The sequence below is a fragment of the Mus musculus genome, chromosome 11, assembly GCF_000001635.26.
Source record: "Mus musculus strain C57BL/6J chromosome 11, GRCm38.p6 C57BL/6J".
NCBI lineage: Eukaryota > Metazoa > Chordata > Mammalia > Rodentia > Muridae > Mus > Mus musculus.
Genome location: NC_000077.6, coordinates 63,047,184 through 63,191,362, shown reverse-complemented (window position 1 = coordinate 63,191,362; position 144,179 = coordinate 63,047,184). Strand labels below are relative to the sequence as shown.

The 144,179-nt window shown below is 44.7% G+C and overlaps 2 protein-coding genes and 2 long non-coding RNA genes across 12 annotated transcripts; 1 reads left to right on the top strand and 3 right to left on the bottom strand.

Moving 5' to 3' along the window:
* Window positions 1-31,815: 31,815 nt before the first annotated feature.
* Window positions 31,816-62,381, bottom strand: Pmp22 (peripheral myelin protein 22). 9 transcript variants are annotated; one of them, NM_001302257.1, is made up of 5 exons: window positions 62,213-62,381; window positions 58,119-58,238; window positions 56,843-56,942; window positions 40,104-40,244; window positions 31,816-33,111 (listed from the first exon to the last, which is right to left on the bottom strand). In NM_001302257.1, exons 2-5 carry the CDS (start codon window positions 58,194-58,196, stop codon window positions 32,948-32,950), a joined length of 483 nt encoding a protein of 160 aa, NP_001289186.1. In that variant the 5' UTR covers window positions 58,197-58,238; window positions 62,213-62,381; the 3' UTR covers window positions 31,816-32,947. The 9 variants fall into 9 exon arrangements, with proteins under 9 accessions (NP_001289186.1, NP_001289187.1, NP_032911.1 ...); NM_001302258.1 differs by having other exon boundaries at window positions 58,119-58,235; NM_008885.3 differs by lacking the exon at window positions 62,213-62,381 and adding an exon at window positions 59,709-59,906.
* A 9,722-nt stretch (window positions 62,382-72,103) lies between these two features.
* Window positions 72,104-101,251, top strand: Gm36926. The gene is made up of 3 exons (XR_388733.4): window positions 72,104-72,346; window positions 73,648-73,715; window positions 101,050-101,251. It is a non-coding gene; the product is annotated as a predicted gene, 36926 (long non-coding RNA).
* On the bottom strand, window positions 96,403-129,704 carry Tekt3 (tektin 3). The gene is made up of 8 exons (NM_027660.1): window positions 129,586-129,704; window positions 120,778-121,385; window positions 117,855-117,938; window positions 113,181-113,251; window positions 109,966-110,109; window positions 107,406-107,628; window positions 104,002-104,156; window positions 96,403-96,737 (listed from the first exon to the last, which is right to left on the bottom strand). Exons 2-8 carry the CDS (start codon window positions 121,354-121,356, stop codon window positions 96,521-96,523), a joined length of 1,473 nt encoding a protein of 490 aa, NP_081936.1. The 5' UTR covers window positions 121,357-121,385; window positions 129,586-129,704; the 3' UTR covers window positions 96,403-96,520.
* A 6,317-nt stretch (window positions 129,705-136,021) lies between these two features.
* Window positions 136,022-140,031, bottom strand: Gm36874 (predicted gene, 36874). Its single transcript, NR_168671.1, has 3 exons — window positions 139,981-140,031; window positions 136,491-136,541; window positions 136,022-136,273 (listed from the first exon to the last, which is right to left on the bottom strand). It is a non-coding gene; the product is annotated as a predicted gene, 36874 (long non-coding RNA).
* Window positions 140,032-144,179: the final 4,148 nt, after the last annotated feature.

Here is a 144,179-nt window from a genome sequence, read left to right as displayed (position 1 = left end):
CCTGACAGTGTGTGATTTGACTTCTGTATATCTCTCAAGAATCACTCTCATCTGCCCCTACCTGCTCTGGGATGCTGGCTTCGGGGCAGGGGATGGGGGGAGGACTATCAATGCACTCCATTGACCTATGGGTTCTAGGCCCCAGCAATAATGAAACCAATGAGGAAGGATGTTAGAGGACAAGAGATAAGAGCCAACGTCATCTCTCCTCTCAGTGACCTCTCTGTAAGATGGACCAAACTCATTTGCTTCTTTGCCAGGGGCAAAGGCCACAGATGTCATCTTTCCCAACCCCTCAGGACTAGGCTTGGTCACAGGCCTGCAGTGGCCTTTCTGTCTGCAACCTCCTCACAGCTGTATCTGCTAGAGTAGGTGAGACCATTGCTTAGTGGGAAGCAGGCAGCACAGGCTATAATAACTTAGCAAACCAAGCTGGAAAGTCTTCTATTTTTATCCATGCTCTGGAACATGTTAAATATTTATAAAAATTTCTATCCTTTGAAGGTCAGAGAACTAATCTCAAGTGCTCTCTTGGCCTAGAATTTTAGAGATGAGATTGGAATTTAACAAATGTTTAAAATTTTTTCCCACAGCAGTCTCTTTATTTAGTTTTTTTCATTGGTCAAGTGTAACAGATATATCCTAGAAAAAAAAATATCACCCATTTTCTTAATAATCTTAATTATTAGCATGAGATCACTTGTAGAATTTTCTTTAACTGCTTTTATCCGTGGAGAAATTGACATCCAAATAACAAAAGTTTGTTTAAAAGAAGTTACAGCTGTCCAGAAAGGAAACTATTTGCCATCATATGCAATTGTTTTACCATCACGCCTTGTTAGGTTGTTATTTTTGTTCTCTTGGAAACTGTGTGCCTCTTTCTTATGCTTGGGAATCCCTCCATTACTGTCAGTCTACACACTGTGCTGTAGAAGTCAGGAGTTCATTTTCTCAGAGACCCCCTGTTGCCAGGAGAGTGACCTGAGATTTACCAGTGAGAATTACATATAAGAGATTTGAAGCTGTGAGAGCCCACCTCAGTGGTGTTGCCTTAAATGTAAAGTCTCTCTCAAGCTCGTGTTTCCCTGGTTGGCATCCCTATTTAGAGACTGGGAAATACATGGAGGAAGCCTGTCACTAGAGGCATGCCTTTGAATCTTGTACTTAGTCCCTGCTCCCTTCTTTGTTCTGTTTCCTGCCTGCCACAAGGTGAGTAGACTCTGACGTACGGTCCTGTGATGATGCTTTGCCTTATCTTGGGCTCAGAATCAATGGAGCCAAGGACGGTCGACTAAAACCTCTGATGTTGTGAACTGGAAGTCAAGCCCACCTCACTCAAGTTGCTGGTGTCGGACACTTTGTCTCTAAGGGGACTAAGACAGTGGAAAGACACTAATGACACAATACCTAACTCTCAGGAGCCACATCAGCTTTAAAGGTACAGTCAATGTCCAGCTTTTAAAAATAACTTAAGTTCTCTGGGATCACTTTCGATAGAAAGACATTCTCCATGGAAACTGTTGACTTTATATACACACATGGGGCTCTCCACAAGAGAGAAGCTAAAAGAGATGGTCAAGAGGATGGAGAGATGGCTCCGTGGTTAAGAGCACTGACTGCCCTTCCAAAGGTCCTGAGTTCAATTCCCAGCAACCACATGGTGGCTCACAACCATCTGTAGTGGGATCTGATGCCCTCTTCTGGTGTATCTGAAGACAGCAACAGTGAACTCATACAAAAATAAATCACTAATTCTTTTTTTTAAAAGAGAGGCAGTCAAAGTCAATGATTTTATATCTTTTAGACAAAGAGCAATGTTTTATGAAGGAGCAGCAGAGCAAAGAGACCTCTGAACTATGACAGCAACAGTAAGTTCTAGGCAAGTACTAGGAGGGAGGGGCCTAGGGAAGTGTGATGGCAGTGAAAACAATGCCATCAAGTCATGGCAGCCATGTGGAGAAAGACGATTTCCCTTCCTCAGTACTGGGAAGGCTCTGTCTCCAAGGAATTCTATAGACGTTGTACACCAGAGAGACAAGTCAGACAGTCTTTCTCTAAGTAATTTCTCTAATGGTTTTTTTAGCCTAAAATCTTCAATATGCCAATCTGTCATATCCAGAGATGGCCTGTCCTTCCTATTTCTAGAGGGGTGCACACAGAGAAAAGACCACACAGTGTGATGGGCAGAGTCTGTTTCTGGCATGTGCTACCTGGGCTCACCGAGGAGCTGAGCTAAGTGGGTTGCTGCTGCCCTCCCCACGCAACACTTCAAACCAAAGCATGCCTATGCCAAACGTCCTTCAAGGCGCTTTGTCTGGGGGTGGTCTGGCTCCTCTAACTCTGTGACAGGGAGGATAGAGAACAGTCCAAGAGTGAACACATCACATCCTTATAAACAGCTGGAGGGTAGATCATTTCCAACAAATGTTATTTGTTTACTCCATGACAGAAACGTGTTTACAGTGGGAGAGAGAAGCAGGGACTCCGGCCATGGAGGGTCGTCAGTGGAAAGAAAAGCTCAATCACCCACTCCAGCTGGCAGCCTCAACTCCCTGGTCAGTTTCTGCAGGTTTTATGAGTGCCTGATTCAATGTCGTCTTCTCTATCTATTGCTATTCTTTTACTTGGAGCCCTTGCTTGGGGGGACTCTGCTCTGTCTGGGACTCTCTATTCCAACAAAATGATACTTTGTTGTCTGTCTGTCTAACTGCTACTTGGTATATATATATATATATATATATATATATATATATATATATATATATATATATATATATATATATAAGCTTGGTCTGAGCAGGAAGGAGAGAGGACTCTGAAAGAGCCTTGATTATAGACCTTTGACTTCTATAATTATGAGAAAATGAGTATCTGTTGTTTAAGCCACTCAGTTTGTCATATTTTATTTGATAATCCTAGATAGAAAATATATCCCATATACTGTTTCCTGCATGAATTTGCTAAAACACACTTTTTAAAAAATTCACTTTACAACCTTATTGCTGTCCACCTTCCCCATCCCTCCCCCAGTTCCTTCCTCCATACTGTCTCTCCTTCTCCTCCAAGAGAGTAGAGGCACTTCCTGGGTATTCCCACACCCTGGCACATCAAATCTCTGCAGGACTAGGCACTTCTTCTCCCACCAAGGCCAGACAAGAGAGCTAAGTTAGGGTAATGGATTTCACAGACAGACAACAGCTTTAAGAATAGTCCCCATTTGAGTTGTTCAGGACCCACATGTGCTACATGTGTGTGTGTGTGTGGGGGGGTGGTACCTAGGTTCAGCCAGTGTGTGTTCTTTGGTTGGTGGTTTAGTTTCTGAGAGTCCTCAAGGGTCCAGGTTAGTTGGCTCTGTTGATCTTCCTGTAGAGTTCCAATTTGCTTCGGGCCCTCAGTCCTTCCCCCAACTCTTCCATGAGAGTCCTCAAGTTCCATCCAATGCTTGGCTGTGAGCCTCTTCATCTGTCGGAGTCAGTTGCTGGGTAGATCCTCTCAGTGGACAGCCATGCTAGGCCCTTGTCTATATGCTTCTGGGTCAGCAGCTAGGCCATACTTTGTGGTTCAAATAAAAAACAAACAAACAAAACAAAAAACCTCACAATATTGCACTTTCTGTGATAGATGAAAAGCTTTCCTGATTGATATGGCTGCATTTCTACTATATTTACCTTCTTGCAGATTATAGATATAAACCGGGGACATAAGTGAATACCTAAATAAAGCCACTTAAAACCACTAGAAAGAGATCAAAAGTGGAAAAACTTGATAGACCTTGACAAGTTAAATGCTTCATGGTTTTGCTCATGAAGCATTTAACTTCTTTACTCAGCTAGATATCCCACATCCTTCACTAGAGACTAGCATGCTAAGTTTCCCTGACCCTCTCACCCATCCCTTCTCCCCAGACCACCAGATCTAGAGGAGGATCCTCCCTCCAGTGGCCCAGATTAAACTTTCCTTGTGTTACAACCAATCCCTAGGTTTAGCCAAGGCCCACCCTACCTACCCCCAACTCACACGCCCCTTCTAGCCTACATACAACCATAGTACAAAGTATCTATATTAGATATAGACCTAAGAAAAGGTGTCCACATGCTTAAATCTCATTACAAAAATACCACAATGAGCCAGGCGGTGGTGGTGCACACCTTTGATCCCAGCACTTGGGAGGCAGAGTCAGGTGGATTTCTGAGTTCAAGGCCAGCCTGGTCTACAAAGTGAGTTCCAGGACAGCCAGAGCTACACAGAGAAACCCTGTCTCGAAAAACAAAAACAAAAACAAAACAAAACAAAATAAAATAAAACAAAACAAAAACCAACAACACAATGAAAGATCAAGCTAATACTTGCTCTCCCAAACCTACTACTTCTATAGAAATGTTTGCCAAAGAGAATTTCCTAGATCAACGCCAAGACATGGAACTTAAAAAAACTATCAGACACTTCTAGAATTTAACAGAATTACTAGAAACTTTATCAAAGAAGTCAAGGAATTTAAGAAAGGCAAAGAGAAGAAGTTCAATAAAATAAAGGACAAAGAAAGAAAGGAGAATAAATGTCTGAGTGATGCTCAAAAACACACACACACACACACACACACACACACACACACACAAGGTTTATGAAAATGACAAAATCCAGGACTGGAAGACAGAATTTAATAAGGAGATATAAACAGTGAAGAGGACTCAAGCTGAAACAATGAAGGAGTTGAAAACACAATAATGTAACTAGAAAATTCAAAGGAAACCCTTATAAATTGAACAAGTCAAACAGAAGATGAAAGATCAGGACTTTCAGATAAAGCAGAAGACCTAGACCAAATAAGCAAGAAATATGAAAAAAACTAAAACACAGTAAGAAACATATAGGAAATATGGGACATCATGAAAAAATTAAACATTTAAAGTATATGTGAAGATAAGGGAGAAGAATCCCCAGTCAGTGGTATAGACTAGATCTTCAACAAGATCATAGAAGAAAACTTCCCCAAACTAAGAAAAGACACACCCATATAAATATAAGAAGCACATAGAACACTAAGTAGAAAGGACTAGAAAAAAAGATCCTTATGGTCTTCATATGAACATCAGAAGGACAGCTGATTTCTCAGGAAACTTTGGAAACCATAAGAATCGAGAGCAATGCATTCCAAGTCCTAAAAGGCTATGATGTCCAACCTAGAAATATATACCCAGCACAACTATCCACCATGATTGAAGGAGAAAGAAAAACTTTTTAAGACATTAAACACCTAAAAAAATTTATGTTCCGCAAATCAAACCTAAAGAAAATATAGGAATCAATATTTCTGGCTGAAAAGAAGAATGAATATAGCAGAGAGACTGTGGAAAGAAATATGAAATACCACTGAAAACACAAACAACACCAAAAATCCACCACTCAATGATTCCAATTAACATATGCATTTCAATGGTAAATAATGGCTGGCTGAATGGGTCAAGAAACACACCTTTAAAGATAGGCATTGCCTTCAAATAAAAGGATGAGTAAATGAACTCCAATCAAATGGGCCATGAAGCAAGCAGGCATTACTAGATATATTACAAATATCTGACAAAATAGACTTCAAACTAAAACTAATCAGAAGAGATTAAAAAGGGGGGGGCACTTCATTCTAATCAAGGAAACAGCCAAGAAAACAATACAATCCTAAACATATATGCACTAAACTCTCAGGTGCCCAATTGACACACTAACATAGTCAATCTACTTTCTCCAGTAGACAGATTATCTGAACAAAAAATAAATAGAGGAATAATTGACATCATATGGACTTAAATCATATTTACAGAATATTTTGTTCAAACACCAAAGAATATGTACTCTACTCAGCATCACATGGATGCTTTGTTAAAACAGGCCACATCCCAGGACACAAGACAAATCTCTATGAATGCAAAAAGATTGAAATCAATTCTTGTATCCTATTTGACCACAATGTAACAAAACTTAAAGTTGACATCCAACAAATCTCTAGTAATTATATAAACTCATGGAGGTTCAACAACCCATTACTGAATGATGAATGGGTCAAAGAATAAATCAAGAAAGAATTTTTTAAAATGTCATGGAACTAAATAAAATAAAAACACAACACAACAAAACCTCTGGGACACATTGAAAGCAGTCCTACAAGGGAAATAGATAGCTCTAAGTGTCACATGAAAAAAAAATCAGAGAACACAAATAAATGACTTAATGATGCAATTCAAAAAATTAGAAAAACAAGAACAGACCAAATCTAAACCCAGTTGTGATGGTATGTATATTCTTGGACCAGGGAGTGGTTCCATTTTGAGGTGTGGCCTTGTTGGAATAGGTGTGACCTGGTTGAAGTAGGTGTGTCACTGTGGGTGTGGGCTTAAGATCCTCACCCTAGTTGCCTGGAAGTCAGTCTTCCACTAGCAGCCTTTTGATGAAGATGTAGAACTCTCAGCTCTGCCTGCACCATGCCTCCTGGATATTGCCATGCTCCCACCTTGATGATAATGGACTGAACCTCTGAACCTGTAAGCCAGCCCCAATTAAATGTTGTTTTTATAAGAGTTGCCTTGGTCATGGTGTCTGTTCACAGCAGTAAAACCCTAACTAAGACAGAAAAAGAAAGAAGGGAAGAAGGAAGGAAGGAAGGAAGGAAGGAAGGAAGGAAGGAAGGAAGGAAGGAAAGAAAGAAGGAAGGGAGAAGAAAAGAAAGAAAAAGAAAAAGTGAAAATTAGAGCTGAAAACATTGAACAACAAGAACAACTGGTTGGGGGTTGGGGGAGAGTGAGGTTGGAAGCAATACTAAGAATCTATGAATCTAAGAGCTGGCTCTATGATAAACAAGAATGACAGATCTTGATAGCCAAAAGAAAGGAGGATAGAACCCAACCCAAAGTAATTAGGAAATGAACAGGAAAACATAAGAGACACCAAAGAAATCTAGAACAGACCACTTTTTAAAACCTCAATTAAACTAGAAAACCTAAAATAAATAAATGAATTTCTAGATCGGGCTAAACCACTAAAAACTAAACCAAGAGGTCAACAATGCAAACAGACCCGTAACAACCAAGAAGGTTGAAATAGTAATAAAAACCCTTCAACTAAAAAATTGTCCAGGACTAGATAAATTCACAACAGAATTCTACCTGATTGTAAAAGCCAATCTGTCTTAAAGTATCCAAAAGGGAAGGAGGAGAGAAAGTCAGAAGCAAGGAAAGAGGAAAAGAAGCCAGTGTCGCTCTAGCAAAAAACAAAACACAAAAAACAAAACAAAACCCCACAGAATTTAAACTTGTTTAAGAACAAGCGAAAGAAATATCCCTGATGAACATGGTCTAAAAAGTGTTCAAAAATATTTGCAAATAGAATTTAGACAGACATTGAAAAGATTATCCATCAGGACCAAATTAACTTTATCCATGAAATGCCGGGATAGTTGAACATAGAACATACACAATTCAGTAAATGCAATATGCCACATAAATGTACTTGAAGACAAAACGAAACAAACAAACAAAAAAACCTCACGTGATCATAGATGCTAAATAAAAACTTTTAACAAAATCCAACATGCAATCATGATAAAAGTCCTATCGGATGTAGGGCTAGAGGAAACATACATCAATATGTAAAAGCTACGCCTGAAAAACCCACAGCCAACATCATCCTAAATGAAGAAAAGCTTGTGGCAAATCCCCTGAAGTCAGGAACAAAGCCGAGACATCAAATATCTCCCCCTCATGTACTTTTTCAATATTATGCTTGAAATACTGATGAGCAGTAAGGCAACAGGAGGAAGTTAAAAGGCTACAAATAGGAGAAGAAGTCAAACTGTTCCTATGTCCAGATGATAATATAGTTTCCATTAGAGATCCTGAAAATTCTACCAGAAAGCTTATAGAAACAATAAATTCAGCAATGTAGCAGGATACAGAATCAGCTTGCACAAATCATAGCTTTTCTATGTATTAGCAACAAACATACAGAGAAAGAGATCATGAAAATACTCTCATTTATGATAGCTTCAAATAGAATATCTATGAATAACCCTAAGCAAAGAAGCAGAGGACCTCTACATTAAAAACTTTAAACCTCTGGGAGGGAGGGAGGGAGGGAGGGAGGGAGGGAGGGAGGGAGGGAGGGAGGGAGGGAGGGAGGGAGAGAGGGAGAGAGAGAGAGACTAGAAAATGGGAAGACTAGTAGAATTAATATTATGAAAAACATGGCCATTTTGCCAAAAGCTATTCACAGACTCAATGTAACCCCAATCAAAATCTCCATCTCATTCTTCACATGAATAGAAAATAACTATCCTAGAATTCATATTGAACCACAAGAGACCCTGGGTAGCCCAAACAATCCTGAACAACAAGAACAGTGCTGGAGGAGGAATTACTGTTCCAGATCTTAAGGTTCCTACCTTGATATGTCTTTCATTTTAGGATCTATGCTTTAGACTGGGATATATTTTGATACTTCATCTTTGCTGTAATTCCTTTAAAATGGGTAAAATCTTGCTTTATTTTAAAAAGCAAAGTGAAATTTCTAGTGTTATTTTGCATATACTTTAGCATAAGCTATTAACAGAACACTCTGGAACTAAGTCAACTACTACTTGGAGGGTAGGAAGACACTGGGGACAGGGACCGTTAAGTTGGTACAAGTTGCAGGAATGGGGTTAAAGGTAATCTCCAACCAGTGGCTTTGCACCTGTTTTCCCCACGTGAGGCCATATGGCTTTCCTGTCCGCTGGGAATTTTGATGTAGCACAGGCATGAGTAGATACTTGGTACACACTGATCTCAGGAAATAGGACACTGGGCTCCAATGCAGTCAGTGGAACATCTGAAACCCAAGCTTGTATTTGGAAGTTGGCCTATCCACTAAGGGTAGCTAATAAGACTCATTAAAGTACAAGAGACGCGTCTGGCCCAAGAGCGCATCCACGTTTCCCAGTGTTGATTTAATATGAAAGTACAGAATACTGTGTCATCCACTCTCAGGCGTGTGTAAATTCTTTTTTTAAAATACCATTTCTCCTTCAAAATACTCATACTTTTGCATCTTAACAGTTTTAAAACTGAAATGCACATATAATTTATCATACCCTTAATGAACAAATTTCCTTTTCTGGGAAATTCTTAAGTCAGCAGTACGTCATCTGAGAGCCACACAAGTCAAGAAAACAAAGTGATGGCGCCCTCTACACATTCTGTGGTCTGCCTGCTCAGTCCTCAGAGTGAGTTAGTTCTCCTGGCAGCTTCCTGCTCACAGTCCACTGAGGCTGGGCACAGGAGTCTGCAAGAATGACAGAGAGCCACACATCTCCTAGCTGGGACATCGCCAAAAGAAATCAAATCTCCAGGCTTGCTGCAATATGCCAACCGGGGTTCTCAGAAAATGCAGGGATACTGAGAGCTCAGAAGAGGGAGGGAATCTCAGGCCTCTGGGAGGTTGGCCGAGGTTCTAGGAGCAGAAGCACGGATAGAAAGCTTCTTACTCCAGCGCTATGGCTCCAGGCCAGCTGTGCACTATTTGCTTTCGTCCCCATCCCACCCCATTTGCCCTGAGTAAAAGGCCTGAGAGACCTTGTACTTACTTAACATCTTCCACAGGAAATGTTACTGTCATTATAGAGTCAGACTCTGAAAGGGGATAAAATATTAAACCAGAACATCAAGGGGTCAAGTCCATCATTTTTGCTGCTCTCTGACTTTCAGCCAAATATGTTTTCCTGGGCACATGCCATGGTTAAATGTCTTGGCCCCACCAAGTACTCTTATATTAACCCACTTTAGCATTAGCATTGCTTTACATCGTAGTGTTGATTTATCTCACTTGATTCTCCCTGGTTTTGTGTGTTTGGTTTTTGTTTTTTTTTTCTATGAAAGGAACAAGTTTTGATTGCTTTCCTTTCTCAGTTCAATTATTTGGAACCTCTGACTATTCACCACCTAGAGGAAATGGAAGACCCTGAGATTCAGAGATTATGTGTGTGCATGCCTGCAGTTGTATGTGTATGTGTTGTCCTGGGTCACTCTTGGCAATAAAATAGAATTGGTTTTCTGGTATCTGGAGAGAATGTCTTGCCCAAAGACAGTATGCATGCTGGGAGCTGCTGATTGTCCTGCAAAAGACCAAAATGAACCCAAGGTGACTCGTTAAGGGATCAAATGGAGAAGCAGGCTAGTTCCTTCTTACTTCCCAGTCTTCCGTCAGTGCTGCGTAGAATGTGTGACATGGGAGATGACTTTTAGACAGATTACCAGGCTGGTGGGAAGGGGGCAGAAGTCTCCACTCTCTAATCTCTTGATCTTCTGGGAGATGATGCTTTTAATTTACATCCACCCAAGACTGTGTCCCAAACCAGAAGGGTTTTGCCTAATTCATCATGCTCCCAGGCCACACAATGGGACCCCTGACAAGCAGAACATCGGATGGTGAAAGGAAAGGACACCATGAGTGCTCATGAATTGCAAATTCCGCATCATTAAAGGATGCTGCCTTGCTTGGGACCATCTGCTGGATGTGCTGGGGCCCAGGACCTCGGGCTAGAAACATCTGCTGCTTTAATCATTTTACCTCTTAATTAAAGCACAGGCAAAGGGAAGCTAAACATAGCCATGACCCTGGACATATCACAGTTTAGCCATATAGATTGGAGACCACATCCGCCTTGGTTGGGCACGAATGAGAATACACAGGTGTGCTGTCCATCCAACATATGCGCTCCCCGCTGAGATAAAGCCAATGTGGGTTCATGAGTCCCCTCCCATTGACACAATGTACTATTTTGAAGACACTTTGTTTTGCTGTTTCATTGATCCTCTGTGGATGCAGCTTCCTGATGGTTGTCTTTAAGCTGTTGTACCCTGAGGCAGGTTGGTCAAGCAGTTAATGATCTATAAATAAACACTTTAGGGCACTAAGGGAGATGCTTTTTAAAGGAACCCCACTGCTAATCCTTTTGTACTGCAAAGAACCCTTTTGTAATGGACACAGATGCCCTTTAGTTGAACTGTTTGGTAAACTCAGATTTCTATTTCAGCTTTCACATATATTATCAAAGCAACAATGTGTGGAAATGTGTACTTGATATGTAAACAGTAAGCACTAAATAAACAGTAGGTGACACTACTATTTCTTTATTCGAGGTGCACCCACGTTATTTTGAACTCAGATCTCTTGTAATGCTTGCCCAGCCATTCTGGGATTGAGTCTCCCTCTCCTTCCTTTTCCCTTCAGCCTGCAATCTCTCCAGGGCCTAGCATGCTTTATAGTTCTTTGACTTTGTGGTCCACATGGCTGCCTTAAATTGGGTTCTTCACCTCGGGAAGCTGCCAAAGTGCTGCAATTAGGCTTATCATCTTTGTTTGTTTGTTTGTTTACACAACCAGTTCCTACAATTATCATTGTGCACTGGGAAACCACAGCCATTATAGAGGCAAGGGTGCACTGCACAAGGCACTTGCCTTTCTTCAAGGAGAGTGGAGACAAGTACATGTGCACTTGAGTATAGGGCTCAATAAAATATCAGTATCAAATACTATTCATGCAGCAGAATAAAGCTGGGAACATGGGAAAGCCATGTGAAATAGGATCAGTGGGAGTAGCATCCCTAACGGTCCGAGTTAGATCCCTGGGACCTACATGTTAGAAGGAGAGAACTAGCTCTCATAAGTTGTTCCACGACCTCCATATATGCACAATAGCACATGCATGTGCACATACCTACACAGATAAGTTCTTCAAAGGTAATGTTATCATCATCATCATCATCGATTGACTCCTACCCTTAGACTCTCAGTCAGTGGATATATTTGCCAGTAAAGAGAGAGAATATCCAAATTAACAAAATCAGAAACGCAAAGGGGGACATAACAACAGACACTGCAGAAATCCAGAGAGTCATAAGGACGTACTTTAAAAACCTGCACCCCATCAAAATCTAAAAGGAATAGATAATTTTATATGTATCTGTATATGTATATGTATATGTGTATGTGTATGTGTATCTGTATCTGTATCTGTATCTATATAGATGGATAGAGATAGAGAGATGGAGAGATAGATGTAGGTGTAGAAATAGATGTAGATATAGACATATAGATACAGACATATAGATATATAGATATACCACTCATTGAAGTTAAATTGAGTTCAGGTAAGCAATTTAAACAGACTTACAACTCCTAGTGAAATAAATAGAAGCAGTCTTTAAAAGTCTCCCAACCAAAGGAAAACAAAACAAAAACAAACAAAAAAACAAAATAAAGATGGTTTTAGTGCAGAATTCTACTAGACCTTTGAAGAAGAGAAAATGCCAATACTCCACAAAATAGAAACAGAAGAAAAATTGCCCAATTCATTTTATGGAGGTACAGTTACCCTGATACTCAAACCACATAAAAGACTCAACAAAGAAAGAGAATTACATACAATTTTCCTTATGAACATGCAAAAATACTCAATAAAATAATTGCAAACTGACTGCAAGAACACATCTAAAAGATCAGCCACCATAACCAAGTAAGCTTCATCCCAGAGATACAGAGATGGCTCAATACACAAAAATCGATAAACATAAACACCATATAAACAAACTGAAAGAAAAAAAACCCACATGATCATCTCATTAGATGCAGAAAAGGCCTTTGACAAATTCCCCTTCATGAGAAAAATTCTAGAGAGATTAGGGATACAAAGGCCCTACCTAAACAATAATAAAGGCAGTTTACAGCAAGCCCAGGACCAATATCAACTTAAATGGAAAGAAACTCAAAGCAGCTTCACTAAAATCAGGAAAATGACAAGGCTGTCTTCTCTCTCCAAGCTTATTCAATATATACTTGAAGTCTTAGCAAGAGCAAGAAGACAGCTGAAAGAGATCAATAACATAATATAAAATATTCGTCCAACATCTTCATCTGGTTTCTGTGGGCTCCTACTTGCACACACACACACACACACACACACACACACACACACACACACATACACGGACACACACACGTTAATGAACAGAAACACATACATACATGCTGGGCTGCATGTCTGCCTCACTGCGTGGATGCCTGGACTGCTGGCACGCAGCTCAGGGGAGGCAGAACGCAGCCCATAATGGAGGTCTTCATGTTTCTCTGGATGGAAAACAGCAGAAACATGAATGTTTGCTGTGGTCCCCCTTCTCCTGTATGCTAAACACTGCAGGGGTACCACTTGGAGTTGGGAGCAGGGGTTCCAGGTCAGACCTTCCCCTCAAGACATCCACATGCCAGGCAGGAAGGGGAAGAAGGCAGAGCCCAGGAAAGGAGGGAGGGTTTGGTTCCACGGAAGTACAGAGAGACTGGGAGAGACAAGGCCTTCTTGGGGAGATTTGGGTGGGGAACTTTATGATGGCCAGGTGATTCTTGATGAAGAGATGGTCCTTGCTTGTCCAATGCTTTATTTGATGGCAAATGTAAGTTCATACACCTTACTTAGGGTAAACCACAGATTAAATACCTTTTATGGGAAGGAATATCCAAGAAGGAAGCTCATTGGCTGAACACTCGAAACCTATCTAGATACCTCATTAGCATGGAGAACTTCAGGTTTTTATGTTACAGTGACTGATTGCCATGGTCCTTTCAGTGGGGTGTCATGGTTATGACACCAGAGCAGGTAGTTTGGCAGGGAGCTGGCTCTCACACCTACCTCATTTCTGAGTTTCATAGGGTTCAGGGTCACTCGACCTACCAGTTCTTCTGTCTGGTGGCATGGTCCACTTGCCCCACACATACACATAAATAAAAAGTAAATCTTTAAAGATTTTAAATGTTCAATACTATTAGTCACCCAACTGCATGGATGAAAACCATGATGATTTACTACTGTAGACTGTTAGGTGCTAGAGTTAAAGACAAGCAAATGATTGCAAGTTCAAAAGAGTTATACTGAGACCACACATGGGGAACTACATGCTACAACTAACTACTTTAGGAATAGCCTGACAATCCCCTCCCACCTCGGCCCCCCACCTCGGCCAAAGTCAAGCTTATACTTGCTAGACCAGTGGTTCTCAACCTTCCTTATGCTGGGACATTAATATAGTTTAATATAGTTCCTCGTGTGGTGCTGACCCCAACCATAAAATTATTTTTGTTTGCTACTTCATAACTGTAATTTTGCTACTGTTATGAATCAAAAGGTAAATATCTGATGTGCAGGATATCAGATATGTGAGCCCAATGTGGTCAGGACCCACAGATTGAGAATCAGTGTGCTAGCATACAGATCGGTCGTCTTGCACTCTGGTACACCTCCAGAGGCTGATCTAGAATGTTCTCGGCAGCTTTACTATAGTAACCCCACACTGCAACTCCCACTTACAGAGGAAGGAGTGACACAATGTGTGGCTATCAGGATGGAATACCACTCAGTAACTAAACAGACTGAACTACTGACAAACTCAAAAATGCACTTTCAAGGATCTACAATAAAGCACGTAACATTGATTTCAAAAACTATACTCAGCCCTATATATCTGAGAAGCTTTCGTTTTACATACAACAAGTACACAAACTACATATAATACTAAGCAGAACAAGAATTAGTTCTGACTAAAGCTCAGCACCTGCTCCTCAGCCATGCGATCCACGCCCCCCAACAGTTCACACAGTAGCAGTGCCTGGCGACTGTGTGAGAGAATGCAAATCTAAGCCACGAGAGAACACTCCGGAGTCACGGCACCATCCGTATTGATGTGACAACAAGGCCCAGCCAGTTCCTTCACCACCCACCACAGATGACTGAGGCTTCCAAACATAGCAGCAAAAAGTGAGAGAACTACATCTTTTCTCCTCTCCATGTCTTAACACCTCATTTTTAGAAAGAGATTGAAGTGAGCATTTGGGGAGCAGCTGGATGTGGTCATCCAGTCCTGGCCCTTTAGACCCACCACCGCCACCATTTGAACACCTCCAAGCTCCCTGGCAATGCTCATTTATTTCTGTGAGTTAGGGGTCCCCCAGTTCAGTCTAAAGCAAAGTCCCCGTGCTTCGGGGGGGGGGTGTTACACTCCGGCAGAGGCTTTTCATCCATCTCCCGCTACAGAAAAGTTATTACAGGACAAGCTACCCCCTTGGAGCTCTTTTTATTATTGTGTTTTGAAATTATACAACTGACTAGTGGTTTCTACAAGGCTTTCCACACCCCTTAGTTTAGGCTAATCCACCCACCCACTATCCTGGCTCTTCCCCTCACTCACAATAGTGGCATGACTCTTAAGGGATAACTAACTACTTTCTGATTGGATTTTAAGCCTGTTCCACAGAAGAGAATTTCATTCCTGGTACTGTAATTTTGGTCAACAACCTGCTATTGTTATTTTTGCTAAATGGTCATGCTGTCAAAATGCCTTCTAACTACACATACGTTTATACACATAGGTCTGGGTTGCTCTCAGCCTTGGTCAGAGAAGGTTCTTTATGCTGTTGGCAGTCGTCAATGGAGAGACACATAGCTGGTTAAAGTGCCAAGATACAGAGTACCCAGCCCTAACCAGTACATCTGCACCACCCCCACACACCAAGGCTTAGGGAGTGCAGCAGATGAGAAGGCAGAAAGAATGATAGCTCCGAAGGTGGGGAAGAATGCAGTAAATGCTGTCTTATAGATATGATATGCTTGTCAAACGCATAAACTCACAGCCCTGCACAAGATCAAGGCAGCCAAAATCCTGACATTAGCAGTAAAATGATTTCCAGGCCCTGCCCCTACAGCTGAGCCATTAGCAGTGGAAAGTTGCTGAGGGAAGGAATGAGCATCATTCTTGTTTGAGAATTCGGTAAGTTACCTATGCTCCAGTGGGTGGCGCCACACCTCTGTACATGTGGGCAGCACTAGCAGGATCTTGTGGGTGTATTAGTCAGGGGTGTGTGTGTGAGTGTGTGTGTGTGTGTGTGTGTGTGTGTGTGTGTGTGTGTGTGTGTGTGTGTGTGTGTGTGATTTATTAGAATGGCTTACAGGCTGTGGTCTAACTATTCCAACAATGCTGTCTCCTGATGGGAAGTATAAGAATGTAAGCTTTATTTGGTCCACAAGGTTGGATGTCTCAGGTGATCCTCAGTATATCCCAGAATCCTGAAGGAGGCTCTAATGCCAGTGAACAAATGGACTTGCCAACATGCAGAGAGCAAGTGCTTCCTTGTTCCATGCCTGTTCCAGAAGGTGTGGACGATTTGAGGCTTTTCACACTACAGATGGTCTAGATTTAGGGTGAGTCTTCCCACCTCAAATGAAAACTCTCAAATGAAAACACCTCAAGAAAACTCTCTCACAGGTGTAACTGCTTGGGTTTTAGTTAAGTCCAGCTGTTCCAAGAATAGCTAGCACAAATCCACCCCTTGTCAACTTAACACATAATCATATATCCTTACCTCATGTTTAATTTCCAAACAGAAACAATAACCGAGTCATAATTATATCCATGTATCCAACATGCAACTCAAAATGCATTATATATTTAACCAGGTCTGTGGGTTATAAGAGCATCAACAGACAAACAAAAACAAAACAAAGATAGGAGTTCTGGAAAGGGGGTGTGGTTAGGGAGATATGGAGAGAATTGGAGAGAGAAAATAGGTGATGGGTATTGATAATATCTAATATGATCTATTTTATCATAGACTAAAAAAGAAAAAAATTTTACAAGCTAAGATTGCCCCAGGCCTCAACACCTCCTTATGTAGACTGTGCTTTGCTCTCTCCACTGCGGCCCCATGGAATGCATTCCCACCCAAGGGTAGATTGGAGTGGAAGCAAGAGGGGCATCCCAGAGAGATCCAGCAGTTAGAAGCTCATGGTCACTGATTCAGCCCAGATCAGGTGGGGCAAAGCTTGGAGTCGGTTATGCCGAGTTACTCATTTCTTCAGTTTGTATGTGACAAGCAGATGAGGTAAGCATTGTCTCTCATCCTTCCTGTGGCTCTTTCTTTCCTTTCCTTAAAATGGAAAGGCAGGGCACCAATGCTCTACAGGATGAGCACTTTTACTGGGTCCAGATTTTCTGCCTGCATCACAGGGGAATCTTCATGGAATCTGCTTCCTAAGACATTTTCCTCACAACTAAAATGAGATTCTGTGCCTACTCCTGTCATCTGTCCCCTGCATGGCCTGTCCCACTTCCCTTCTCCAAATACTGTGGATGGGGCCTTCTCACCTCTCACTAAAACTCAATAATAAAAACACACACAGAATTCAGAACAAGTTAATAGGAAGGCGAGGCAAGGAAAGGATGGCTGAAAGCTAAGATTTTTGTTATCTGTTGAGTTCAAGCTCACACCCAAACAACCAAACTCATGGTACTCACCCCCTGCAATGTGAGGAGCAGAAGAGCAAGGGCTTGACTCATACACATCTGGACAGGCAAGAGTCAGGATGCTGTCACGAGGACGCTGTCACCAGCTGGCACCTCTGACCACAGACAGATGGCAAGATGGGAAGTCACTGAAACCATTGCACGAGCTTCCCTGAAGCCAGGCCTGAAGTTTTGGAAGGGGCTGGACCTGAGGTCCACATGTGGGGGAGCAATTATCAACATTTGTGCCAGCAGAGATTGCAGCCAACAGTAACAGGAAGGACTGGACTCTTTCCATGCCTCAGCACATACTTGGAGCTACCCCAGCTCAGTGTGAGCATATGCTGAGGTTGACCAGTTGCCGATGGGATGATGAGTCAAAGTGTGGTTGCACGGGAAAATAGTAGTGGTGTCAAGATGGCCTCAGAGATTGTAAACACTGAATCAGGTATGTTAAGATACACATTTGATGTCCTATTTTTCCACCTGTTAATAGACTTAAAAAAAATCTAGAATGTGTTAGCACAGCCTTGAATGACAAGACAAAGTGCAGTATTGGAGATCAGATGGCAAAACCCCAAGAACATCATTAAATCAGAGCAGGCCTTGTCTTACCCAAGACATTCTCTGCAATGAACTTCTACTAGAGCAACAGTGATCCCTGGAGGCTTGTTGTGTAGATAAATAATCCTTGGGCAAAGTTCAGTTATTTTTGGTTTTCAGGTATTCCTAGGGTCATAAAACTATTTTGAAGGTCTGCAGAAATGGGCCAGACATAAAGATCTCTGGCTGGACTTACAGAGGATCAGGGTTCATCTTCAGCAGCTACATGACAATTTACAATCATCTTTAACTCTAGTTCATGGGGCTCTGACACCCTCTTCTCAATTCTGTGGGCATTGCATGTGTGTGTTGCGACAGACATACATGCAGGCAAAGCACCCATGCACACATAATAAGGTAAAACAAATTTAAACCCTCCTATGTATACCTATACATTCTCAATAAACAAGCCTTATCTCCATGTTCAAAAACTCCTTCAAGGAAGAGCTATATGGATATTGTCATCTGCCTGGATATCTGTAGTATACTGTGTTAGCCCAGAGGTTTGGGGACAAAGGCCAAAGACGGTATGGACCCACCCTTCTCTGCTGACCAGGAGCTTGAGCTTGTAAAAGTCTGTGCAAAACACTGGACAAAGCCAGCTCCTAGTTCTGAATTCCAAAGTGAGCACCATACCTAAGATCACCCTACAGGGCCCTAAACTCACTGAATAAGGCTATAACCTTATTACCTCACCACCACACCACTGCTCCTTCCTCCTCCCCTTTAAGAATCCCTTACCCAAGCCCAGACTTTCCCTGACCTCCTCCTGTGATATCAGAAAACCCACCGAGAGCTGTCCCCAGTAAACCTGCCTTTATACTTACAATTTGGCTCAATTTGGTTTATTGCATTGATGGAGAAGCCTTCCACACTGCTCATAGCATACAATTGCTAACAACGCTTCTTCCCCAGTCTAGAGAAGCCACTAAGAAAACATTTTCCTTTCTTTCAAAGAGCAGTCTCTGAGTGCCCACCCCTTCAAGGACTCGATGAGGCCAGCACGTGTAAGCATTCATCCAGTCCCTCACCCTGTCCATCTTTGGCTTCTTCTAAACTGCAGGAGGGTTGGAGAGACTGTGTCAAAGAAACACAGCGTTTTGGACCAGGCACTCATTAAACTTAGCCTGTGAATAAAAACACAACCCAACTGCAAAATGCATGAGGCAGGTCAAGGACTCTTAGGAAAGATGAAAGAGATTCCAAATGTCAGTTACAGCCACCAGGGGGAGAACTCAGAATGCTTCTACACTGCAAGCTCTAGAAACACATAGAAATCAGATCATTTCTGTACAAAAGAATGTTGGGGCCAGAGAGATACCTCAGTTAAAAGTTCTGGCTGCTCTTCCAGAGGACCCATGCCTGGTTCCAGCATCCACATGGTGGCTCACAACCATCTGTGACTCTAGTCCAAGGGATCAGATGCCTTCTCCTGATCTTTTCAGGCACCAGGCATATACACAGACATGCAAGGCCACAGAGGAGTGCTACTCACTGGCTTAGTCCTTATAGCTTGCTCATCCTGCTTTCTTATACACCCCAGGATCACTAGCCAGAGGTGACACCACCCATAGTGGTCTGAGCCCTCCCACATCAATCACTAATGTGTGGGGATTTTTTGGTTTTTGTTTTTAAAATGATCTTCAGACTTACCTATAGGACAATCCTATGAGACATTTTCTCAATTGAGAATCTCTCTTCCCAAACAACTTTAGCTTGTGTCAAATTGACAAAAAGTTAACCAATGAAGTAAGCAATCAGAACTTCCTGTATCTCCAGTTCTAGGATCTCCACCCTCTTCTTTCAGGCTTTGCAGGAAACTGCACTCCAGTGTGCTCATCTGAACGTAATTTTTTGAAAATGTACCAAAAATGATTGTATGTAGTGATAATTTTGGCATTTTTTTAAAAACAGCAATATTATAAGAATATGTTTCATTTTAATCCCAGGAGTGGGGTATGGGACTGCTTCAGATTGTCCACACTGCTGACTGTGATTTGCCTCATGCTCTAGTGGGGATGTGATTTTTGCCAGCAGCAGATAGTTTCTGTGATTGTGTGGTGTTTGAAATTCTGGGGACCTTTCAGAGGATATATAAATACTAGGGCCCTGAGAGGCAGGGTGGATTGTTGGTTAGTTGCTGTTGGTTGGTGGTGGTGGCAGTTTGTTAGGTACACAAAGAAGAAACAAGAAGAAATTAGATATCCTGATGGTGAAGATCAAACTTGCCCCAAGGAACTTAGTGCCCCTAGTCAACAGGAAGTTGTCCAACAATAACATAGCCCCCTTTCCTCTCTATCCTTTTTTCTCTTTTATCCAGTGTTAGGGGTTAAAAGGGTGCACAAGGGTGAGAAAATCAAAAGAACCAACAAAGTCCGAAAGACCAGCGACCATTTTAAATGTCAAAACAAAGCCAAACAAAACTATTTCCCAACTCTATGCATGTGATGGGTCATAGGAAGTATTACCCCTCTATATGGCACACTGGTGTACTGCTTACCAGGATGGGACTGAATGAGAGTACAAGAGGCAAGAGAGTCCCCATGACTAAAACTGCTGAAGACCCTCAAGGGACAGATGTCTTTCTTCAGACATAATTTTCCACAGAAGGTCACCCTGAATATGAGCACACAGGCCTGGCTACGTTGCCATTAGGTATCTCTGCATCCATTCGCTTTTCATAAAGGACATAACGTTCTGGGTTCCTGGCTCTTAAGGTCTCTGTTTCTGAGGGCTCTGATGTCATATAAAACTTTGGTTTAATAGATGTGCAATGCTTTTCTCCTGCCCGTCTTTATCATAAATCTTACAGCAATCGGGACAAGAGATTTACCTTTACTCCTCTGTGTATTTTAAAACATGAATTATAAAAAGGCATTTCTTACAAGCTGAAAGGGGCTCATGGGATGAAAGGGGAAACGTGAGGTCAGAGCAAGGTATACGGGACACTTCTGCACTTTGTTTAAGACTGAAAGCTAAACAGCTGTGAGTTCAAGAGTTTTAAGAATCCCAATGTCATAACAGACAGAAATAATAAAAAGATAACATGGTCAAGACACCGAAGAAGTATTCGCAGTAAAAAAGTATGTAGTTCGTGTCAAAGCAGGGACATCACAAGATGTTAACTGTTTAAAAGCTTAGATGAAGGAACCGTCTTCAGAGATGCCAATGATAAGGTACAGGGTATAGATGTGCAGAGAACATGCGCTAAGACAGACAGAGCCACACTGCATTCTGAAGCATACGAGTCATCGGGGAAGCAAGAAATTCTTAATCTAATGACTATATCATGCTATTCATTACATTCCTGAATATATTGTATAAAGCGAAAAATACCACAGATCAGAGGACAGATCAGGGAGATAACCATAAAGTGAGGAAAGCATGAGATGCAGAGTGCCTGTGTATTAGCTAAAACTGCAGAAATGATCAAAAATAATGTTTTCCTATCAAATAAGAGAAATAAAACACTACCAGGCCTAGTGTGGAGAAAAATTAAAGATGAGAAGGCACAAGTGCACACGATTAAGAAGAAGAAAGAAAATTGAAACAGGAAATTAAGATGACTGTTACAGCTGTCTCCAACACTCCATGAAAACAAACTTGGAGATACAGATGAAAGATGGTACTTCCTCTGAAACACATACGTTTTAAGACATGTCAAGAATTCAGATGCTTAAACAGGACACAGATGAGGAGACAAGGATTTGAGAAAGCACTGGGGTACCAGCGTCTGCTTGATAACTACTCAGCACCAGATCCTATCAAACCTTCAAGAAAACCAGCCGTACTCACTGCCCCCAGCTGCCCCTTCGTTTATATCTCTATCTGTCTTCAAAATGGAAAGTCCTGTGCGAAGCCCCATTTACCTAAAAACTATGCTGAAAATATGGATGAGAAACAGAAAACAAAGCAAGAACGAACCAAAACAAAACCTCGCTTTAAATCATGAGGGCAGAAAGAGGGGAAGATGAAGGCCTCCAGGACATGAGGTCCAGCCAATCAGAAAACAAAGAAACAAAAAAACCCAAACCCCACTAAACAATAGTTAGCCCAATTGTTTCTTCTGATATCTCCTACAGGAATTTTTTTAGTCTGTGAACAGCAGACAATGCTGCAAATAAGCTATGCTGAAATGCAGAAAAGCTAAGCAAAGAATTAAGCCACACACACACACATCCTTGGAGGAAAAAGAGAAAAGAGGTAAACAAATTTCAACGCTTCTAGATAGGAAGTGTGCTCTCAACAGCTGGGTGTGCTCGCCATTCTGTGGACTGTTGCTCCCAGAATCCCAAGCACAGTGGAATGCAGCCACTAAAAGGGCAGTTTCTAATCAAAGCTGCCCTGCTGTAAATTCCTAAGGTCAAAGGAATTCTCCGAAATGCTCAGGACGGAAAGAAAATGTCATAAAGCAATCCCCTGAGAGGACCCAAGATTCTGTTGCTAAAGAAATGTTAACTGTTCATCTCCACTGTTCTGTTTGAACTTCCCTACTGCTGTTTCAGGAGAAAGAAGAATGTCTTCCCTTAAAAAACAAAATAAACAGAGAGCTGGAGAGACGGCTCCGTGGTCAAGAGTACTTGAGGCACTTGCAGAAGATCCAAGTTTGCTTTCCAGCACCAGAATCAGGTGGCTCACAACGACGCCTGTCATTCCAGCTCCAAGGGATCCAACACCCTCTCCTGGCCTCTGTGGGCACTGCACAGGTGTGCAGGACTCCACACCCAGACACATACATAATCTTTACAAATAAAGTAAAATTAAAAAAAAAAACAGCTTTAAAAAACAATGATCAAACCCACAGAAAAAGCAGACATTCTATTTTTTTAATGAGATGGCGAGGAACAGTTGAACACACAGCTGCATCTTCCTATGACATTAGTGCGAGCTTACACCCCACAGGTGTCACTGCACACACACACACACACACACACACACACACACACACACACACACACACACAAAATTCGTTGCGTTTTAGTATGTCTCACAAAGGAAGTGTGGAACCATCACTACCCCCAGGCTTAGAGCATCTTCTGCGTGATAGGAAACATTTTGCCATTCTCCCTTTATCCTTATTTGCCCCACCCCCAGCCCTACACAATGACTAGCCCACTCTTGTGTATACAGTTCTCCTGTTCTTAACCTCACTATAAACAGAATCTAGCATATGGTAGGCAGGCTTCTGTGACTGACTCTTTTCATCTAACATCATGTGTCGAAGCTTCACCCACTTGGTAGCATGTAATGATATATTACAGCCTTTTACAGATAAAACGTGTTCTGTGGCATGAGGAGACCATATTTTACCATCTCTTTCTCAATGGTCATTTGGGTTGTTTCCATTCTGGAGCTGTTACAACATCCTTGTGTAAGTTTCGATACAGACTTTGAGTTTGTTTCTCTTGGGATTATAGGAGGACAGGATCTGCTAGGACAAACAGTAACCTTAATCCTTTGAGGAACTGCAAATACATTCTCAAAGTAGACACACTGTTTATATACCCAGTCGTAGCCTGTGAGGGATCCAGTTCTCCTGCATCCTCACCCAAGTGTGTGGTTAGAGTTTAGAGTCTAACTAGCCTGGTAAAGGAACATCCTACTATCCCAGCTTTTCCTGGTGACTAAGGCTATTCACGTGCTTCTGGGCCAATTCTGTATCTTCCTAGGACAAATATTTAACCAAGGTTTATTGGGTTTTTTTTTCCTGCTAGAGGGAGGAGAGATTGAGACAGGATCTAGCTATGTAGCCCAGGCTGGCCTCAAACTGGAAGCAGTCCTCCTGCCTCAGCCTCCTAAGTCCGGTGATTATAGGTGTGAACACATCTTTTAACAATTTTTTTAATTTAGTTGTATATTTTTAATCGAATTGTAGGAGTTTGTTATATAATCTAGGCATAGGTCCCTTGCCTGATTCATGAATTTCAAACATTATTTATTAATTGGTGGAATGCATTATTTTCACTAGGTGTCTTTTGAACCACAGAAGGGTTTTTAAAGATTTGATAAAATTCTATTTGTTTTCACCTTTCCCCACTCTTTGTGTAAAATAGCTAAGAATCTCTGACAAGTTCAAGGTGCCATACTTTCTTCTGAAAGTCTTGCACATTTAGCCCTTATGTTTAGGATGTTGGCCCACTTCAAATTAGTTTTTTGTGTATGATTTTACACAGAGGCCCAGATATCTATTATTATAGTGGTTAGTGTTGTGATTTTTAAGATAGGAGTCTCATTATGTAGCTCAGGCTGGCCTCAGACAGTGCTTCTGGGCCCCTTGTGTGCTAGGACTCTGGATGTGGATCACCATACCCAGCCATCATGCAGGCATCTTCTTAATGTGTTGCTCTATTTCTGGCCTGTCAGCACCTCATTCTCTTGCCTACCACTGTTTTAGAGTGAGTTTTGAGATCAGGACATTTGAATCATCGTGCTTTGTTTTACACTATCCTGTGGACCTTGTTACTCATGGAGATTTATAATCAACTTGCTGGTGGTCCCATTTCCTTTCTATTGCTGTAATAAAACCTTGCGAGCAAAAGCAACTTAGAGGATGAAAGAATTGGTTTCCATTCACAGGATACAGGCTGTGTCACTGAGGGAAGTCGGAACCTGAAGGCTAGCCAGCTCGCTATTCCACAGAGCATCACATCCCTAAAAGGCACGGTTGCCAAGGAATTACAGCAGAAACCACGATGGTCCACATCAGTCATGTGGAGCTACATGCATCTCAGAACCACCAGCCCAGGGAATGGTATCACCCATAGTGGGCTAGGCCCATCTATATAAAAAAGCAATCCAAAGCTGGGCAGTGGTGGCACATGCCTTTAATCCCAGCACATGGGAGGCAGAGGCAGGCGAATTTCTGAGTTTGAGGCCAGCCTGGTCTACAGAGTGAGTTCCAGGACAGCCAGGGCTACACAGAGAAACCCTGTCTCGAAACGCACCCCCCCCCAAAGCAATCCAAACAGTCCACCTGATCTGGGCAGTTCTCAGTAGAGACACCCTTCTCAGGTTATTCTAGGCTGTGTTAGCAGATAAAACTAAATACCATCTCATAATGGAGGAATTCTTTTTATCTTGCAGAGTCCAGCATTTCCTCCCTATCCTTGTAGGACTGCATTGCAGAGCACTATGTTTGGGGATCTTTTCTGTTGGACATACTTAGTTTGTTCATCTTCCTGAAGGTTTAGAATTTATTGTTTAAACAGCTAGGAAAATATTTTATTAGAACTATATTTGCAACAACACAGTGTCTATTTGGTTCTTTTTCATAATTTCAGTCTCTGAATTTATAGTCTTTACTAAATGCAGTATTATCATAATGCCTTCTTTTCTCAATTATGTTTAACTTTTATTCTGTGACATCTTCATGATGGCCCTCTTAGAAGTCATATGTGTGTATATGCATGTGTATGTGCACATATGTGTGTATGCATGTGTGTGTAGGCATATGCACATGTGTGTGCACCTGTGTGTATGCATAAACATGTGTGTGTGTGTGCACACACACACATGCGTGCATGCGTGCGTGTATTCTCTTAGAATGGACAGCACTTGTCTGAAGTTTCACATAATGTAATTTCAGCTACTTTTTGTCAACAGCAATCTAGAAATATTAAATGAAAAATTCTGGAAATGAAAACATCATGCATTTTTAATTAGTTGCCACTCTGAGTCATGTAATGAAATCTAACAGTGCATGGCTCTGTCTCTTCTGGGATACAAATTTGTCTTTTGTCCAGCATATCCACTCTGTATATCTTACCCACCTGCAAGTCACTTGGAGTCATCCTCATTGTCACTACATTCATCCTATGATCACAGTACTTATTTTCAAATATCCTTACACGATGGCCTGACTGTACTTCACATCCATTTACTGTGTCCTACCATGTAGGCATCACTATCACACATCGATAAGAAAAGCTGAATATGGTACAAAATGATATAGAGCCTAAAATTCATGCAACTTTTGTTATACTACATTACCATTGTTTAATCACATTATAATTAATGTCGTACTATACATAATTTACAATGTAAACTTTGTCATGGGTACATATTTACAGGAGAGAACAGCATAGGATACAGTAGTCTGGTAATGCCTTCGAGTGTCCACTAGGGGTCTCGGGCCACTATTCCCCACGAAAAGACTACTATGCACATACCAGCTTTATTTCCAAAGTGCATTGCACGAGCTGTACTTCTCGCTTTCCTTTTCACATCTTGTAGTTTTTATATGTGAGAAACTAGATATTTCTTTGTATACTATAGAATCTGTGAGTAGAGAGCCCACTCTTTCACCACTTAGAGCTTCTGGCCATTGTTTCCTTGTTTGTTTATTTAGTGACTGGCTGAATTATTTTGATGAGTCTGTATCTTGCCTATTGTACTTTGGATATAAAATGTCATCATTCCCCAGTCCACAAGCCTCATGTGTTGAAGCCTCAGTTCCCAGTTGGTGGCACTATTGGAGGGTGACTGAACCATATGGGCCCTAACTTCGTCAATAGATCAGCCCACAGATGAATCCACAGCTATCTGGACCATTAGAAAGTGAGGCCTGGTTACAACAAAGAGGTCATGGGTACTATGGCTTTAAAGGATATATCTTGTCCCCTGTCTCCAATTTCTCCTTCTTTGCTTCCTGTGGCAAGAGGGTGTGGGGAGAAAGTTATTATCAAGATTAACATAAAGAGAAGCCAATTGGTAGAGAAAGGTCAGAAGCCCTTTCTCACCTGTTTCATACAACACATGGAGCATACTCAAGAAAATCCGCAGCATACAGACATGGCTAAAGAGGCAGGTGCTGTGGAGGGATCCTACACAGCATCATGTGGCTTGTAGCCTAGAACTTTTGGGCTTTCCCCCTCAGTCTTCTGGGCCAGCCCCCATTCTCAGGCATGTTCTCCCATTCATAAGCCACTACCTCTAGTCCTACTTCTAACCACGTGTCCCTGGTCCAATTCTTTGCTGCTGATCACATGAGCCTGGATACTTCAGCAGGTTTCCAAGACTCCAACCCACACCTGAAACCCTCTTGCACAACTCTCCTGCCCTGATAATTCTTCCTCAGCAAAGGCCTGGACTAGTCACAATCAATCCAGCCAGCCATGAACAGAAACCTCGGAAACTGGGCCCAAATAAGCCAGTTTTTCAGTGACAGAAAGTTACCACCACAATGTTCCACCCCCAGTGTTCTTCAGAGAGGCACAGCTTGGGTGTGTCCATAGGCGCCCATGTTGTCAGTGGTTTGGAAGGACTCTCCTCTGTCCCTTACCACACCCACTTGTCAAATTCTACTCATTACCAAATGAACCCACTACTGTTTCCAACGATGTCCTGGGCCGTAAATTGTTCTACAAAGAACTCACCCAGATTCTGACTCCTTTGAAAGAACACTCTGCATTGTCAGGGTTTGGCTGGATTCAGACCCACAGCCCCCCTCTCTGTATGTGAGTTTGGTTTTTCCTCACAGGACCAGGGTGCCCACGTTTCCTTTGCATCTTGGATTATTCCCAGATGTCTTTGCCATAACCTTCCTTTTCCTTCATAGTCCCTTTGGACTTCAATTTCTTCACTCTGAGGCAAATGGCCATTTCCTTGGGGACAGTTTAAGAGCTGTTTGCTCCTTGGCCCATTTTCCCGTCGCCGTGGCATTCTGGGAGCCAAGGCTCTGGCGTTTGGAGTAAGAGCAGCAGCAAGCTTCCCTCAAATGTCTCCTCATCAATGCTGAGTCAGGGGCCTTGAAGGGCAAACTCCTATATTAATGTCTTCAATGAGACTTCCTATTTATTTTCGGTTAAATCCCCACGACATGACATCCCACGACATGACATGAGGCTATCCAGAGGCATTAGGTCCACCACTGTAGTTTAATCTTAAACAGTGTTCTGTAATCTTGAGCTAATTATAAGAACCTGAAACAAAACCATTCTCCATCTTCTTAAATTAACACCTTTAAGCTGAGAGGGGTGAGCTAGGATGTAACCAACTGAGCATGCTCAGAAATGTGCCCACCAATGCTTTGTTTCAATTGTTTAGACTCTCAGCATAAAATCTCAATGCTTCATTTCTTGAGGGAAGGCACTGCTTTGGAAACAGCTCCTAAGAGCTCCTTATTTGCTTCAGGGAATCCATCATTCCCTACCTCATGCCTTGGTCATGCTCAGTTCAGCTTTTCTCTCATCAAAGGATCAGCCCACTGCTCTCAGTTAGAGGCTCTGTCTTCCTGGTTGAAACAGGACAAGAACGAGCAGGACCCAGTAATCATAGCGCAGAGTTCCTGTGCCTTTGCCTAAAAGGTGAGCCTGCCTAAGAAAAAGAAGCCCTATCTCACACTGTACTAAGCTGGGGCTGGATCTCAGGAGTGGGTAGGAGGGTAGGATGAGAGATGCCAAGGACCAGCTCCCCAGGGAAGAAAGCTCATTGGCTAGATGCTGGGAGGTGGAGCCCTGTGTTTGGCTCTTACAGTTTAGTGTTTTCTTAGTCTCAGTGAACTGGGATAAGGGGGTATGAGAGAGCAATCTTGATTTGAACAGCAGATTCTTCAACTTTCACCAAAATTTCTTGGCTGTTTTATGTAAATTTTCTTGCTATCTGCTTGGTACCATCTGCAGGGTGCTATTTTCTGGTGTGACCGAGGAGTGATCTGGTGGAGATCCTTGCCCTGTGGACTAGAAGCCAATCTCTGCTCCTTCCAAGCTTAGTGCTGAAGGTTAGGGAAGGAAAAATTCTGCGAAATTACAGCCAGGTTGTGCTCAAGGTGCTCTCTGAGCAGGTGGTTAAAGATTTCTGTGTGTTTGGGTGTGTCTCCCAAAGGGTCAGAGCCCCAGAACAGCAATTTTCAGAGTGTCAGAACCTTAGATGGTAGAGTCTGGGGGAAGGTGATTATGTCTCCTGAGGCATTACCGTGTCAACCAACAAAATGCTGGTCATGATCGGTGATCAGCCCTCAAGACAGCTGGTTGCCATAAAGTAAGGCCATACTACATACTCACCCCTCCCCCTTTTATGTGGTCATTTGCCTTTCTAACAGGATGTGGTCCAGCTGTGGGACCATGACCATAGGCAACACAAATAGGATTACCCAGTTTTACAGTTCAAACTAAATAAATCTCTTTTCTTTATGAAGTACCCAGGCTCAAGTATTTGTCACAACGTCAGACTAAGACAAAATTGCATAATGCAGAATGGCATGTAGTGCTTAGGGTTGGACACCATATCCCCCAGTACCCAATCTGCTGTGCATAAGATCCTAGATCAGGCTCAGCAGACTGCAGCAGACAGGTCAGCAATGAGACTGTCCCAGGATGGAAGGGCCATCCAAGCCTTCCAAGGTAACTAGTGACAGAAAAGCCATTTCTAGCATCTTTATTGTAGCCTCCCTCTTCTTGTCGAATGAAACCCAAGAGTCAAGAGCAGAAAGTAATACCTGACCCTCAAGCAGAGTTGCTGTAAGTTGTCTGGAGATGAAACTTGTTATGGCAACTAAGTTTTTAAAAAATATAACTGTACTTTGTCCTGGTACTCTCCTTACCGGGAATTTAATATAAGGGCAAATTCATCAATATCTGTGCATGAGAATGTGGGTAGAAACATTTTGGGTAATAATAAAAAGCAAGGCTCAGTTCCTATCAATTGGGACAGTCAATAAAGGTTGATGCAGCTATGTATTAAAAGACTAAATCGGAGCTCATTAAAAGAAATGGAGTGTGTTCCGACATTAAGTGAGCTCCAGTTTTTATCAGAAAATTAAATACAGAATAGTGTGTCTAGTCTGGCCACTTGGTATCTACTTTATCGATATCAATGTCCAACCTATTTTGAACATTTTTTCTTGAGTAAATCATAAGCACATATCAGTTTAGAATCCTCATTATTGGTTTCATGGCTACTTATGTCAAGAGAGTATGAGGTGGGAAAGATTTTAAATTTTTGTTATTCTGTCTAGATGCTCTATACAGATGCTCCAATCCTAGATTTATATGTGTTGTATAACATACATGTATATTATAATATATATTAATCAGTGGAATTACTCACATGGAGAGAGCTGGAGGCCATTGTTAGCTTCCATCTTTGTGCACTTTCTACACCAATTTAAATAAAGCATTTTAATGTTTTAAATGGTTTTTTAAGGCAACTTTTATGGAATGAGAGTGTTTTCAGAGTACAAGCTGTGGAGCCAAAGTCCTGGTTTTCTCAATCACTCTCACATGCATCCCATGGCTGGCTGTGGAAATGTGGCCAAGGTCTGTGTTAGAAGCATAGGAACAGGTCACTGCAGAACTTCAGATGGGACTTACAACTCTGCCCTGGTGTTCAGGCAAAGTGTTAGTGTCAGGTGGCTGCAGGTGCCACAGGTGTTCAGGAAAAAGTGTTAGGTGGCTACAGGTGCCACAGGTGTTCAGGAAAAAGTGTTAGGTGGCTACAGGTGCCACAGGTGTTCAGGAAAAAAGTGTTAGGTGGCTACAGGTGCCACAGGTGTTCGGGCAGAGATGTCATATGGCTGCAGGTGCCACAGGTGTTCAGGAAAAATCATTAGATGGCTACAGGTGCCACAGGTGTTCAGGCAGCGATGTTAGGGGGCAGCAGGTGGCTGCCCTGTAGGCTCCTGCTACTCACAACCTTCTCTGTACACCAGCCTCACCCAAGCACTAGATGGAAATACAGGATATCAAGCCCCACTCATATGTGGATCTGAGTCTGCAACATCCAAGGCTGCCAAGAGGCTCAGGAGCACACGGAGGTCTGATGACCCTGATGTTCCCCTCCCGAGGGATTGATGCTAGTCCTAAACAGCGAATCAGCCCTCAAGACAGCAGGTTGTCATAAAGTGACAGGAGGATACCTCCTACGTTTAGTCCCTTCTATATGTAACCATTCTCTTTTCTGCCTTTTTATTGTGAGGTATGCCACCATCCAAGAAGTCCAGGTGTGTCTGGGTGGGGGTGGAGGGCGGGCAGGGTGGGCAACAGGGTCTGATGTGCTGGCAGGGACAAGACCCAGATAAGCAACAGAGATCTCCTCCATGCTCTTCCAAACACTCCTCTAGGGTAATTTGTGGTAACTACTCACGGAGTGTTTCCCCAGTCTGGTCACTAATGTTCCCATCACCTCCTTTTGATGCTCACAACCTCAGGCCTTTACACTAGAATCCATGTCTTACAGATAAGAGATGAGAACTCGCTCCCGTTGGGAAGCAGCCAAGGGCAGGCTCAGGCTTGGGCTGCCTACTTTCCACGCTCTTAACACCACCACTCTGGTTTACCTTGCTCACCAAAATTTAATGACAGGAATTTTCTCATTCTTTCCCGACCTTTGGTACATCTTAGAATAAGGGGCCAATAAATGTGGAAGATTATGTAGCCTGCTGACACACTGCACCACTACAAAGGCTAGAGAGTGACAGAAGCCTGGAGCTAAGTAACGCGTATGACCTCTGCCTTCCTGATGGGGTGAAAAGCTCAGCCATCCCACTTGACCACCATTACCACTCAAAGCACCATTCAGCCAGTGATTCAGAGGCCACGCTTCTTTCTCGTGAAGATCTCTGCTCGAGAGCACAACTCCTGCCATGCCCCTGTGCTCCCCGTCCATGCCATCTCAGAGAAGGAGTAAATGAACACTGAGGCTCCTTCCAGGCCACTTACAGCCCGACCTCTGGTTTTATTCCTCAGCTCTGTACAACTGGCAGACATTGTGCAGACACCAAAGGCTTCACCTGTTCCCTCCACCACCTCACTCCTGTAGCACCAGACGGCAACCGAATCAACTGCACAATGATCTCCACTGACAACATATCATCTTCAGTTGTGCCGTACACACATAGCCAGGACTCAGAAAAACCCGGGAGAGACAAGTGAGTTACTCTGATGTTTATTTTGATGCATCTTAGTCCACACAGTTGGTATAAAATCAGAGAAAGCAAGCAAAAACAAGAAAGGTCTGGAGTCTTAGCATCAGAAGGACACCGTATATACATCTACAGTTGGTGGCCAATACAAGTCATCGCCAGACAGTCCTTGGAGGCACAGAACACTCTAGACCCAGAAAGCCAGGGAACTCGCTAGTCCCAAGGGTCTAGATGCTCGTCCTGATGCTCCGACCGTGAGAAAACTGTGGGACTGACGAAGGCTTTGAGATTTATTTATTGTAGTAATAACAACAGCCTAGCTAGGTATGAAAGCAGTTATGAACCGTTTGTATCGGGTCTCCATTCTGCTGTATCGCATAAAACTGTTAATTGAGTTTCCAGTGAGTGGTTTAAACGATTAGTAATAACAAGGAATGGTAAATCTATAGCACCATTTCACAGATTGCTTGTCTCTGACTTCTCATTTAAACGTGTGGCCCCAGTACTCCGTCTACAGGGTCAAGTGTTCAGGAGCCACCAGCTATTACTGTTTTTGCAGAGGGTTCCGGTCAGGGCTTTTCGTCTGTGAGTGCTTAGGGCTTCACACATGGATTCGGGCAGTGGATACTCCTGCTAAATGCACTGGGTCACCCATAGTGTAAAGGTCTTCAACTGTCTGGGGTTTGTCCCCACACTTTGGTTATCCTATGAGGTTGAGTGGGAGGGAGGTATCTGCTTTCAGATGAAAGGGGGCCACGTGGAGTTTTTATGTCTGAGCAAAACAAAAAGATTAAAAAAAAAAACGAAACAAAACAAAGATACTGAGCTTGGTTATAGTGTTAGGATGTAAAGTTGTTTAAGATTCAACACGAGGCTGACGGTCAACATAAAAAGCAAAACAATCCTATGTACATATATGTAAAAAGTGTTATAAATAGGTTTTATAAACCATAGATATTATATACATCTTCAATCAACAGCAATCCCCACTCAACTGCGTTCTGTTTGGTTTGGCTTGCGTTTGGGTTTGGGGCTAGCTCTTTTTTGGTTGGTTGGTTTTGTTCTCTGGTTTCCTTCCTCCCTCCCTGTGGACCCTATGCGCGCTCAGAGCCTAGACGGACGGTGCGTCGTCGGGCGCCTCATTCGCGTTTCCGCAGGATCACATAGATGATACCACTGAGGAGGGCTAGGGGAAAGGCCACCCAGGCCAGGATGTAGGCGAAGCCATAGGAGTAGTCAGTGTTGACATGCCACTCACTGTGCCTCACTGTGTAGATGGCCGCTGCACTCATCACGCACAGACCTGGGAGGAGAAAGACAGCAGGTAACTGCGGGGATCTAGGCGGAGGTGGGCATTTACAACACTAGGCAGGGAAGATGTGTCTGAGCCTCCCAGCTCAGACCTGGAGGGGAGATAGCTGGAAAACACATGAAAGGCAAATGAGGGGCTCCCCACACCCAACAATAGCCGCTCAGGCCAACGCCCCTCTCTGAGGGTCCAGCACACTCCCTCATTTCTCATTCTTTCAGCATAACACTTCTTCCTAGGTCATTCAAGACAGGCAGTGAGGACCCAGGCTGCAAGATGAGCCTGCCTAACTCTTCTATGAAGCAACCTGGTGCAGATATGCTGGTGAAGCCCCAAACCTCTGTACAGACAGGCAGTGTTATGCATGACCAAAAAAAAAAAAAAAAAAAAAAAAAAAAAACAAAAAAAAAACAAACAAAACAGTGGAAGTGAAGTGATTCTGTACCACTGGTGGTGTCACCGATCAACAGCAAAGGCTTGACTCTCTGCTGACCACAGGAGAACTGGTTCCCTTAGTCCTGCTGTCCGTGAATGTAAGGGAGCAGTACCTATTGGTGATGCAGGTCAGACAAAGGTTTGCGGTGGAGGGAGGGGGGAGGAAGGCAAGGAGGAAATAAGGACAGCAAAGGTGAGAGTCAAAGCCCCAGTGAGGAGACAGATAAAGAGCAGCTCCATTCCTCTTGGGGACTCCAAGACCAGGCCTGAAGCTTAAAACAGATGAAAAGACTTCAGACACACAGGTGGGTCGGGCCACCCCAACTCTTTGGTGCAGCTGCCATGTTCAAGTTTGACCACCTCTGCCCATGTGGCAGCCATGTCCCTCCACAGAGAAAGGCCCAATGACATCAGCACCCTAGGCTGGAGCTGGACAAAGCCAGATCTGTTTCCCTAGTGAAAACAGAGCCTTTGAGTGGCTCTGAAGGCCTATTATAAAGGCAGCAGTCTGTGTAGGATTTGTGCGATTCCAGGGCTCCAGTTCCCTGGGCCACCTACGGCTAACCTCACTGCTATTTGGGCTGCTGACATGCTGGACAGTTCAACTTTGTTTGATTAAACAGCAGAAGGGCGATGATGTCACACAATCCACCCTGATCAGATTGTCCTTTGGCAACTCAGAGGAGAATATGCCCACTCAGCTTGCCTCCACTGGAAAAGCCACACCATAGTCTTGGAATTGGTGTGGGACGGGACCTAAGACCTGACATTACCTATAGAAAGTGCAGAGACAGCAAAGCTGACTGTGTCATGAGAAGCCATTGTCCGACTGAAGGACGATAGTAGTTTAGATCTCCTGGGACATGTTTGATCAGCCTTGATCCAGGGTCCTCAGTCATCTTGCCCTATTTCCCCCTGGGCAACTCTTCTTGCTGAGAACTAGCAGGGACATGTGTGAATTGGCGTGGCATACTTGTTTAGCATGTGTAAGGCCCATCTCTAACTCTATAAACACAAACGGAAAGGAAAGCACAAAACTAGGCATTTGTGACACAGGCCACAATGTCTCAGCATCTTGCGAGGCTGAGGCAGGGAGATTTTGAATTCAAAGCCAGCCTGGGCTAGACTGTGAGGCTCCATCTTAAGACATAAGAAAACCAAGACACGAAGCAAACAAGGAAGAAGAGGGGGACACAGGGGAGGTAGAGAAGGAGGGAAGGATGAAAGGGAAATAGGGAAAGAAAGAGGAAGACTGACTTTGTCTTGGGCTGCCTGTGGCCTAGCTAATGGGGACAGGGCCATAAAGAAGGAAGCATACCACAAAAAAGAGCTAGGTGTGAAAGAGAGAGAGAGAGAAAAAGAATGAAGCTTATCATTTGGATGGGGCTTCTGCCTGAGGCATCTCCTGGTCATGGACATGAATAGTGAGTGCCTCGGCAGCCATGAGAACCAGCTGTGTCTACATTCCCTGACAAAGAAACATGAGTTTCCATTCATGACCAAGAGTGACTTATTACCCAGCTGGTAGAGATGTGTCATTTAGGTACCTATGGTAAGTAAGGCCCCTGGGAGAGTGCTAAGTCCACCCGCAGGTCAAATTAAGACAATATCAACACAATGACATTGAACATTCAAGCAGTAGCAGTTTGTATCTGTCTCACAATGCTTGGGTCTGTGACAACCCTCTGCACACACTCCCTAAGCCCTTGAAAGAGAATATCTCAGCCATTGAATAGCAATGGCAATCCCAGCCAAGCAATTCAAATTCAGAACCTTTGGAAAGAGACACTACAGGGCCAACTGAGGAATTCTTGGTAATTCCTCATCATCCCCATCTCTTTGGGTTCTTTTGGCAAATAAAGGGTGCTTCCTATATGCACACACTGTCCCAAATAGTGAAAGTACCGGGATAGATGAGACAAGATTCCAACTTTCAAGGGATACCTGTCCAAAAGACAGACACCCCTTTCAATACTAAATAGTGTAGTCCTATTTAGTATTAGACATTCTAAGAGGAATGTCCCCAGTACCCTGAAAGATTAGATGGACTGAGTTCCACACAGCAGAACAGAGGCCTTGAGGGGTGACGGTAATTCAGCTGGGTCTTAGAGGTATGGAAGAGGTGACCAGATGAAGACAGGCAGGATGGAAACTCCAAAAAGAGGAACCAGGTCAAGGCTAAGACTGGGAGAAAGCATAGAAAAATACGAGCAGGTGGCAACTGGCGGGACATGATGGGAGGCTGAATCTCATCCAGGGCCAGAGAGGCATGGCAAGGGGACAGGGAAGGGAAGGGAAGCTGTGCAGGGGTCTCCAGCAAGGGAGGAGCATGAGCAGGCTCGGGTGCTGGGAAGCTATCTCCAAGGCCAGATGAGATGGCACAGGTCTATAATCCCAATATTCAGGAGGCTGACACCAAGCACCTCAGGGGTCAGCCTGAGCTACATCATGATTCAAAAATAAAAACAGAGCCAGGAGAGATGACTCAGCGGATAAGAGTGCTTGCTTGCTTTTTTCAGAGGACCTGGGCTCAATTCTCAGCACCCACATGACGACTGTTCAACTCCAGTGCCTGAAGGGATCTGACATCTTCTTCAGGCCATCTTCTTCAGGCCTCTACTATAGTAAGTGGCACACAAGTGAGGCACACACATGCATGCAAGCAAAACAGCCAAACACTTACAATAAAATAATAATATTTAATGAAAAACCCAAAAAGGCAGAAGAGAGATCACTCCAGCAGCTGAGCAGAAATGGGGTTTAGGGGTGGGCATAGGGCGGGAGGGAGGAGGTAGAGGGGTAGATGTGTACACAGGTGCAGTGCCTCAGTCAGTACAGAGAAAAGAATTGGCACAGCACCCACAGAGGACACCATACCACAGCAGTGCCAGGTGGTGGACTGGACATGGGGGGGGGGGAAGAGGAGGAAGGAGGGTGGAACATGGCCATCCGATGTACATGCACTTGGGACCTGGCAACTGAGCAGCCAAGGAAAGACAGAAGTGGTGACGTTCAGCCAATGAAACCTGGGAGGCCTGTGCAGAGCATCTGCACTGAGGAGGCAGGGGCAGAAGCCACAGAGAAGCCAGCTAGAAAGCAGACCCCAGAAGCCCATCTAGAGACGTTGATGGTAGAAGACATAGCCATATATCAGCTCACTCGCATCAGCATCATTAGAGTCACAGGATGCTCGAAGAGCTGCTACTATCCCACAGGCTAGACTCTGGAGATTCTGGTCCTCTTTCCAAATGACCACTGCTGCCTAGATAGGTGCCCGTATCATCACTGCGCTGCCATGTGGGCATGGCCGGTGAAAAGTCAGTGATGAATCATGGAGAAGGGTTTCTTTGTGTGGTGTCTGGCTTACACTACCTTTGAATCACTCAAAACAGACAGGGCCATAGCGTGTACAGTAACCTCCAACCTCCCCATCAATTATTTTGCCCTGTGTTCGTCCCTTCTCTCTGCCTCCCTTCTCCCCCTGCACCGCGTGTGTGTGTGTGTGTGTGTGTGTGTGTGTGTGTGTGTGTGTGTGTGTAAAGAAATGACACAAATAGGAAAGATGAGACTCCCTCAGGAGTCCCCCTCAACCACAGTAACTGGGACCAGCCTGGCAGAAATGAAGATACTCTAAAGAGACACTTGAGTCTTTCTTTTCAGTCTAACTCTAGGACAGTTGAAACAATGAACCCTAAGGAAATGGGAATCTCTCTAGAAATCTCATGCTGGGAGAAGGAAAAGGCACCAGCAGGGGGAGAACTCGCCTCCCTGACAGAGATTTCACAGGGTTCTATGGACTTGTCAGAACATCTTTCAAGATGAGTCTGGAACCCAGATAATGACAGGTCAGTGGTGGGTGAGTCGCTACCCTGACTGGGGATGCTGAGATGTGCACATTCATGGCCCTCTATTTAAACTTTGATGTTGCTTCAGGAGTAAGTACCCTGAAGGCAGTCTAGGGGGAAATGGGCCCTGGATCTTTTTGTGCCTCTCCCCAGCATGGCCACATTGAATAGATCTGCTTTCCACTTTTAATGTAGTCCTTTATAGATTGGCTTATTGAGGAAAGGTGGCTGGACCTGACTTGGGACACAAGCTATAGCTCCCAAGTTTGCTAAGATACCTACATATTTGAGTTGAGCTGGATTCTGTGACAAGGACACAGTGGCGCCAGTTGGCACCAGTTGGGGGTTTGAGGGTCTTCTATGTGTCTGCCCGGAGCTAGTTAGCTGCTGGACATTAAAGCACACAACGTTTTACTTGTAACTCCGTGTTTGTGTGGTTTCCTTAATGGTCTCTCATCTAGTAAGCCTGACCCAACACAGCAAAGGAAAGGATAACAAACGATAGGAACAGAAGTGACTCCAAAATCTAAAAGCAGGGGCAGGACACTCTCCCCTAAGAGGTTTAGAAGAACTCACAGCTCATGAGTGACTTTTCTGCTGATAGAAAGGTCCTAGGAGACCTCACAGCAAGATAAGGGCATTGATAGCTCCCCATCAAGTCATCAGGGAGAGAGTCCGAACACTGGTACTACCCGTGGCTCTGCAGAATAAAGTCATCTTGCCCTGATTCAGAGAAACAGATGAGGAGGGGCTTTTCTGTTACTCCTGCAGGAAAACTGCCAAGCTAAAAAAGTGTGTGATCGAGAAATACGGTTCACTCAGAGACTCTGGCAACGATGCAGCCAAGCCGAGAGAGCTGCTGTGACTTTGATGAAGGTCCAGGCAACAGGAGGGCCCCCTCCGTGGTCTCCTGTCCTTCCCCTAAGCTCTAACTCACAAGGATGGTCCATACAGACCACAGCATGCCCTTCCAAAGGAAGCTGTAGGGCCTGGAGAGATGGCTCATCGACTTAGAGCACTGGCTGCTCTAGCAGAGGAGCCAGGTTCAATTCCCAGCACAGACAACAGGGGCTCACCACTATCTGTAACTCCCAGTTTAAGAGGATCCAATGCTCTCTTCTGGCTGCCTCAGAACTATTCATGACATGCTTTACATACATACATACATACATACATACATACATGCATGCATGCATGCATTCTGAAAAACTTCCATACGTAGAAAACAAATAAAAAGGGAGAAATAAGAGCTTAAAAATTAAAAATTAATTTTCAAAAAGGAAGCAGCGATGATACCTGTAACAGTATCTTCTTCTGAAACTCAATGGATTCCCTATTGATTTCCACTTAATGTGCTTCAGTGCTCTGAAGACCTGCCCTTCATCGAATGTAGCTGTCCACTGTGGCAGCCACACACATGCCACCATGAGACTACTTCTTCCTTCCTCTGCCTCCTTCTCCACCTCCCTTTCTCTTTCCTTCCCCAGGTGCTTGAGTTTTTCCTAATTCTTCCTTGATGTTAAACTGTTATTTCCCAAGTGTGTACTAATTCTCACCTCCACCCATGCTACCCCCATCTTCCCTCCAGCTTCTACCTTCTTCATAAACATCATGATCTGGGGAGGGAAAGCCCACAAGGTTGACTTAGAATTATCACACTCTGAGAAAATCTGAGGTACTCTGAGAGAATCTGAGGTATTCTGAGAGAATCTGAGGTCTTTAGATAAAGCCCCATTCCTTGGTTTTCAATTTGAGTAGAAAGATCTACCAGCAATTTCAATGAACATTCTGGAAACCCAGGATTCCTAGGAGAGCTCCCTTCAGATCATTTTGACAGGAGTTAACGACTGAGAACAGAGCACTCTTAGGAAATTCCAGCCACTTTCACTTCAACATTTCCAACTCCAGATAGCTTATTTACCGTAAGGGCCACTCAGCTGACGACTTGTGGCTGAAAACAAGTCTCATGAGAGACGAGCAGCTAGATTCAAAGGGCCTAAGTATAAGCAAATCATGTGCTTTTAAAGCCAGAGGCATCTGAGGCGGTGTTCTAGAATGTTCACATTGAGCTCAAAGTTGAAGCAAAGGTGTAAAAGCAAGTACCACAGTACGCAGACTTCTAAACAGTTAGGGGAACTCGAAGAATGTCCGCCTGAAGGGAAGTCCCTTAACTCAGAGGCCACTCGGGTCACATGGGTCCTTATCACTGGACCTCAGAGCTCCTCTCCTAGGCCTTTGGGCTAAGATCAAGTATAATGTCTAGACTTGGTGAATATTCACTAATATGGCATTGTAGAAAAGAGACTGCTTTGGCATTTACCTCTAATGATGTGCCCATATTGTAAGCTTCATTCCTGGTGATAGATCTGACATGTTGGAGGCTTTTCTTCTTGAGCACACGATTCTTTTTATATGTGTCTCATTCCACAGAGCAATGGAACATTTGCAATTTCAAATGTGTGTGTGTGTGTGTGTGTGTGAGAGAGAGAGAGAGAGAGAGAGAAATAGAGAGAGAGGGAGAGAGAGAGAGAGAGAGAGAGAGAGAGAGAGAGATGAGATCATGGGAGAAAGAGACAGAAAGGCACACAGAGAGACACAGAGAGAAAACGTTTTGGGATAAACATCCAATAGTCCAATTCACACACATCCATCCCTTGGGGAACAAGTCCTTCAAGACCCATATGAACGTCACCATCTACAACTTACCAGCAAGGATTTGGAAGAATCCAGTGATGTAAAACCGGCCGCCTTTGGTGAGAGTGAAGAGCTGGCAGAAGAACAGGAACAGAGCCAGGACGCTGAAGATGACAGACAGGATCATGGTGGCCTGGACAGACTGCAGCCATTCTGGGGGAAGAAACCAGACCTGGTTAGACAAGCCTGGGAATGGCCAGGAGGACCTGCCATAGGGCATGTGGGAACAAGGAAGCCGGATTGGCTGGCTGAGCCACCAACCTGGTGAAAACAATTCATTCCTGCATTTAAAAAAGACAATTGACAAGCCATCTTTTCTTATCAAACCCTGGACATTTCTGGAAAGGGCTATGGGAAAGCTGTTTGCTAGTAGGAGTTAAGTGCCATTTGAAATATACTGAACTGCCTTCCAAGTTTTTTTTTTTCTTTCTCCCAAACGTGCTGCTTAAGCTAGCAGACAATTCAGGACTTGTATAATCTAAGCTGTAATTTTCAACTTTACGACAAAAAGGTAATACAGGGCTGTTCACACTTAGACTTCGGAGCTCTTCCTGGGCTGGCTGTTTGTGTGTAGTATAGTTCTCCATCACAAGGGGGACAGTAGCAGGAAGTGGCGGTGTGAGGCAGCTCCCAGCTAGCCACCATCATGAGCAGAAACAGTCCACACTGCAGTGTGAGGGGTGGGGGTTGCAGGATGCAGGGTGCGGGGTCCTCAGTGGTTGCTGTGTTCTGAGTGCGTCTTTGATTTATATTAGTTTCTACTCACTGAGCCACAACCCCATAGTAACCAAGGCACATCTCTGTGTATATGTGCTTGAGGGTTTGGGTAATATCTGTTGCTTCCCAATATTCAAAGATCACCCCCGACACACACAATATGGACCTCTGAAGGGCTTGTTGGAACCCTTCTACTACATTCTAAAAATAATAGTTCATAACCAGTATTCACTAAGTTAGCATCCCCCAAAGAGATCCCAGGGATGGCTGTCAGAGCTGGGGGTATTCTTACAGAAAGCAGGTGCTACGCATGAAGAACATGCCATGTTGTCTGCCAATTCTATCTTTTCCTTGGTCAGTCTGGACCAGAGCCTTTGGCCTCAGCCATCTGTATCTTATCAAATCACCAGATAGGATTGAGGCTCCCATGTTCTCACTGTTGCCAACCCTCAAAGATGTCAGCAAATCTCTAAAGTTCCAACTGAAACTAAGGCAAAGGAGGGTATCCCATAGCTCAATGTATGCTGCAAGTTAATCTGACGTTAGATGGAATGAGAGAGGAAGTAAGCTGAGCTGCTTGTGGCAGGGGTCCACCAGATGGGCTGTACCATGTCTGCCCTACTCTCACCAAAGAAGAGAACCGAAGGTGAGCATGCTGACTTTTTAAGCAGTAACTAGTTAGTGTGCAAGAGCTTAAAAGTGCACACACCATCTGGTGGTGGCAGACACCCATAATTCCAAGCCTAGAGAAGGATCAAGGTGAGTTTATGACCAGCCTGGGCTACACAGAAGGACCCTGTCATCAAAAGACGCTTGCATCATGTGTAGCACAACATTCAAAGTTATCGGATCTGGATTATTTAAAGATGTCGAGTGCCCCTTTAACCTAAATCCGCCATGTAAAACATTCCAAATATGTAAACTTTTAAGACAGCTTAAACATTTGAGTACTCCATTCCAAGTAGAAAATGCCATACCAAGAAATGCTGTGCATAAAAATGCACAAAATTACTAAATAGCCCATATAAAACTATCCCCAGGCTTCATATGCCCTAGTGTATATGACTATTCAACATTTAAACTTGGGTCTCATGGCCAACACTGTGTATGTGAAAAGCTTAAAGATTTTAAAAGAAGCCTAAATTTTAAATCTTTCTGGTCCCAGGTATTTTGAGTAGGGAGTAGGAAACTTGAGATGACCGACTGAATGAGACTGCCCTGTTGTGAGTTCCGAGTAGCTCAAGAGAACTCCTTCAGGTGTAAAATCAGCGAATCCCTTCTGGAGTTTCCTGTAATCCTTTTCCAGAGATGAACTGGCAGCCTTTTTAGATGAAAGAAGGGCAAGTACAACTAACCTAGCTTGATTGCTCGGAAAGAGATTTCCAGAGGTGTTTGATGAGTCTGGGTGTCACATCCCTGGAGCCCCGACTCCTGACTCCTGTGCTCTTTCACCACAACAATACATGCCGCTGATTTCTTTCTCAGTTGAAGCAATGCAGTGATGTCTGAGGGGCCAACCACCACTAATATGTGTCTTTCCCTGACACTGTGGCTTTTTCTGGAGAATCATTCTGCAATAAAGATGAAGTTTCCTGCTACATTAAAACACATCTAGCTCAGTGAGATGAAGTAGAAGACACAAGTTCAAGGCCCCAGAGCTATGGCCTGCGGGGACTAGGAGGAATCCCCCAGAATACACTGTCGTCCTGAGGTAGAAGACTAGAGCAGACGCTACACTGGGTCTCCCTCTCCAGTTCTAAGATCTTTCACAAACATCGTTGTGAATTACCTCTGGATCTCACAAATCAAGTGAAACTTGAAATCTGGATGTGTTAAATTTATACAATTATGAAAAGCACGCTGGACTTCAATTATTGACAGTTGAACTTCATTATACCCAAGTGAACCCCAAACTGGTTCTCAAATCAAAACAGAATTGGGGAGCAGGGAGATTTATTCTGTGAGCACTTGCTGAGCATCCACACTGGCTGTGGGGATGAGAAGATGAAGAGTGTGGTTTTCAACCATGAGTACAACAGATAAAACACATTCGCTTCTCATAGTGAGAGCAACTCTAGCCTCAACCACAGGATGTGGGATGAGTTCAAATCACTCAGGGAACAGCTCTTTGAGTTAAATCATTCTAGTGAATCGCCTAAGAGACCTACCTAACAAACAGCAATCTGACACCAAACAGAAACCCTAAATAAATGATAATCCAAATGAAAGATAAACGGCAGTATCCAAGAAAACAGAATTCAAGCTGGAATGTAAGGGGGGTCGAAGAGAAAAGCTTTCTTGTTCCAGGTTTGTAAGTCAGAACCAGGGATCAAATTATTCCACAGCAGGGGCTGACTCAATGCAGCAGATAGGAAATTTACATGCAAATGATAAAAGCTATAAACGATTTTTAAACCCACATGGGATAGTCTTCCAAACTGACTGTATATTGGGGAGGGGGCGGGGCAAGGAACATCTCAGGAAAGAAGAGATGACCTAAGCATAAAATATAACTAGGAGTTAGGGGGAAAAGCCAGGGCAGGGGCTACAGCCTGGTGTATAAGTACTTGTCTTACAAACATAATGAGCACCCAGGATAGAAAAAAATAAAACAAATACCAAAATAAATGTGTAAACGTAAAAATAAATAAATAAATAAATAAATAAATGGATTTAAACAATCCTTTAAGGAAATGGGGCTGAAAGGTAAGAATTTCCCCAGCATAGAACAACACTGATGCTAAATCAGCCTTCAGAAAGGATGTCTGCCTCTTATGCCTTTAATGAAAAAATAGTAAAATAGGGGGGGGTTGAACTGTCAACTGAAAAGGTCAGAAAAAAACCCAAGAATGTAATATATCCAACATTAATAGAGTTAGTATAGATTAATAAAACCGGAAAAAAATGAGAACATGTATTTTTAATACCCACTATGTGAGGGCAGGGGTCAGGGGAAGCAAACATTGTTGACAGCTTTACTGAAGAACAAAAAAATAACGTTAATGATGTTCCTGGACAAAAACACTCAAAGCTGTAAGACTCCAATTTTATAAAAAATAATGAGCAATGTAATGTTATTCTTGTAAATATCTCAACCGGGATTTGACAGAGTGATTCAAAACTTCAGCTAAAAGATAACTGGAGCCCAGTTTGCTGAGTGCTTGCATAATCTGCACAAAGTCTTGACTGCGGTTCCCAATACTGCACAAAGGAAGGGTGGTGACTTATTGAAAGTTCAAGGTCATTCTTAGCTACATAGCAAGTTCAAGGCCAGCCTGGGTTACATGCTACCCTGTCTCATTCTTTTTTCTGTAAAAACGAATAAAAGCAAAACATAACATTTTTTTAATCAAGCACAGTAACAACAAATAGAAGATCAGCAATATAAAATAAATAGAAGAAAAGCAGAAAAATAAACAAAAATTAAAACAGACATTAAAAATAGACCTCCAGCGTGTCTATTACCTTGCATGCTATTAGTGATACACTCAATGAAATATATCTCTAATATATAATTAAAATATTGTACATGCAAAGCTTATAAAATTTTAGCAATGCAAGCCGTATGTTCTAGTCAAGACAGTGTGAAGAGTAGGGTAGGGCAGTAGGAAGACTTTGGATGTTCAGATACAAGCTTAGTACACATTAAATACAGCTGCAAACCCCTCAGGGAGGAAATGGCAAGTGAGGTTTCAGCTCAGTTCGGTCTCTAGCTCACAGATGCACAAGGTTAAACTGCTGAAAGATCAAAGAGCCAAATGTCAAATGAAGCAGTCACACGGATATGTGACTCACAAATGGATAGCGCAAAGCCCGAAAGCACAAGAAGACACTCTGCCCCACTAGATAACCAGGGGGCGGATAGGAAACTCATGGAGAACGTGATACCAATTTTTATCTATCCAAGAGTCAAAAAAAAAAAAAAACCCAAAACCCAACCTTTTTGAAAGATAGTATTGGGTCTGGTGAGATGGCTCAGTGGGTGAATGCGCTGGAACAATCTACAGTGGAAGGAGAGAAATAGCTCACAAAAGTTCTCCTCTTACTTCCCACGCACATACTATGGAATGTGAGCCCAGGCACAAATAGAACTTAACGCCAGTCACATCGCCTGGATCAAAATGATACACTCCTCGCACAAACAAAGGCAACACGTTAGACTTTTATACCTAGAGAGCCGAAAGAATATATTTAAATTTTTCAATGTGAAGACACAATAACCCAATAATTTGGTATCTGTATCTGGAAGAAATACTTGAACATATACCCAAAAAACATACTTAGGCAGCAAGGAACGACATTGAAAGCAAACGAGCCACACCCATGAGCTGCAACCAAAGCAGTCTTTAGAAGACAATGTCTGCCTTTCGTGCCTTTGCTAGAAAAATACTGGCAATAAGGGGGATTGAACTGTCAACTCAAAGAGCTAGAAAAACAAGGAAGAAAGAGAGAAAGAAAGAAAGAAAGAAAGAAAGAAAGGAAGGAAGGAAGGAAGGAAGGAAGGAAGGAAGGAAGGAAGGAAGGAATTAAAAATGAATTGGGTACAGATTAGTGAAGTTAACCGGGGTGTTCACAGTGGTGTCTCTTGTGTCATTGGGAGTAATGAATTAGCCTATCTCCCTACAGTCTCCCTACAGTAAGTATCTAGGCTAGTATCTATGCAGTAGTGAACTAGGCTATCTGACCACAATGAACTTGCAGCACTTGAAAAAAAATGGTAAATTAGACAGAGGGACCTTTATAAGACCTCAAGACAATCATGAGCAAAATGTGCAAAGAGCATGGAACATACCCAAAGCGCTCCAGTATATCCTACAGAAAAGTAACAAAGGTTGATCTGTTAACCTGATGCCCAGAGGAACCCCAGGAACCCCGGTCATCACGAGGGGAGTTTGCTCAAAAGCTCTTTCACTGGACCTACATCTTTTGGTTTCATTTTAATAAGAAGAGAGTATGCTCTTCACCTGTCTGAAGCCTTCACATCCAAAGACGCAACCAGACAGGCATTTGTGACATTTGTGAAAGCTGTGCCTGTAATGTAAGTGCACACACATTCCTTATCTGCAGCCCTCCAACAGTATAACAGCAACTACTTACACAGGCCTGTGCAAAGGTTATACACGCTACTAGCTACCCACTGAATGGGAGGAACTTGAGTTTGTGAGGATTTTGGCATTAGGCCCGGGACAAATCCATGCTCCATGATGACAGGCAACTTCGCATGTATTATTTTAGCATTTAAACAGATTTAAAAATTACAAGGCAATGAAGACATGAGCACATCAATGGTAAGGGCCAAAACTGCAGGATTCCTGGGCAAAGAGAAGAAAGGCCCCCTTTTCATCAAATGCCACCCATCAGGCTTTGGGTGGACATCAGAGGACAAGCAGAGTCCAAGCTTGGGGAAAGCATCCTCCATGACAGTCCCAAGACTGGCTCAGCTAGCTGGCTGCTCAAGGAGAAGCCTGCAGTGCCCTAAGGGGGTTGCTCAGCTCCCTTAACAGTGCTCCGCAGCCAGAATCCTTAACAGATTAGGAAGAGAGGGGTGTCCCCTGGCAGAGGGGCAGGTGTTTCATTCCATCTGAGAACAGGCTCAAGCCTCGATGAGCAAAGCCATGCTCTCCCTAGTGTCACGTGCATGTGTTTCAGCTGGAGCAACTCAGAAGTGACTTGCCACCTGCCTCTGCTGGCCACTTACTTAACTTGCTTCTTGCCTCTTAGAGACCTGAACTTCCATTCTTTAGCTTGACTTCCTAACCCAGATTGCAGGGTTGCAATGATCCAAGCTCCTGGGAAAGCCCTGTTAAAGGAGGGTGGGAAAGATGATGCCTGAGAACCCTGGGGTTCAATCTCATTGGCAGCAGGGAAGGAGGGAGAGAAGGGAGGAGCGATGGGGAAGAAAGCCAGTCCCACTCATCCAGATGGTCCTGAGCGGCAGAGAAACAACCTTTTACATGGTGCCTGGAGGCTCCATTTTGGGACATTTCCATCCAGGTCACATAAAGTCGTGTTGCACTGGTGACCACACAGTTCCCAGCAGCGAGAGGATCGGTGCACCAACCAGAACTCCAACAAGCATTTGAGACGATCTTGATTTCACTGTGTATTTCTCGCCCAGCACAGCAGCACGATAAAGCACCAGAAGATAAGTATCTGCCTACACAGCAAGCCGACAGCAGTCAGCTGGCCTATTGAACTCCGGAGGTTGCCGAACCTTGGCAGTGACAACTCGGCTGCCTTTGTAACACAAAATCAGGCACAGCCGACATGCAAACCAATGGATGTGGCTGACCTACCCAATAAACCCTTATTCATTAGATCAAGTGGTGTCTTTCCTTTGGCCCCTAAGGCTAGAGTTTGCCCACTTTTGCACTAGCACCATAAGAAGCTAGTGAGCACAATAGAGAGAAACAGAAGCGGGTTGGGGAGAGACTGCTACCAGTTTGAAACTTGTTTATGCAGATTCAGTGAACTACAAAGGTCAGTATTCCATGATGAACAAGCCCTGGTGTGGCGATGTTCGCCACCCTCCACCCCATGACAAGCCTACGATAACTTCTATGACAACAGAAGCCAAGAAAACATCATTTTCCACATTTCACTCAGTACTGAATGCTCAGTGGATACCTGGCAAACATCACTAGAATTCTCAGTGCCAGGTCTAAGCTGATCTGAGAACCTTGGTGCTGAGTTCCAGGATGAAAAAGCCCTCCTGCTCTAGGCAAGCTAGCTGTTCCAACGAGACTGCCAGGTCCCAGGACTACAGACAACTTTCCACTGTAGGCTGTGGCTGTAGACAGGCCCGTCCCCCAGAGCACACAGGGGATGGTGGAGCCAGATCGTCCATGCTTCCCTTCAAGGTCAGATTCCTACCCAGAGCCAGCAGAGCAGAGGAGGGAGTGCATCTGCCCCCTCGGCTGTATTCTTAGCCCGGGGCCTACTGTCTGGTTGGTTAAAGGCCCAGGAAACACAGTTCATCTGCTTCTGTCAGTATCAGCCAGCACCGAACCGGCCTCTACCCCTAACCTCTGGTTCCTCCTGGGCAATTCGTGAATGGTTTTGATTCATGAAAGAGGACGCCTAGATGTTTGGAATGCAGCTAGTAGATTATGTGACTAGTTTAGCATGCTCAATGATACCAGTTAGATCTTCCGAATCACCAAAAATACAATGTATAAATACATCGTTATGTTGGAAACATAAGGTAGATTAAGATAGGACAGGAACTCAGGAGATGGGAGAAAGCTATTGGAAGGACAAATCACAAAGGCAGGAGTCAGCGCCTCCGGTAGGCACAGTACTGCACTATTTTCAATGTCACATGACAGACAACCCTGAGGGCAGGACCCCACCCCCAAATCCAACCCACTACCATCACACAAAAATCACTATTTTTCACCCTCATTTCTCAGAATGAATGTCATTCCAGAAATAGCTAGATTTCCAAGCAGCCTCCACCCTCAACAATGTGGCCTCTGCTCACCCTTCGCCCACCGGCCTGCCTGCTCAGAGTCCAGTGTGGGTCCTGTCCCAGGGCCTTGGGCCCTTCCCCCAGCAGACCAGCAGGATGTTGGAGATGAGAATCAGGACTCAGGCGAACTTTGCCCATGACCCCTGCAGCAAGCAAATCAACAGAAAAGCAAGGCATAGCCCTGGGGCTTACAGAAACCGTGAAGGTCTGTGTCTCCAGAGGCCTTTTCACTTGGTGGTTAAGGAGGTGTTTTAGTGGAGAAAGCTATAGCTGGATAGCGGTGAGCACAGAGTACCCAGGGCTAGAAAGACCCTTCCCAATCACGGACTCCAAAGACACCTTAGATAGAAGGCTGAATGTCACTAATTCAAAAATGCCAAAAGCTCAAAAAATCTGAGACTGACACAGTTGGGTAAAGTTTTTCGCCCAATCCAATGTGATAAATGTACCCGTTCTGACTGTGTGTCCAGCCTTAGCACAGACTACTAGTAAGACCTCAGGGCACCTGGCAGTCTGTTCATTTTGCAAGAGTGTGAAAAGAGCATGGATTCCTGCGGCCTCACCGACCTGTTTCTCCACTACAGTGCACTGGAAGTGCCAGAAAAGTCAACCACATACTTGAAATCAGTCCGTGCCTTCCCTGCCAACTTTGGATTCAGAATCCATAAAAGGTAAAAAAGGTGGAGGGGAGATGATGTGGCATGGAGAAACAGCTTTGTTTTTTTTTAACCAGTCAGTCATCTGATCCAAACCCATAGGTTTAACTCAGAGAGGCAAGTGAATGTCACATTTGCCATTCACCCAGACCATACAGTGGGGTCCCCAGCACAATCTCACTAGCTCCAGAAAAGCCATGGAGAAGAGGAAACTGCAGCCCCCCCCCCTACTTGAAGATGTCAAACAGAACAAAGACTGCTGTCACCCTGTGGTGGCCCAAAGGTCACTAGAAAGATTTCCACTTCTTGAGCGTGAGCAATGGGACATAATAAGCTCAAGTCTAGAATAACGGTACAGAGGAAGGCAATCTTCCTTTGCTGATCCCCACTAACCTCTGTCCAAGGCTCGGCTCAGAACCATGTTCCCTTCCTTTGCCCTCCCTTCTCCACCTCAGAGCCAGGACCTTGAACACCTTCCCTCACAGATTCAGGAGATCCAGATGTGAGGACCCAGCGAGACCAGTCCCTAGGGACTGCTAAGTCTAAGAGAAGCCCTGCTGACACCTCTGCTGCCCTGTTTTCCTCCAGTTGCATAAACTCAGTCCAAGACTCCATTTCCTACCTGTTTCTTGCCCCGACAAACCCAGGCGTCATTTCCAACCCTGCTTCTCACAAGCCCTACAGGGAATGCAGCAGCAAATGCTAACACCAGCTCACCTTTTCCTCCACTCCTTGAAACAGCCAAGCCTCTACCAATACCTTACAGTTCCAATGTTGGCTGAATGCAGGGCTCTGAGAAGGTGGCCTGGCCTGGTGTAACTGCTTGTGTCATCTTTGTCATCAGGACTGTCACTGTCCATCATTCACACCCTGGACCATCAACCGCAGCTCCTCACTGGGCCCCCAAATTTGTTTTCAAAATACCCACACTTCACTGTGAACAAAGAGGCCTCCTATGACTTGATCATCCCTCCTCAAGAACAACTTTCTACCTCATTCTGAGCCCCACTTTCCACTCTCAGGATTGTTTCTTGATTATATCCCATGATCCCCTCAAACTGTGATCTCCCCGAAGCAGAGACCTAGCCTTTCTTACACCACTGTGTGACCAACTTCTGTGTGCAGTATAGGACGGCTTCCACATAGATCAAGAACAGATAGCTGCAGCTCACTGGTATCTCCTCAGAAATGAAAAGCTTTCTTGGAAGCTGGGTGTTCCCTCTCACCAGTAGGCTAAACACGCAGTGGGTTTATTGCAAAGGTATCTCCAAACGGATGGGGGAAGCAGTGGATAGTTGGAGGTTCTTGAATGCCAGTGACTGTCTTCTCAAGCTCCTGGGCTGACACATCTTCCTCTCAGGCCACCATTCCCTCAGGTCAAGCCAGGCCCAATCTCTCCTGGCCATAAAATGCAAAGGATATTTTCTGGCTCTGTGAAATCCTAAGGATGTGGCTGAAGTTTGGTCGTTGTGAAGCAAGGTTCCACTGTGTTAGCTATGCAGTATTATCCTACTGGGCTCAGGCAATCCCCTCACTTCAGCCTCATACCTAAAGTTTTTAAACAGCAAAGACTGTGAGTGCTCCACAGTAATTCCCAGACACTGACATCTGATAAGAAAATCAAGAGTTAAATTATCCCATCCCATCCCATCCCATCCCATCCCCTAGATCCCACTTATCCTGCCAGTGAACCCATGGGATCCCTGAAGAATCAAGAGCCTTTGCTGAAACAGAGATTACGGGCTGGCCTGCGGAGCCACAGAGATTTTAAACTGTGAAACATGAGCCCATAAATACAGAGGGCCTTTGGGTTTCCTGAAGTCTGACCCAAGGCTGAGCCACAGCAAGGGAATGCTCTGGTGACCTTGCCAAAATGGCCGTGTCACCAAATGCAAGAGTGAGCTAAAAGGTCTAGCATCACTTCAGATATAGAGACAGAAGAGACCACCAAGAGCGTTCAGTGGAACCGATGCTGGCAAGATGCGTGCTTTCTGGTTTTCAGCCCAAGCAATGCTACCCACAACCTATCGCCTGCTATGCGTTCGTCACCATCATTTAGAATGGAAAGAAGGACAAGGAAGTTCTGCTGGCTTCTGGTCTGGCCCCTATCCACCGTCTGAGGCAGAGAGGTCCTCTGCAGCTGAGAGGTCCAATTTCATGAGAGAGCCTGCAGGGCATCTCATATGTGGAGGTAAAGTATGTCTGTGTGCCTCGTTATTTCCCTCATGTTCTGGGATGAGAAGTCACTTTTTCTCTAAAATCAAAGATGTCTCAAGAATGGACATCTTTATTGTTGTTGTTGTTGTTGTTGTGGGTTGCCCCGGTGCTATTTGTATTCTCATGTTAATTCTGCTTCCTCAGGAGGGGCTGCCCATGAGGGGGGTAGATCACATACTCAGGTGATCTCATGTGAACCTTCTCCCCATTCTAACCAGTCAAATAAAGGCTAGAGCCTGTGATTGGGTAGTGGAAGGGAAAGCTGGGATGGGAGGTCTCAGAGGAAGGAGAAGGAGAGGGGAGGATGGAGAAAGAGGAGGTGGAAGCCAATATGGAGCAGAAGCACATGGCCTGGAGAAGCTACAAGCAGCAAGGGGTCTCATAGCTGGGGGGTAAGTTAGTATAGTGGTAGATCTGCCCAATATAGGCATATAGCTTATAAATGTAAAAACTGTGTGGTGTGGTTTTTATACGGGCTATGGGGATAAGAAATTACTACAACACTATGTTGTCAGGGCTCTCATCTTCCAACATAACAGAGCAATTTTTTAAGTAGGAATGGGACCTGAGTCAAGTTTCACTAAAGGCAAGCTCTGCTTTGCCTGACCTCAGCTGGGTTCTCTGAAGTCAATGATGATGAGACCAAGGCCAGGTTGTGCCCTTGTAACCCTCAGACACCCAAGCAGACTGGGATTTGACCCTTCTGCTCCAGGCCAGGTCCACATAGGTGAAATCAAGAGCTGGAAGTCGCTTCTATGCATTTTTAAAAAATGGAAATTCAAAACACAAGGCAGCAGTTCACTTTATAGCAAGGCAGATGTGTTGTTGCCCAGCTCCTCAAAGTGTGAGCACCCATCGGAACCTGAGTTCACAGATTTTACTTATTTGAAAAGCCAAGATCTAGTCAAAGCTATAAGACTCCAACTCATCCCTCTAACATGAAACCCTATAGTTCTATAATTAGCTTCTGATTGTGAAAATAAAGGTCTCCAGGAGGAAAATCTGTAAGGCAGAAAAGTTTGGGGTTTTGTTTTGTTTTAAAGTATTGAGAATCTTATCAGCCAGACATTTTTGGAACTCCTGGTAGGATGCCCCCAGAGTCTGCCTTAGGAATGCTTCTCTAAGAAAACAGATTCCCGACAGCCTAGAGCAGACCAGGTTTCAACTGATTGGGGAGGTTGGAAGGGCCTCCAGAGGCACCAGCTCCTTGCTGGAGTCTGAAAGGATCTGTGGACTCTCCCCACTCTCGTCCTACTCAGCTATTTCACTCTGTTCCTCTTTTCCCTGAGATCTTGTGCTCAGTGGTTCCCTGCCTCGTGCCTTTCCCAGATGTTCACTCAGCTCACTGCAGGATCATTCTCCACCTCCAAACAGCTTCCCTCTACCCTCTCTCTCTCTCTCTCTCACACACACACAAGCACAACACACACACAAGCACACACATATACACACACACACAAGCACACACATACACACACACACACACACAAGCACACACATACACACACACAAGCACACACATACACACACACAAGCACACACACACACACACAAGCACACACATACACACACACAAGCACACACACACACAAGCACACACACACACACACAAGCACACACACACACAAGCACACAAGCACACACACACAAGCACAAGCACACACTGCAAGCTCTCATGATCCCAATCCTGTGCTCAGTTCCCTTCGTGGTTACCAGTGATGCCACATCTCTTGAGCTCCATGGCTTGCTGCCCAACACACCGAGAGCCTTTCCGCTCTCTTCTCTTCACTGTGGCTCAGCGTGGGTACAACAAACAGCTCTAGGTGGGATAATGGGAAGGGGAATAGTAAAGGAGAGAGGCAGGAAGTGGAGAGAAAAGAGGAGAATCCTGAGGTACAGTGTTTACATCCAAGGAGGAAAGGAAATGCTGAAAGTCTAGACAAAAGGAAGAGACCTTTTCAGCCAATCTCCTAGGGCCATGCCAAGGCTGTCACTTGGAAACGGAGGCCAATAGGGCCTCAGAAAATTTGCAAAACCCAGTAATGGAACCAGGTTTTATTCTTAAATACGTCATCCTGGATTGAGCTTGGAAAACCAATCACAGAAGAACAAGAACAGATCAAAGCCATCTAATCAGAATCTGCTTCTGTGCCTCTGACAATTGAAGGGACTGTGACAGCAGACATTAGAGGACAGCATGCCTCTGAGACCCAGGGCCTTGAGAAGGGGGACAAGTGCACAAAGGGCAGACTCCAGCTGCTGGGCAGGCAGTGAAGCGCTATTCACTAAGATACTAGACGGTAGGGAAGATGGTTAAGGAGCAAGGTGCAGGGTGACTGGGGATAATGGCTTGGGTGAGGTCTCATCAGCTGCCCAGCAGAACTGTCTGGCAGGTGGCTGCAAACAGGATTCTGGAGTCTGGAAGAGAAAACTGGTCTGGAAGAAAACAAATGCCCACACATGGATAAAGGACTCCAAGATTTCACTCTACCTGATCATGGAAAGCTAGGGAGGAAGGGAGAGAAGGGGGAGGAGAAGGAAGGAGGGGGGGAGAGGAAAGAAAAAAGAGGGAGAGAGAAATATTGACAGAATTCTACTCCATTTTTCTCTCCATTCTACTCCAAGAAATAAGCTAGAAAGTAGCTAGTTATCCAAAAATGTCATGAAACCCATGCATCTCTCAGGCTGCCGGGCTCTTCGTTAAAAGAGGAGGAAATAAACTCTCTTGCCGCACTAAGATTTGAAGATGTTCTGCCCAGTGGAGTCAGGCCTAGGACTAACCAGCCAACTGGTCACCCAGACAGAGCCTATCTCCCTCTTGCCTTTATTTACTTAAGTCCTGCCTACCCTTTGGAGAATGGATCATGTTCCGCCTCCCACTAGAGACTTTTCTTCCACTCCCCCCTGAGCTCTGGTACTGTCCCTGAGCCTGGCCCCCTCTCCACAGGCACCTGGCCTGGTGTGCCTCCATAGTGACTCATGTCCCCACACCCAAATCCCCTGACTCCTCACTGAGGTTCAGCAGCGGTAAGGCCTCTGGCTGTGAAGGCCCAGAGCTCCTAAGCCTCTGGGTGGGCCCCGTGGGGCTTGTTAACCTCAGCAAGCAGGCAAATCCATTTAGAAAAGGGGGAGAAGGTGATTAGAGGTTAGAGGCAGGGGTAAGACATGTAAAACATCTCAGCAGGAAGACATGGCTTTGAGAAAAGACCTGAGACAACTTCAGGCTTGATTGCATAGCGGGTTGCCTGAGAGTGCAATCAGGTAGGCCCCACCCACACTGCCAGGTGGCTTCAATGACAACAAAGCTGACCTCTGGAGAGAGGGTAGAGAGTCCCTGTCCCTTCAGAGATACAGTGGGCTGGAGCTAAAATAATGGCATGTGCCTGTGATGTCCCAGCTACTCAAGGAAGCTGAGACAGAGGGATTTCCTTGAACCCAGGAACTCCAGACTAACCATAGCTGCAGCAAATTTTATCGGAGGTAGGGGAGCCCATGATGTAAATGGGGGCACACATTCAATGAATATCCTTTACAAATCACTATTGATAACTATTACTTCCAAAAGCTTGCTTCCAACAGTCTAAGAACAAACACAACTGGCTTAATTCTAAGAACTAAACACAATTCATTCATGAAGGTGGCCCCATGCTTTAAACAGGCCAATGCTTTGAACATTCTGTACCTTGTAACTGTATTGTTACACAACTCATTGTTGAATACCACAGAACAGGCAAAGCAGGCCCAGAGGACTGATGGCTCAGAGCCTAGGCGTGACATGCTGACACACCAGGAAGACGTCAGCAGAGGTAATGACTACTCGGGAAGTTCAAACGGAAACTCCTAATTTAGAATCTGCCTGAGTGGAAGCAAGCCCAGCTTCTCTGGGGCCTTTCCTGAGTGCCTTGGAAGCCCATTATTGTCAGAGCTGTGACCTGGGGTTCCCAGAAAAGCCACCAAGCCCACGTGGAATCATGCTAACAAACTGAGCAAAGTCGGTGGGAGCTGGCTTAGGACAATGGATATGCCAGGCATGGAGAAGTTGAGAGGCAAGTTTCCTTTTTAAAACAGCACTGGTGCCTCTTTTAGATATGCTTCTGGCACCAAGGGACAGCTATTTACTGAGCAAGAAGAGACAGAGTTTGGGCCAGTTAACAGGCTGTATCTTCCATTCTCTCTCTTGCAGACAGTTTGTGCACAGCTTAGTTCCTCTGCCTCCTCCTTTTGGCTGAAACTCGGGCAGCTTTAATACGCCTGCCAAAACTGCTCCCTTCCGGTCCTAAGACTCTTGAATTCTGTGCCAACCCCACGTGGCCAGATGCCACTTGGGGACAGCGCCTGTGGACACCAGGCCCAAAGCCCCAGAGAAAGCAGACTTTTGTAGGCTGCCTTGCCACCTTTGACCACTAGATGGCAGTGGGGAGCCAGGAGCGGCATATTGTGACTGTGCGAGGAACTTCTGCCAGACCCTAGAGCTAAAGCGGTTGAAACCTGATGCTGTGGCTTTGGGGGACCAAGAGCAACCTCATCACATTCTCAAGCACTCATGAACAGTGCATTTACTTGGCTGCCAACAAACCATGCAACCTCTAGGATGGTTTCAATTTAGTGTGCCACACACACTCAGATAAAGACTCATTTCGGAAGGGCTGAGGTCTTTTGCCTTGTCCCCAGGCCAAGAACGGTGAAAATTTAAAAGAGCTTTTTAACCTGTCCTCAATATAAATATGTTACCAGTTCCCGTTTCTACTGGGACTAAGACTAACGTCTTTCATTTGCAACGCTTCTATGATATTCCTGCAGAGTCTGTAGGAAGAAGAGTCCAACCAAGGCTTGCCCAGAGCTGAGTCACTTCACTGCCTGCTCTACGGGGCTGGATATGAACTGGTAGTTCCTCTCATGGAGCGTGGCATCTTCAAGCAAGAGAAAGGAGGGAGGCGGGGGAAGCAGTTTACAGTAAGATTGGAAGCTGTCCTTAACTAGCCTTTCAAAGCCGGAATTCCAGGGCTCCAGGGAACACAAGACCAAGTCTTGGCACCAGTCTCACTTCCACACGTCCATCTGAACAGCCCAGGCTCCCTGCTGAGCAGTCCTAGTGTTCCTTCAAATATATCCTCAGGTTTGTTTCCAAAGATGCCGAGAGCGAAGCAGAAACACATGCTTTGCAGAAGGGCCCACGGGCTCAGTTTATGATGCTAAATAGTACCCTTGTGGACCAAGACCCCGGAAGGCAGTCTGGTAACCAGGGGGCCCAAACCTGGCCAGGCCATATGCAGGAAGGCCCAATCGCCTGCAGCTGCAGCAGGGTGATGCAGGACATTTCTGATAGAGACAGCTTCCAAGCCAAAAATGTCCACAATATCACCTGTCGCCGTGGGATCTGCTTTGAGTGTGTCTTGGCATGTCACCTTCTCTGCTTACCTGGGTCCATATCTCTTTGCCCACAAAGAACACTACACAAGGTGACTGGGACAAGCTGATGGCATGGCTTAGGTAGAGTCATGGTGAGACAGAAGACTCCCTCATGAGACAGCTGTCCCCTCCCTCTCATGTTGGATATCTGACTCTGTGACACAGTCCACCCCAACCCAGTAGGGACTTTCTAGACCAGAGCCTCAAGAATTGATCATTTCAGGTGCAAAAGAAGACCCAGTTAGGACCAATCTGCACAGGGCACAAAACTAGTCTCTCACCGCTCACTGATGAGGAGTAGCAGTGTTGGACGGCTCCCAAGGCGGATGTGGTACAGTTCTGCCAGAGATCAGTCGTGTGTCCATTGCCCACGAGCCATTGCTGCAAACAGCCAGACATGCCCGGTCAGTAAAGCAGTGAGGAGAGAAGGGAGAAAGGAGCAGGGCAAAGGATGGTATTCCCCAGCCTCATCCCCTGGATGCCTGGCCCTCCCCCTCCTGCCCAGTGAGATCAGCAAGCCATTCCCCAGCCTCATCCTCTGGATGCCCAGCCCTCCCCTTCCTCCCTCACCACTCCCTGGTAAAGTTGACAGTTGTGATCCGAAAATGAGAGGTGACAGCTTGGTATAGACATCACGTGGAGGTGGGAACACTGTTTTGTGTGTGAAAGACACTTTGGAAACAGAGAGGTTCCAGTCACCCAGACTCATACAAATGGTACCGTGCGCAGAAATGTATGGCATAGTAGCAAACAAGGACTTGCCCAAGGACAACTGCACCCTCACCACACTTATACCCTCTGGGTGTCACTCCTAGCCATGAGTTCTCTAAGCCTTCCTTTTATACATATATTTGATGGTGGGGAGCAAGGCCTTATGTAGCCCAGGCTGTCCTCATGTCTCTATGTAGCCAAGGATGATCTTGAGTTTCTGACCCTTCTACCTCAGGAAGTGCTGACGTTTCAGGCAAGTACTACCACACTCAAGTTCATGCCATGATGCATTTTTAGCATCCCACGGCTCTGTCAAGATTAGCCACAGCCATAGTCATAATTAAGATCTTGTCAATAATAAAGCAATTAACATAAATAACAATAATCCCAAACCACACTTCCAGCCTGCTTCACATTAAGACGTTAAAGGCGGAAGCATACATCTTCATTTTTCAAGAAAGCCAATTTTAAATGAATTAATCCACTGTGTCTGACAGCTCCACACCAGCTATTTCCTTGCCCAGCTCCTATCAGTGGAGGGCACTCCGGTAAGATAGATAAGATACCACAGTCCCCCTGCAAGACTGGCTTAAGTCCTGAGCAACTAAGTTCTTCCAGCCCTTGCTCACTGTCTACCCCTGATGCTGGCCTAACTTTCTCAAAGAACTGAAAAGAAGTGGGTGGCAAAGAAGTGCAGCAACAGAAGTCCTGGGGCCTCTGGTATGTCCAGCTGTCTGCAAATATCACTCCAGTTTGGCAACCTGGGGAAGCACTGGCTGGGAACCCAGAGCAGAGATAGCTGCCGCCCTGCAGGGAGCCTCCCCTGTCCGCTCGCCCCGCACTCACGCTGACGATGGTGGAGACGAAGAGCAACACTAGCACCGCGATGTGCAGGAACAGGATCCCCAACAAGAGTAGGAGCATGGTGGCTGGGAGTTGGGCTCGGGATCAGAGGAGCGGTGCCTGCTGAGAGAGGAAGGCGGGTGTGAGGCCGCTGGCCCTGGCCCGGGGGCCCAGCTGGCCGGGAGGGGGCGGCCGCCGCCATCCCTATCCCCGCCCAGTGCCCGCCCGCAATCGAACATCTTTTGCCTTTGGAACAAAACAAGCAAGTGGTGCGCACGTCCCGATCACCCCGGGAGGCGCGCGGAGGAGAGGAGTTTCCTGAACGATGAGCCGAGGCCACAGCAAGCCTCCGCCCAGCCTGGGCGCCTTTCAGGGCCCTTGGGACTTGGGAGGCTACCGAGGCCACGTCCCTGACCCAGTCACAGGGTGGATTCCCCCCGAGACTGGAGGCTCAGCGGGCGGCGCCAGGCTCACAGCCAGAGGCCTGGGGTCGCCCGCCACCCGAGGCTGGTTTCCCAGACCCCAGCGCGCCCCGCGTTCCGTTACTTGCCTCCAAGTTTCCACCCGTTTTTGCCAGCGGAGAGCAGCCGCCCCGCCCCCGGCTCGGCCTAGATGCTGGCGGCTGGGGGAGCGGGAGAGCAGGCGGGCTGGAGGATTGCCCGGCTCCGGAGCTTCCCGCGCGCAGGGTTCCGCGCCTTCCCTGCGCCCCGGGGGGTGAAGAGCCTTCAGCCCCGCCAGCTCCACAGGCACCCCCTGGACGGCCCCAAGGAGAGCTAGGCTGAGCCCGCCGCACTTGCGGACCCCTGTCCAAAGCCCCATCCCGAATAGATGCGCCAGGGGCCCTATCCCTTGGTTGCTGCTGACTGGAGGGAAGGAGACAGTGCGTAAAGAGGCTGATTGAGTCTGAGAATTCTCGCAAGTCAGAGCAGGCAAGACGTGTTTCCAAGGTCCGAAGATACTATCTCCTACCCTACCTCCCCCTCCACTTCAGACTTTAGGGAGCTAAAACTTGGGTGACCTGATAGTGAATGTGTACAGCCGTGAAAATCTGGCTGCAGCTGAGTGAACCAGTTAAGGATAGAACCTTAGACCAAGGAGACTTCTAAATTAGTTTTGACAAGTATTCTATCCCAGACACGTCCATTTTCCTCCCAAGGAACACATCAAAGACAAAAAGCCAGGAATGCACTGAAGATATAAGCAAGATTTTCCCCATGATTTCCAGAAAATTCAAATTTCATTGGATGGCTTCAAGTAGCAGAGACCAAGAACACCATAGGGCCTGCGGCTAGAACCCGAAGGACCAGAGACTCGTGTATTTTAACAGTACATCCTCTGGAAAGAATCACAAGGCCGCCCCAGCAACCCTCTATCCAGACACCGCCACCACCCTGGTCTGGACGATGCAGAGGCAGTCCTAGGTGTGTCCCTCCGGTAGGCTAGGATGTAGGAAGGGGTCTCCACGTTCTTGTCACAAGGCGGCCCTATGGAGGGTCAGAGCCCCGTCCCCGCTTTAGGCATAGCATTTCCAGATGATGCCCAGCTTTATGCCCCCCACCACCACCACCTTCTTCACTTTCCCTACCAACTTACTTTCAGTTCAAAGGGACAGCTATCTCAGAGCAGATTAGCCTCAGGCACAAACTCCGGTGCGTCCACTGGGTTGCTGGCGTCCCCAAAGACAGCTGTGCTGCGGGTCAGCGCGCGCGCAAAGCAAGGGGGCAGTGGGAGGCTCCCGGTGTTCCCCTTTAACGGGAACTACGCCCTATTTGCGTCGCTGCAGAAGGGTGTGTCCCAGGGTCAGCGTGTGCGGGAGGGCGGGCCTCCCTGAGGAGAGGGGGCAGGCGGGCGGGCGGGGCGCCGACTGCCAGACAGTTACTTGGACTTAAAGACACCCCCGGAAAAACCAGATCTCTGCAAAACCTCGACTTTTACTTAAAGCTGGAGGACCCTGGGCTTCTCGTCTCTCACCTTCCCTAGATCTGTGGTACTCGGGCCCTGTTGACCAATACATTGCACCTTCGCCCCTGTCCCCTCAGCGCACATGGATAAAGATTGCTAGATTTCGTACCCACCTCCCTGCCTCACTCCCCAAGTGCGCAGTGCTGGGTTCTCGGGAACACTGAAGTGAACTGTGCCCATTCGGGGACTGTGTAGCTGGATCACCTCTCCTACTAGCAGCCAGGACCTCAGGTCTTGGCGCACCTGACCTGCGCTGGGGTCTTAACTGGGCTAGTCTTTAAAACACCCATCCTCGCTATCCCTGTTTGTACCTAGAAAGTATGCTGGTTTACTGGGATTCGGGGTACATATCTAGAGGGCTAGGCTGGGACCCCAATCCAAGAGAGAAGGGAGGGGAGGAAAATCCAAGCTTGACGGACGGATGGACGGACAGACGGACAGAGGGGTGGGGCTCTAGGATCCGGCTCCTCCTAAGCTTGGCAAAACCAGATTTTACAACTGCATATAAGCTCCAGGCGAAGTTTGCCTGAGGCAAGCTGGCCTGGCTCCCAGCCTTGGCTGGAGTCCTGGCCATGGGGGTAGGGGTGAGAGAAGTGGCCATCTGAGGTGCAGGAAGAGCAGCCAGAGAAACTAGCTGATTCATAGGCACTTGAGTGTGGCCGCCCAGAGTTAAGAAGGGAGAGGCTAGCCAGCTCTTCTTGGAGATGTGCCCAACTAACCATCAGGTCACCTGTATTGGCTGACTGAGCAAGGAGCCCGTGTGTTAAAGTCTCTACCTGCATATCCACACCCTCCCTACCTGTTAAGAGCAGTGAGTCATAAAGCCCTGGGAGACTCAGATAGTTCCATATTATTTTGTTTTTTGACAGTAGCCGCTACTTGAGCTAATTGTATATGCTTGCTCATTACATAAAAAAATAAACTTGAAGCATTCTTCAGACAATGATCTTTTAAAATTTCTCATCGGATTAAAAATAAAGAGTATGTGTGACATTTTTATTCAGTTCCCTGCCAATGCCAGGTGTCGTACCTGTGCTTGGCACACAGGAGGCTGAGAGGAGATGCATGGCAGAGGTTGAAGCCAGAGCTCTGCACTCGGTCCACACCTAATCAACTAGTGCTCCTGTCGTGAGCATTCATTGAGCATTCAATGTTTTCCTCTGGGAAGAACGGCCGCTGCCTACACCGAAGGGCGTGGTGATCCTAATGACAGGCTCAGAGCCATTAGCTCTGTGTCTGGAACAAAACACAGGTCCAGTCCTCTAACACGCCCCTATTCTGAGCACACTACACTTAACAATCACAGCCCTTCAAGGGGCTGGCCTGTCCACCTCGGTACTAAAACAGATTAGAGAATGCCCAGAGTTATACGGCTGCACGAGAAGGCATGCGGCTGGGGAGTGACTGCGGCAATGGAAGTAAATCTTCAGTTTCCTGGGTCATTTCTAAAGGTTAGATGTGTCCTAGAAGTCATTGCTGGGCTCTTACTTAAAAGCCAAGCATTCTCGGTGGTATCACATTTAATTCTGGATTCTCTTCCTGTTCTGTTTCTTAAGTAAACTTCTAAAAAGGAAGTCCAATATACATCTAGAAAAGAGCACATTGTGGCTGCATCCACAGCCGGCTCCTCCCCTTTTTTTGAAGTCGGTATCTCGGTCAACAGTCCCTTAGGTCATAGCCACACCACAAGCTGCCAGAAAGGTGACCCCTTCTGTCCCTGCTGCCTCTTGCTTCCTGGCCAGCTCCCAATGCTTGCGAGGAAACGCTCCTGAGGAAATGCTGAGCAAGCTTGGCCACACCCAGAGCCAGCCGGCCACAGGTGGAAGTGGCCATGTAGCAGCCCCGCTGGCCAGCTGGGTGAACACTGCAGCCTCGCCCTAGGTAGAACCATCTAGGCGCCTCTCTCCCTTCTAATCAGGATGCATTCAGATTCTAGAAACTCTCGGACCACTTGCTTGCCTCCCCAGCCAAATACACACCCAGGTTTAAAGCAAGAATTTGAGAACCCCAAGGTTCAGTAATCTATGTTCCGTCTTCATTGCAGTCGCTTCCATTTGCAGGTTGCAATGGACAAAAACTGAGCCACTCTATAAAGCACACCCTACCCAGAGATACCATTTGCCAATCAAACTCACCAGACCAATGGTGTAACCCCTTCCTCCACTTGGATGTCTCTGCAGTCAAGAGCAAAGGCTTGGGAGCCCTCCCCGTAGGACAGCAGATGCCCACAGCAGACCAGACTCTGAGCTCTGCTGCTTCCAGCCAGGCTCCCTGAGAGGTTCTCTGGTGGAGCTCCCTGTAACTGAAGCTGTCCTAGGCGTCTTTCCAGTTTATTCAGGGGCTGGTCCAATGCTGGGATATGTCATGGTGGCCTGAGAGGTTCTCAGCCTCTACTATTTAAAGAGACAGTGTCCAGCTTGTGTATCTTCCAGGATAGAGTGATCCCAAGAGGCCTTGCAGGAAATGAACTTGGAATGAATTTGTGGTGTTCCTGAACCTGAAAGCTCGGGGCTGTCCTCCCTGGAAACGCTAACCTGTATATAGGCAAAGAGAGCCAGCCCATTCTTAGTTAGCTATCTGCAATTTTGAGTGGATTCTGCAGAACTGAAATCTGTGTAGTGGGTATATACATACAGTGTTACACAGTGCAAGGAATCACTGTACAGCATTCCAACGTGGTACAACTTAGCCCATCAACATCATGCCAGGGAACCAAATATCTCAGTGATACCAAAGTCAGGTTCCTTTTGCTATGTGCCCAATTAGCAAGAGTCCATGATATCTGCTCTTTCTGCCTTGACTCCCTCAGCCCCAGCATACCATACTGGCTGAGTATTAGAATGGAATTTAGGGAAACATGTCTTTCAGCTTTGTCTTTAATGTATCTTTCCTCGGATCTCTATTAAGTAGTGACCTTGGTGAGGACACTCATTTCAAGCTAACAACCCTCTGCAGAAAAGGGTTCTGAAGCCGGGCAGTGGAGACAGAGGCAGGTGGATTTCTAAGTTCGAGGCCAGCCTGGTCTACAGAGTGAGTACCAGGACAGCCAGGGCTACACAGAGAAACCCTGTCTGACAAAAACAAACAAACAAAAAAATGGTTCTGACCTCTCCGGCAGGATAGACCAGAAGAGCAGTTGGGAAGTCAAGAGCTTGGCAGATGACGCTTGGAGCATTTTCTCAGCTCAGCCCACCCCCTCTATCACATAAGAAGGGTCTTCATCACTAACAAGTACAGATGCTCATCTAACGGAAGAGGTTTACTTGAAGCGATTTCCTGGAATCCTGGCACTTTCCCCAGTCTCTACTTTCCCCAGTCTCTTATGTCAGGAACGTCCACTGTGATCAACCCAAGGCATCAGAGGAAGTCCTCCTCTGCTGTACAGACCTCACATCTTGCTGGGCTTCATAGTCAGGGACAAGGCTGATGGTCCAATTGCTCTGCTCTCAGCCAGCATCTTCTAGTTCCCCCAGGTCTCTTCTTTCTCCCTTGCTATAGCTGTTTCTACTTTCCCAACACTCATTCTTAGCCCTGACTGTTATGCTTAGAAGAAACTGAAAACGGGTCCAATGATCTCAGTAGGGTCCATGGCAGAGATGCTGGCACTGGTGGCAAGGGATGGGACTCAGAGTCTGGTCGCTCGTCTCACTGATTCTCCAGCATGTCCAGCATGGTGTTCTGGAATTATTACACCCTTAGTTTTCCTTCCAGGTTCCCTCTGTGGTTCAATATAAACCAGGTCGAGGCTAGGGGATGGGCTATTGATTATGCAAGACATGGATTAGTCTCATCGGGTGAAACGGGGCAGGGTATGGACAAAAAGATGAGAGCCTATCCCAGTCCTCCTCTGACATGGTCTGCACAGAGTTCTGGAAAGCAGGAAGCACAGGTCCTTTGATCTTTACAGACGTCCTCCTCCCATGATTAAATCGAAGACTGAAAGCCAGAGGCTGTTATCTCTCAGTCCAGGACATAACGGTCACATCAGAAAATATCATTTATGACCTCAAAGCCTAGACTTTGAGGAAGAGTGACAGCGAGGGCTGCAGGCATGGATTTTGCATCTGGGCCTATCAGGTTCCTCCCTGAGTCCAGTCTTCCCTAGACCCGCCCTCTCAGCCTCTGTCTCTTTGGCCCTCCATCTCAGCTGCTAAGCCCTGGCAGAGCTGCTGACTATACAGCTCATCCGCACCAGTCTTCACCCATCAGGCCCGAGATGTCTGCCTCCTCCCCCTTGGAGCCACCTGAGGGAGATGTCCTTCTGGTTCTCTCACGCTCCTTTAAGGATCACTCTCCTCGGCCAAATAGGACTTCATTGCAGCCATGAATAATGTCCCATTGAGCTACTTGCCATGATAATCACACAGAACAGTCACCCAATCATATTTATCATCGTGGATGTTTGCCTCCCCTTTACACATAGAGAAAATAAGACTCCTACAACTTCACCGAGGAAACAGTGAGGTCACCCCAGACTGGCTAGTTCTAAAGGCTGAGTGTTTCTGCTGCACTGAGTTTGAGTCTCTCAGGAGTGATCACTCCATTCAGAAGTCATGGACTAAATTAATAGCATTAGCCATTTATATTTACCAAGCCATCCTATTAAGACCAAGGATCACCCTGAGCATTTCATACGAATCAAATCACTAACCTTTGCAATGACCGTACAAAATGGGTACCATGCAAGGCCCTGTTCTGTCTTACTCCTCCTTGTTACATCTACAAAACTCCTAGAGCACTTTCCATAATTCAATTTCCTTTTTCATGAAAGATATACTTTATATACAGTTAGTCGCCCACATTTCTCTTTCTATTAAATGGGGAAAGTTATACCTGTCCCTGGGAACTGATATCCAGCATCCAGCCTCAGGAGGTCCATGTTACACACACACACACACACACACACACACACACACACACACATCTGGCCAGCACCTGCCCTGGGACAATGCTCAGAAGTAACAGTTGATTCCATGAGACTGCCACTGTTGTCTTTTGGAGTAGAACTCAAGCAGATTCTGCAGGAGGAAGCCCTTTGTGCACTTGGCAGCCGATAACATGCTGTTGTCTAGAGCATCCTGTCCAGAGGGAAGCACTGTAACTATTTCCATGTGAAGGAGCTGGGGTGAGAAAAATGCACGCGTTTCTCCCGGCATCAGCCTGCAAAGGCCAGGCTGGGACCCAAGGCCTGCTTCCCTACCCTGTGGCTTTTCATTCTGCACACTCCTCAAGAGCAAAGGAGAGGTGAGACTTGCACTTGGCCTGTGTCCAGATGGTGACGTGGCCAGAAGCATCTTTCCTCCATCACTATCTGGACAGTGTTCACACAGCCAAGGAAGCCTGTGCAGCCTCATGGCAGTCTGTGTGGGAGAGTTCTTGGCCCAACCTGGATGCAGCTGGTCTGGAAGGATTTTCAAAAGTCAACTCACTGGCTCTGGGTGCATCTACACTGTTCTGACCTTGTGAGCAGACCTTAAGAGCAGCTTATTAGAAGAACAGGCAAAGGGGGAGAGAATGAACAGAAAGAGGAAGGGACAATGGAGGCAGAGAGAAGGGAAGGAACGGGACTAAGTTTAACTTCCACTGGCTTCCATTCCCCTCTGACAATACAGAAGTTTGAAACTATGTCATGTTCAAGTCCTGAAGGATGGGAAGATGCTCTGTATAAACAAAGAAGATCAAATCAGCCACATACACACACACACACACACACACACACACACACCCCACATCACCACACACAGACACACAGAAGCACACACACACCCCACACCATACACATCACATTACATGCCACATACATACATGTGATATACTATGCCACACACATGCACACATATATGCACACACACCCCACATATATACCTCACACACGTACCCATACACTACACACACACACACATATCACACACACACACACCACCACCACCATTACCATCACCATAACATGCACACACATACCCCATCACCCAAACACACACTCACACACACACACCACACACATTATCATACTACATGCCACACACATATACATACACACATGTGTGTTCACATGCACACATACATACCACACCATATACATACCACATGTATACTACACACACACACATCACAAACACATCACACACACACCCATCCACACACACCAAGCACATACACATGTATCACACACACAACCTAACTTGCAAATTCACAGTTTTATCTCAGAATGAAGTGCATCTTCGGCTCCTTCACCTGTGGGAGAGAGAAAGCACAGAATAATTATGTTGCAGACACAAAGAAAACTACAGAACACAAACCACTCTTTGTCCCTGAATGTGTTGTTGCTTAGGGAAGCCAGATTCCAGAGATGCAAGTGGAAGGGGAGAAAGCTGCCTTTCTCTGCCATCCCATAAGCTGACAGAGAGCAATTTGAGCGAGAGAAGGTCAGAAACAGACACGTATTTGCAACCCTGAAGCTGAAACTTATCTAAAGCTCCCAGTCAGTCCTAAGAGGCAGGCTTCTGCTCCCAGAGAGATGGGGAGTGAGCAGTCTCACTGCAGAACTTATAAAGGAGGAGAGTGGACCATGACATACTGTCTGGGCTTCTGCAGAGCAGCTGTGGTCCTTCTTACAAAGGCAGCCTGGACTTGATATGACATACAGAGAGAGGGGACAAAAAGACTGCTTACTACCCACAAGGGGATGCTTGAGCCCTACACGTGAGAAATGAGCATTCACCTCCAGCAGGAGGAGCAATGAGGGCCTGGGGAAACAACCCCAGTGTAGCCCCAAGGTGTCTCACTCCCTGTGAGCCTCTGAGCCTGTGGTCTGAGAATGAGCCCCAGGGCAGGTGTTCTCTTCCTCTGAGAGCCTCCGGCTGCTTTTCAAGTGTGAAACCTTAGCTACCCCAGGACGGTCACAAGCAGAGGTCAAAGGTCAAACCCTTTTGCGAAGTTCAAAGGGAAAAGTGGGCAAAATTTCAAGTGTGTTTCCTCTTCATTGTTATGGTCTAGGAAATACCTAATCCAGGGAACTTCAGTGGCAGGGCCTCCTGTGGAGATCATTTAAAACTTTGAGCTCAGAAATGAATTTTAGGAATTTATTTGAAAATGGTCCTGGATGTGTGAAAAGCTGCTGCTCAAATGTATTAATCATGACAATTCTTATAATGAAAGAGGTTATGAATAGTCAGTAAGCTTTGGCTCAGCCATAGCTCAACTATTATAGAAACCTTTAAAGTAATATAGAGGTGGTGAATAATGAAATTCAGGGACACGTGTAATACATATGGAATATTATACTCACAATGCATTGAACACTTTCTGTGGGCCAGTGCTAAACACCTCATTTAACCCACTTCTCTAAGAACAGAGTGGCTGTGACCTCCTAAGGCACCCACACAATTGGCAGAACAGTGGTGCCCAAATATACACTTAGGCCATCAGGCCATATTCTTAACTACTCAACTCCAGGGGATAGCAGGCTTGTTTGCTTTTGTTTTTATTTTTTATTTAGGGTATTGAGGATTGAATCCTGGTCCTTTCACGTGCTAAGCAAGCAAGTACTCTACCACTGAGCTACCTTCCTAGTCCTCTGGTCCTTTTTAAGGCTCTTGTTTGTTCATTTGTTTGTTTTAATTTTGAGACAGGGTTTCACTAAGTTGCTCAGGTTGGCCTTGAACTCACTCTGTAATCCTGCAAGACTTAAACTCAGACTCGCAGTCAGAAGTAGCTGGGGATTATAGGCCTGTGCGACCAGGCTCAACGTGTATGTAGTCTCAAAGCTCCATGGTAACAGCAATGAGGGTAAACCCCATGATTATGCAGAGCCGAGAGTGCAGGCTACCTCTGTAAGCAGCGTGTGTTGTGGTTGGGATAACCATTCCTCCAGCCATGCATATGCTATGACTTTGTCAGCGGAGGAACGTATAGACAGTAGGACCTAACAGAAGGAAGCAGTATCATCAGGACCTCACCCCATTCTCTCCTTCTCTTTGCTTCCTAACTGCCATGAGGTAGGCATCTTTCCCCATTGTGTACTTCCTGCCGTGGATCTCTGCCTCAAAGTCAGCCCTGCTGCCTAGAGCCAGCCAATCCTGGACTGCAATTCCTGAATCCTCCCTGTAAGTTGAATGCATCGATATTTTGATTCAACAGTGGAGGGCAATAAACACACTGTGCCTCTTTTGATTCAACAGTGGAGGGCAATAAACACACTGTGCCTCCACGCTCTGACTTAAAATGAGTAAACAAACTGTGGGGAGCTAAGCACACCTCATGGCTAATTGTAGAGACTAGTCAGACATTCCAGCCCCAGGTCCCCAGCACACAGAATCTGTGGTTTTCTGGCACAAGTGGAAAGAATACAAACAGCCCACTTCAGGGAAGGAGCGAGAGGGCCAGGAGCCAGGGCTTGCTGGTCACAGCTGGACAGAAAGGTGGGCAATTAGTGTTGGGCTAATATGTATGTGCACTAGGAGTTTGATAATCCTGTGTTTTACTTTTAACAATGTATCAGATGATGCACAAGAAAGAAAGTAGGCCTAGATCTGTTTTTATCTTGAGGGATTCTTACAGAGTCTTCGGAATTCATTGGTTTAGGTACATGGCTTTGAATGTGAAAAAAAAAAAGAATGTAAAGGAAGGAAGGAAGGGAGGGAGGGAGGGAGGAGAGAGAGAGAGAAAGAAGGAAGGAAGGGAGGAAGGAAGGAAGGAAGGAAGGAAGGAAGGAAGGAAGGAAGGAAGGAAGGAAGGAAGGAAGGAAGGGAAAGAAAGAAATGCCGGCCACAGCATGTGGTAAGACGGTGGTTCAGATGACTAAAATAATACTGGAAATGGTGGTTAGCTTGCCTCAGGGGAAAGCCCTGTGTGGTTGTTATGATTTACCACCTACTACCATATTGTCTTTTCCCTCAGTTTCTTCCTCTTTCTTGCTTAATGCCCAGACTCAGAGTATGTGCCCATACTTAACATATGAATGCTATTAACATCTGAATTCCTCTACCACATGAGCTGCTCAATTAGGATTCCTGGGACATTTGTGAGTTTTGTGTCTCAGGGGAGTGAATTCATGAGCCTTCCCTGGGGGATGGGCAATGTGATATCTTCCCCCACCTTAGCTCCAAGATTCAGGATCACTGAATGTCACTGTTGAAAACATTGGCCTACATGACCTTCTCTGGCATTAATGCTATGAGCTTCATCCACGGAGGAAGTGGACCATAGCCATCTCAGAAAATCAAAAGGTCGATTTCAAGGCAGGAAGCCTCGGCTAAGAAGTCTCAACTAGATAACTTTCCAAAGATAGAAAACAGGAAACATCAATAGTACCGAACCCTGAGAAGTCCCAATCAGTTTTGTCACTATGAACCCAGGTGAGAAAAGGGAGAGATGTGCCTGGGATCATGTGATGATTGAGTGTTGGATACACAAAGATCCTTATACCCACAGACATCCAGGGAAAACAAGAGCATCAATCACGCAGGGGGTCTCCTCAAAGGAGGGAAGACCTGTTCTTCCATTCAGAATGCTGGGAATTAGGGGTGATTGACAGCCTGGTGATCTGCATTATTTGTTAGACCAGTTCACATCAAGCTTGTATAACCAAGACAGGAGGTGGCTGGCAATCTCAATGGCCCTTACAGCCACGCTTCCAATACCAGGGCCAGAGAGATTAATAGTCTAAATGACCCCTAAATTATCTGCATAGCCAGAGGTTCCCCAAGCTTCCACAACAAGAACCAGAGATGGCTAACATCCCAAAGGACCCAGACCCTTCCCTAGGCCCTTATGCTAACACACGTAGCCTATCTCTAGGACCCATCTTCTTGGGAGAAATGACATGCATCCTGGATTGAGTTTTGATGTAATTATGCTTTCTTGTGAACTGGAGATTGTATTACATCAGGAAACTTTTCTAAACGGTTCTGTGTTTTAAACATGCTGGCAATGAACCACCTGGCATCAGACTCCCCAAGCCAGCTCCAGGTTGATGAAGTCTTTCTGATTTTTCATTCTCACTGCTTTGCAGTCCACTTCCTCTCCTGGATGCCTGCAGGGACCCCCTCAGTCAAGACAGACAGAATCACACTGTTCTCAGGTCTTCAGGATCTGCCCTCATGCATTTCCTCCCCATTTGACAGCATTTCCTCTCAGTGAGTGGCTTGCTGTGGTCTTTCACAGCTAAGATGGTGCACAAATGAACCAAGGATGGCTTTGGGTATTAGGTTATTTAGCTCACTGTACGCTTAGATTCATCAGCTCAAAAGCCTAGTGGTTTCAAACTCAATGTTTTATACATTACACTATTACAAAAGTAGTTCTGACAATCATATTTTTAGCCCTATAGTTTCTACCTTCTTTGCATACATACATCAGATCATCATCTACCTACGGACAAAATGGAATCTTATGCTTATAAGATCCCCTTTCTGATGTCCCCTTCCACAAGAACTCCCTATCCTCATCTCTGTGTGCTATATCCCCCCCCCCCACACACACACCCCAGTAAACCTCAGGCTATGAAGCCTCTTCTATGTAGTTCCATCTGTACACTGCCAACAAAGTTTGCCATGTTCTACGGTCTCTTACTGTCATGGAGTTTTCAAATGCCCATCCCCAAAGTCCTTTGAGTGAAGACTCACACATGGGTGGGTGGTGGAACCCAGTGGATCCCAAGATCACAGAACTCAGCAATGTCCCAAGGAAATTGAGGAAATGTCCAGAGGAAGTGAGTGTCAGGTGCTATCACACCACACCTTCTTCTAATAATCCAGCAGATTGAATTTTGAATCCAGTGACACATTAGAAAAATTAATGAATACCCTCTTAGTTTGTCTTCTATTGCTGTGATAAAACACAGAGCAAAAACAGATGTGGGATGAAGGGGTTTAGTTCATCTTACAACTCTCAGGTCACATATCACTGAGGAAAGCCAAGACAGGAGCCTGGAGGCAGGACCTGAAGCAGAGACCATAGACAGGTGCTGCTTAATGGCTTGCTCCAGAAAGAGCCTTCACTACAGCAAGCTGAGGGTGAGGAGGAACTCATGGGCTCCTCCGTTTGAGGCCAGGCAAAGGGCAACCAGGAGCACACACTTGTATGTCAGCTGGTGGAAGTCTATGCCATCTGTATGTACAGACGACACTGCAGGCATGTGTCTATCCCAGGAACCGAAGAGCCATTTTGACTCTGCAGCTCTGGCATCTGGTCCTCAACCCTTCTCCCGTAGCACACAGTGTGTGAATTCCTGGGTGGAGCTGAAACAGGCTGGCCATCTACTAGAAGCTTGCCACTTGTAGTATCAGTTTCCTGCCCACACCAGCGCTGCCTTCCATCAAGGAAACAGAAGCCTTGCTGAGGTCACTGGACTCTGCTGATTTCTTCCATGGTGAGAGACATCTGACTTTTTCCAGGTGGTGACTAAGTGTATTTGGCATCCACGGCACTCTACGGAGCCCGGACTTTGGGACAAGTGTGCTTTGAACATCTTCAATTCAACTATGTGATGAGAAGCAAGACTGAAGTCCTCTTAAAACAATATTCAATAGATATTTATTGAGCAGCAACTGTAGCCAGAGACCAACACCATTGTTCAGCCCGCAGACACTTCTCAGCCCTAATGCTCACCTCCTTCAAGAGATGGATTCTATTTTTCCACTCTTTAAGTTGGCATCTATCCATGCTAGTGTGATATTAACGGTGCAACATGGGAAATGCTGTAGGAGGAAGCCCAGACATGCTTCTGGGTTGAGAGCTTTTGGTGTCACTTGTAGGAGTTTGGCATTTGTCACTGGGCTCCGACAAGGAAGTAGGTTCAGATAAGAATATTAGAAACGGTGACCGTGGGGCTTTGGTTACCACTTTACTTAATTATTATCTTGTGTGATCGCTTGGCTTCCTACTTTGCTAATTACTATCTTATGTGATCATTTTGTTTACTACTTCACTTGATTACTTTGTCTTTGATCTCAGAACCGGCCGTGGGTTTTTTGGATGTACCTAGAATGATATAAAAGCAGACTGGGAAAGACTAGAGCTGCTTCTGCCTCAGTACAGGCTGAAGCCATGTTATACTTTTCTCTAATTGCTTTTCTTCTTTTTCAACCCTCACTTCCTCCCTTGAGACCCTGTCGACTGACTGAGCTGGTTTGCTCACTTCTGGAGACTGAGAGGAAACGCGATAGGAGATTCTCAACCACCATCCCAGCTACCTGTGCTAAGGTCCCCCAAGTACACCAGAGTCGGACCTGGAGCAGAGGGACGCCAATGAAAATCACGTGAGAATGGTGAGAGCCAACCACACGCTATTTTAGGCCAATAAATTTGGAGGTGGTTTTGATACACAGAACAAAGTAACTGATACACTAATAACCCTTGATCTGGGAGATGGGTGCCAACCATGTTACCCAGGAGTTTATGACAATGGGAAGAGAGGCAATGTCCCCTGTGGTAGCAAACTAATTTCTTCTTGCTCCAAAGCCTCTGAGGCTTAGAAATTTACTTTAAGAGTTGATTCAGCTGCATCTCCAAAAAACTGAGAGTGACAGAAAGCTCTAGAAGCTACCTAGAGGCCTGTGGTACTTGCTGGTCTTATGGAGACTCTCAGAGCTTTCTGAGAGGCTAGTTATTCTGAGGAGTCACTTGTCAATCTGGAGAGTCCTGTGTGTGTAGTATGCTCTGGGGCTCAATGGAGAGCAAGACTTTCCTGTGAACTATTGTTATTACTGGGGACTTGCTCGTTATTTCTAGTTCATCTTAATTAGTTACGTGAGCCTGTAAGACGTGGGAGACGGACATGTCCACTGAATGTCATAGGACATCAGAGTGCTAAAGAGCTGGACAGGATAGGGAGAGGAGGTAGAGGAAGGGGAGAAAGTAAAAGGAGGAGGAGGAGGAGGAAGAGGAGGAGGAGGAAGAAGAGGAAGAGGAAGAGGAAGAGGAAGAAGAAGAAGAAGAAGAAGAAGAAGAAGAAGAAGAAGAAGGGGGAGGGGAGAGGAGGGGGAGGGGAGGAAGAGGAGGGGGAGGGGGAGGAAGATGAGGTCTCTGCTTACCTCTGGCGGGCCTTTAAACAGTCTGTGAACTTGCACAGGTCTGTGCAGCCTCTTGAGTAGTTTTGCTGGAAAATGAGCTAAAGCTGGCTCTACAAATGTATAATCTCAGGCCCAGAGTCACAGCACTACACATATCTCACACACTAGACTGTTAACACTATTCTTTGGACACAGAAACAAATGACATTTTTTTTTGGTCAATCTTCATAAAAAGGCCGATGAAAACCAAACAGAAACCTGAACAAGTAGTCTTAACACTTAGCTCACCACAGGCTAGAAGTTGGAGCAGGAGATATAACTCTACAATTATCCATAGACCTTAATTCTTGCCTAAAAGCTGTGTTAAGGATGCTAGGCGAGGTCTGGCAAGGAAATGCAGAACATCCATGGACTGAGCTTGAAGACGTATGCCCCTCAGATGCTTCAAGACAACAGAGATCTGGCATGAAGGAGATGGAGACCCCACATGACACAGTGATGCTAGGCTCTTGATTCTTCTCAGCTCCAGGAATTGACTCATGGGTTTCTTCTTGCAGTACTGAGAACCCAGAGGTATGGACTTGCAATAAACTCATCTGCCTCATCTGGATTTGATCTCTCAGGGGTAAGAAACCATTCTTTGTTGACAAATTTCCAGTGTTCTAGTTGTTCTACGTCTTTTGTCTGCTGTGTTTGTGTGTTGTGTCTAGTCAGAGATTAAATACTATCTCTCTTACTAACTTGGCCAGAGTTCCTTTGGCTTTTGGGGTTGCAGGTCAGCACTTGGCTCCCCTCCAGTCATCTACTCTGAGACACCTCTTCTGTGAGTCTCCTCCTGACATCTTCCACCTGGTATGTCATGTGATACATAGAGATATTGTCTGAGCATGACATGACTTTCCTCATTGGTACTCATAAATTCTATCTGTTCTTTCTCTCAAATTCTTCTCCTGTCTGGGTAGGAACAATTACTGCCTCAGAGATCTTCATTTTGTTTCATGTCTATTAATATAAATTCCTGCTAGCTCTGAGTTCCAGTAGTTCTTTGCAATAGCACTGAGATGCTCTAACATTTAAGGCAACTGCACTAGTGACTGCCACAGAAAACCAAGCATCTCTTTTATGTAGCAGTTTCTTCACAGGTTAAAACTTTCAGCTCCAGGGAGACTCCTTAAGACAAAAACTAAATAACTCAAAATAATTTAAGGAAGTCCCTGAAACTGACCAGATTCATTAGGCCCCTCCCTCCCGAGAGTAAAGAATAAATGCTGGGAAGAGCCACTCTCAAAAGAGCAAAGCAGTCTGGAACAAGCAGGAATCAGCCAAACTGCCTGGAAGAGGCTCAGAACAACTGGACAGGACAACCTGGAAAGAATGCTCTTCAGCCTGTTGAACTGCCTGCAGGCTGTGCAGTGTGCCCCAGGTTCCCTGCTCTGTGAGCCGTCACCACGCTGAGGTGACCTTTGGTGATGCAGCTGTCTTTGAGTCATTTCTGTGCTTGTAAATAACCCCTCACCCGCATTCCTATAAGTAACCCCAATAAAAAGTCATTTGATCATTAAATAGGACTTTCGTGGTATCCACACTTTGGTCTTTTGTGGGTTCCTTTCTTGGGGTGAGTGCGACTCTCCAGGAAAAGTCAGTCACATCTCTCTCTGAGGCATTAATGATGGGAAGGCAGTAGAACTCATCTTTCTCTTGCCTTATTCTGCTTCCTACTCAGAAGTCCACACTTTACACTGTGCCCAGTCAAGCAGTTTATATCATATTTCAGCAAAATCAACATCTCTGCATGTCACGGGCCTATGAGCTTCTCACTGATTGATGAGGCCGGGAATAACAAATGAGAGGCCTAGTTTTTCCGTTATGATCATCCTTCTATGTTATAAGCTTACGAATGACTGAGGCCTCTCTTATTGCTTTGGGGGTATGCTAAGTTATGGTGTGTGAAATAAAATAGGTGTTTGTTGAGTGAATGAATGAATGAATGAATGCACAGTTAGAAAAGTGACCCTCCAAGCCACCATGTATCCTGCAGTGTGCCTGTGTGGAGAAAGGCCGTACGGCAGCCATCCAGCATCATTTCCAATCATGATAGCTAGCTAGTGTCCATTCTTGCACTTAGATTCCTAGACCATGGTATAAGAAAGGGAAGAAGATTGGAGGAAGGAAGGAAAAGAACAAAAAAAGAAAAGAATGCAGCCAGTACTGTGGGGTATTTCAACTATGTTTCATTGGTAGGTCAAGAGGTCACTGGGGTATTTCAACTATGCCTCACTGATAGATAAAGAGATAATTGGGGTATTTCAACTATGCCCCATTGATAGGTCAAGAGTTCATTAGCTTCATCACTGTTATCCCCAGCGTCACCTCCAGTGTTTCCTGGATGTGGCTGCTATGGAGGCTATAGGCTTGGAGAACTTTCCAATAATACCCAAACAAAAGTCCTCCTTTGCCTCTCTATTTAAAAACTTAGGGTTCTGCCACTGAAGACTTACCTTCATTATATTATCACCAGTTCGGACAACAAGAAAATGAAGTTTGGAGTGTAGAGAACTCCCCTCCCCAAGTCTAGCAACAACGCCACAGGGCCTTAGCTTTCATCCCATAAGGCTAAAACACTATGGTGTTTGGTTTCTAGAACAGTAGATTTAGCATTTGACCAGCAACTGCCTGGATCACAGCCAGGACTTCAGATGAACTATTTGAAGGGCTCTGATGAAGCGCTGTGTGGCTGGCTATTTAGTCATGTTCAAAATATCTGAGGGCCTGAACTATGTTTATCCAGACCTGGCCATTCCTGCTCCCAAAGCGACTTTCCTGGAGCACCCTGCAGGCCTAGTCTCTGCCAGAGAATGTTCCTCTCAAGTCAGAAAAAGAGCCTGGTTGGACTCTGTATGCGCAGCTGATGGGAAGGAGGCCCTGCAGCTCACAGCTTGCAGTCAGGGCCATGGGAATGTGGGAATACACAGCTTTCTCTCCAATGCTTATAAACACTCCATTCATCACACAGCTCTCCCAAAACATGCATGCAATACTGTGACCACATGAATTCCATGGATGTCCAGCCTGCCTTCTGGACAAGCCTGGGTTGCGACATCTGGCTTCTACTGCTGCTTGCTTAGCCACAAATTCCAGCCACAGGCTGCTTGTGGTTCTGTGTCCCAGCCCTGGTCTCAGCACACACAGGAGCACAAGGATCTATGACAAATGGCAGTGGTTGCAGTACAGGTTTCCCCCCTGGAGGCAAGGGATGGCTGGGGAATTCAAAGCCATGTGACTCCTCGGGCAGACCGTTTCATGTCTAGTTATTGTCTTAAGAAGTCCCACTTACAAGCTCGGTGCTACACCTTTCGGCTTATATTCTTCTTAGAAGCTCAATGTTACACCTTTTGGCTTGTGTTCCTCTTTGCTTCCTCACAGCTTTCACAAAAGCCTGCTCTAAGCATCTCACAGCCCTGTTGTAAGATATCAAAGTAATGATCATTTTCCATAGACCTGTGTCAGTCTTCTGGGGCCAACAGACTGGGTGGGGTGGCTCAAATAACAGGAATTTACTTTCTTATAATCTATATTGTAAGAGTATAATCTATATTCCAGACCCAAGGTGTCACTGGGTTGCTTTCTTCTGGGACACCTTCTCAGGACTTTTCTCCTTGTTTAAGTCATTCATTTCAGTTGGCCAAAAGCCCTTCACGGCCTCCTGTCAGATTTGTCATCTTTACTTTAAATACCCTATCTCCAAACTCAGTCACATTCGGTGGGACTGGCAGCCAGACCTTCATCATACGAACTCTGAGGCTGATGCACCTCAGCCTCTACCCCCTTCACAGGAAAAGGTAGTACAGCCTTGGCAATTAAAGTGCAACCAAATTCCCGCTCCCCCCGCCCTCAGTCCCAATGTGATTCACTCTCCGTTCAAAGAAGCCTGGAGCCTCTGGTTTTCAAGGGGGCTTTTATTAGACTGGCTTAGAGGATTGGAGGCTGGGTAATCAGCTGACTGCCTGCATAGTGGAGATGCAGAGAATTGGTAGCTGCTCAGGTCAAGAGCTCCATCTCTGAATGGGGAGGAGCCATGCTGCGGCCACTCTGTGAGGCTGAAGGCCTGGAAACTCCCTAGACATTTACTAGTGGGAAACTGATGACGAATCTGGAGTCTAATGAAAAAGCTGGAGTCTGATGAAGAAGCTGGAGTCTGGATGTCCACATGTGATGGCAGCAGCAATAGGTACCCTGGAATAATGGCGACCACACGGACTGCCTGGTGTCTTCCACTTCCCATTTTGTTCCACCTTCTGGTTTCCTGTTGCTCGTAAGGATTCTGTTTCCCTGTGGCCTATCTCAGAGTCAAATGTCCTTTTGCCAAACCTCATCCCATGCCTCTCATTCTGTTGCCTGCTGCCCAGCCCTTCTTCCCAGAGACCCACCACAAGCAGAGCATCTTCCCGGAGCCATGCATGCTTCCAGCAGTGTCTCCTCAAGACAAATTCAGAAAGTTTAGAATAACCTGCCCATATGGTCCCCATATCCTGCTACTCATGTCCTCTCTCCCTCCCTTCCCCTAACCCTGCATTCTGGGCATCTAAGAAACCCACCAGATACTCCAAAGGTCTTTCTCTACAGGACCACTCTTGGGATGAGGAATCTAGTCCTCCCAAATTTTCCTTCCCTTGGCAGTCCCTCATTAGTTACCAAGGTTCCATCCTCCTCTTCTGTGTAGGATGGGCTGTGGGATGAAATGTGTTGCCCACAGTTTATAAGTATGGCCTTAACCTTTAGTCCCCCATATTTTCCCGTAACTCTATCTCCCTTTCCTAGTTTCTCAGTATCATTTGAGGGTCACCTCCCATTTAAGCTTCGTCTGACTCAAAGGCACAAGTGTATGCTCCTCAGCATGGTTTGCTGCTGGGTGTAATCATTTGTTCTCCCATCCATGCCATTTCTTGAATGGAACATCTCTTTTCTTGAGTGGCACACTTCCATTCTGGTCTTCTAAGCTGTTGCTCCCATGACTCCAAGAGCACAGGGCAGCCCTGTTTCCTCTTCATCCCACCACTGACTGCCTAGAATAGTGTCTGGACTTCTAGGCGAAATACAAATTTATGTAAACTTATGTAAATATAAGATTAATATAAGAGATAAGATTGGTTGTCCCTTCAAATTTGTGGATTTTGTTTTGTGGCTTTTTATTTTGTTTATTTTTATTATTTGGTAGTTTTGTGTATGTGTATAATGTGTATGTTTTAATCATTTTCGCCTCTCATTGCCCCTCTCATTCCCCTCCCTCTTCCATTGGAAACTTCCTTTTTCTCAACAGATGCCTCTCCTCCTTTTATGTGGTAGGGTCACATGCCGCACTGGGTTTCAGCAGAGTGGCTTAGATGAGAATATGTGAGAGGAACTTCCTGTAGATGGACATCAAGTGACTCTACACCACCTCCTTCCCCCAATCCATCTCTGCCATAGATAAGGATTGGGACTTGATGTCTGTCCCTGGTCCAATCTTGTGTATAATTAGTGAATTCATGAATGTCACAGCTGTGTCCTGTATAGACGATGTCTTCTGTGACACGTCTCCCCTTTCTCTGGTTCATACAATTTTTGTCCACTTTTCTGTGATGCCCCTGGGCCTTGGAGGACTTACTATAGATGCCCTATTTAGGGATGAGCATACAACTGTCATGTATTCTCATTATTTTTTGGCCAGTTATGAGCCTACCACCCACTGCAATAGGAAGCCTCTCTGGAAAAGGCTGAGACAGACTAATCTATAGGTATATAAATATTTGGAAGGCACTTGGACAATGTGTCCATTTAGTAAAATGTTATTAGAAGGTTCCCCCTTGAGGTATATGATCCTCCCCAGCCTTGGGCTCTTCTCCAGGTTTATAGTAGTAGGCATGAATGTACTCTTGTTAGACAGGCCTCAAATTCAACCAGAAAGTACACAGTTACCCCTTTAATAGTCATGTTACTGTTTTGCCAGTGGACATAGAGTGTCTGGTGAGTTATTATTGCAACATACAAGGTATACCACTGGGTAAGATTGTTGATGGAATGTCTCTTCTGTAATGGTTGGTTTTAACTGTCAACTAAACATGCTTAGGATCATGTAGGAAGAGGGTCTCAGTGAGGGACTGTGGAGAGTATAAATGATCTTGATTGCTTTAATTGATATAGGAAGAGCTAGCCTGGGAGTAGGTGGCATAATTCTCCTAGTTTGTGGCTCTGGACTGTGTAGCTAGAGAAAGCTAGCTGACTACTAAGCATGACTACTACTACTATTCATCTCTCCGTGTTCTTGAGAATTGTGATATAATGAGCCGCTTCCAGTCTCTGCTTCCCTGAGTTTCCTGAAATAATAGACAGTAGTAGTCAGAATCTGTGATCTGAAACAAACCTGTTTTTTCCCTTAGCTGCCTTTTGAATATTTGGTCACAACAGGTAAAATAAAACTAGAGCATTCCCTTTGTCTTACTAATTACTTTATTCATCATCCTAGTTGTGCTAAACTATACACAGCAGAAGTTTTCATCTTTAAATGTATAGCTCGCTGATATTGAGCACATCAGCACCATGATGCAATCCTTACCACCATCCATCCTCAGACCACTTTCACTTACAAATTGTACCCATCCCGCTTCCCCTAGCTCCTGGAAATCACCATTCTACTTTATTAAAGTGGTTACTCTAGGTCCACCATATAAATCAAATAACACGGCATATGTCCTTTTGTAACTGACTTGCTTCATCAAGACTCAGTAATGTTGTAGCAGGTTTTATAAACTCCCCCCTTAAAGACCAATGTTCCCTTGAATGAGTATATTGTATTGTTTATTTATCCATTTATTGATACTGTGTTGCTTCCACATTTGGACTATCATGAAAATACTGCTTTAAGCATCATTTTATAAATATCATTTTAAGACTCTCCTTTCAATTGTTTCAGGTAAATGCTAGAGAATAAATGCCAAATAATATGATAATCCTATTTTAAATTTTTATCTTAAGTGTTTATTTTTAATTTTAATTTTATAACAACTTCATCAAAGTACTACTAACAATGTATAAGCAGTCAATTTTTCTGCATAACCTCATTAACACTTTTATTTTTGCTTTGTTTTGTTCTTGATAGGAGGCAACCTAATATGTATAATGCAGGACTGCATTGAAATTTTACATTGCATTTCTCCAGCAGCTAGAGCTGCTGAGAATCTTGGTAGTCACTTATTGGCTGTTCATAAGTTTTTGAAGAAATATCAGCTCAAGTCCCTTTAGCACATTTATCCCATTGGATTGCTGCAGAGTTTTGCTGTAGCTGTTGGGTTGTAGAACTATGGATTAGTGATAATGGGCTCTTACCAAACACACTACTCCAGGTATTGGTATTTTTCCACATCCTGTGGGATGGGCATTTACACTCCTCCATTAACTGCATTCTTTGATTTCCAAACTGTGCCCTGGTCCAATTTGTCCTTCTCTGTGTGTGAACTGCTCTCCCTCCCTTACATGAGCCACACTATTGCTTCAATGCCACCACTGTCCTCCATGCCAGCTGACTCTAGTACTTACTAGAATGAATTACTTCCTCTACTTTTTCATAATTTGACCCACCAAAGGGTCTACTTTTGCTCTTTTCTCTAGCAGAGTGTTAAAGATACACCTCGCCATTCTTTCACTACCAGATCCCAAGCTCCTTCCTGAGGGAGAAGCGGGGGCCATCTGACTCACTGAACATGGAAGCACATGGTCCAGCAGTGGGCAGGGTCACTGTGTTGAAAGCAGTGGACACCTGTTCTCTTAATCTCCTTGGTGGCTTTTAAAGCAGTGAGGCCACCACTGGTCTGAGAGACAGACTGTTTTCTGAGTCTGAAGTCTATGACACGTCCAGTCTGTCTCCTTCTTCCTATTGATATTTTGCAAAGTGGCCCTCAGATGACAAATATGAAGTAAGGACAAGGAACTAACTCTAAAAATTCTCAAAGCCAGATAGTACCTGAGTTTTGCAAAGGTGTCAGGGCTCTTAATTGTTGTACCAACAATCAGCTAAACAAGACACATTGGAAGTAGAAATCTGTCTCTCTGGCTCACAGATGCCATAGATGTCCCACAGCAGGAGTTGGAGAGAATGCACCCCTCCCCCACACATGTGCTGAAGAAATAGGGGAGAAACTAGAAGAACTGGTCAATTAAATAAATCAGGCACCTCTCACTGGGGAGGAAATCCTGGTTGAGAGCATTGAGAGAAACTCTGACAGTGTACAGGGGAAAATTCAAATTCTCCCGAGAGTCCAAATGGTCACATTTTCTAACACTAGAAGAGGTGGGGACCTGGGCGATAGTTGACCCTAGGGATGCAAAGTTCTCTTTCACTGTTTTCACAAGTCCTAATACATCTCCAGGACACACAAACCACCTCTCATTTTAATACTCTTATTCATAGATATTCTAAATTTAAATGCCTGGTAAATTACCTTTTGAAGTAATACAGTCATTAGTTTTGAGTCACTGTGACCAAAATACCTGAGAGAATAGCTCCAGGCAGGGAGGTTGGGTCCACAGTTGCTTGGCTTCATTGACTGGGGCAGAGCATCATGGCAACTGGGGTGTGGCATGGAGGAGATTCTTGGCTTTATTGTGCTTGGGAGAAGCAGATGAAAGATCTGTTCCCATGGAAACCCCCAGTGTGCACTTCTTTAACTAGATGTCACCTCCTGCTCTTTATCACTTCCTGTGAACAGCCCTGTATTCTGAATGCAGCATGGGTAAGAGTGGTCAACAGCCAATCATGTCTCAAAACCCTCATCAGCTACAATAAAGCCCCCAGCACACGCAGCTATGGGGGACATTTCATATTCAAATCACAGCACTCACCTTCCCAGTAGGAATAACTTTTCATGGAAGGCTAAAAAAAGATAGTCCAGCCCACATCCATCTGCCCAGTGACATCTACCTTAGTTCACTGAGCACACCATTCTATTGTTAAATTCTCAGTTCATGAAAAAGATTCAATGGCTGGAAATAGGCTTTCAAAGAATGAACATGAGTAATGAGTAATGAAAACAGTAACATAAACATTGCAGCTGGGAAACATCATAAGCAGTGGTAGACCAGATCCCAGTCTGTTCTAATACAACCTGCGAAATTCAATGTGTGAGAGCAAGAGCCAAATGTGTTTCCTACAGACAATGCTCCCTGGGCAACGTATTGTGATACAGCAAGGAGCTTTGTAAAGTGGATTTTCAGGCCACGCATTTGCTCCATCTCTGCTGGTTAAGTCTATAAACTTATTAAATAAGCATGTGAAGACTTTGCATTACTTCTCAACAGTGGCCTTTCAAAAAAAAATCCACCAAGGTCTTTTTTTCTAAATTGAAGGTAGATATTTTTCATACAACATATTCTGATTATGGTTTCCCCTCCTCCCATCCCTGCAAGTTCACTCCTACCTTCCCTCCCATCTGGATCCACACCCTTTGTGTCTCTCATTAGAAAACAGCTATCTAAGGAATAATATTGAAATAAAATAAAACTAAAACAAACAAATCAGAATAGGACAAAACAACCCAACAAGAAAAAGAATCAAAGAAAAAGCATGAGAAATGCAGAGACATAGAGACACCAGAGACACACATGTTCACATACCCAGGAATCCTGTAACTATGGAGGTCTTTTAATCCTAGCAAGAGCACTAATACTTGCCCAGTTGTGCTTATTAAATGAATCCAATAAAATACATACTCAATACCCAAAGCTTCCTCAAAAATATGAACATGTTTGGGTCAATTCTATTTCCTAAAGTACTAGGTTTCCATATTCATGCTTCTCATGTGAGATTTCCTAGAAAGACACGACAAACACACACTTATTCACCCCAGAAAGGTCATCAATGACAGAAAAGCAATGCCTACATCCAAGTTCAATTTGGCAAACCAATGAATTTAATGGGGTGACTTACATGGGGGTGGATGAGGGGTTAACTTACAGGAGCAGAGATGACTCAAAGGTTGCAATGCCGTCAAATGCATCTGTCATGAGTGGTGACTTTAGAGTTCTCTGTAAGAATGTGCTGAAAGCCTAACAGGTCTCTTCTAGGCAGATTGGTTGGTCCAGAAAGTCTTCCTCCACACAGTTCTGTCTTCTGACAGCTCTGCCTCCTCTCTCTCTTCCAAGATAATTGTTTGCTACTTCTTGGAGAGAGCCCCGGTATATCTGTAAGTTTCAGGGACTTCTTGAGACTTGGGAGTTGTTTACTTCCTGGCTCTCATGAGACGTCCCCTTAACTTAGAACTTTAGAAGCCACTAGTCTTTCAGAAGGGAGTTTTCCAACTCTAGGAACTTGCTATACATCGATGTGCTCAAAAGAGGAGTAGAACAAGCCTGTGCATGTCAATTTTACTGTTCACTGATTTGGCCTTCCACATCTGTTGTAGGCTTGGATTGGTTTGATGTCTATGGTGTTACATTTGGCCATATGATTCAAGAATTAAGAGTGGAAGTACCACATGTGATTATTGTGTTCTCTTCCTCTCCTTCTCGAACAATGTGGCACTTTCTAGGGAGGGATGTACCATCACCCTTTGTCACAAGGTGAAAAGATATATAGATGGTCTGATTTGTACACGACATTTGCTGAATAAGGTGCAGAGAGACAATTGTGGTGGCATATATCCATGGTTCAAGCAGATGGAAGGGAGGAGGATTATGAGTTCAAGGCTAGCCTTAGATATAAAGATTTGGGGATTGCTATTACAGTATAACTTAGCATATAATGAGTGCTATTAATCGAATTCTTTAGCTGTTTGGCACAAGTTGGAAACTAAAGAGTATTAATAGAATATGACGTGTATGCCTATGACTATGTATAATGAGCACTGTCACATGAGGTAGAGCTGTTTTGTTTGGTTCATGGTTGGCTAAATTATTATCTCACTCCACTTGTATTGATATAACAAAATATCATAGACCTGGCAATTTATAATGAACAAAAAATGTTGTGGCTTATGATTCTTCAGGCTAGAAAGACCAAAAGTATGGTGCCTCACATCAGGTAAAGGTAGAGTCCAAGAGAGGGTGGATCTTACCTTTATAACAAACCCACTCCTACAATGATGGCATCAATCCATCCATGACTAATGATCTAACCTTACCTCTTGAAGCTGCCAGCTCTCAACACTGATATACTGGTGACTTGACTTTCAAACATGAACCCCAAGGGAAACATAAATTGCCTATCTGTGAAGAAACTTTTAAAAGAACTCTTTGAGATAAGAGTGATACATATTCAAGGCACATGATGACATTTTTTTTTCTGCTGAAACTACGCTGTAGGAAACGATGTGTTCATTCATTGTGTGAGTCATGGCCATAATTGGATAATGTGTCTTGCATTAGGAAGATGGAAGCTCGCTAAGTGAGCACTGATGAAGGATAGTGCCACCACCTTGCTCCCCCACACCTCTTCTCAACACTTGGTGTTCAACATTATGCATACTAATTATGATAGAGTGTCGAAGGATGCACACTCCAACTGAAGACTAGAATCAAGTGATACCCAGCATTGCCTATTCACTTGTTTTGCTGTTTGCTTGTTTTGTTTTTAAGCATTACTATATATCATTAATAAGGTCAATTATGTAAATAATGTTGAATGCTTTGTCCATTTGGCTGAATACTTAGCAGTTTTAGATAAAATTTTTAGATAAAATGTCTGTCTTTTCCCTTTTACTCCCCCTTTTCTCTCTCCCTCCATCTTTATGTCTCTCTGCCTCTCTGTCTCTCTGTCTCCCTTTCTCTCTCTCTCTCTCTCTCTCCCTCTCTCTCTCTTTCTCTCTCTCTTTCTGTGTGTGTGTGTGTGTGTGTGTGTGTGTGTGTGCATATAGACCAGAGGTATAGTTCCTCGTGTGCTACACATGTTGGTTTTTGAGATAGTGTGCTTAGTTGTCTTCAGGCTCACCATTTACTTATCTGGACAGAGAACCCAGAGATTTGCCTGTATCCTCCTGTCTCCACTGAAATTATAAGCATCCACCAAGCTCAACTTCCTTGTGTCAGTTTTGGGGATCACACTCAGGTCTTTATTTTTAAGGAGTGAGCATTCACTCCATGGTCTGAGTGAGCTCCCCATCCCATATAGCACTTTTTCAAAACTTAAAGAGATGGACACTAAAGACAAATGCTGAGAATTTTTACTTCCTCTCAATATTTGGCTATTTTCTATAATTAGTAGAGAAGGAGGTAGCTGGTGTGTGTGTGTGGGGGGGGTAGTGGGCAAGCAGCACTTTATAACAGCACCTGAATTATGTCACAGAACGTGAGAAGATCCTGACCTGTGTATCAGGGACTTCATTGCCTCTGAATTCAACATGCTTTTACTCTCCTCTTAGTGTTTAAATGGACACAGAGCAGGCAGTAGGTTCCTTTGCAGGTGCTAGCTTATATTCTGTGTCCCAAGCCCACAGACTCTGGTGTTTAAGTTTTTTATATGCTCAGACTCTCATCAAGAAAATTTTACATTTTCTTTTTTTTTTTTAATTCTGTAATTCTTACATTCAAATACAACACTGAATGCAATCAGGATTTTGTTTTCCTATATCCAATTCTGGACTAACCCATTTTTCCCTTGCTGTTAGGAAATCATTTATTGTCTCTGCAGACATATGTGAGACTGTTGGGGTGGGGGGCAGTTCCCACTTCACAGATCTACCCACCAATACCATTTTTAATTTCCATAGTTAAAACACATTGCCTCTGGAATAACCAAATAAGCATGGCCAGAAGTTCTCTTGGGAAGAGTGGAATATTTCTTATCTTAAGGACTTTCACGTAATCACCAAGTGTTTCCTCTGTAAGCAGCACAATGACTCCGGGGTATCTGTAACTTTTAAGTCTTTGTTTATAAGGACAGCTCTTCTCCTTGCTGAAGAAACGTATAGGCCTCTTGTGCTTTTCTGGCTGTTTCTTTTCTTTCACAGCCCATCAGTTCATAACCCATGTGTGTCTCCTCCATCCCTGAAGTCCTGTAGTCTGGCTGCTCTGTGCTGCCAAAGGAAACAGTAAGGAGTTGATAGCGACCCTCTTCATGTCTTTCTTGTCTCTTTCTGACCTTCAGCTACTCGTGACCCTTACAGAGTGTGATACCTGATCCAGAACTGCCTGGGCCCACCAGTGTCCTCCTTTCTTGTCTTACCTTGGACCTTCTGAGTTGTGCCCAGTGTCAGGTCTGTCTTTTGCTCTTTGCTCTTTATGAGCACAGACACTATTCTTCGATATGTGACCGGGGGACCTCGCACATGGGACTTAGCCTTCCTCTCTCCAGATCTTCATGGCATGAGGAAGAGACTACTTATGTCTCAGCCCATCTCATCAAGAATCTTTAAAACAGTTTCACAGCTGTGCCTGCTGTAAGTTAACATCCCCCTACCCAACCCCTCGCTGGAGCCTGAAACCAATCACCTGCCTTTCTGGCCACTTGCAGAACAGTTCTTCTCTTCGATATCTTGAGACCACCATTGTCCCAGAACCCTTGACTCACCACCTGGCGTGACCCTTCCTTCTTTCCACTGTAATTCCACCAGAGGATTCTTCCTGCCTACTTACTGTTCATTAAAAGTGTCTCCAGCTTTCTGATACCCACTAGATGGGTCCAAACATCTTACCCAGTACCCACAGTACCCACTGAGAGCCTAACTAATGCTCTGGTTAAAAGGGACTGGATTTTAATCAGGGAGCTCATGACTTCTCAGTGCTTGGCTATACTCAGACTTGTCATTTAGAGTCACTCCCACTAAACCCAAAGACCTAGAGGTGGCATGAGTGGGCTTCCCCGTGTGTCAAGTAGTAATGACAGTGCAGTGATTAAAGGCTGGTCAAGCACAGAGGCAGAGCGGGACCCACATTGCACTGTATCAGCAGTGGCACTTGTGTGGCATTCTGTCAACTTGACACAAGTCAGAGTGACTTGGAAAGAGAGGACCTCAGCTGAGAAAATACATGGCATCAGATTAGCCTGTATGAAAGCCCGTGGGACATTTTCTTGGTTGATGATTGACATGGGAGGGACCAGATCATTGTGGGTGGTGTGAACCTTGGCCAGATGGTCTTGGGGTGTAGAAAAAAGCAAACTGGGCAAAGCAGGAGGACCAAGTCAGTAAGCTGTGTTCCCCCATGATATCTGCTTTAGTTTCTAACTCTGGGTTCCTGACCTGAATTCCTGCCCTGACTTCCCTCAGTGATGTACTGTAACCTTTAAGAGCATCAGAAAGCAGAGGAGACCACCTAGAATGTGAAAAGAAGGACTCTTCCTATGTATGGCAGCTCTCTTGAAGGTCAACACAAGGGCTCTCTTGTCTTCTTGGCTTATAGATGTCATCAAAGTATTCCTCTTTTTCTTAATGGCCATCTACTTGTGACCCAGTTGAGTAATTTGATCTCTTGGGGTCATCCAAATATTTACTATAATTACTTGATAGTCTATAAAACATCCACAAATAAAGCATTGTATGAATCCTATTCATTGTACAGAGGGAAAAAAATGTACCAGGAAGCAGTCAGTTTGGGGTCATGTAGGAACTGCCCTATTTGGGCTCCAGGACCTTCAACAAGTGCTCTGATTGGCTGGGCTTTGGTACCTTAAACTTCCACATGGAACCCTGGTTTGTCAATAGCTACTCACAGCTGGTGGCTACCATTCTTGGCAGAAAAGATACAGAGCATCACTCCCACTGCAGAAAACTGATGGAGAGCACCAGCAGACAGGAACACCACCAGAAGGGCGATGCAGCTGCCAATGACATCATTGGATGTTTATGGGAAATGCACAGAACAGAAGTCGTATCTCGCAGACGATAGAGATATGACTAAAGTAAGTGGAGGAGACAGCCGGGGCCCTCTGGGATGTGATCTAGTGTGCCTGGAAAATTAGATTACTGAGATACAGAAAGATAACTGAAGCTGAGCATCTCACTGCAGTCAGCCGGGCCCGTGGATGATAGAAAAGAAGAGGGGAAATTTACCATGAAAAGGTAGCCACTTTGACACAGGAACCTCTAATGTTAAAGATAGGAAGCAATCTCCAAAAGATATCTCAAGGTTTAAGATTGAAGAAGTGGCTTTCAAATCTCTGTGTTGAAAAGGAAAAAAAAATGGAGTGGTATTGAGCTCAAAGAACAGTACAGTTTGTTCCAATCAAGTTACTTTATTACAGTGGTTCTCAGCCTTCCTAATGCTGTAGCCCTTAAGTACAGCTCATGTTGTGGTGAACCCCAACCATAAAACGATTTTCATTACTACTACATAATTTTGCTACAGTTATGAATCATATTATCTGCGTTTTCAGATGGTTTTATGCAACCACTGTGAAAGGAAGGGTCATTTAACCCCCAGGGTCACAACCCACAGGTTGAGAACTGTTGCTTTATTAGTTGAATATCGACCCCTCCCCTGATTTTCCAGTGTCATCTTCTAGATAGGTCCATCATGTTATTCATTATAAGCCTTTTGGCTGGATTGGACCTTGGTAGACACACTCCATGTTCCTTGAGAGGAACAGAAACATCTTCTGTGGGTAAGGCTGGAGAGATGGCTCAGCAGTTAAGGACACTGGTTGCTCTACAAGAGGAGCCAAGTTTGGTTCCCAGCACACAAATCAGGCAGCTGAGAACAGTCTGTGACTCTCATTTCAGAAGACTTGATGCCTCTGTCTCCAGCCTTGTCAGGCACCTGTGCTCACAAGCACATATCCACATGTAGACACACACCTACACACAAGTAAAAATATCAACTCTTAAAAAACAAACGAACAACAAACCATACCAGTGGTCTTTAAGGAGTTTAGATTTATGCCAAGACAAAGCTCCTATGTTCAGGACCAGCTATAATTGAGAGGAGTATACAAAAAAAATTGGGTTTCTTTGCTCAAAACCCACTAGACATTTCGATTGTGACAAGAGAGAATTTAAACCAGGCATGCTCTTTGTGAGTACAGGGTCCTGCTCACCTGTACAGGGATCATGCTTATCTGACTCCTGGGCCCAGCTGTATAAATGACACATCCTTTGAGACTGTGTTTACCTAAAACACCCTCAGGTGTAAGGAGGCCACTTACTGCCATGCTTCATATTGACTTGCTGCCTTTCAGATAATCTTTGAAATGACAACTTCAAGAGCTAATCCCAAGACTCACTGTGTCTAACACATTCTCATAGTTAACCTAGCTCTTCCCAAGTCTGTCTGACTAATGCCAGTCAACTCTACTGACTGTAAGCTCTGGGAGAGCAGGGTTCATTCCACTGTGCTATCCTCTTCCAGGTCTACTGCTGCACTAGCATTTAGAGCATAGCCAATCAAAATGCATTGATTAAAAGAAAGTGAATGGCTGAAACGCAGTTTTCCATACAATGCATCCTCAGAGAATTACACAGTGAGAGCAAGTTGACCTTGGAGAGGAGCACACCCCAGCCCCCTGTGCAGGTCACTTCCACCCATGACCTCGGCCACTCAGGGAGATGAGACCTGTGGGTTTCAGCATGATGCTCTCCTCTGTTCACTGGATGTAACAAGCTTGTGCACTTTGAGGGATCTTTGTTAATGATTAGCATCTTTCTCAAGTCCTACTTGTTTTTAATCTCTGCTTTGAAGACATAAGGTGGACAAAAATAAAGTCATAAAATGAGCTTTAAAATCCTCTCTGTCTTTGTCTGTCTGTGCCTCTGTCTCTTTGTGTCTCTGTCCCTTCATTCCTTCTCCTTTCTTTTCCTCTTGTGTGTGTGTGTGTGATATTTAGGAGAGGTTGTATGTATAGATACAGGTGTATACATGCTGCAAGTAATTGTGGAGGTCAAAGGTCAACTTATAGGAGTTGGTTTCTCCTTGGGATTGAACTCAGGTCATCGGGCTTGGCAACAAGCACCTTTACTCTCAGAGCCATCTCATTGGTGTTAAAATAGTTTTCACAGTAAGAATGATAGCCCAGGACTGCAGCCCATTGGTCCCTGCATTCTCTTGCCACCTCAAAATTTGTATTATAGAGTGTCAAGCTTCTTTTGTCTTTATATGTAGAGTCAACGACACTATGAAGCTGTACCTGCTGATGTGATGGATATGCATGGTGCTATGGGTTAGGTCATATTTCTTTACTTCCAAGAATCAAATACTTTAAAGGTTATTTTTATAAGTTTAGTTCACCTACTGTTAACTACTGCACCATTTCACTAGTTTCATGAATTAAGACTACATCTTATTACCTTCGTCAATGGGTACATTACATTTCAGGCCCAATTTGGCCATAAGTGGTACAATTTGAAGTATGAATGTAAGAAACTGAAGCAGCAAGTCTAAACTGGATCCCTCCACCCCACTGTTCTGCTCTCATTGCTTTATACAAATAAGCACTTGAAATGATCACAGCAGCAGTCCAGTCTTGCCCTCCCATCTCCCCTCAAGCCTTCTGACTCTCTCTAGAGCTTAAATAACCATGAGAGCAGGGTACAGCTGTCCCAGCTGCACAGTGACACATCCCCACCCAGCAGTAACTGTGACCTCTCTCAGTATAGGTAACACTTCCATTATTCTTAGCCTGCTCACTGCTCCTCAGTACTCTCCATTTCCCCAGCTCAAAAGCTGGTCTTCATCCACTGTTATTTCTTCCTGACTGTTTTCAGTACAGTAGGGAAGTTAAATAGTTATACTTATGTCTCCTGGGTCGGCTGGTAGGCATTCTAAGTTGGGAGTCCCAGATCTCTAGTGGGCACAGGCTCAATCGTTTAGTCACCACTACAGCCTAAACCTGGGGAAGCAGAGTTCAAAAGTCACAGTGTAAAAATATAATTCACCATTCAGTACCTACACTCAGCTCTTGTGTGAGGGTGTGTGTGTGCGTGTGTGTGTGTGTGTGTGTGTGTGTCTGTGTGTGTGTGTGTGTCTGTGAGAGAGAGAGAGAGAGAGAGAGAGAGAGAGAGAGAGAGAGAGAGAGAGAGAGAGACTGCTGTGTTAGTCAGTTCTGATGCAATAACAAACAGCCCAAAAGAGTCAGGTGCTTAAAAATGCACAAATTTATTTTCTACTTGTGTTACACAGACACAGGTCTGGTAAAGTAAGCTTTCTGTGGTCACCTCTTACCTGCACTGTAAAAAAGTAGGTCTTCTTACCTAAAAATTATTTTATATTTTACAGTTACTGCCTGCATCCTGTGTTTGTAAGTCCTTCATCTGTGAGATCAACCAACCATGGACTGAAAATATTTACAAATTGCCGTCCACTAAACATGCAGACTCTCTTGTCTTCAGTCCCTAAACAAAACAGTATAGCAGTTGTTTACATAGTCTTTCCATTGTGCTAGGCATTGTACCTAAAAAAGATGATAGTATATGGAAGGAGACACATGGGTTATGTGCAAATGTGATGTCATTTCAGAAAAGGGACGTGAGCTTCCATGAACTGATGTCTTCAGAAAGCCCTGTGACCAATCTCTATAACTGCTGGGATATCTACCTAGTCTGACTCATGCTCCAATTCTTCCCTATGAACAAAACCAGTCATTTGTCTTTTGTTAAAACACCTCACTTAAGTTGACCAGAAATCTATCAAACTGCCATCTTCAGTGTAGCTCCATGGCACATGGCCACTGAGTGACTTTGTCTGTTTCTCCTTCCGAGGACCAGGAACAGCATGGCTGCTACCAGACGTTCCTTTATAGAGTGGCAACACCCTTGGGTGGGGCATGTGAGTCATAGCGAGACAGAAAGCAGTGTGCTGTCTCCTGCTTTACTAGCTTGTCTCCATCCATGGCTCCCTTTCTGAACAATAAGACCAGTAACATCCTATATAACCACTGCTTTCACTCATTAGAAGTTTCTGTGTTTTCTTTTCTAAAAGCAAGTCTGAAACCCTTGGTCAGTCAGATAAATCCAGTCTACTGGTAGGTGTCACCTTTCATGATTCCAGAAACATGATGTAGTTTGATCACCTTTAGTTGCTTCTTCAACTTCATGAAAAGTTGTTGTATTGTATTATAAAGTCTCAGAGGCTTATAGTATTTCCTACGATGTGTTGGGTTTCATTCATTGGGATGCTCTTGGGAGAGGCTTGAATGTGGGGCTGAGTTAATTAGAAACAGGGTAATAGTGTGAGGTCTAGCATTACTTCTGGGTATAACAAACTCACAGCTGAGTCTTTAGCATTACATGGCCTTAGGTGTGGTACTGAAAGATGACAAAGATCTCTAATGATTCTACTTGAGCTGAGAACTCACCTGGGGGTGCTGGCCACGGATGGAAGTGTCCTTCATGTGAGCTTTTCTATGTGACTGCTTGGGTTTCCGCACATCACAGTGGCCCCAGAGCTCTCAAGTGTTACTAAGTTACCAAAGGCACAAAACCACAAGTTTCCAGGATTTCTCAAGGGTCAGGCCCAGACCCAGAACTGTCTTACTTCTGTTGCATGGTAGGTCAAGTGACCAAAGTCAGTTCATCATCGAGGTGGGGAACTTTGCAAGGACAACTGTTTTCCCTCAAGAACTTGACTAACAGCTTCAACCGTCACCTTAGGGAACAAGGAAGCTTTCCTACCCCACAGAGGAGTTACATAACATTGATGCTCTTGGGTCTTGAAAGCTAAACCTTGCTCCTCATCTTTAAGTTTTGAGACTCTGTCTTTGCATAGCCCATGAAATGTGTTGGGGTCAGGAAATGAGGACATCTGGCTGGTAATGAGTAAGTAGATATTTCTCAGAAACAGATTTTTCATATTAGAAAGTACTTGGGTTTCTCAACTCACAGCAGGACTAAGAGCATCCTCTCCTACTGAGGCCAGACAAGGCAGGCCAGCTATGGGAAAGGGATACTAAAGTTTACAACCCAGTCAGAGACAGCGCCAGTCCCACATTGGGTGGCAAATGTTGATGTTATTTTATGGGGAGTTCCTGCCCTATTCTTTACCCCTTAGCTCCTGAATAAAAGACAGAGACACCTGGTATTTTATTTACTACCTGCTGGCACTGTGCTGAGCAGGTTCTGAGCTATTCTAACCCAGCTAGAAAATTAATAACCAAATAACTGCCCTATAACTTGCCAACTGAGCCTTACTTGGCTCCGTTTGCACCCTCAGGTGCCATGTGTCCTTCTCATAGTCCATCCTGCCTCATGGTGAGCTTCCTCTTCCGTCTCCTCTGTCTCTCTCCTTATCTAAGCCTGTTTTGTTATATATGTCTCTCTTTAAAAGGATAGATAAAACTGGGAGTTGTTATTGAAAACTAGTTAGGATTCTGATGCATTGTGTTATTGCTTCCCCCTCCCCATTTTTAACATAGAAAATATGTCCCTTTTGAACTATATTTTCTTACTCCCTCCTTTCTTCAGAGACTTTACCATTTTATTTTTAAAGTAAATATTTCTTCCAACAATTTTTTAAATAATCAGTCTATTTTTTTCTTTTATTGTTTTCAAACTTAATACTTTACCAGTTCAGAAGTTTGGGGCTTTTCAGTCTTACCAGAGCTCCAGGAAAATGTTCCTTTTGAACTTCTGTTTGTTTGCAGGCTCCTGAAGTCGACATATGTCTATGGCAACGAACTCTGCCCCTCAGCTCTGTCGGGAGGGCCTGCAAGGGTGGGGCTGGGAGGAGAGGAAGGGGGCTGTGATCAGGCTGTGAGGTAAATAAATTAATTAATTGATGGAAGTTTTAAAAAAGAAAGTATTAGGTTTCTTTAGAGAGCAGGTTCTCTGACAAGGAGGGCCTCATTTTGCAGAAGTCAAAAAGACATCCTATGTCTGAGTGACCAGAAGTGACCAGAAGTGACCAGAACCTTTATAAGGATATTGGCCTTCACGTTACAGAAAGGGGAAATGTTTGAGAAAAGGGTTTCCTTACAGCTCTGAGTCTCTTCACATAGGGCAGGGATGTCTTGAGATGAGTGAAGAGTTGTTGGTCCCCACTAGGCTCCTCCCTGCTAAACCGCTATGCCATCTGAATGGATTTTTTTGGGTTATGATGATGATGTAGTTAAAGGGCTTTTTTTCCTTTAAAAAAAGGGCAGGGGCTGGAGAGATGGCTCAGCAGTTAAGAGGCTCTTACAGAGGTCCTGAGTTCAGTTCCCAGCAACCACATGGTAGCTCACAACCATCTGTAATGGGATCTGATGCCCTCTTCTGATTTGTCTGAAAAACAGTTACAGTGTACTCATATAAGTGTAATGAATACATCTTTTTAAAAACATGGGCAGAAGGAAGAGTTTCCTAGCAAAATTATCAAATAGCAAGGTCCCAGGGGGACAAGCCACCCATCCATCATACATCAGAATCCTCTTCTTAAGAACCCGAGCTGAGGAAGAATTCTAAGCCATTTGGAGAAGTGGGGTGACTGTGGACATTCCACTGTCTGGGACCCCATGCAGATGGCACTCTCATCTGGACCTTTAGATTCGTAAGGGTCTGAGTTCTTACATGACCTCGAGATGCTTTCTCAATTCAACATCGTGCATAATTACTGCCAGTGGGCCAGAGCTGAGTGGCAAAGTGAAGTCAATTTGTAGTCTCTGGTGACAAACTTAAGCTCTCTCTCTCTCTCTTCCCTGTGACTGAATGAATAATTGACAGGCTAGGTTTCTGAATCTACCATCAGCACTAGGCAAGGGTGGCTAGCCTGCACAGTCGGAGGCTGTGGTAATACGGCCCCTCTAGGAACCATTGAGGGCTAAGGCTAGGAGAAGGGAGGTTGAAAGTCTCAGGCAACAGGATAAACAGCAGAGTTCCACTGCTCCAGGTTAGCCTGTACACCCGGGTAAGAAGTCCATCCCTGTTCTCAATGCCAACAAACAAGCAAACAAACCATCTAACTTAAACTCAGTCCCCACTGTGCACCTATTTAAAGCATGAACTTAGGAAGCAGAAGTGCCAAGTTGAGTGGTGTTTATAACATTCTCCAGAGACATAAGTAGAAATTACTAAAATTATAGGCAGCTTGGCTATTTACAGGCAATTACACACATCTCTAAAATTGAATGCTGCCTGGGTAAATGGATGCCTTTGGCAGCCCAGTGATCCTTCCAGACTCACATCATACTAAAGACAGTTTAAACAGAGAGAGCCAGATCGGGTGCTGTAGCTACTCCAGTCCTGAGATTCTTAGACATGAGAACACAGCGTGAGCCTGGGCTGCCTGTAGAATTCAGCACTACTGCAGTTACCGTCATGAAGTCGCCACCATGCTTCAGACTAAACCCCAGATGTTTATTTACAGAATCTTGCCTTGCCCACAGTTTACCAAAATAAGAAAACTGGGCCTTTTCTGTCTGAACTACATTTTTTTCTTCCCGTCACATTCTTGTAATGCCAGGAATACACACCAAAGTGAAAAAGACTTCTCTCTTTCCTGTGAGTGTAAGTGTTATGTCTTTATTCTTCAATATATATATATATATATATATATATATATATATATATATATTTCATGGAAAAAGAAAGATTCCCCCAAAACACATAACAAATAAAAGATGTGTTAAGTTCAGAGTTGTAAAACTCATAAAATTATAACATTCTGTTGAACTTTTAACTGTTGGATAACAAGACAAAACCTATAATTTGATTCTAAAATGATATCTTGGGACCACAAAAAATAGCCAAATGTACAAGCTTATCATCTGTACATCTACCCTTCTGGCATCTAACAATGTTTTGTGACATTGACTAGCCAATATTCTAAGGAGAAAGGGCATGGACTAAGACAGGAAGACCAGGAGGAGGGAGAGACATGAATTCTGGAGTTAGTGGGCAATGGCAAAGCAGGGTAAGCATATTGAGATTCAGAGAGAGACACCAAGAGAGAGAGGAGAAGGTGAGAAACGAGAAGAAGCCCCTCTCTGCTGTTGCTTCCCATTTCAGAGTGTGTGGCAATGTTGAGGAATGCCCAAGAATTCATGGGCAAGAAGGAAAAGATATGGGAGGAGGTTAGCATCCTGCCATCAGTTTCAAAGGCTAAGGTTCTCCCCTGTGCTTCTCGTGCTCCAAGGCGCTCTACCTCGATCCACATACCAAATGTCCCACCATGTCCCACTGGGTGGTGAAGACTTTCACACACAGGTCTTTAGAGAACATTCAGTGTTGCTTACAGCATTATGACTCAGGATCTGGTCACTGCCAGGATAAAATGGTCTTCATTTTCAGCTCATCCATATTACTTATGGAGGGGTGAGAATCCTTCGACTCCCATATTTACTTTCTTGGGTGGATCGACTACATTTCCTTATTTCTATTCCAGAACCCAGAAAGCAGAGAATTAAGGTTTAGGCACAAATGAGAGGCCATCCAGAACAAGGTCATGGTGTTTCTGTGAACACAACTCTTTAATAGTGACTATATTAACACTCATTTAGATGCTGAGATACTGTTTTCCTTCTACCACTTTTTAGGAGTTTGAAAACTACTCTTCCCAGGGTCCCTAGCAGTAGCCCACCAGCCGGAGGGTGCTGGGGTAGCTATTGCGCATGCTCATGCATTTTTCCTGGTCGATGTACAGAGTGTTGGCTTTCACAGCCAAGTCATGCTCCAGGGTGGCTTTGGTATGGGCCAAGGACTGCAAGGTGTCCTCCGAATCCCTCAGGCGCTGCTGCAGAGTCTGGATGGTCTCGTCTACCTCATAGACCTCGTTAACAAGGCTGCAGGAGGGAGCACATGGTTAGGTGGACGGGCACACTCAGGCAGTCTGTCCCCAGCTGATTTAAGGGACATGTCAGAAGTACTTTTTATATCAAGGGATGCATATATCTATGCATGCTTCCAGAATTACCAGAATCATCCCCTATTGTCAACCTCATTATAGTCTATAACCCAAAAGATAATCTAAACATATACCTGAGATAACACTAAAATTCCACTCACTTATACACACCACACACTCACACACATCCATATACTGACATACTTATTCATATGGACACACATGAATGTATGATGCTACTCACAATATTGTAAAAGAAAAAGTTATAAACACTGGTATTTCATTAAAAAGCAAATGTGAGGGGAAAACCTCTTGACTTAGGTGGGACTTTATACTTTTTACTTTAGTCTTGAACATGACTTTTGTAGGGTTGAGAAAGGAGCCTTTAATATATAGAATTCTACTCAACCTCCTACCATATCTCAGTTAGGGACATTCCTCACGCTATAATGCCCCACCGAGACCCTAGGTTAAAAAAAAACCCTCCCAGATCTCAAGTCAGAACATTGTAATTTACCAAACCTTGACACGACATTAAGATGACGGTACATGCCACTCGCTGCGTACTCTGTGACTCTGAAACTGTCACAGATGCTCTTTCTACGTAGTGATGAAAATTAGCCCCGAGGACAAAAAGTAAGTGACAGTGTCTTCACAAACTGGAGCAGCTCCGCCTCACTGACACAGTTCAGGTCCGTCTCAGGCTTCCGGGTTTGTACTGTTTATAGACCTTGCCTAAAGGCCTGTGTATCTTTTGCATTTGGTCTCTAAGCTGCCTCAGTCTTTGCTCATCTCCCTGCCAGAGCACTGCTACTTATCAACATTTGCATAAATAAACATAACTGCTATGCAAGCTTCTGGAAATAGTGGCCCTGCTTTTTTTTTTTTCTGTCTGCTTGGAGAAACCATTGTCCCTAAGTAACTGTTTGCCTTCTCATTTTGTTTGTGTTTTGCTGCACATAAGAGTTCAGTGTTTACTGGGCCAACTTCCTTCTTCCCCTTTGGGATTTCTTCTACCATGTTTATATTTAGACCATTGCTCTTCCCAAGAGCAATTACCCACTGATTTGACCAATAGTATCCCCCAGGATACACCCCTGGAGCACTCAAGGGTAAAACCTGGCACAGGTTATAAAAAGGCAGTCGTCGGTTTTAGGGACTGCTCTCCATGTGAGTCCCACTCTGAGTGTCATGCCAGGTCAAACAGCTTACTCTTACATCCCTACACAAACCCAGACACATGTCCACTCTCCTATGAGCAAATGGAGACATCAGACGATACCCAGCAGCCACTTCTAAACACTCCGCTTGGATCCCACTCAGTTGAAAACGTAACTTTGATTACAGTCAGCCCTCTGTATCTGGGGCTCTGCATGCACACTCAGTAAGTCACAGATTTAAACTATTTGTCAAAAAATGTATTCATGCTAAACATATGTTATCTTCTTGCTCCCTAAATGACACAATGTAACAACCAGGATTTACATTGCATAGCCATTACAAATAATCTCTCCATGAATGAAAAGGACACAGAAGGATATCAATGGGTTATATGCAAATTCTGAATCATAAGGGATTTCATGTTTGTGGATTTGGATATCCAAGGGAAATCTTGACACCGCCCTCAGGGATCCTGATGGATGTGCATCACGGGTGGTACAGAGATGGAAGTGTATTTTCTTCAAACTTTCACTCAGGGGCAGATTGAAAGGGCATGGAATATATATATATATATATATATAAGAAACGGTTTTGAATAGAACAGTGCCTATGACCAAGTAAGGATTGAGGCATCCCTAGAGGGAAAAAGGTTTCACCATGACAGACATGTATCCAAACCACATTAGCACCAGAACACAGCGTAACTATGTAGCTTCACAGGACTTGGCAGCTGGAGAAGGACCACCAGGGGTCATGAAGCCCAGTGTCCTTGTTTCACAGATGAGGACTCTGCGCCCAGAGGATTGATGGAATGTCCTGTTCGTGGGTACACAGCCCACATGTGTTTATAAGCACTATAAGGCCATCCTGGAAGCTGGGAAGGAAATACAGAGTCTGGGTGGCGTCCTAAGAAACAGGGTCCCATTTCCTGTCCCCACCCTTTCTATTCCTTTCAATGAGAGGACAGAAGCAGAGACCCAGGAGGGTGGCCTCGGGACACAGGGCTCCTTTGAGATGACCCGTCTCACTGTCTTTCTTCCTTGTAATCCCTACAGACAATACACAGGATGCTGGCCCAGCTGAATGTCTATAGCAAATAAACAAGTAATTTTTAATGCCAAGTACTTTTTTTAGTCCTAGTACAATACACATACTATGAATTTTACCATCCTAGAGCATATTCGTGTATACATTACATAGCTGGCTCCTCTAACCATCCGGGTGAGGAGCACCACAGAGACCCACAACCTACCTAAAAGTGCACCTGTAATGTACCCTCTACATCTATGGCTCAGATAAATCACGGAAGGAGGAGAAAGGTCGTGGGAGCCAGCGGCCTAGGATTCTTTGCTTCTTACTCAGCATACACACCCACTTTCTTGCCCTGAGTCCCTAAACAGCACAGTACAGCAGCTGCTTATTTTAGTACTAATTACGTTGGGTTATGCTAATATACAAACGATTTCATGCACATAGAAGGAAGTGCTCATAGCAAATACTATACCATTTAATATACAGGACCTGAGTGCCTGTGAATTTTGACATCTCTGAGGGTGTCCTAGAACTAATATATCCCCCCCACCCCCCAATCAGGGAGCTTCAATTAGGAGATTTTTGTTTCTAACTCTCTTAGACTTTTTAAGAGGAGTTACCTGAAGGCATCTGGATAAGATTCCACACTGACACACACACATCTCCATGACAAATGAAGATCTTCTCACAGCTCCCTAAGGGAAATCCCACCCCCAGTCATCTTCTGAGTTTCCCCTCCCGGATGCATCCCCTGGGTTAGCCACAGGTTCTGAGGCTGGCAGAGGAGGGATGTGAGAGAGCACCCTGTGTCACCTGTGTGCCCCATCTCAGGTAATGCTAACCTCATCCTTTTGGGTGCTGGACTAACTTCTGACTGACTTTACCCCCCTCCCCCAGACCTCACAGCCTCCGGTCATAAAAACTAGCCATCTTGTCTTGCAAACACCCCCTCCTCTCCTACTTCCCCCACCCTTCTCGGCCCTACTCCCATCCGTTCCTCACTCCTCTGCAGACCAGCCCTCCAGTGAACTCCCATAGTCTCTGACCTCAGGGGATTCCTTTGCTATCTTTTCAACCAGGGTAACTTTTCTGTCTCTTGAGCTCTTTAAAGAAGGCCAACCTCCAACACTAGAGGAAGAGAAACTTCTGGTCCTTGAGACTAGTCTGTTGCCCAACACTACAGTCATGCGTGCCAACAAGCCAAGGGCATTTAGGAATATCTTCCCTATAGACAACAAGGAAGCAACATCATTCAGCAGGAACAGCACTTATATCCTGTAAATTGCCCTGCGGCTTATAGACAAGACAAAGGTATGCGTGGGATGAGGATCAACTTCTGCATTCTAGGTGCAGGCGGCAGCGCCAGGGTTCAGGGAGCTGCAAGAAGTTCTAAATCTACAGGATGCACTAAGAATAAGACTCAGACCCAAGACGATCAACAGGAAATGGAGGAGCCCACTTACACACTAAACTGCATCCAGTCTTAGACAAGGAAGACCCCAATAAAGGGTGCCCACCTGCTGGCATGCTGTCCAGTCCCAGGGAGGCAGAGGCAAAGGGATCCTGAGTTCAAGGCTGGCCTTAGATACGCAAGTTAACGTAGCTCAGAAAAACCAATCACTAGGGGTGGAACTCTGGTAGAGCGCTTGCTTGCCTAGTGTGCTTAACAACCTGGGCTCCATCTCTCCCACCCTCCTGCAGCAGAAAAAAAGGGCCACAGCTGCTCAGGCCACAGAAACATGGTAACATCTCATGTTAAAGACCTTGTGGTTCTCCCTTCCAGTGTCACAAAGTCCGAGAAATCTTCTGAAATGATACATTTTGCTCTTTACAGCAAATTGGGTTAAAAAGAAAGTTTCTGTTTTGTTTTGTGTTTATTTAAGATCCTAGCATATAAAAACTTCACCAGCTCTTCAGGGCTGCTGGAGAGGGCTGGGGGTGGGGCTTACACTGGATGCTGTTTATCACACCCCGCCCCCAAGACCTGCTTCTCCTCTCCCAGTCTTGCCTGGCTTCAGAAGGAATCCTGAACCCTAATGTGTCCTTCCTCCCTGTAGGCAAATGTTAGTCTTGGAAACTCACGGAGAGAAACTGACAATACCAAAGAATCAATGCCAAAACAAGACACGGAAGATCTGGAGGAAGCAGCCTCAGAGAGTTCATTTACCTGAAGCTCTGTGTACACAGCAGAGGAGCATCCCTCCCTGCAATGGCAGCCATCAGAAACCCACATCGCCATCAAGGACACACGTCATCACTTCCACTTTCCATGGTCTTGGCTGATTTTGGAAAACTATTTTACTGAAGGCGGTCCAGGCTGGGTTTTTTTTTTTTTTTTCCTTAATTACAGACTTGAAAACCATTTTACATTCAAATACAAATATGTCTGCTATAGTTTATTTGTTTTGTCTTAGAATCAAGATTTAAGTCAAGCAGAACCTTCTCTGGATTTCTACCAACGATGCCAAAAAGGCGTCGAACTGCTTTTGAAAGAGCCGGCTTAGAATATTTTAAATGAAATTAAGTCTTGAAATGAAAACTGCAATTTTTCTCCATCCCCCAAACTCCCAGCCTGAGTTTATGATCTTTCTCAATCTAGACAGACCAAAGGTTGCTTTCATAGTGATCAATTTTGAAAAAGAAAAAAAGAAAACCTGCTTTTCTCCAAATAATACCATTGGCAGGGATAGCCTAACAAGGGACAAAAGCAGGTTCTGTCCTAGAGTCAATGTGGAAGCAGAGGAAGCAGGCACATTAGAGGACAGACAGGGAAACAAGAGAAAATGCCAGTGGTCTTTAGCTGGGAAAGCAGCATTCTAAAATGGGGGGGGGGGGGGGGGAATGAGCCTCTCAAGGTGTGGGGGAGGGCTCCGTGCTTGGTGACTCCAGATTCACATTAAGTCGTCACTCAAAACCACATTACGGTGGTTGAAATGTTTGCCCTAAAAGTGTAATGAGCAAAGGGTAGGTAGCCAGTAGTAATGTAAAAGCCAGGTAGGAGGCATAGAAGGCAGCCTGTAATTCCAGTCTGGGAAAGCAGAAGGCTGGGGGTGGGGATGGGTTGGGGTGTGTTCCTCAGAGCAACTCACTCAGCTCATCAGCCAGCTCTGGGTTTGATTGAGAGACCTCGCTCATTGAATAAGGTGGAACGATTCAGGATGATTGCAGACGTCATACCCACACGCATATACAACCACAACAGGCAAAACACAGGTCTCTCTCTCTCTCTCTCTCTCTCTCTCTCTCTCTCTCACATACACACACACACACACACACACACACACACACACACGCACGCACGCACACGCACACGCACATGCACACAGGCATGCACACTTGGAAGAAGAAGTGTTTATGGGCTGGAGTGTGCCTTCATGATGGAACATACAGCATTCCCAAGGCCCCAGGTTCCAATCCTAGCACCAAAACCAAACCTAACACCCCGTGTGTATCTAATTGCAGTCTAAAGAATTTTCTCCACCTCATTTTTGATGACTCTGCAGAAATTGTTTTGAACCCTGAAACTTCAGCTCAGCTTCTTCTAATAATATTTGCCTAAAGAGGGCTGGGGAGAAGGTAGGGCTCAGCGGGTGAAGGACTTGGTGCACAAACACCGAGACTTGATTTCTGATCCCTGGAACCATGAAAAGAGCTGAGTGTGGCTGTGCACTCCTATAACCCTGGTGCTGGGAGGTAGAGACAGGGGCATCTCTAGGACTCCCTGTCTAGCACCTTGCCCGAAATGGCCAGCTCCAGCCTCAGTGAGAAACCTCATCTCAAAAAGCAAAAAAAAAAAAAAAAAAAAGAAAGGAAGAGAGACTAGGAGACATACTAGCAGCCTCTGGCCTCCACAAATGCACAAATGGGCAAATCCCCTGCTCCCACGTGTGAGCAGACACGCTTACCCTCAGCATACAACAGACTTACAAAAAAAGCCACAACTCACCATCTAATCCTAACAACTGCTTTCCTGCAGCAAGAGACACACTTCAGCTGTCTTGCCTCTGGAGCAGAGGGCAACTTATTCCAAATATCCAAGGGTGTGGAAAGAGCCCATTCTGAAGAGGGGACATCCTGGGTGAACAATCTGTGTCTCAGGAGCCTGGAAGGTGCTACACTGGTTGATACACAGCTAATCTGGGAAGGTCCTTTGTGTATAGCTGCTGTCTGACCTTAGGATGGGGCATGTACTAAGGAACCCATGGTAAGCTGGAAATGTAAAATGTGTTTAGTACACCTAACCCATTGACCACTAAAGTTCAGTTTTGCCTACTTTAAACGCATACAGGGCATTGATAGCCTGCAACCGCGCAAAATCAGCAGGCATCCAGTACAAAGTCTATTGTAAAGCATGTTGACTATCTCATGTATCTAACAGGTTCTACACTGAAAGCTAAGAGCCATGGGAATGGACAGCGTTTATAGCAAGAGCCGGTATCAAGGGCAAAAGACACCGCAATCAGCAACCGAGTTCAGAGGGGCCGTTAGCATTGCAGTGTGTTCAGTCTCTCTTCTGATGAGTCCCTGCCTTCCTCTCCACTGGGAAACCACAGAATGTCTGCACCAAGAAAGATGTTCTAGAAACCAAGGACTCCAAATGCTTGGAAACCCAAACACCGCTGTGAATGCTTCGACTGAACTGAGGCTAGCGGCATGTGATGTACTGGTATCGGTTCAGTTTCTCACAAATATACGGCGCCACGTGCAGGGCACCAAGCTTACCACTTCAGCCGCCCGGAGTGATCAGTTCAAACACATTCGCGCCACCAGGCAACCTTCACTACCACTCCATCTTCCCAAACTGAACCCATTAACCTCCCCCCTTCCCCTTTTTAACACTTTTAAAGAAGACTTCTTACCAATTCTTGCCATCATTGGAAAACTTCCTTAATCAGAGCCCAGCTGTATCCTGGAAGCCCCACCCCACCCCAGCCCGCCCACCCACACTCCCCTTCTGACCACCCCCCACCCCAACCCCTACCACACACCCCCACCCCGCACACTCTTACCGTAACTGAGCCATATCCCTGCACAGCTCTACGTTTGGCCTCCTCGTTCTCTCATCCAGCCGGGTCTGCGCCACCTTCAGGAAGGCAGACTTTTCCTTGATGGCCTTTTTGATGGATTCTATGGTCATTTCAATCTGGAAGATCTCCTGCAGGGTCTGTGGCAATGAAAAGCAACTGCCGACATCTTGTTGCGGTTCCCTCAGCAACCGTGACGCTCCTACCTATGTGCCTCCTGGATCTCTGGGAGGAGGGAGCGGCTTCACTGAGAACCTTGCACCTTCCACAGTCTTCTCTCCTTGTGTTCAGAACACCTGCCGCATCTCCAACCTTGCTCTCTGTGCCTCCACAGTTCCAACTCCTCCCCATTTGGGCCCTTTGGTTGTGGCTCCTTTTCTTATGGCCTGGAGACAGCCCAGACAACACCAGCACATTTTCCAAACTCGATGTGTTTTCTGCCACTCTCTCATCTAATCCCAGTGAGGGTCTCTCCAAGCCCTCTCAAGTTCCCTGTGCCTGTTTCCTTTGCCTCCCACCTACCCAGCATACATCACAGAGGTTCCTGGATTCTGTCTTTAGCACTCACTGCTCGCATGAAAATTTCTCTCAGGGCCAACATCAAGGCCTCTTGGATCTTTCCCTCTCCTTGAAATCATGCCTCACCTGCTCTCTTGGTCAGCTTTCTATCTGCCCCTCACCCCACTGCCAAAGCTTTATCCTTGGAAACCCTGCTGCTACAGAGACCTTGCAAAACCACACTCATTTAATTCCTGTATTATCCAAGCACTCCTAAACCTGCCACTCGGGCTTTGATCTCTCTTCTAAGCTTTAACAAACCTGTCAAGAATAGTCATGTCTCTTTCTCACCAGAAGAGAAGATGCTTACTTCTGCTAAACATTGATCTCTCTGATTCCAAGTGGATCCTTCTGTGCCTTCCCAACAAATTGCCCGTGTTCTATGGGGGGTGAGGGGGAGTTGAACCTGCGTGTCCATGTGTATGTGTATGTGTATTGTCTCTCCAGGACATGAGACAGCAGAATCAATGCGACATCCCTGTGTCTACAACATGCCTGAGTGGAACTTGGAATGCACCTATATTGAGTTGAACTGTGTGTCCTTCCCCGCCCGCCCCCCCAAGTTCATTTCTTGAACTCTCAACCCTTGGGTCCCAGAATGTGACTATATTTGGAGATAGGGTTTCTACAGAGGTCAAGATAAAATGAAGTCAAGAGAATGGGTCCAAGTCTTACAAATGGAGGAATCCTGGACACTGATGGCTATTTTTGGTTTTCAAATTAATCTCAAATGGCGGGGCACACCTGCAAGGGATTTTTTTTTCTCTTAAGTACATTATTTGAAGTGGGAAAAATCCACTTCTAATTCAGATCTTTAAGGCGGGAAGATCCACCTTTAGTCTGGGCCACACCTTCCTCTGGCAGCCTTCATAAAAAGCATGGATGAAGGAAGATGACCCTCTCTTTGGCTGCTTGCTCTCACACTCTCTAGCAAGTCTGTTTCTTCACTGGCATTAAAGCCCACTTCTTTAGGATTCTGAAAACCAACTGACATATCCAGCCTTAGGAATTGAACAACGACTGGATACTTGAACCTTCTGCTAGTAGACTAGCTAGACCACAGCCTGTAAGCCATATTGGTTGTGTGTGTGTGTGTGTGTGTGTGTGTGTGTGTGTGTGTGTGTGTGTGTGTGTGTGTGTGACTTATACAGACATAGCTATACACAGAGAGAAGGTAACACAGATACATGGAGACAGGAGGTTGCCATAGAGTACAAGGAAGGAGGCCTCAGAGGCAAGCAAGCTTGTGGCATCTCAAGTTTAGATTTCTAGCCTCTCAGACAGTGAGCACTCTATGTGACAATAGCCCTGGCAAACTAACACAGTGGTTAAAACAACAACAACAACAACAACAACAACAACAACAACAACAACACAGAGACACACAAACCACTACCAGTGAACAAAGGGACTCTGTCACGACACCTTCCTAGGGACTTTCAGGATGGAGCTCTACTTCCCTGACCTCCATCTGCCATCCCAGCAACTTCTACAGTGTGGCTCCACCCCACTTCCCAAGTTTCTCTCCTAGGGCACACCATCATGCCAGTCTCACCAGCTTCCTTATGGACCTAAACCCAGCCTCTTAATTACTGCCTCCTGGACTATGTTCAGGGCTTACCCCTGGAACATTTGTTTCTCCTTCTGATCCCTGAACATGCTTTCTGCTTTTGTCATGGGCAATCCCAGTGCGTGACCTCGTACTGTTATCATCTGCTGCTGGGGAAGAAAAACTCTTTGTATACTTTTCTCTGCCCTGTACAATGTAGTACACTGCATGTCTCTGCTATTGTTTACAGCACAAGTTGGATATCGTGAGAAGAAAAGGTGAATTGTGGCTGCCTGGAGGGGAACATGGCACCCTCCATTATGAAATACTACCTTAGAGCAACAGCACCAGGCCTTTAAACAGGAAAAGACAGGCCAGGGCGAGGGCTCAGCAGTCAACAAACAGCACTGGCTGATTTTCCAGAGGACCCTGGCTCAATTCCCGGCATCCCTGTGGCAGCTCACAACTATCTGTAACTCCTTTTCTAGGAGAACCTGGCGCCCTCTTCTGGTCTCCATGAGCACTGCATGCACATGGTGCACAGACATACATGCAGATAAAAAATTCATATATATACATATGTACACACACACACATATATTATTTTACAGAAGAAAAAAAGAAGTTACAAGTGATGAGGAGCACTTTCCATAGTACTTAGAAGTAAAGGCAGCAGCTCTTGTCTATCTTGAAGTGTGGCTTCTGCACAGAATACTTCACAAACTCAGGCACAATCAGCACTACATTTTTGCTTCCTGTATTTGGTCCAGAAAGGGGTCTGAAATGGTTGACCCCAACTCTCCCTTCCCCGACCATAGGTTCTACTAAATTGCCTTCCTAGTTATATACAGCGCTTCATTAAGCTTTATCATAATATTTTTGTTTCCATTGGCTTCTAAGAGCCTTTCCCTACATAGTGTGTTCTTTGTGTTCCAAATACCAGTGAACTCTCATTTCACTTTGACACCTGGCTACAGACGGAAATAAACCGCAGACTTTCTATTGCTTTTCATTTTCCTCAGTCTGGATGGCCAGGAGACCAGGTGACTTATGGCGCTTTTCTGGGGGTGGTGAGAGATTTGTGGGCTCAGAGTACCCTGTCTTGTTCATGTCAGTGATGGGGAACTCACAATTAACCCACCTTTTTAGTTCGTTTTTCCAATCCTGGGGTGGAGACAGGGGCCTTGCCTGTGACAAGTAAACTCTTTGCCTCCTGCGCCCCCCCGTCCCCCGTCCCCCATCCCTGGGTATCGCTCTTAGGCAGTGTGAGCACCTCCCTCACCTTCGTTAAGTGAGTGTGAATCTTATTCTTAGCATCGACAGTCTCGGCAATGCGATTGGTGAAAGCCAAGTTCACTTTGTTGAACTGATTCCACATCTCATTGGCTGTCACAATCAGGAGGTTCTCAGTTTCCTCTCTGAGCTTAGCAGAAGCTGCCCTCTCACTCTGGGAGCGGAGAACATTGTCATCCGTAAACTTGGCCCATGTCTCGGGCACTGATACCCTGGGAATGGAAAGAGAGGCCAGTGTCAGCTCGGACGGTCTTCAGGGACTGCTCATCCTAAAAGTGGGAGGTCCCAGCAACACCTGTCCTAGACGTGTTGCATAAAGTGGAAACTACAGAATAAAGCTACTTAAAAAGAAAATTCCCTTGCCGGGCAGTGGTGGCACTCACCTTTAATCCCAGCACTTGGGAGGCAGAGGCAGGTGAATTTCTGAGTTTGAGGCTAGCCTGGTCTACAGAGTGAGTTCCAGGACAGCCAGGGCTACACAGAGAAACCCTGTCTCAAAAAAAAAAAAAAAAAAAAAAAAAAAAAAAAAAAAAAAAAAAAAAAAAAAAAAAAAAAGAAAAGAAAGAAAGAAAGAAAGAAAGAAAGAAAGGAAAAGAAAGAAAAAGAAAATTCCCAAGTGTTCCTTATTTTACTGTTAACCTATAGTTTATTAATAGGCACACAGGGACTCTTCTACCAGAGTGGGGATAGATTACTGAAGGGCAAGAACATGCAGGCTCTTTACAAATGTGTTACAGCCAACCCGATAAGCAGAAGCAAGAATATCAACCTTGGGAGTCACCAAAGGCAAGCCAATGAACAACAGCACAGTGAGAAACCTTTCCAGAAGAGTAAGGAGGGACATGGGGACTTGCAGCCGGAGACATGTTGAGGAATGCCTGCTGTCTTGCAGCTGAGGCTGTTGAACTACCATGGTCTTGGAAAGGCTACACAGACTAAGAGTTTATCACTTAAATGTTTATAACATAGAAATTCCAATATCCCAAGAAAAGAGTATCCCACAATATGGACATGGAAGGACAGTCATTTCGGCAATATTTATATAAAGCTTTGATAGCTTAGAAGCCATGGAAAAGAACAAAAGTCCAGGTTAGGTTAATGCATGTGAAAATATTTATGTAGCATGCAAATTCACAAATATTTACTTCATGAATCTATATTAACCTAAGGACATTAGGCTCACAAGCAACATTATTGGTGCAGCGTGTGGTAAAAAGCTGGATAGGCTGTAGAAATGGTGTGTGGGCAATATACCCTTTTTTAAGATTACAAACTAGCATCTGTTGATCTGGGGACAACTGGAAGGACTAAAGAGCAGTTGTCACATTTGGGTGTCTCTGGATGGTAGATTTAACAGGTGATATCGGTTTTCTTGTTCTTATAATAAAATATTGGATAGGACTTAATGTTGACTAGACCCAAAATGATGTCATGGATGTGCCATATATTTTGAAAGGGATGGCAAAGGACTCGTGCTGAGACTGGGGGCCTTTCAAAGGGCTAGGTCCCAGGCCACTGCCCATCCTCCAAGGAGACAAAATGATGCGCTCTGCTTACCTTGAGTCATGTAAGAGGCATCATGAGGGGACGACAGAGAACACTGGTTCTGAGTCACACCTGAGCATCAAAAGCAAAGCGCTAACTGGTATTGTGGCTCTCAAGAGAAGGAGCGGCTTTGGGGGACAGCTCAGCACCCCACAGGACTGAATCCGTTTTTGAAGTCTTTTTAGGGTAGTATGTAGAACAGGTGTGGGGAAACTATGAGGATCTTTACAGGGTGCTAAAAAGTCTCCATCTCACGTGTGGTAACATAGGCTTTCAGATATGACAGACCCACTGACACGCATGTGCAGTTTGGTCATTTTATTCTATGTAAACTTCACTCAGTCAACTTGGTTATTTTTTTTTAAAGGAAGTAGCTGGCTCAGACTATAGGCCCTGCCCCAAATAGCATCCAGGGGGCTGGCAAAGAAGCCATGAAAATCATTTAATGGTTGGGAGTCACCACAACTCGAGAAACTGTATTAAAGGGTCGCAGCATTGGGAAGGTTGAGAACTTCTGCTTTGAGTTCTTAAAGCACTGCTTTAAATAATGAGTGGGCCATTAAGGAACATCAGTGCCTTTAAAAAACACTCTTCCCTTTGAGCTGCTAGGGGCAAATGCAGGCAGGTGTACTGTAGCCCTCACGTAGTCACATCCCCTGCCTGCGTGCCTGCCTGCCACTCTGGGGAGAGTGAATCCATTCTCATTGGAGCTGGTCAGTTTTCCCAGCGTGGGCTGTTGTGAAAGGGAGTTCGCCATTCACTTTTACAGGTGTTCCTTTGCCCTTCTGTTTCTTCAGCATAAAAACTCTTGCCACTGTGGACTTTCAAGATGAACCCAAGAAACTTTTCTGTTCTTTATAAATCATCAAGTCTTGGGTGGGGTGGGGGGGGCTGTTCCATGATAGTTGTAGAATACAAGAGTAAGGCAGCCTACGTGCTGCATCATTATGAAAGCAGAAAGGACAAATGTCATTACAACCACAGGGTGGCAAGTGCCAGCTTACGTTGCATCGACTCTCTCCACGCCCCGGAAGTAGCTGACGCCCTCGGAAGTGTTGCGCAGGTGCTGGCATTTATCATCAATCCGGAGGGCGGCCTGCTTGTCACTCAGATCCTTCTCCAGCTCATGCTGTGCAGATCTGTCTGAGCTGAAGTCCCCAGGGAAAAGAAGAAAGACATGGTTCCAGTTAGTTCCCAAAGGAACGGCCATTATCCTCTAAGTCAGGGTCTTCCCTTCTTCTCCATCAAAGCAATCAACTCCTACACTGAAGGAGCATTTGTGGAGATGGCCATACATGTGAGGCCTGAGGACCCTACCCTTGCTCGGCTCACCCTGCCCTGCCATGTCCCGCCCCTCCCCACCCTGCCCATGCTTCCTGTCCATGGAACGTGGGGAGGTGAGGAGAGGAGGTGGAGGGAGAATAACATCTCCTTACTGTTCACCAACAGTTGAGACAGGACACTGGTTTGCAACCTATGTCCATTTCTGTGCCTTCCTTTCCTCCTTCCTGTTCAGCTTCATATTCTCACCCACTTTATCCTTGGGCTTTGAATATAATTTTCCTCAAGGACCTCATGAGACATATATATCACAGGCTCCCTCGATTCATTGGTGACCTAAGCTTGTGGCCGTGCTTTGTCTCGGATGTTCCCCAGGAGATATACATTAAGAGTCAGAATCAACTTCCACGAGTGCTTGAAGTGAGCTCAGAGGGCTCATGGTTCACCCTGGCACTCTGTCCCGGCAGCCCAGCCATGGAAGAGAAGAGATCCTGACAATCTCAGAAATACAGTCTTCCCTGGACGCCAGGGAGGAGGAACCATAAGGCATGCCCAGAGGCTAGAGCTGGATGAGACCTGGGTGTGGGTGATGGGTGAAACAGGTTAGACGTCTCAAAGGCACAGGGTTTCCTTCTAAGTGAAAGCGGAGCGTGCTGACGTGCCATTGAACTGGCTCAATCTGCTGCTGTGTAAAGGACGGACTGCTGGAGACCTGGGGAGAGCCACGGGAAACCCACAGCAGAGGCTCAGAAGAGGACATAATAGCAGGGACCAAAGGGAGAGCAGAGGAGATGAGAAGTGTTTAGACCATGGGTATGTTCAAGAACCAAGACAACACCCCGTGAGGTAGGGCATGTTGAGTGAAAGTCAAGAGCTCAGCCAAATCACTGGATTGATGGAGTTCTGTCACTGGAGTTGGGGTGACACTGGGGTAGGGAGGAGAATTTGGAAGAGTTAAGGTGACACATTAAGTCTGAGTGCACTTTCCACACCCACATGGAGACCCCAAGTAGCTGCTGAAATTCGGGGGAGTCTATTTTACAGACAGAAAGTTGGGAGTCATTAGCATGTGGCCTGTGAGAAGAAGGACAACTGAGTGATTAACCACTTCTGTGCTTCTAGAACCTTAAGCAAGCCCGGCATAGGAACTGCTCAGCAAAAATAGCTTCTGGTGGGATGAACTGACACCAGCCTCTTCTGCTCAGTGTGGCCTGTGCCTTCAGTGGAACCACTCAGCTACAGCTTTATTTCTATTTTGTGTAAAGTAGAAATGAGGGCAGCCTTAGGGAACCGATCTGCATTTTATGAGTTCTGGAAGAACATACATGCGAAAGAGGCCTCCCCCTTGACACTGCTGAACCTACTGCTTTAGGTTATGATGCTAGAACTCTGGACTAGAAGGTCTGTCTTGTTTGTCATCTGGGGTCAGCACATCCCATGGGCTTCCTGTCTTAGGATGACATCTTTAAGGAGACGGGAATCTGGTTAGCTTTCTCACATGGCCTCAGGACACCTGGGAAGGTATGTGAGGTGGTATCTCGTCAACATCTGTTGTACAACCAAAGATGCCAAGAGCCTTGGATGCCATGGTAGTGCCCAGAGAAATTCCATTTTCATCTAACATGCATTCTGGGAGTGTGGCAGTGGCATCCAAAACAAGTGGATTGGAGAAACTCTGTTTCTCTTACAATCATAGGGGAGAGTCCAACAGGAAAGCCACCCAGGGAGGGGAGGTCAACATTCTGTCCTCTATGGATTTAAGCAAAGCCGGGCTCCTTAAAGGGAACCAACGAAAATCTAAGCAAGTGCGCACACACAGTCAAGACCTTGTGCAACGAGGCCCGTGACTTAACCAAGGAAGACAATTAGGAATGCAGACTTACAGGGAAGTGTAACTACCCCAACATGGCCAGTCTTGGCCAAGAAAAGTCAAGGACAAAGACAGCAGATTTTTAGATCATGAAAGAAAATGGAGGTCAGTACAAATTCTTAGAGATGTGTTAACTGAGGCTCCTAAGGAAGTCATGAGCTCATATCAGAACTACCCTGTCCCTAGCCAAACCCTGCCAGACAGCCTCCTGTCCACCTACCTCCAGAAAACCACAGCATTCAAACCTCATAAACATTCCCAGTGCTGACTCCAAGGCCAAGGCCGGGCAAACTAAGCGGGTAATGACACTTGTCACCCAAGCAGTACCCATGTGTGTAGCCACCGTTTCTTTTTTTAGGGGAAGGGGGTGCATTTCCAACACTGCTTCTTTCTGTGACCAAAGCCAACACAGACCTTCAAGGACTGTTCGTCAGCAGGTTCAGGCAGCACCTTGTCTACTCTGACAGCCATAGCCACAACTTAAGAACTTCTCCCGATTTTGTTCTCTCTTCCCGTTGCCTCCTCTCTTGCCGTAAAAGAGCAGGTGACTGAGAGTCTGTACCTTTGAGGGCTTTGCATTCTGGTGGCAAATCGGGATGGTGCTTAACAACAGCACGGTGTGGTGTAGCGGATGATGATGTAATCAGGACAGGTGGATCTTTAAGGAAGTATAAAAACAAAGTGGAGAAGCCTCGTGTCTGCCCACTGCTAGGAATGAACACAGGCCTCAAAGGGAAAGACTCGAGTTAAGGGAGACATTAGCCATCCTTCCCACACCATCCCCAAATTAATCTTTAAATAAAAATCGAAGACAAAATTCCAAGCACTCATCCTGATTTCTAAGCAAAAACTGGTGAGGTGTCCCTGTGTGCGCGTGCGTGCCTTTGTATGTGCTTGTTTATGTGTATGCCCATGTATGTGCAGGTCTGTGCATGGGTATGTGTCCATGTGTGCCTCTGTGTGTGTGCGCGCGTGTGATTCAGATGAAGCTCTAACAGAAATGTGCACAGGAAGCAGAAGCACAGTTCAATGCTGGGCTTTAACGCTGGATAGGGAAGAAATGCTTACGCGAGTTGGGCATTCGCCTTATCCAGATGTTGCCTCATTCTTTCTTGACAACACAGAATGGTATCAACTTCCTACTCAATAGAAAAACAAAACCACACATTAATGTCTTCACTGAGCGTAGCATTGAAAGTCAGCAGTGTTCAAACCTATCAACAAAGGAAGTTTTTATTTGTTGAAAAAATCTGTGACGTTAAGCACTAAAACAATTTTACATCTATTTATTTACCTGCATGCCCCCATGATAATACAGACCAATCTCTCCTTGTAGACTATAAGGAAACCATCGTATGGACCAAGCTGGACCATCATATGGGGAACAGGGGTAAAATTTTAGTGTTTCATTTCTACCTCATATTTATCTGTAGGTAAAACAAAACAACGACAACAACAAGAGTCCTAAAACTCTGGTAATGTGCTATATTGAGCTTATGACGCCTTTTCTCATAACAGCTTTCCTTCAAAGGCACGGGAAGCCAGTGAAGGCTGGGAGCCAAGCCATTGTAGCTATACACACAATGCTAGCAGGTTCAGCTCTATGTTTCAAACATGGAAATTGACCTTCCACCTTGGAGGTCAACCACCTGATGTCATGCTGTGCCCTGTGGCCCTGTCCCTACACTTGAAGCAATAGCTGTGTTAGCCATGCCACTCATTTGACCAAATGTGTGTCATCTTGAGGCTACAAGGATATACGTGGTATTTCATAGCATGTAAATATTCACTTCCCTCTGAAATTAATATTAACATTAGAACAACTCAAAGAACACCTTTCAGGTATTTTTATGTGTGTATAAAATTTTTTTATTGCTTTCTAAAGTGAAAAGGGGTCATCCTTAATATTCTGCTTTGTGGCCTTTTGAACTTGGATGCTTCCCCATAATAGTAAACGATGCTGTTGCGAACAATCAGAGTAAACAGATCGACACTGCCAAGGGTCATGTTTGTTTTCTAGGTTTGGCAATTATAGGTTTGGCAATTAAAGCTAATTTCCCTTCCAGAAAGCTGAATTTGTCTACAATAGTGAATAAGTCTGCCTTCCTTGGGCACGCTGGGTAGTCATCTATCCTGCAACTCTCACCAAAGTGACAGAGCATGCCCCAAGACAACAGCCAACCTGCCTGTATTTGAAGGCTAATATAAGGATATATTTGATGTTCTTAACATACTCAAAATGCAGTCCTTAGCCACATGTGGTGGTAAGAGCCTGTAGTCTTAGGAAGACAAGAAAGGCTGAGATGCTGAGGAGTTTAAGTCTAAGGTTAGCTTGGGTCACAGAGTAGGAGACCCCCTTACCTTAAAATAAAATCAGTTCTTTCCCATCGGGTGCAATGTAACTTTGTGCATGGTATTTAGTATATTGACATTAATGGTTTCTATGATGCTAAAATCTATCAAATAATTTTTTTGCTTATCTTTGTTGATTTGATTATGATACTTTCTTCTCTTTACTACCATGAGCATATGCCTGTTGTCTTCTTCCTTTGTTGTTTAACTTAAATGTATTGATTCAGGGGCTTCTGGGGGACGGAGAGCTCAGACGGTAAAGCAGTTCTCTTGCAAGGACAAGGACCTGGGTTGGCTTCCCAGACACGATGGCCTGGGGAGGCTGAGACCGACAGATCCTTGAAGCTTGCTGGCCAGCCAGTCTAACCTAATTGATGAGCTCCGGGCCAATGAAAGGCCCTGCCTGGAAAGAAAGAAGCAGCAGTCCTGAGAATGACAGCTGACGTTGTCCTCTGGCCTTCATAGGCAAACACATACATAGGCACTCCCATACACATACGGACATGCCACATACATGTTTAGACAATACTGAGTATGCCTAAAATGTTAAACCTGCTGTCTGATTCTTTGAGGCTCAGGATCAGTGGAATCAATGAGCATTTTCTCTGCTTCCATGTTGTACCAAAGTTCTGCCTGTTCTTATAAATATCATGGGATACTAAAAGAATCTTAGAATTTTGTATTGTTTAATGGTCATCTGTCTCAATGACATAGAGAAGAGGGGCAGTAGAGAAGGGAGAGGGAGGAAGGGAAAGAGGAAAGAGAGAGAGTGAGAGAGAGATACAGAAGAGAGAGAGAGAGAGATCAAAGGATGCCTGGAATCCTGCCTAGAAAACATCATTAGAACACTTTACAATATGTACTGTGGGTGTTTTCACATAAAATGGACGTAGTGGAAACTCCTGGGATTTCCAGTGGGGGAAAATGCATTTAATAAAACTTTAATATTTTTTAATCCTTAAACAATAGTTGTTTGTGAATTCAAACAAAGTCAGATGACAAACAGCAAGCAGATGGTTGAAGGCAGAGGAATTCCCACGAAGAAAGAAAGTCTATATTGGGAAGTGTAGAGCTGCCCAGTGTTACCTGACCTGTCAATCTGAACTCATCCCTGCAGTGGAACTATGTGTGGTGCAAGCCATCCTCTCCCCTGCCTGGAGGTAAGAGCTTGCAGGAGGCAGATGCAGAAGGCAGGAGCTGTGGAGGCAGTCTGGGTCCAGTGAGCCCATGACTGCAACTACCTGCAGCGCACAGGCGCACCTGCAGGAGCCGGGAAAAGGGCGATGATTCTGAACTTGGAGAGGAGTAAGAGCTACTGTGGACTGACTTCCCAGAGAGTCCCAGGATGTCAGTGTAGTCCATGACTGTGGTTTCACTAGCAGGACTTTGGGGTGAAAGCCAAACAGGAACTTTGTCTCCGTGGTTGAGGATCCTTGAATTAGGGCTCCTATTTGAGCAGATGAAGCCTTCACAGTCTCCTGCTGCCACCCACCTCTCAGGAACTGGATTCTTAGGGCAGCGTTGCAGAAGGGAGGATGTCAGAGTAGAGACTCTGCAGCCTTTTCTTTTCTATCACCCCGAGTGAAACCCCACTGCCTCACACTTTAACTGTGACCAAAGTTATGGAGTAATGGTAAGGACAACACTTTCCTGGGCTTCTGGATAGATAGCTTTAGACTGGTGTTTCTTAAACTGTTTCCAGTTAAAACCTTCTTTGAAGAAGTAAAATAATAAAATAAATAAAATAAAATAAAACAAAATAAAATAAAATAAAATAAAATCTCCTTTGCTTCTAAGCGATGGTGGTGCACACCTTTAATCCCAGCACCTGGGAGGCAGAGGCAGTTGGATCTCTGTGAGTTCAAGGCTAACTTGGTCTACAGAGTGGGTTTCCAAGATATCCAAAGCTAAATATAGAAACTCTGTCTCCCCCCAAAGTAATTAAATAAATAACCTCTTTTGCCTATATGATCTTAAGTCTAGAGGTATTAAAATTAATATTATCAAACAATTGAATTGTTTTTCTCTAAAACTTAATTATTATTTATATAGGCTAGATAGAAGTTCATATCAGGTATATGCTGTGTGAAGAGGATAATCTCCCTTCCTTGATGTTCCAGTTCTCCAGTTTTGTTGATGTAGCTTATCTTTTGTTCTTGTTTTTCTTTCAGGGTTGTATCTAAAAGACTGTCACCCACTCCCGGGTCAACGTTATTTAGACCTTCTTTTCCTAAGTATTTAATCATTTCTAACCTTGATCCTTAAGTCTTCCATCCATTTCATATGTCACAGTGTAGGGCTCTGAGGTGGATTGTTTGCTGTTTGTTTTCAGATAAAGAGCTGACGCTGATGCAGGGTTTAAGGAGATAATGGCTGCAGCCAAGGGTACTCTACCACCGGGAGGAAGAAGAAGGTGACAGGGTAGGACAGGCTAGGAAGTGATCTGGGAGGAAGGACAAGCAGTTGACCAGGACTTACTTGATCCTTATTAGTGCATGCTAATCAAAGTCTTTAAAACTGTTTGGCAGAACTCTTAAGGTGAAGAACTAGTGCTTGAGTTAACGTCTTAGACAAAGAAAGAGACTGGAAGTATCCTCAAGCACTCGGAGGCTGAAACCTCAACCGACTGAGAGAGAGACGTCAGTGTAGGTAGCACAGAAAGCCAGAGAACTCGGGAGTAATGCAGATTTAAGAGGTGGAAAGTGCAAGTGAGCCTAGGAGATTCCACAGAGCAGCTTGGACACATCAGTTCTGGGGTGGCCACTTGACCGTGGACCAAAGCTTCCCCAGATGTGCATGCCCTTTGACATCCCAGTTACTAGTCCTCAAGAGAAGTGGGGAGAAGGAGTCAGGAGCGTGCACTGGGCTCTGCAGTGATGGTTTTGACACCATGGTGGCATGGAGCTACAGGGATCAGATCCTGTGAATTGGCTAATCAAAGTTGTGTCCTACAGGTATCTGCACTGACAGGAAAGTGGCTTTGGTGTCATTTTAAATGGAGGCAGGTGTTTTCACATTGACAGATATAGTTGGAGTGCAATCTGGGAGACACATTTATGTCATTATTGCATGAAAGGGACACAATTATCTAAGAGTGTTTGACAGAATGACTGAAGTACTCCAAAATCTACAGATGCTGATTTGCATCCAAATGCGGCTATAAACACCTTATCTATTTTTTTATTCTTTCCTGTATTTTTAAAATTCTCAGTCAACATATATATTACTTATAAAACCAAGAAAATGAGCCTTTGCCAGACACTATAAATTTACTTATGAGTGGCTTTAGCCTGTACCTCCCTGATTTCTTCACCTAAACACACATTTGTGACTGTAGGCTTCTCAGTATTGAAGCGTTTTCGCTCCCCCCCCCCACACACACACACTTACCGCCAGTAGTTCTTTCTCGGCTTCATCATGAACAAGATCGATTCCCATTCTCTTCTCGCGGTGAAAGAGACACTCTCGGGAAACCTAGAGATCCACAGAGCACAGAACATGTCAATGAAATGACAGCGGCTACTTTAAAGGAAGGCAACAGGAACCCCCAAGGTGGACCTCTCAAGTCAGTTTGGAAGAGTTTAGCACAAGAAAGACCCTGGCAGGGAAGGAAGTCTTTGCTTTTACTGAAAGGTTGGCATCTACATTAGAAATTAATTTGAAAAAAAAAATCCTAGTTTGGAAAGCTGACAAAAAGAATCCCCACCAACGAGTAACTAAATTAAATGCTTGGCATCAGTTTATTGAAGAGAAACAGTTGGATAACATGAAAATAGAGTCTGAGATATAATTATTATTTCTAAGTATTTTCTACTGGAAAAAGTAGAAATAAATGGTTTGCTTTCAAAATATTAAAATGTTTGTGTAGCCAACTATCTGAGTCATTATCTATAAAATTGTTTATTTTCCTAGTTATAAAAATAATATGCTTTTACCTATTAAGAATTAAAATACAGAAAACATGTTTCAGAGGCTCATTGCTGCTTTGTTTATTGGCTGTCTGATTTTAATAAAATGGAGACAGAAATATCTCTAAATTTTATACTAATTTTTTTAGGATCAAATGAAATGGTAGACTGGAGTTTTAAAATATTCTTTGAAGCAGAGAATGTTAGTAATGACAATAAAAAGCAGCATAATTCGCTAACAATGAGCTGTGTAGGAAGTCATTGTGTAGCTAAAATGCTTTCTTCAAAACCTTTTCCATGACACAGGACTATGTTAAACTTTAGTAAATGCAAAATGTGAACCATGTTGTGATATGTTATTGAACCATAGCTGAGCAAATTTCTAATTTTTAATAGTAAAAATTACATTTACTAGAAGACGAACTGGTAGATTGTAGAAGTTCTGATTATTTAAGTGGATATCACCACACTGCCTTTCAGGAATCTTCCTCCGGCCCATGGTCCCACCGGTGACACATCCAAGTGCATGCTTTCTGCCCTAGATGTCACAAGTGTTCATTATTGCATATTTGGTAAGCTACAATGGCCCCCTGATTGATGTAATTACTATTGTGCTAAAATTTAACAAGCTTCCTCCTACTAAGTGGTTATTTATATGTTCTTTTTTGAGGTTTATCTCTATGTAATCAGGCCCTTTGACTCCATTTTGACAGTCAATATTGTAACCCACAAGAACACTCAGGCAGCCACTGCAGGAGAAAGCTCACATTAGAACCAATCAGAGCCCAGTCATAGTGAAGGGACTGAGGAAAGCAACCGAGTGTCTTGGGGACATTATATTTTCAGTCCCTGGGCTAGGTCCCAAGGAAGACATTGGAGGCATTCTGTAACAACTTAGATGAACTAATCCAAAATGACCCTATGTGAGCGCCTCCTCGGGACACTGGGACTTGTGTGTAGTTTTGTATTTGTGGTTAGTGAGAGGATGGGACAGAAAGTGACACTGTGCAGAGAAGCCCAGACAAGTCCTGAAATCACTAGACCTTCAGCCCCTTGGTCCTCACTCTTAGATACCATGAGATCTCCTGTAAGCATTCCACATTGAGACACCTGGTGTTGGTGGCGCCCACTGAGAAGTTTATTAATGTATATCCTTTCCCAGCTTCAGACAGGGAATGCCTTTTTTCTATAGTGGTGTGCATATGAGTTTGGAAGATCTATATCCAGTGGTACAAGGGTCATAGGTGACTAGAGCCCACTCAAAGCCTAATCAGACACCAGTGATTAACTGAAAGGCTGCCTGTCTATCCACGACAACTGGCCTACTACACTCAGCCCCAATTATCTTTTTAATAAAAGAATCCTAAACAGATTTCTAAAGGGGCCCCAGTTGATCGCTTATGCCTGAAAAGAAATTATGTCAACCTAGGGATTACTTCATGACACAGACTGAAAAATTTCGTTTCTTTTGGATTTTTTTTTGTTGTTTAAAAAAGTTTATTTGTGTGTGTGTGTTTATGTGTAAGTGGGTATGTAAACGTGTGTGTACATGAGTGCATGTTTGTGTATGCAGGTATATGTGTACATACATGTGTGCATTTTTGTGTATGCTTATATGTATGTAGGTATATGTGTGCAGGTTTGTATGTGTGTACATTTGTTGTGTATGTGTATGCAGGTTTCTGTGTATGCATGTGTATATGTGTGTGTGTGTACAGGTTTCTCTGTGTGTGTGTGTGTGTGTGTGTGTGTGTGTGTGTGTGTGTGTGCATGTCTGTGTGTGTGTGTACACATGTGAAGGCCCAAGGTCAGTCTTAAAGGTTATGCTAACTCAGATACCACCACCTTCATTCTGAAACGGAGTTTCTCATTGGCCTGGAACTCACTGATTATGCTGGCTGGTCAGTGAACCCAGTGATCCCCCTGCCTCCACCCTGCCAGTACTGGGGTTGCCAGCATACACCACCATGCCCTGCTTTTTCATATGGGTTCCAGGGATCAAATTTGGGTTCTCCTACTTGCAAGGCAAAGGTGTCACCGACTGAGCCATCTCCTCAGCTCTCATTAAATTAAGATTTTCTTAAACAACCGTTTTTCTTACATTTTCATCTTAATCTACAACCTGCAGAGATCAGACCAGCCTTTTCAACAGCCAAGAAGAGGGCACATTCGGCTGAAAACAGTGGGTAGCATAATCGTGTTAGTCTGCTTCGCTTTCAGAATTCGCTCAGAAACTCACTATGTGCGATATGTATAAAATGGCAATGGTTAGCCATTACCTCTCTATCCCATTTACAAATTTACTAATGATGAGTGGTGCTTCTATGGGCAGCAGAAATGTACTTTGTTGGAGATAGCTATAACCACTGGGCTGCAGTGCCTTCTACTCTGACCCTCATCCTCACCTGCAGAGGGCCTTCAGTCTCTATCAAACCCCTCTCCAGCCTTCTCTTAATATCAGTCAGTGCATTTGTCTCTCCAATCATTTCATCCAACTCATGTGTGATTTCAGATTTCCAAAACGCTAAGTCATTGACTCGTTCTCCCAGGTTTTGGGTAGAGTGAGCCTGGGTCTTCCGGATCTGCTGGTATTTGTCTTGAATGAGCCGAGATGTATCCACTCTGAGTCGCTCTGAGTTGTGCCGTGAGGAATTGGACTCCTGGAAGCTGACTAGATTGGAGCGGTACCAGTCGTCAGGGGTGTACCTCGTGAAGAAGGTGGTCCTATTGGACACGAAAGGGAGCATGGTGCTCTCACACACTCTCTGGGACCTCGAGGAGTACGGGGCCAAGGTTGGGTAGTTGTAGGCCGTTTTGTAGTAGGTGTTCGGTCTCCATGGAAGGCTCAAGCTATGTGTCAGATTGCGATGGGGAAAGCGGTCCTTATAGCTCGATGTTATGGTACCAATGGCTGGTAGAAAGCTGGCCGATGCAGGTGGAGGGTGGGCATATGTAGCCGTCAAAGTAGAACCTAAAAGTTCCATGGTGCTCAAACACAATTTATAAATCTCTCCTGCAAAAGAGGGACGGAAGGGAGGGACGGAGGGAGGAGGGGGGGAGAGAGGGAGTGAGGGAGGGAGTGAGGGAGGGAGGGAGGAAGGAAGGGAGGGAGGGAGGGAGGGAGGGAGGGAGGGAGGAAGGAAGGAAGGAAGGAAGGAAGGAAGGAAGGAAGGAAGGAAGGAAGGAAGGAAGGAAGGAAAGAAAGAAAAAGCAAATAAATTAATCTTATATAACATACTGATAAAAGATTTCATCTGACACAGTACCAGCTTCAGAGTTCCCAGGCTTATTATATATCTCTTCTGATATGTTAACAGCACTTTCTGGTGATGATTTTAAAGTTTCCATCTCCAAGCCTCTAAAATGTATGAAGGTAGTGTGTTTTTATATTAGTCACTTGAATTTTTGACATTCAAACGTTCTAAATTAAAAGACTGATCCTGTTGTGTGCAAACACATGCGTGTGGCTTCACATTATCCCAACTGCAGTTCATCTCATTCTAGAACATGCAGCTTTTTATTCTTAGTTGAATACATTCATGGGGCCTCCTAGGGAGACCAGGACACTTCAGACTGTGGCATAGGTTTTGCAATATAATTCTGTTGGGGAACTTATGGCTACAGACCTGTTACTAAGAGGGAGAGAATTAAGTCATATTACACTTGATGCACTATTCAGATAAAAAGAAATAAGTTCCTCAATGATTAATTAGCTACATAACAATACAGGATAACTGATTTGTAGAACTGTGTTCAAATTAATATCCACTCATAAAATAGCTTCCCATGCCAGAGTGGCCCAAGTAGCACTCGCTCCCTCACTGTGGGCTAAACCCCTTTCCTTTTCCTCCTAGTCACTCTATACTGGCATCTCTTCACTTCAGTTTGGAACTTTAAATATTGCTTTTCTTCAAAGTGAGTTCAAAGCAACTTGAGGTGTTGGGGACCTTAAGTCTGTCTTGCTTCCAACCTGTCTCCCTGGTCAGATCCAGAAATAACATAGTTTCCTTCTAGCAAAAACATTTCTCCTTAGCTTTGCTTAATGTTTGACAATAAAAGATCTCAAATCCAGAGAAGGTCAGTTAGTACTCTGACTGGAGGACTTGAAGGGCAGAATGTCACGTGGGTTTTTCTAACACCTGCTATGCTGGCATCTTGAGGTATCACAATCCAGGATTGTCAAAACTGAAACCACACAGCCGCGGAATATGAGACACACGCACAACATGAGACACGAGGAATGGGGAAACGCCGAGTATGGAAAAGCAGCCAGAGTTTTGTTTTAGGGAAGGGATGGCTGAGGATCTGGACTAGTGGACAGAGCTTAGAACTCAGGTCTGGGGATGAGTTCCACAAGAACTATGTTATAACCAAACCTGGAGCTCTGGCCATCCATCCTTTAAGGCCACCCAGGAAGAGGGAATCAAAGTCATCCCTTGATAATATTTTACCAAAGTTCTCCACTGCTGTATAGTGTATTTGGGTCTCCTATTGGTTAAGAATCCTGAAGGTCTCATGGCCTAAAAAAAAAATGTTTAAAAACTCAAACAGGATTTCCACCTACATCCATGGTAGACTAGCCAACACTGTACATCTAAAAGCCTGGATCCAACATATGAGACAGCTTCTCTCACACACTGGGCTACAGGCAACATAGGACTGATCCCTGAAAAAAAGGAAGCGAATAATGAGCCTTCTTATTGTTGAGCCATTGTGTTTGGGGAGCAATTTCCAGATCACTGTGGGGGAAACACATGAAATGGACAAGAGCATGGCAGACTCCGTATTGATAGAGCAACCAGACTCTGGAGGGGCTTCAACAGCTAGAAGTTGTGAGCAAAATTCAAGCAAACAACAAGCTATACAAACACAGCTTAGAGAGCTACACAGGGGATGCATGTGAGTCTCTGACTGGACATAACCTGCATATGTATCAAGGGACCCTCCTCAAACTTTGCCAAACACTGGGGGCAGAGTTGTTGGATGAACGATCTCTCAAGCCGAGAAGGGAGAGATGTGTACTGAGCAAGATTAGAATCTATGATGCTCCCAGGAGACAGTCAGCGAAGATGTCAGAACTGTCACACATTTGAAGTCCCTGGCTTGAGAACAGTTACTACGGATTGAACATGAAATCTCAGCCATGAGATCAGGTTTGCTCCTGGTCCCCAGTTGGTGGTGTTACTTTAGGAGGTTGCAGAAACATCAAGGAAGCAGGTTCTAGCTGGGGGAGTAAGCCACTAGGGGCAAGTTCTTGAGGGCGCATCACCTCTGGCTGCTTGGCTGGCTCTCTGTTTGCTTGTTGGCCGTGGGCAACAACCCTCCTGCAATTATACTCTTCTCTGATCATCTTGCATGTGGGCCCAACCAACCCTCTGAAACCATGAGCCAAAATTAACCTTCCCTCCCTTAATTAGCTCTTGTCTGGTAATTTTCCTTAGTAATGCCAAGATGTGAAGAACATTCTGGAGGCTCACTTAAGCAAAAGTGGACACAGGTCTCAGGATGATCAGATTGGCCAACAAGTGACTTGGTTTCCTGAGAACATCAAAACACTCAACCAGGTGGCATCGCTGTGTCCAGCAACCCGTCAAAAAAAAAAAAACAAAAAACTACATACATACTTACAGAAAAAGTATGGCCATAATTAAAGAGAATCGGTCTGTAGAAGCAAGTCTGGAAATGGAAGGAATGATGGGGGGGAGAACAACTGTGGGAGGAGCCAATGGAAAATAGGCGGGGCAAATGCACACAATGTCTACTTAACCCATTAATTGGCATGGGCTGCAGATTGGACACTGGAGACATAGAGATTGGTATACTCAAGCCTGGTGAACAGGAAACAGGGATTTTTGGTTTTGTTTTTGGTATTTAAAGAGAAAGACGAAGCAGCAGTATAATAGTACAGGAACTGTCCCTTTGTGATGTCAGAGGAGAGGGTCTAAAGGGAAGAAATAACTGAATGCCTTCCACATGTGATGGAAACTATTGTAGTCTTTATTATAAAAGTATAGAAATCCCACAAACTGTAAAAAGATAAACAGATGTGTGTGTGTGTGTGTGTGTGTGTGTGTGTGTGTACCCCAGTGCCACCCAGGGCTTATCCAAATCACATTTCTAAAAGCCAGGCCTAAAGGAAAAGCTGAGGAACCAAGAGAAAAAAGAGTAAAACAGCACAGCAAGAAGAAAGAATGGGTGTAGGAAGGAGCCTGGGATTGTCAGAAACTACTCAAGCAGGATGGCAATTTTCCCGTGTTTGTTTTGTGGTGCTTGGCACCAAACCCATAGTCTTTCACCTGTGAGGCAAGCATTCTACCAACTGAGCTACATGCCAGCCTTTGACAGAGTCTTTAGAGAGACCTGGAAGACAGCCTAAGGTAGACATTCTCTAGCAAGTGAAATGTCTCTCCCTCTAGTTGGCTTTCTGTTGCTGTGATACCACCACCACCACCACCACCACCACCACAGGCGACTGAGGGAGAACGGGCTGATCCATCCTGACCACAGTCTGTGACTGAGGGATGCAGGAACTCGAGCAGCAGCAGAAGCAGGAACCACAAAGGATGCTGCTTCCTGGCCTGCTCCTCATCACTCACTCAGCTTGCTTTCTAATTCAACTCAAAGGCTGAGCCTGCCCACAGTGGGTGGGTCCAGCTCACATCAATCATTAATCAAGAAAATGCCCCACAGACTTGCCCACAGGCCAATTTGATGGTGTGCTCTCAAGATTCCCTCTTCCCAGATGTCCTGAGCTTGTGTCAACAAACAAAACCCAACCAACACATCCCTCAAAAAAAGTAAAACCGTATAAAAGATTTTTTTTCAAACAAAAGTCGAAAGGATTCATCAGCAGCAGGCTTGCACAGGAAGTTCTTCAGGCAAAGGGAAGTGTCCCAGATGGAGCCTTGGATCCAACACAGAGAATGAGGCATGTCAGAAATGGCAAGGATGTGTGTTAGCGTTATTAAAACCCCTTCTAGCTCCCAAGTTTCTTTAAAAGATAGTTACTCGAAGTAACAAAATATTGTATAATTTATCAAATAGAAGTCACTATATGACAGTGAGAGCACAGATAGAAGGTTTGGATGGAAGTGTACACTTAAGGGTTGAATGGTTGAGGTAAATGACAGACTTTAAATAAATATAGCTTGTGCTATATTGAGATATGCAGTGCATACAATATGCAGAACTGGCATCCTCAAAAGGTAATAAAGGACCAGTGGGTGTGCCTAAGAGCTTTCCGACAGTGAAAACATCAACACCATTTCTGTAGCAATCACTCAGGTCCAGTCACCTTTAATCCTCATAATCTCACAAGTGTCCTTGGAGATTCCAGAAGTGATGTCATATGTGGCATTACAGCAGAGTGGATAAAGACACCGAGCCAGGGATGGAAGAAACGTACTACTATTATAAGACAGCAACACTCTAATCAATACATTTTATTTTGCTTCACGTGAGTGGTGTGCACATCTGCATGTCTGAGGGCTGTCTGAGGCTGAAAGTGCTGATACTTTGTAAAAAAAAAAGTTCAGCCCAAACTCCAAAACATTTTTAAATGGATGCCCTGAAGCAATCTCTTAAAATAATAATAATAATAATAATAATAATAATAGTTCTAGCTAATAAGTCAAAAAGGAAGGAAGAGAAAGAGGATGAAGGGGAGGTGGAAGAGATAGAGGAGAAGAGGAGGAGGAGGGAATAGGGAAGGCAGAAAGGTGGGGGAAGGAAAAAAGAGGGAGGGGGAAGAGGAGCTGGGAGGAAGAGAAGGCAAAAACATATATGAGGAAGAGAAAATAAGAAGAGGAGCAAAATATCAGGATGACAGACAGAAATCCAATCTTATTATAAATGATTTATATTAAATAGCCTCCACATAGATTGAATATTAAATGTATATTATCTAGAAAAAGCATTTTAAATATAAAGCAGGAAATTTTAAAATGAAAGTATAGGAAAGCATGCAACTTGTAAATAGTAATAAATTTTTAATTTACTATATTAACATCAAGCTAAGTAAACCTTGGGACAAGATCAGAGATAAAAACGAGTGGAAGGGTCACTCAAAGAGAGACAACGGCAAGATGGCTCACTGGGTAGTGTGCTCTGCTGCCCAAGCCAGAAGACCTGAGGCATATCTCTGGAATCCACGTAAGGATGAAAGGAGAGAGCCAACTCTAGGGCTTGTCTTCTGACCACCACACACACCCACCGGCACTCACACACATATCATACACATGCAATAATAAAAAATAAAATAACATTTTAAGAGATGTTAAAAGTCTATTGTAGTCATTGACATAAATATATAACACAAAGATTGACAGGATTAAAATAAGGCACAGGCAAGTCCACCATTGCAGTTGGATATCCAATCCTCTTCTGTCAGCAATTCATAGAAAATATATACTGATTAATACTCATTTAAATAACCTACACTAACTGGACCTAAGGTATCCTAAACTACTGAATCGATACAAGTTACATATGTTTCCTGAATATGTCAAAATTAAGTTATAGGTTGATAAGGGACAGTTAGAAATCCCTCAAGTTATAGGGAATTAAACAATACAATTCTTAAAAGCTCATGAATCAATGTGGAAATAGCATGGGAGACTGGAAACTATCTTTAACTGGATGAAAACAAAACACAACTTATGTGAATTAATGAAACACAGCAAAAGTTGCTACGAGGACAAAGGGTACATCTTCATTCATATTAGAAAGTGGTGAGCTCAAATCCATGATCTGTATTGGTTTGTTTGTTTAAGGGGTTGTTTTGTTTTGTTACTTTTTGTGTTTTGTTTGTTTGTTTGTTTTTAGGACAGGTTTCTCTGTGTAGTCCTGGCTGTTCTGGAACTCACTCTGTAGACCAGACTGAGATTAAAGGTGTGTCCCTCTGCTGGTGTGTGTTTTAATCTAAGTAAAAAGCAAAATAAACCCAAAGCAGAGGGGAGAGAAAGCAAAGAGAAACATCCACGAAACAGAAAAAGGATCCACGAAAAAAGCAAACCAATAAAACTGTCAATAAAATGAGCAAATTGGCCAGACTTACCAAAAGAAAGAGAAGGCAAATTAGGAAGGAAAGAGGAGTATTGTCACCCACGGTAACAGTGAGAAGGCTAATAAGGCAACAGTACTCCCAATGTTATGCTAACAGTGGACAGCTCAGGCCCAACAGACAGTTCAGAGAATAAAGGTACCTACAACCAACCCGGAGGAGTGAATTCAGGTCCAGGAACCCACACAGTGGAGAGAGAACTGACTCCTGCAAGCTACCCTCTGATGCATACCTCACTTGACAAAGACTCTGGATCACTTGGCCGATTGTGTCTTTTGCAGTGTTAGATCTCCAAATTCTAACTCAGGCACACTCCAAGCAAGTGTGAGCAACACTTGCTAAACTTGCTAACACTGTATTTGTCTTCTGTTTGCATGGAAATTCAATAAGGTCTTTGGGAAGACAGATAGAAGTAGGCATGGGGATCATGCCCTAGACCAGACCATGGCTTTTTGCTTTTTAAATGACATTCGGATACAGATGTGACGTGCATGCTTTTAATTCCAGTACTTAGAAGGCTGAGGCAGGTGGATTCCTATGAGTTTTGAGACCAGCCTGGTATACATAGCAAGTTTCAGGCCAGCCAGGGTTCCAATAAGTAAACATAAATAAATACATTATATTTTGTTACTAACAATAGAAAGGAGATGTGCTACAAAGTCAAACAGTGTTGGGCTTTATTCATTTAATGTGTGATCAACAGGTATTAACATACCGAAAGTGCTATAGTACTCGACTATAAATATTGATTTGCTAAAGATACAATGGACCCCACCAAGAATACAAATACTGGAAAGATCCATTTACAATTCAGAAGATGAGCTTGACTTGAATGGATGTATTTTCTCGGCATATTTTAGTCAAGACTTTAGGATCATAAATATTTAAAAGAGCAAAAACCTTTACAGAACATCCCCAGAAGACACAAGTCCAGAAACTGCATTACCTCGCTCCACGCCCTGCCTCAGATCAGTGGCAGGCACAGGCTTGACGGCTTCATAGACAGACCCACAGGACTAGAACCAGGTCCACTGGTTCCAGTAGCTAACCCAGGGTCAGATGGGACCAGAGATACATGTTAATAAATACCACACTTAGCTAGAGCTTCTCTTCATATCATATAAACATTTTGTCTTTTAAACAAACACCAAAATTAGAAGCCATGACTTGAATTTCAACATGAAACACTTCAGCTTTAAGGTTAAATAAGAACATGGAGAGACTTAATTATCTTTAAACAAACAAACAAATGCAAATGAATTCTTCCCCAGGGCAAGGGAAAGAAAACCCCTAGCTACTTTTACTGTCATACCTGTCTGCCCAGAGACACCCATATACAGAAACAATTAGAATGCCCAAGAATTACTCTCCAGTAGTTTTAAGGGAGCAAACTAAAAGAGCAGCTGTATAGGTGATGTAAGGTATATTCATAACACATTTGATGCAGATTGTCTGTTACATATCATTGCATACACTTAAAGCAGTACCTGTGTTGGCATCTGGATTAGATATATCATGATAAAAGTGTAGAATATGCAGAATATAAGGATATACTAAATTCTGGTAGGTGAGCACCCTGGGAAAAGAGGGCCACAAAGCAGGTCACGGTTGTCCTTGTAACCGTTTAAGGGGTGGACAGGGTGACTTGGCATACAGATGTTATTCACTGAATTATTGTGCGAAATATTTTGTTTATAAAAGGAATAGAATATTTTATTAGATTCATCAAATATTTTTACCTATCCATAACACAGCTTCCTTTCTTAATAACCAAGCAAAGAGTGTTTCTCCTTTCTCAAGTATTTGCTTATTACAACACTGTAAGTACCAGGGCAGTATTGAGAGACTTGGTTTTAACCGCCAAAAAAAAAAAAAAAGTCTCCAGAGACAGGGAGTACCAGAGGACACTAGCCTTGGTTTGAATTTCAGAAACAAGTCCTCCCCTAAGCTACCTGGAAGCCTAGGCTGAGAAAGCAGCCTTAGAGGAGGGATTGGGTTTCAGACACAAGCTATACTCTGAAAAAGCAGGTGAGAAACAGGATGGATGCCCCTTCCGTGGACCACAGGATGGGACAGCAGACCCGGGCTGCCTGGGGACCGAGGGTGAGACATCCCGCAGCCCTGGGGGCCAGGACTTTCCTAGATCACTCACCTGTGCTCGCTGTGGACCCTCAGCGGCCCTAGAGGCTGGCTCGCCCAGCCCCACTTGACATCAAACCTTGGACCACTCAACCGCAGCCAGGGTCCCTAGTAGGAAGCGGATTGGGTACCAGCAGGGAAGCCCTGCCCTAGGCGGTTGCTATGGACGCTCACGAGCGTAGTAACCGTGCAAGGATAGCGGGTGTTGGGAGACTAGAGCGTCCAGGAGGCACTGGAACTCCCTATCCATTCCAAGGCGCACCAGCTACCTTTGGGATCTTCCCTCTTTTAAGTTTTCAGTAAACACAAATAATATTTCTGTCGACACCGCCACATGTTTTACTTACAAGTCCATCACTGTCACATCCTTCCAAGACCTAATAAAATTTCTTTTACCAGGTGAGGGGGTTGGGGCAGTCATTGGCCTAGCCACACCCAGTGGTAGAGCATCCCTAAAATGCAGACCTAGAGGATTTAATACTCCTTGAGGTGGCATCCTAGCTGTGCCAGCCCTAACAATTCACACTGGTAACTGTTAAGAGGAAAGACACCCCCCCCCCCCCCAGTTAATCACTCTTGGTGTTCCTTGTGTGCCATTCCCAGGATGAGGCAGCTCCCAGGGGATCTTAACATGTGACAATAGGCATGCAGAGGGGAGTGGGTCGTCAGTTTTACCCATTTAGAAACTTGGTTATTGCAGAGGCTGGTGCCAACTGAAGTCATAAGAAGGTGAACAGGGACGGCTAGAGTGGTACCAGCAGGGTGCACATTAAGTGACTTTGGCTTTCTGACAATGAGCACAGAATGCTTGTCTCAAGAAGCCGGGGGTGGGTAACTACAGAGACCACCTGACGGTCCCATGCTTAGTCTGGATGCATGACTGGGTAAGCTACACAGAGGCTGTCATATCCCACGCAGGACTGCGTTGCTAGCCTTCTCTTTTTCCTGTTCTCCCTCCTGACAGCAACTCCTGATCCTGATTCGAGATGCCTTTCCAAGCAACCATCTCCCTCTCAAGTGTAGTAAACTTCTTTTTCTTGATTCTCGGGACTCAGGATGGGCTTCAGTGATGCCCCCAAGCTGCTGCCAACATGATATGTTACCTCTTGGGGCCTGAGAGTTGGAAATTTCTGAACCAAATTTAACGGAGATCTAGTGAAGATGGAGTCATCTTTCATGCTCTGTATTGTACCATCTTCAATATGATGTGGACTGAGCATTGGTCATCCAGTGTTTGATTTAGAAACAGGGGAAATCACAGCACAACCTGGTCTTTGAAGCAATGCATGAACATACAAGTGTTATAAACTTCCTGGTTAAATTGGGTTAAATTGATCAACTCTATTTACGGGGGGTAGGGGGGAAGCAATCAATTTAAAAACAAAACAAAACAAACAAAAACATATGTTAGATACCCTTGTATGATTGCCAAGTGTTTGCCAGAATTAAAAGGTAATTATCATCCTTGCACCTTATCGTGCTTGCCACAAAGTAGTTAAGCAACCAACATTTGTGGTTTGCATGCACACATGTGCTGCTTAGCAGAGGAGGATACTTACCAGAGGTTTGGACATAGAGAGGCAATGGAGCTGACTGAGACAACTTTGCCTAAAGAGAAGGCTGCTTGAGGCCAACTCTATAACTTCCTTCCTCTGTCCTACTGTCACCAGACTTCCTTTCTAGTCACTCTGGGGTTTTCTATCACTCAATCATCAGCCACCATCAGCCTTTATCCAGAAGCCACCAGCCCTGTGCCAACTGTACTTCCTCATCAGAAACCAGGTGCAGCTTTGTCTACCAAGAGCCAGGACTCTGTCCACCGGGTCCATCTCAGGGGCTCACTCATGCTCCTTCTTGTTTTCCCAAACAGAGGTTGCTATCTGTGGGCATATGTTGCTCTCTCACTTGGCTACTCTTCAAAAATCTCTACTTAGCTCTGTGCACCTTGCTACATCCTCTCCTAAAACTCCTGTTACACATTGGACGCTCTGTGAGAACAGAATTTAGCTGCCAACTACAGACAAACCAACAAAGTTGGCTCCAAACTTTAGCATGTCCATTTCCCTTGTCCATGATCTTTCCTTAGGAAAAGATTTTCTCACTAACATTTACTTGGAAGCACAGTGCATCCCATGGTCTAGATGCCTGAAGTAGCCCCTCCACCATCTCACCACCCCCTCTTCTCTGTGCCTAGGGACCTCCCACTGTTAGCTTATTCCTATTAAATATGCTTATTCATCTGCTTCTTCAAGTATTGACCTTCCCTTCCCTTCCCTTCCCTTCCCTTCCCTTCCCTTCCCTTCCCTTCCCTTCCCTTCCCTTCCCTTCCCTTCCCTTCCCTTCCCTTCCCTTCCCTCTCCTCCTCTCTCCTCTCCTTCACTTCTCCCCGTCTCCTCCCATCTCCTCTCTTCTTCTCCCCTCTGCTTCCCTTCCCTCTCCTTCCCCATCTAAATAAATGGCATCTGGTTCAGATCCCCTCCCGCATGGATTTCTACCTAATATCATGAGACCCCATCTAACTGAGGTGTGTTGCTAGCTCCTGTATCTAAGTCTCTGACATAGGGTCTCATCTAGCACAGCGCTCTGTAAAGGACAGTCTTGTGCCACTGCCATCCTGCAAAATGGCTTCCACAGACTGTAAGCTCCCTGACCAGATGAACTATATCCATGCACCATCTCCTTCCATGTGTCAAGGACCTCATTTTCAGAGCAAAACAGAGAAGCTCTTCTTTTGTCTTCTGCTTTGTTGTTCTCAGCTGAGATAAAGTCACAGACTAGGCATGCCCACCCAGACAGCTACTGTTTATTAAAGGCTCACTAATGTGTTTTAGGACCTGGAGAGAGAACAGCAAATGGTGCATGGGCTCAGCATCGTAGGAGCTATGAAACAGGGAAGGTCTCAGGCGAACCCAGATGTTCCTGCTCTTGGGAAAATGTTGTTCAGGGTGCTCTGGGAATGGCATCAATCAACTGGTTCTGCAATAGGAGAAAGTGACAGCTGGGTGGGACAGGGCATTCCAATGTGGCAGAGACAGAGGCCCTCAGAGTGGAAACTGCCCTGTCAGAAATTTGGCAAAGAAAAGGTCTGAGGCTTTGGGTTTGGTTTTAGTTTCTCTTTTAAAACAACATTTAATTAAAGACAGGTCTATGTGTTTATAGTCTGCAACATGATATTTTGAAGTATGCATATGTTGTGCAATGGCATTCTAGTTGTGTAATGGACCACACATTTTATGCCCATCCCTCCAACGGCAGACACTACACTGGTTAGTTTCTTGTCAACTTGACACAAACTAGAGCCACCCGGAAAGAGGGACCCTCAACTGGGGAACTGCCTCCATCAGTTGGCTTATGGGAATGTCCCTGTACAACATTCTCTTGATTCATGATTGATGTAGGAGTCCCACCCCGTGACATACACACACCACAGGTGATGCTATGTTGTATGAGAAAGCAGGCAGATCTAGCCATGGAGGGAAGACAGTAAGGAGCATTCCACAGAGGTCTCTGCACCAGTCCATGCCTCCAAGTTCCTGTTTTGAGTTCATGCCCCAACTTCCTTCAGTGATGGACTGGTACCTGAAAGTTTAAGATAAAATAATCCCTTCCCACTCAAATTGGTTTTGGTCAGTGTGTTATCACAGCAGCACAACAAACGGGGACAGACACTTAGGTTGCTTTTATAGCTTGGCTCTTATGGTTACTGCTGCAATAAGCTTGACATACCAGTGGGTCTCTTGACACCCTGACTTCAGTTCCTTTGAACATATATATGAGTGGGACTTTGGACTGTGGTTGTTCTACCTTTAGCTTCTGATCAGCTGCCATCCAGTTTTCCATGATGGTTGCACTAAATTACACTTCTACCAACTCCACACCAAGGTTCCTTCTCCCCACATTATCTTTGTCTTTCACAAATGACCATCATGACAGAGCTGGATATAAGTTTCTTAGGTGTGGACTTGGCTCTCCAACTCTAAAGATTCTTCCCTGTTATCAGTGTATGTGTCCCAGACATAAAGATGCTCTCTTGAAAGAGTAGCACTGGGCATACCTTGCTTCGAGCTGCCCTTCTGGGAAAAAGAGCACACTTCTCAAAGAGAACTGTGAATTCATTAATTCCTTTCCCTCCCTTGTGCATGAGACTTTCCACCTCTTTCCCGTGCCTAGAAAAAGGTGGCTAAATGCATTCATCTCTGTCAGTCTCCCATGCCACCATTAGAGCTAAAGTCACCACATCTCCTGCCTGAATTATGGCAAAGATAGGTCTCTTTTTGAAACAGGGTCTCCCCACATGGTCTGGTCGTGCACCATCACAGCCACATTTCATAGTGCTCTAAATAGACTATTCTATTATGTCATTTTCTAAATGTTGCAATGGAGGCTTGGAGGGCAGATGACATGAACATTACCCAGACTATAAACCCATGCTTGATAGTCTGGCTCTAACATCTTACCTATATTCTGAGTAAATACACTTGAAACAACGATAAATCGAAAACCCAGAACCAATATGCAATATATAGATGTTGCCACACCAGGCACTGCCCTTCATACTGGTGCATCCTCTGACTCCAGCTACATCCCCAGGGGGAAGGATCGCACGTGCCAGAAGTCAGTAAGCACGGACAGTCTATTGAATTAGCTTATCTGAGACTTATGAGAGTGGGTCAAGCTGATTCTAGGGCAAAGGTTCTCTGGTAAAAAGTTTTCAGGACAATCTCCTTTAATGGGGCAGTCTTGGTAATGACACCTACAAAATGGGAAGGGTCAGGCCTGCAGAACATGTAGATCTAAAATCTTCTAAAGGTGCTTATACCAAGTGTAACAGGTCCAGCCTATTATACTTCTGGGATGTGATGGAGCATCTAACCTGATCGGCTTTGCAAAAGGAAGTTTGATCACAGGGGATTCTGGTACTCTGGCCCTTTCCCCTTGCTGCCTCTGTTTCTCATCTACCACGAAATGAGCAGAATTATTCTTCCATTCACTTTTACCATGATGTGCTGCCTAGCCACGGTCAAAGGCAAGGGTGAACCAATGTGCACTTTGGTCAAAAAGAGGAAAAAAATTTATATATATATATATATATATATATATATATATATATATACACACACATATACATATACATATATATACATATTTCCCAACCAATGGCCAGGCTTTTCCATAGCAACGTCATAGGAATACCTGACATTCTGATGTGAGATTTGAGGATGGCTCTGCCATTGGGTATGTGGCTAGGTATGGGAGACAATAGTTAATGGAAAACTGAAATATGTGCAAAGGGGATGGGCGGGGTGTTTGGAGAGGAGAGGGAATGTTTAAACAGAGAAAATAGAAAACACCACTTATGTAGTCAGCAAGATCTGACTGCTTGTGCCATCTAAGTTCCTACTTATGTGTTGTTGCTCTGTATGAAGGGAAATTGGAAACATTCACACTTTGGAAGAGATAAAAGAAACATTTGTCATCTGTATTTTAGAATATTATGAGTTCTCAAAATGCGCTCATTGTCAGCATTCTCAGAAATAAATCTCTCAGAAACAAATTTGAGGAATTTTATTTGAATTCATACCATCAACATCTGAGGTGTTATTCCCCATGAGTTCTTAACTGGAAAGCTATACTTCTCATAAATATTGTAATTTCAATCTATAACTTGCCTAGTAGATCAAAGTGGGTTTAAAATGCAGAATGGAATACTAACCATCTCAGAGAAGTGCTTCTGCAGGATCAGGCAGGGAACTTGACTGGATACAACCAGTGAGAATTTTTATCATTCACAACAAGGCTAAGATGACATCCGAAGTCACTGCTGTGTTTGCTTATGTTACTAGGCTATTTGTGAGGTGTGTTCTGCACTCAGCTTTTTCGATTGCGTGGACTTTTTCACAGCATGTTATTGCAGGGCACACCCTATTGGAGGTAGTTCTAGAGAGTGTAAGTCTGTAAATGCAGCCAAGAGCATGGGTTGTGGTTAGCAGACAGAACTCGGAATGGCACGCTCTTACAGTTTTGCTTCCAGTCAAGTGGAAAGTAGTGAGCTCACACAGTACCTGTCATCATCTGCTGATCATTTGTGCTCACATTTCCTTTCCCATTGCACTGAGTCCTGTGAGGACAGGGACAGTGTTCTCCCAGCCTTACTCACAAGAACCATTCGAGGGCACGTGAATTGCTCTACCTCTACGTACACCATGTCACCTGCACTTTTCACTGTGACCCATAACATGGATTTACACGTCAGGTAAGTTAACTGAAATCACATTAGATAACTTAGCTGGAACCTAACCTGGGACCACGTAACTCCAACCTGTAATATTCCCTCTGTATCTATATCTCCCCCCACACATCCTGCTTGTTATCCTCAGCATTACCATGCCTGTCTAACAGTGTTTACTGAATGAATGGGCATAATAATTAGAGAAAGAGAGACCAGAATCTCCTTTGGAACTCACTGGCACTGTATTATGGGATAAACCCCAGTCCACTCCCAGAGGAGCTAGAAACAAAGCTAATGGCATCTAATCACCCCAGAGAGAAGAGAATTGTCCAGATGCTCTGTTGACATTCTTGCCTCAAAACAGATAGAAGTTCAGCCGTCCTTGAACAGCTACTCCTTGAGAACTGCAGACTTCTGTAGGGGCTTGCAGTGGGACTTGCTTCTTCTCTCTTTTCCATGGAGAAATATAGCTCTGGGGAAACGAAATCCAGGTTTGAAGTTCTCAAGCAAGGTATATAAGGGAGTAACCACCAACTACTTAGAAGCCCAGCTACATGGTTAACCAGTCTTCTACATGGTTAACTAGTCTTCATGCCTGAAGACGTTCTGGCGCGATCAAGAGCTGCCCTAAGAGTTCACCTTAGAAATCTCTGGTATTTACTGATAGTCTTGTATCATAAATTACTCACCATTCACAACAACCAAGAGTGATTCATCCTTATAGCCGAGATCTCAACTATCTGAAAGAGATAAAGTAAGATACTTAGGGAGAGGAAGGGAAATCATTTAGGAAAAGTCATAAAGGGGTAAATGTTGATTATGGATAGTATTAGATTGTATTTTATACTATCTTTTAAAAGTAAACAAACCACTGGTTAGAGGCTGTGTCAGCTATGAAACATCTCGGGCTCTAAGGTCAGTGTGTGATCTGCTGTCTAGGATTCTGTAAAAAGTGTAGTGAGCATGTGTCTCCAAACAGAAAGACACCAGCTGTTCTCAGAAAAGATGCACTGTGTCTGATCCAGGAGTTATAACAGGATCTTCAGGACAGAAATTAGTGTCTGTATTCAGCTACCCGTGGAAGGACATTGGAAACTTGATAAGATGGAGACAGAGCATCAAAGAGAATCAGAGTTGGCATTGCCGACTTTTGATCACTCCATGTGCCTGATTGCTTTTTAGCCTTCAGCATCATTCGAGGCAGAGAAAGCCAGGGACGGAGTGCTAGGACTGGCCCAGAGTGGCTTGAAGCAGGATCTTGTTAAATTTGTACGATTGAAGGAGCTAATGGTGTCCTACTGTTATCGCCCAACTCTACATTCAGTGGTTTTCCATTGGTAGCTCAAAACTGACTGTGACAGCCATATTTATAGCAGGCAGCACAATCAAAGGCCACACATTAAGGCTTGGCAAAGTTTTCTCCACCAAGAAAGCACTGGAACCCACATTTGCAATGCCAGTGCTTGGACTCTGAGACAAGAGGATCACAAGTTTGAGGCTACCCTGGGCTACAGAGAGATTCTGTGTTGCTCTCCAATTTAAGGGTGGGGTATAAAATGGGAGACCACACATTAAACTAAGGGCTTCGTGTCTATAGCCATTAAACTGGTTCCTGTGTTTGAAAGGAGTTATCTGATTCTGTGGAGAATTCACTTATACCATCCCAGACACACAACATACATACTGCACTTCAACTCAAACACGCTCATTCCAAAATACACCTCCATTTTGTCTTGTTACCATGAATGAGTATGACAGTGATTCATGTTTCTTTGCTTCATTAATGGCAACTGCACATTGGCCAGTAACATGAACAAGAGGTAATAAGTGAAAATCAATTCACTACATGGAATGTATCCAGCCACAACTGTAGTCAATCAGTATAGTCACTGTTCCAACTTCTGTCCCCTGGGATCTTAGGGCCTTTGGGGGAGCATGGGCTCCCAAAGCTATGTTACCCTTGACAGTTGGCTCCTGTGTCAGTAGGAAGGAAGATGGTCTCAGAATGTTAAAACCTATTCTGCTGTCACAAAGAGAGGCTGAAATCACCTGAAGATTTGTGCCTCAGGCTAACCCTTAACCAAAAATAAATGAATCTAGGGCATAAATATCCCAGTTGTGCTGCCTCTGACTGGCACCACTCAGGGATGGGACAGTGTCTCTAGTGGAGCTTCTCCTGGAAAGGACCCAGAGTCACCTCCTGCTTCTCCCTAGTGACCTTCTGGAACCACACTCCCACTTCTCTGTTTATTTTCCTCCCCACATTTCCTGATCCATCACTTTCCCAGGACTCCATGGGGTCTGCTTCTGGGGATTCCAGCCTGAGACAGTGGCCATGCTTCCAATGCCAAGTTCTCTGCCTACTTCCGGCACTCTTGAGCCACACTGATTGGTGAGCACCTGGCTCGTTCATAGTCAGGCTAGCCAGCAGATAGGGGTTGCCTGGAATAAAAAGTAAATATAAACAGATCCTCCTGGGAGGGTGGATCTTGAGTCAGAGACAGTGGTTGAGTCATTACATTACATGTCATGAAACTCTCATTGAGAAGCACAGACATGCTCTGTCAGAGTCATGAGATAACCTTGTCACTAGGAACCTAGTTGACTGCACCCTAAGGGCCTTTCCAGAGTCCAAGCACCCTCCCGTTTCCAGGGTGTTCTTAAGTCAGACTCTCCTTCCGGTCTATAACTTTCGCTTTTCAAGGGTCATTGACTGTCCTTAGTTTTAATACATCCTAAAATTCAAGCTGGAGAAGCCTGCTTGACGAACAGAGGTGTCTGGTCATTCGTTGCTAGGTTCTTTTAAAAGGGGATACTCAAAATCACCAAGTAGACCATAACAGTTTCAACAGAAGCAACGTGGAGCTAAGTTCGAATCCAACTACACTAGATGATGAATACAGAAAGTGCTCCACATAAGCAGAGAGGACACTGACACGGAGAGGCCTAGTGTATTCCCAAAGTCATAGAATGGCAGCCATGTCCCCCTTTGTCTCCCACAAGCCCTTTCAGCAGCCAAGTTAAGGTTTTGAGTGTGAACAGGCTAGAACCTAAGAGTATTGCAGTAACTAGGAACCAGGTTGGACAGCCTCTGGGTACTTACAATAGGGAGGCTGTGAACCAGAAAGGTACCAGCATTATATCCCACCTCCACACTAAAAATGGAAGCCAGTATTTTATAGACTCAAGCAAATGTCAGCCAATAAGATGCGTGTTTGTCTGGAGTCAACATCGGAGGCCTCCAGGAGGCTTGTCAAGATCCCAAAGTGCTTCTCCAAAGCCAGGACTCAGCTCATGGGAGTCACAGTATGCAGACATTCTAGTCTGCTCATTTCCCAAGTGCAGGGGTGACTCATCGGGATCTCCCAGGGAGCGTTCTCCCTGGCATACTCACTGTCCCCGCAGATCCAGCAAGCCGGGTTGGATGCCCATCCGTATGGATGTCATGTCATTACATAGGAAACGATGCCAGGTCTGAAAGTTTTGCTCGGATGGGCTTTGCGCACACCAACCTTGGGCAAAGGCAAGGAAGCAAACCCATGCTCTTCCTTCAAGATGGCCATTTTTGTGTATCCGTAACCTCCACAGGAGAGAGTTACCAAAAGTTGGCTTGCAAACGAAGATTTCTGATTTTTTTATTAATTATTATTTATGGGCTTAATTTATTTCTATGTCTCTTCAGTTTTCCAAAAGAATGCTTCAGGACTCCCAAGGAGCACATGCCATCTAAAATACATTTCAGATAACTGAGTTGGGGGAATCACATTGAACATGGAGGCTAGAAGGAGCTCTGTGGGTGCCCAGTCCACGCTCCTTTACCAGATGGGGAAACAAGGCCACAAGTGAACTTGTCCAGATTCACCCACAAGGCTCCGAACAACTGCCTCCAGCATCCTTTGCACTACACCCAGCAGCCTACCCAGAACATTTTCATGAAAACTTTATTTTTTTTTTAGCACATGCCTCATCCTGGAGCCTACCCCACCCCCGCCTGACCCCAGCTGTACATCTTTCATCCAGGGGTTGCCTAGAGACTAAGCTTAGAAAAGCAATTTCAAGACAAACAACCAAACAACAACAACAACAACAAAAACCCCACAAACAACATCAAAAAACTTGCAAACACCCAGAAAGTTCACTTCATCATCTCCCCAAATATCCTGATATCCTGTTGGTTACCTCAGTCCTCGGAACTTGCTTACACATATGCACAGCTAATAGACACACTGTGGCTGTAATGCGGAAGTGTCTTACAAAGGTCTCGTTGTGGAGAGGTTGGTCCTCAGCTCACTGAAGGAGGCAGGGGTTAGTGTAAGGAAGCTAGGCCATGATGGATGTACCCTGAAGAGGAAGTACTGAACTGCCAGACACTTTCTGTTCCTGTCTTTGCTTTCTGGCTATCAAGCGGTGGGCAGGCCTTCACCAAACACTCCCAACATGGTGTGCTATGCTGCTAGAGGCCTAACAACATAGGCGAGCACCCACGAACTAATGCCTCTGGAAGCACCTTTTAGCTCGGTTATCTTAGGTGTTTTGCCACAGTGATAGAATGCTAAATAACATAATAACCTCTATATTTTTATGATGATGCAGATGTATACCATGTATAAGATGTAGACCATGTTCATATATGTACACACACTTTACTAATATATACCATATATCACATATATAATATATTACTCTCTCTCCTACAAGTTACTTTTCTGAGTACAAAGGGAAAGTTACAAAATGCTTACTATATTATTTCTTATCTCATGCAGAACAACCTTTGGATCACCATGCAGATAAACGTAGCAAGGACCATGAGCAATACCATGCCGTGCGGGCTCTCTTTTGTCAGCTCTCAGCTCTCAGAAATGAAAGGCTTTACCCATAGCTGTCCACAAACACACTGCTGCTTCCACCTGCCCTCTGAAGTCACGTGTGCACTGAGAACAGTGTGCAGGTCCTTGCTGAGAATTCTGAGAGCTGGTCTGTTGTTCTTCCCCTGGAGGGCACCGGGCCTGCAAACACCCACATTGTACTGTGGTGGCTCTAGTCAGACAACACTGGATGGGTGTATGCACAGGGAAGTGCACGGCCACAGGTAAGGAGCCCCTAGCCACTAGCAGCCATGTCACCATCATACTCTTTGGAATTCTTCCAAACAAAGATTTCCTTTTCCTTCTGTGTCATGAAGATGCAAAGAACTAAGAAGAGCCAACTGCATACCCTTCTGTTGCTACATGCCCTGGAGACTGTAGTTCCCTACAGTAGCAGCTTCCCCAGGCCCTATCTGGAGCCCCCACCATTGCTACAATGCTGCATGGTCCAGCCAGGAGATGTCAGGTGTACTTTTTTAATCTATAGTGGGCCCCATGGCATGATGGGAAGGTTATAGGCTTAGTAATTGTGGTGGTTAATCATCACTGGCAACTTGACTGGTTCTTAACTCATCTAGGAGACATATCTGTGGGAGTGTCTGTGAGCACATTTCCAGACGGGTCTAACTAAACATGGATGCTCATCTGAGATCAACACCATATCCCCCTGTCCCACCTCACATGTCTCTAAAAGGCTTGTCAAGATCCCAAGTGTCTCTCCAAAGCCTTCCCATAAGCTAGAGTCCCAAGCCAAATAAAAAGGGAAAGGGGGAGAAATAAATGGGGTACCAGTATTCATTCCTTTGTGCTTCCTAGCTGTGGACATAACATGATCAGCTTGATCCTGCCACCAGAGCTATGATGGATTGCTCTCTCAAACCCTCCCTTAACTTGCTTCTGGGCCAGTGTCTTGTCTCAGCGACTAGTGAAGTAACTAATACAGCAGTGAGGCAGATGTTGACAGCTGGTCTAGGCCTGGAACCTTACCTGTGCAGCATACTGAACCAGCCGTTGGCCTTTCTGAGGCTCCCATCTCTTATGAAGTCTGCATACCAGCATCAACTTCACAAGCTGTTGTGCACATAACACAGGAACAATCACATCCTCTCCCTCCCCACTCAGTGTATCATCGCTCCTATGCGACTAGAGAAGGATAATGAAGGGAATGTCTAGGAACTTGTAAAGCCACACACACATCAGCTGTTTCTTCCCAGTCTCCCTGAACCCACCACAGCATGGAGCAGAACAGATGCTCCACGCGGCCTCTTAGCAGAACGACTGCAAGCAGAGCCCAATTATGCAGGGCTACAATGTAGCCAACGATGCTGGGTGACATCATCACCTCTTACAGAAAAGAACAAGGGCTTCTAAAGGTAACAACTATTTTTAAATGACTTTTTAAAAGTGGTTTCCTCTCCCACCTCTCAACTTAATGTAGGTTCACCCAAGTTCTAATTTAGGCCGTGGTGTATTGTGACTCACATAGCTGACCTTCTGTAGTTCACACACATTTCCAGCCACACACCTTAGAAATAGCAATAGGGACGTAATACTTTATTCCTGCCATATATATACACCCAGGAATTTCAAGTAATATTTCATGCTTGTAAAGGCATGAGTAAGGGGGTCTCTCATATACTGTTGATGGGGATGTATATTGGGGTCACCCTTAAATAACGGTATGGATGCTCCCTAGAACATGAAGGGAAGAACCACCACGTGACAGAGCCATCCCATTGCTGGGCGCACAGACAAAGGATGTGCACTCAGTCAGCCAGACATCTGGAGTCACTGGAGATGGCAGTGAAAGGATGGATGAAGAAAGCATAGCTAAATACTACTCAGTCATTAGCAAGGACAAGATGCTTTGTAACACGCAGTAATGTGGACACAGCTGGAAGATTTCATATGAAAGACTGTAAACCAGGCCTGCTATGATGGTATGCACCTTTAATCTGAGCACTCAAGAGACAGAGACAGGCCGGAATCTATGAGTTTGAGGCCATCCTGGTCTGCATAGCAAGTTGTAGACCAGCCAAGGCCACATGTCTCAAAAAAAAAGTATAAAAAGAATACAAATACTATACATTCTCATGTATATGGGGACACTAACGTTGATTTCTAAAGAACTCCAGAGAATAATGGTTGACAAAGCCTGGAAGGGGCATAGAAAGGGGAGATGGAGAGGATGGCTGACTGCTCACAGAGATGCAGCACAGGGGGAGCCTTGGTTGGCAGCAGTTAGTTAAACTTTCGAGATAGCTAATGGGAGATCTTGGATACCATGTGACTTTATTAAAGCGACACATTGCAGCCTCTGGACATGTTTAATTGCTCTACATTGGTTTAAAGTATGCTCATAAAGCAACAATCATTATTTTTCCGTGACGGCGCGCTGGAGTACCCAAGCCAGAAGTACAAAGGAGGTACATCAGTCACGAACAATCAAACGCCTCTGGTTACTTTTCTACAAACTGAACAGATGTTAGAGAGCTGTCTATTGAATGCCTCATGCCAAATTATCTGGTTAATTTAAATTTATAGCTCATGAAAAGTTGTTTTCTAAGTCAAGAATGAAGAGTACTACTTCTAAGCTTATCTACTGATCTAAACATGGTTGGACAGGACTGGCGCTGAAACCTGGCTCTGATAGTTACTATCAGAGGTTAGCACTGAGAGTTTACAAGTATGTGCAACCATGGTTCAGTAAGTAAAATTCCTTATCAAAGTAGGTTTTGAAAAATCTAAGCCTACACTTATAATAATTTTCATGTGTCAGTTTTAACAAGTAAGAGGTACTATGGTACTATGGCATTTTTCTAAAATTATTTTAAGGTTGCATGAATCCAAAACTAGGAAGCTCATAGTTCCAGTGCAACTCAAACAACAAAGACTCACCCTCTCCTGCCTGGCTTCCAGGAAGCTTTGCAGATTCTTAACTCAGGGCTGTCGATCACGGTCCTGTGACATGAGTACAGAAGCACTCTGTCCATGCAGAAGACATGTTCTGCTGTTATGCTATTTGGTCAGTATGCTGGCTTGTTTTTGGCAACTTTACTTAGGCAAGAGTGACCTGGGAAGGGGGAATGTCAGTTAAAGAACTGCCACCATCAGATTAGCCTGTGAGCATGTCTGTGGAGCATTTTCTTAATTGCTAATTGATGAAGGAAGGTCCAGCCCACTGTGCATGGTGCCATCCCTGGGCACATGAGCCTGTACTGAACAAGAAAGGTAGGGTGCAATGTACCAGGAACAAGCCAGTAAGCAGCATTCCTTCATGCTCCTGCTTCAGATCCTGTCCCTGGGTTCTTGCTTGAGTTCCTGTCCTGACTTTTCTCAATGATGGACTCCGATGTGGATGTGTAAGATGAAGTCCTTCCCAGGCTGCTTTTGGTCACAGTGTTTATCACAGCAACAGAGAAACTAAACAGAAAGGTCTATAGTTAGTTTTCTACCGCGGATAGGAATAGTATGTGCAAGCAGTCAGATGACTCTGTCCCAAGTACTACCTTT

Bases quoted from the DNA above. Each gene is read 5' to 3' on its own strand.
- Pmp22 (NM_001302257.1), bottom strand. From the start codon at position 58,196: ATGCTCCTACTCTTGTTGGGGATCCTGTTCCTGCACATCGCGGTGCTA. The intron at 40,245-56,842 runs GTGAGAGACTAG...TTCTTCCCCCAG, and splicing joins CTACTCCTCATCAGTGAGCG to AATGGCTGCAGTCTGTCCAG. The intron at 33,112-40,103 runs GTAAGTTGTAGA...TTCTCCTCCCAG, and splicing joins ATTCTTCCAAATCCTTGCTG to GTCTGTGCGTGATGAGTGCA.
- Tekt3 (NM_027660.1), bottom strand. From the start codon at position 121,356: ATGGAACTTTTAGGTTCTACTTTGACGGCTACATATGCCCACCCTCCA. The intron at 113,252-117,854 runs GTAAGTGTGTGT...TCTATTGAGTAG, and splicing joins CCGAGAAAGAACTACTGGCG to GAAGTTGATACCATTCTGTG. The intron at 104,157-107,405 runs GTGAGGGAGGTG...TCATTGCCACAG, and splicing joins TTCACACTCACTTAACGAAG to ACCCTGCAGGAGATCTTCCA.